Source organism: Condylostylus longicornis, unplaced genomic scaffold (genome assembly GCF_029603195.1).
Source record: "Condylostylus longicornis isolate FDR11 unplaced genomic scaffold, ASM2960319v2 ptg000018l, whole genome shotgun sequence".
Lineage (NCBI taxonomy): Eukaryota > Metazoa > Arthropoda > Insecta > Diptera > Dolichopodidae > Condylostylus > Condylostylus longicornis.
In genome coordinates this window covers 11,310,197-11,432,092 of record NW_026577987.1, presented here as the reverse complement: position 1 = coordinate 11,432,092, position 121,896 = coordinate 11,310,197, and the positions used below count along the sequence as shown (strand labels likewise).

Sequence of the window (121,896 nt, the reverse complement as noted above, 5' to 3'; positions counted from 1 at the left end):
CCAAACTATGTCACTACCTGACATGAATTTAAACTTAACTTAAATTTTGGAAAAATTGATTTCTTCTGACAAAAAACTCAATTTCTAATTTTGCACGTTGTAATAAATTGAATTAATTTTGAATTAAATCTTTGATTAATTTTTTTGATCTGAATGAAAAATTTCTGCATAATTGAAAAATAGAAAAGGTGATGATGTGAAACATGCATTTGCATTTCTCTCTTATAAGGTCTTTCAAATGAAATATTTTCGTTGGGAATAATATAAATTTTACCGATAAAGTTTCTTTTGCATAGATTTCAAACACATTTTTTTTAAATTACTGAAATTTAGTTCTCTGTTATTTACTTAAGTAAAGTTGTGTTACAAACGAATCTCTGAAATGTTCTAAAATCACTTACTCAAAGCAAAACTACAAACAACGCGCAAAACTTATTATTTGCGTGTATGCATGTACATAGTTATACAAATTTTTACATTGAATAAATTAAAACGTTTTTGATTTCGTCCTAAATATGTTTATTTATTAATTCTGTTCTTTCTCCATCTGTCTTAGAAAATAATTTGAAAAGACCTCGATTCTTTTGAGGGGTCTAAATCCCCCGTAACTATTGAATGTATGCTGCCAACAAAATTAACATATGTACGTACTAATATATAATATATATACATACCATCATTTACAAATATATATGTAATTAAATATTCACTGTTTTACTTTTTCTAAAATACATTTGTATGTATGTATTTACATACAATATTCTAAGTACATATGTATACCTATATAAAAAAATAAAATGATGAAATAAAAATGTAATTACGAGAAATATTAACAACCATTAAGCATTTGATAAATAAATGTTAAACATGAAAAATAACAAATTTCGTTTTTATCAAAATGCGATAAAATTTTTAAAAAACTATTTAGAACTTCAATTTTTGCTATAAAAGCCGAATTTTAAATTTTAAACAATGCAATTAATTTAAAAAAAGATTTTTCAATTTTTTCTTAGCCACAAGCAGCTATACAAAATGAAAATTTATTCAAGCGTTGTTGTATTATTTGCGGTTATTTTAATTGCTAAAACGGATTTTGAAGCTGAATGGAAAGATTTTAAAGGAAAATTTAATAAAACGTATGAAGCTAAGGAAGATCCTTTACGTAAAGAAATTTTTAGACAAAATCTGGAAATAATTAAAGCTCATAATCGTTTATACGAAAATGGTCAAACCACTTACTTAATGGATGTCAATCCATTTTGCGATTGGACATTAGAAGAAATGAAAACTAGATTATTTGGTTTAATAAATAATGCTGTAAAAGAGACTGTTGCAAATACTACAAATAATACAGTTGAAGAAAAAGAACAAAAATAATCTTATAAGAAAATAAATATGAACATAGTAAATCGAAAAAATTAATAAAGCATCTCTCTGGTCTGTTTTATAATGGCTTTTAATTTTTTAGAATGGTACATTATGCATCCACAGATATACGTGCTCTTACCCATATATATGTGTATGAAAATATATATGTATATGAAAGCTTTAGAGAAAGACTCTAGAATAAAAACTTTCAAATATAAATTTTTTATTTAACACAAATTTCTTTGTACAACATGGTTAGTTCCTAATGCTATTCATATATAACAAACTTTAGATAGAGAACAGTCTCTTTAGAACAGTTATCACTTTACTTTTGCATAAATGGCAGCTGTCCTTGACGGAGTGTACACCTAAAAAAATTTATATATTAATAGAAAAGTTTTTAAACCCTTTTGAAATTTTTGAACTATACTTCAATGAAATTTTGGCGCCCAGCATAACCTTCTGGATTTGAAAAATGGTCACAATTGCCATCTATTCTTGAATGTCCACCAAATTCTGCATCATCAGAACTTAATACAACCTTGTAAACACCAGCGATATTTGTTCCTTTAATAGTAGAGATATGAGTTATTTTTTTTTTTGCTTTTGTAGTTTTATGTTGAATTCTAAAATCTTACCAACTCTATATCCAGTAAAGCTTCTTGTTGGATGAAAGTTAAAGACAAAAACTAAACCAGCTCTTTCAAAAGCTATTATTTTGTCCCCTTCATGCTTCCAACTAACGTAAGCTGGTTCACTTCTTAACCAACCATATTCCTCTTCTAAAACATTCATTTTTCTGTCAAAAGCATTCAAAAATTTATATTTTAATAATTCATCATCAACTAAATTCCACTGTCTTCTGGCATAGTGATATGAATCATTGTTTCCCGCTCTTGGGAAATCTAGCCACTCAGGGTGGCCAAATTCATTTCCCATGAAGTTCAAATAAGCTTCACCACCTAATGTGTGCGTAATTAATCGTATCATTTTATGTAAAGCTAGACCACGATCAATTATTATTGAAGGTTCCGATAAGGTAGACATATGGGTGTACATTTCTTTATCCATGAGCCAGAAAGCAACAGTTTTATCGCCAACCAAAGCTTGATCGTGAGATTCAGCATATGCTACAGTATTTTCTTTGTACCGACGGTTTGTTAATGTGTGAACAATGTTTCCCATCTCCCATTCGTCATCAGTTTTTTCTTTTAAATATTCAATCCATTTATCAGGGATTGCCATTCCTAAGCGATAATCGAAGCCAATACCACCTTCATCAATCGGACGACATAAAGTTGGCATTCCAGACACATCCTAAAATAAAATTAAATATAATATTATAATTAATACATATCTGAATAATATCATAAATTTATATACTATTTAGCGCAACACGATTATATTACCTCAGCAATAGTAATTACTTCTGAGCTTAAACTATGAATTAAATTGTTTGCTAAAGCTAGATATGTCAAAGCATCTGTATCGACATTTAATCCAAAATATTCATTATAATCACCGCTAAAGCCTTCTCCTATACCACGTGAGTGATACAACATTGAAGTCACTCCATCAAATCTAAAATTTAAAATAATAATAAAACACCGAGGGAGGAATGTGTGTATTTGATTTTGACCTAAAACCATCAAATCTGTATTCGTCGTGCCACCATCTCAAATTTGACAATAAAAATCTTAAAACCTCATACTCCAAGTAATTAAACAAACGACTATCCCACAGCTTATGCTCGCCTCTAGCTCCTGAGTGAAAATAGCAGCTATCAGTTCCGTCAAACATATTAAGGCCATCTTGAACATTTTTGCAAGCGTGAGAGTGAACAACGTCTAACAAAACATAAAGACCGTTTTTATGGGCTACATCAACCATTTGTTTTAACTCATCTGGTGTTCCATATCGACTGGAAGCAGCAAAAAAGCTAGTAACCTGATATCCAAAACTTGCATAGTAAGCATGTTCCATTATAGCCATAACTTGGATTGCATTATAACCTTGTTTAACTATTCTAGGAATGATATTATCAGCAAAATTTTTGTAAGAACCTACAGCTGGTTCTTGTGAAGCAATCCCAACATGACATTCATAGATTTTAAGGGATTTTGGCTTTTTTGGTCGAGCTTCAACAAAATTGTAACGCTAAAATTATAATTAGAAAACTATAGCAAATTTCTTTTTACACAGTAATCATACTTACCTCATTAGAAGGAGGATTCCAAACATATTGCTTATAATTTACCCCTTGATTTGCTTCTTTTGGTGGCTGCTTTACATATTTCGCCCAAGGTGATAAACGATCTAACATCTCATTTTTTTGACTTCTGATAATTACTTTTATTTCTGAAAGGTGTTTTATTTGCGGAGTTCCATCGCTATTAGGCGGAATAATTAGCTCCCATTTACCAAAGTCAAGCTTTTTAAATGGATGGCTTTCCCACTGCCAATTATCTAAAATTTAAAAAATCATTTATAAGCACACATGATTTTAAATATGAATATAAATAAGTTCTTTAAAAATTAAATTTGTATTTTAAGAAAATTCTTACTAAAATCGCCCGTTAGATACACTTGCTGTGCTCCAGGAGCCCATTCGCGAGCTATAACAGATCCATCTGATTGAAAATGCAAACCGTAATATTTATAACCCTGTGAAAATACTTCCATTCCTCCTTCAAGTTTTTCAATTTTTTTAAGCCATTCTTGAACGACTCCATGTCTATAAAAATTAAGTACGGTAATTAATTAGCATTAAAATTTAGGCATAATAAGAACTATAATGACTTTAAGTATAAGATTTATCAATTTTAACAAGCAAAAAAAAACTATTAATGCTAAAGTTCAAACATTTTTTTATACTTATTGTAGAAACCAATTATCAGTTTAATAGCGATTATACCAAATATATATTATATACAGTGCGTAAAACAATTTACCAATGCTTTATAACCAAGCTATGTATTTGATTCCTTTCTAAATTATTTACATACGCCGGCCGGTTTGAATTATTCCTTTTACTTACAAACTTGTTGAAAATAAAATTTGTAACCTTCATTTGACATTGTAAATAAGTACATAGTTTCAATATTTTAATGTTCATGAAATTATGCAATATAAAAATTCTGTATTTTCACTTCTTACCTTCTTCTTATTTCCCTTTCTTGTGGTCTTAAATATGGATCCAAATTAAAAAGATTCTCAATTTCTTTAACTTCTACTTTCATTGGGTCCATTTTTTTGAAATTATTAAATAAAATAATAGCTCACTAGATTGATTTTAAATTTATAAATGGAAATAAATAACTAACAGTAATTTTGGAATTCCGAATAAATATTAAAAATATTTTATACTTCCGCCTGCAAGAAAGAACTTTATCGCTAGTAATTTAGTTGACGACTGAAAATTGGTTAAATGTATAGGTAATACGGCATTGGCATTGATATGATAGCATGTACAAGGTAGTATGTATGTAGGTACGTATTTCTATTTCTGTTTCTATTTGTATCAAAAATTTGACATTCTGCGTGATCCATAAATATTTTAAAAATAAATAATAATTTGTGACGTAATTTTATGTTTATGATTAAATTTTTAAATTAGTTTTAATGAACTTAAAAAACTGATAAATATTTCACAGTCTGAATGAACAATTTATAATTACTTCTTATCAAAAAATTGAATGCATCACAGAAATGTTGAAGACCTGTTGTACTTTTTAAAGCTATAAAATATAAAACACCTTTGATTAAGAATTGTATTTATTTTTTTATTCACATACAAATTGTTTATTTACATACTTATATAAATAAAAACATTGAAACTTGGAAATATGCATAAAAATAAAAACAAGATTTATTCAAATGTCAGATGCGTCGTTTAAGCAAATATGTCAAATATTGGAAACAGGGATCTGAAAGTTAAAAGTTATTAATCGATTATATTAATCGATGACGTATAATTTAATAATTTCTTGAAATCCCAAATGCCATTTTTCGGTAATGTAAGAACCGAATTTGTGTAAGAGAACTTTTGTTTGTGTTTTCTTAAGTAGACCGTTATTGGACATATGCACATATTTTCGTTTTTTTTTCGTTTAATTAGTTTAATTCTTGATTAATCTGTCATTCATAACTTACTGGTATTTTTTATATTTGGTTTTTTTTTTTAAATTTTTTAAATTAATTCTTTTTATGTGCATATGCACTTTAGAAAATGAACTGGAACCATATGAATAAACTAATATAAATATGAATAAACTAATATTTAAGCACTAATATATCGATAAGTTATCTTTAAATAAATGTTTTGGTGTATGAATATGGGATATTATTGAATTTTTTTTTGTAATTAAAAATTAATTCTGGAAAATCTTTTATCAACAAGTACTCTAGTTGTCCTAGTAGTAGTTCTTTAGTCCGGATTAATTTGGTAAGCCGGGTCAAATTTTTGGTATATCTTGTGCTTACATTTATTGACATGATATTTAAGATGACCTAATTTCATATTGTATTAACAATACTTATTTATTTAAAGTATATAATTTCTTATAACTTAAGATTGGCCAAAAAATCAAACTCGACCATCGTACGAAAACTTATTTTTTTAAACTTTGAACAAAATATCAAAAAAATTATCTGATTTCAATATGAGAATGCTTTACAGCTCTTATATGCATTTTATGGTTTTGAAAACTTATAATACAGCGAATGAACCGATAGTAATGTTCCTTATAAGATTGATTATGTATAAATTTTAAATACATACTTTGTTGTGAACAGGAAATTACTATCCTATGTGGTATCACCTTAATTAATAAAGGTAAAATTTAACTTTTATCGTGCACACACATGTATGTATGTCACATGAGTAGTGTCAAAATTCGGTAATATTTGGCAACAGACCGTCAATCAACCGATTTAATCTCTAGTCTAGTCAGGAGAAAATTCAAAAAAATTTTTTTTTTTAGTAATAGCATAAATTTTGGAAATTTTAAACTTTAGTTTGAAAACCAATCAAAATTAAAATGGCCAGCTTAACACGCGTGCCATCAATATTAGCGAAAAATTCTGCCGCAGTGGTAAGTTGGATAAGTAAAAAGAATTAATTGCACAACATTGCTAAATTGTTGGATATCTATTATGTAACTTAGTAAAAATTGTTTAGTAGCAGTCTCAAAATTAGGTTGTGATTTTGCATTCCATTCTTTTTTTATTTTTTAATTAACTTTAAATGATTTTGTTTCACTACTTTAATGATAAAACTATAATTGGGTTTCTTAAAATGATAGGAATATAGTATTCAAAATTAAGGAGATTAAAATAGAAAATGTGCTGTGCATGATTTTATCCTAATTTTCTACAATTACATTTTCGACAAAAACAAATTATCATAGTATATTTGCTTATAACATTAAAATCAAATTTTCAACATTCTATTAGTAAAATAATTCGGTATCCAAATAAACCGTTGCATTTTCATGTAAAACTAACCATTTGTATTGTTAATAATATGAGTTTTTTTAATTTGTTACTTTGGTTTTTGTTTTAGATGCGTTCTGCGTTAGTAACATCTTCTCGAAAACTGCATTTTACCCCAGGGCACCACGATGCAAAACGCAATCCAAACGCATCGCCCGGTCAATATGAAGTAATAGATCATGCATATGATGCTGTTGTTGTAGGCGCGGGTGGAGCTGGCCTTAGGGCTGCTTTTGGTTTAGTTGCAGAAGGTTTTAAAACCGCCGTAATAACTAAATTGTTCCCAACGCGGTCGCATACCGTAGCAGCCCAGGGTGGAATTAATGCTTCTTTAGCCAATATGGATAAAGATGATGATTGGAAATATCATATGTATGACACTGTTAAAGGATCTGATTGGTTAGGAGATCAAGATGCTATACATTATATGACTCGCGAAGCTCCGACTGCTGTAATTGAACTTGAAAACTATGGTATGCCTTTTTCCAGAACTCCTGACGGTAAAATTTATCAAAGGGCATTTGGTGGACAGAGTTTAAAATACGGAAAAGGTGGTCAGGCACATAGATGTTGTTGCGTTGCTGATAGGTTAATAAGCTAATTTAATTTTACAATTGCCTAGTAAATGTAATTTTTGTTTTTCAGAACCGGTCATTCATTATTACATACATTATATGGCCAATCCTTGAGTTACGATTGCAACTACTTTATTGAATATTTTGCCTTAGATTTAATTATGGAAAATAATGTTTGCCAGGGTGTTATTGCCCTTTGTCTTGAAGATGGTTCAATACATAGATTTCGTGCAAAGAATACAGTCATAGCAACCGGGGGTTATGGAAGAGCTTATTTCTCCTGCACATCTGCACACACATGCACAGGAGATGGTACAGCAATGGTTTCTCGCCAAGGATTGCCTTCAGAAGATTTGGAATTTATTCAATTTCATCCCACGGGAATTTATGGAGCTGGTTGTCTTATCACAGAAGGATGTCGCGGTGAGGGTGGTTATTTAATAAATTCTAAAGGAGAACGTTTTATGGAACGTTACGCACCTGTAGCAAAGGATTTAGCTTCTCGTGATGTTGTTTCGCGTTCTATGACAATCGAAATAATGGAAGGTCGCGGAGTTGGACCCGAAAAGGACCATGTTTATTTACAATTACACCACTTACCCCCAGAACAACTTCACGAACGTTTACCAGGAATTTCAGAAACTGCTATGATTTTCGCTGGTGTTGATGTTACTCGTGAACCAATTCCAGTACTTCCAACGGTGCACTATAATATGGGTGGAATCCCAACCAATTACAAGGGACAATGTTTGACTGTAGACAATCAAGGAAATGATGTAATCATAAGAGGTTTATATGCTGCAGGTGAAGCAGGTTGTTCCTCTGTTCATGGTGCTAATCGTTTGGGTGCAAATTCTTTGTTGGATTTAGTTGTATTTGGACGTGCATGTGCTAAGACAATTGCTGAAGAAAATAAACCTGGGGAACCTGCTCCTTCATTGAAAGATGTTAGAGAGTTCTTTTTAAACATAGTTTTTAAATGATAATTTGCTTTATTCTTTTAGAGCGCTGGTGAAATGTCTGTAGCGAATTTAGATAAAATAAGATATGCAAATGGTTCTATTCCTACTGCTGATTTACGTTTAAAAATGCAAAAAACTATGCAAAAACACGCGGCAGTTTTTAGAGATGGCCCATTACTTAAGGAGGGTGTTGCTTTGATGTCTGATATTTATAAACAATTTAAAGATATTAAAGTAACAGACAGGTAAATTTAAGAAAACTGAAGAATGTATGGAGTAATATTTAAAGCAACCAATAAATTTTTTTTTTTTTACAGGTCTTTGGTATGGAATTCCGACTTAGTAGAAACACTTGAATTACAAAATCTTTTAGCAAACGCTCAAATGTCTATTGTTGCAGCCGAGAATCGTAAAGAATCCCGAGGAGCACATGCCCGTGAAGATTATAAGCTTCGTGTAGATGAATATGTAACTAAAAAAAATTGATTAAGATAAAGTACTTAATTTTCACTTTCTTTTTATAACATTTTAGGATTACAGCAAACCGTTGGAGGGTCAACAAATGAAGCCAATAGATCAGCATTGGCGTAAGCACACACTCTTGTGGATAAGTGGTGATGACGGACAAGTTAAAATTGGTTATCGTAAAGTTATAGACAAAACTTTAGATAGTTCTTGTGACACTGTACCACCAGCAATCCGATCTTATTAGGATAATAAGTGTTTAATAAAACAAACATCCTTTTTGTAACGAAACAGCTACACTTTTCGATTGAATAACGAACTCAAATTTTAAGAGCTAAACATATTTTGAGAATGAATGATTCAAATGTAGCCAAACATCTAACATTTTTTTTTAGTTTATTGGAAATTTATTAAAAATTCGCAATGTTCTCGTAAATTTTAATAAAATAATCAGCTTTAGTTTCTCCAAATACCATTTCAAAAATTTGTGGACATGACTGAGATTTAATGAATTTTAAATGTAATGTGATAAAGATGTCATGTAATTATGAAAAACTTAAGCTAATTTTTTATAGTAATTTGTATATAATAATACAAATACTTAAACTCACATTGAAATTGAATCATTTAAATGCAATCGCTTAAGGTGAATTTTTAATAAATTTGAAATGTGTAATTATTTATCGAGTTTTTTCTAATTACAGAATTAATGTTCATTATCAAATTTTAAGTTTTAAAATTAAAATTAAAATAAATCAAATTTTTTTCATAAAAGGAATTAAAGTTATTTTTAAATTATTTAAAAAAAAAATGTTTTAATTCTTTTGCGTTAATTATTTATATCTTAAATACTTTCTGAAAATCCGTCATTTTCAGTTCATATCTCAACATTTCAATTGCTGCTTATTAAAATAAGGAAATTAACAAAAGAAATGCATAACATGAAAAAAATCTAAATTAAAAACTGAAAGCGCAATCTTCAATATTTCACTCTAAATCAGTAATTGGAATTAAAAATAAAAATTTTGGAATAAAGAAAACGTTTCTTCTATAAGTTTGCTATTCTCGGTTCTAGACAATATTGTGTTACATAACAATGAAAAAAGTCAATCTTTGAGGAGTTTTGAGGATATTGTTCTTATAGAAATATCATAATATAATTTACATATAAAATTTTGCACGCATTTTCTTAACTTACGACCTTTTTTATTATTTAAACTACTCAAATAGATGAAGCCAGGTTAAGTTATATAAACTTGGTTGACAAAAAATTCTACTTACAAATAACTTCGAATTTGATATTAATCATTTTGGTCTTATCATAATAACAGTATTAAAAAAAAATTTTCAAAATTTAATTTCGAAATTTCTTTTTTATAGAAATCAACTACACACTTCATCATTTTTTATCAATATAAGATTTGGCCCAATTTTATGATTTAAACTAATATTAGGTTACTATAACCTAAACATCTTAAAATTTCTATGGCACAGATTTTATTTAAGAATACCCAGTTCTCTTATCTTTGTAATTAATTGCTCTTATGTATTTGAGGCTCATGCATGTATTTTTATATGATATGAAATTTAATAAACAAATAAATTAATAAAAACATTTCGTACTTTTAAATTTTCCTTTATTAAAAAAAAAACCCAAAGTTTCTTGACTAGGTTTTGAAGAACAATTTTTTTGTGTTTATTTGAATGTTTGTCAATTGAAAACAAAAAAAAAGCTTTTTTATTGCTTCACTGTAATTTAAATATTTTTTTTTTGTACATAATGTACTTAACACAATAATTAATAAATTGTTTATTTAATTCGTACTTATTTAATGAAGATTCATTGTTATTTATTTAATTTTTCTTAAATTAATGATATTTTTGTTTTTAAATTTTGAAATTAGTAAATTTTTTTCTTTTTCGCGAAAAATTATAACAAAGAAAAAAAAAAGAACAAAAAAAACAATTTTATATTCAAATATTAATTAATTAATAAATTAATAACAATTATTTTAAAAAATTATATAAAAAAAAATAATAGCAATGTTGGTAAATATCAATTGTCATAAAAAGTTTTAGTTACTTATATACTTTTAGTTACCACTTATATTTTCGATAGATATTTCAAAAAGCAACAAAGGCATGAAGCAATTTTTCGAGTGAAATCTTTAAAAAAAATCCATATTTATAAAAATCTGTTTTTCAATGAATTTTTTGTTAAAAATACATAATGCATTTAAATCAAGTATTTCTGAATCAAAAACTTGGCCCAAAAATAATCTTAAAAGTATACAAAAATTCACTTTTTCTGATTTTGATGGATTACAATGAGCTTATAAAAATTTATGAATTTTAGAAAAAATAGCCGAAACCAAAAAAATAGAAATAATATTCTTAAGCGTTAACTCATATTATTTTTTATTTTAAATCAAATAATAATTTTAAAATATTAAATTTTCATAGTGTATGAAACGTTTAATCCATAAAAACCGAGTAAAAAACTAACTATGTTTGATATTATATCAAATAAATATTAAAAAACATAGCTAATAATTAGATTTTAATGAATTATATTATTAGTAGCTTTGCTTTTAATTGGAAGATAAGTTCAGTCTTTGTTAAATTAAAAAAAAAAATAAAAATAAAAATAATAAAATTAAAAAATAATAATTTTAGTACATTATGTATATTAATCATAAATAAAATTTGCAATAAAATAAAATTAATAAAAAATATTTATTAATTTTTAATATGGTTTGAATTTTATTTTGGGATTTCTCCCTTATAATTTTTTGTGAATTCAAAATTTATTACAATAAATTATATTATTTGAGTATGAATGTCGATATCAAGAACTATAATTAAAAGCTGCTGCAATTAATCAAAAACAAAAAAAAAAAAGGATTCGTCCTAATTGTTTTCCTTTCAATATTATTGTTTAAAACAGAATTTAAAAATTTAATTATAATTGAAATTAAGGTAGAGAAAGTTACAACAATCCACTAACATCACATCATACATTGTGAATAAATAATAATAGGAATTTTTAATTTCTGCTCATATTTAATTTAAAAAATCTCTATCAGAGTTGTATATTTTTAAAATTATTTGATCCATAATGTTTGATGTTATGCTACATGTAATATTATAAACACTTTTAATTGACCCTATTGCATCAACTTTCGCTTTTACTTTTAGTTAATATAATTCATAAAATATGTAGGTCATTAATGGTTTTTGATCTTTGATGCAACAGAAATTTTGCAAACTTTTTGATCAATTGATTAAAAAAAGTAAAAAGTTGTTGGTGCAGTAACGCCCAGGTTTAAAAAAAATTTTTCATATATGTTTAATATTATTTTTTTTTTTAAATAATTTATTAATGTAGAATTATACAAAATGCAATTGGGCATCTAATTATTTCAAGTACTTAAAACTGTTGGTACGATTAAATTTCTATTTTTTTAAATTTTTTTTTGTTTTTTACTTTATAAATCAATACGTACCAGCAAATTAGGTATATAAAAATTGCAAAATTTAATTTATGATATTTTTAGAATGACTTCTTAAGCGAATTCATATAGGTATAAGTTCGTTGTCTTCTATTTTATTTGCTTTTGTAAATTTAAATTTTTAATCTGAGAGAACTATGTATTTACTAATAACCATGTATCTAACCATGTATTTACTTTTTCCTTAATATAATTAAATAAAGGAATACTATTTATATAAATTCGCTTTAACATCGTTCTGTTTTCACTCTTTCAGGCATAATGTAAATCTGAATTCAACTCTGTTTTTCATTTTTTTGTTAATAATAATAAAATAAATTACGTAAAAATATACATTTTTTAATTGCGCTCATTTATGTAACTATTATTTGAAATTAATACAATTTTATTAATTTAATTAATTACCTAAAAACATGATGACATACATATAATATTAAATTTTCCATTTTTTTTTTTTGCTTTTTAAATTGTTAGTATAATATAATAATATAATAATTATAATATGGATAAAAATGTTTTAATATTTTTAAAAATAACTTTTTCTATTCTTGAATTTTACATTTTTTTTGTTACAAATAATTATGATTTTACTTAACTTTGATTATATCAAATTATTATATCATTATTATTCAATAGCTAATCGTCTAACACCACATTCCATACAAAATTTAGCTGTTGCAACCAAAAATTTACTACCGCATTCATAACAAAATTTTGATAATATTGGTTTTGTATTACAATTATCGTTGGAATCATTTAAAGAATCTTTTGAACATGAGTCCTTTCTGATATTATAATTATTTTCTGATTTTATATTAAAATTTTGATGAAGAAAATTAATTGAGTCATCCTTAGAAGAGGAACGATTTTGTTCTTGCTGTTGCAAATATTTATTATCGGTTCGTAATAGTGAGTTTTCAGAACCACTAGAACTTGCATTTAAATGATTATTATTCTCACGCATTGCTATTTTACTCTCATTTTGTTCAAAAGAAGAAATATTAGATGGTGATGGTAGATGATTTTGTCCTTTGCCAGATAGACGATGAAATGTTGTTCGATCTGCTGATGTTGGACTATTGCGTGACAAACTATATTTTTGTTTTTGTTTTGAAAAAGGAAAATTCAATGAAATTTTATAATAATGTAAAACTAAAATGAAAGTAAAACAAAATTAGTAAATAAAAAGTTTCATTAACGTACCTTCCATATGCAGAATCCGAACTCGTTTTTGATTTGATACTTTTACGGCCAATCGGAAAACATTCTACGCTACTGACATCATCTGAATCAACTGGATATATGTCAGAATTATTTGATTCATTAGTTTTTTCTCTAAGATTTTCATAGTTGCCAATATTTTTATTGCCATTTTCATTAGTTTTATGGTTTTCATGAATTGATTTTTTAATTAATTTATTTCTGGGTATAGACTTGATTTCAAAATCTGTTAGTGAATTGTCTTTATCCTCTTCAAATATGGGTAAATGGTAAGTTTCAATTTTTGTAAATTTATTATCATTACCATTAATCTCTTCAACTTCAGGATTTTTCATTATAGACGGATCGCTTGTACAAGAATTAACATCCAATGGCTCTTCATTTTCATTTTGATCAGTTTCAATGCTTATAAAAATTTCATGCTTTTCATCTTCATTTTGTGACCGTTTCTTATTTTCAATGTTTTGTTCTTCTTCCAATTTTTGGGCTCTAATCGAATCGCAAGGGGAATTATTATGATATTGATGAAACATTGTTAAGTTTTTACTAAAATTATTATTTGAACGCATATTAAGACAACGATTCATTAAAAATTCCTTGCAATCTTTCAAACCAGGAAATGAATCATCAATATCATTATTGTTTTCAAAAGTTGCAAGAAATTCTTCAAAATCAAAATTATCAAAAATTGGATTTATGCTAGGAGGAAGAAAAGATTCAAATTCATTTTCGCATGTAAATGGTGATGGATTTTTTGTTAGTGTAGTTGTTTGTATTGTTGAAGGTTTAGAAGACTGTCTTACGTTACTATTTCTATCTATATTGACCATATTATCAGTATTAGAATTTTGACCAATATCAATTAGTTCAGGACTAGATTCACTATCGCTTGGCGAAGCATCATACAAAAATTGATTTTTCCCTAATCGAATTTGACGTTTAAATAATTTGTTACTTTTTTCACTCATCATTGAATTTCGACTACATGTTGATAATTGGTCTTGACCTTGATCTTGTTGCAATTGTTCTATGTCTAATGAAAATGTTTCAAGGTCAGCAGATTCGTTTTGATTCTCTCTTTTTGGTAGATTTTCATTGATATTTTGATTCATTTTAGTTGTATCATTTGATTCTTGACTCCAATTGGATTTTATGTCATCTGTCGAATCAACTGAAGTTACAGTTAAATTATCACAAGGATTTATTAATTTTGGATCAATATAATTATGGTCTTTGGAGTCGTTATTATTATTGAAGAAAATTGAAGTTAAATTAACCTTATTGCTATTCATTGAATTAGTTTTACTTAAAATTTTACTGGAGGGAGATAACGGGGCAAGAGTATTATTACATTGAGTATTCGATTGAGTACTAGATGATTTTGAAGATGAAAGATTTGATATAGAATTTTTCATTACAATAGATTTCGGTAGCGGATCTAGTTTGATTGGCAAAATTTTGTTAAGTGATAAATATGTTTCAGCCGTTCGTGGTCTCGATCCAAAACTATTTAAATTTCTGTTATTCACATTATGGTGCTGATCTGTCATATTAGAATTTGGCTTTAATATAGAAGATTTCAATTCCTTTTCATTATTAAGGTAATTAAAATTAAAATTTTTATCAACTTGTAAATCGCTTGAAGAATTTTTTAATGAATTTTGTTTACTTAAGATATTAGTTTTATCTTTTAAATCTTTTTCTGTTACGGGAGTTGGAAGCGAGGATTTTATTGTTGGTGTAGTTTCAGTTGATACGGTCTCTAATGTATTATTTTCTTGATTGTTTTGTGCATCAACTAATCCTCTGACTAATTCATTTTCATATTTCAAAAATACTGCCAATGAATCAGTTTTCTGCACTCCGGATGGAATATTTTCATCCCCATTATTTAAATTCAACCGTAAATTTCTGCGATTTAAATTTGAATTAGAGCTTCGGCGAACAACCAATGGACTAGGATCGCGTTTAAGTGTTTTTGGACTGGATTCACGAGAACTGTTGGATAAAAGACGAGGTCTAGGACTGGCATCTCGTTTCAATCTTGGACTGTTAACGGATGTTGCAAAGTTATTTATGCAAGCTGATTTAACAGGCATTTCATCATATTCTTCAGGTTTTATAAAATTTGTTGAAATCGGTCCTTCGTCAGAAATACCTCTTTGTATTGTTGATGGTCTTGAACGATTCGGCGGTACAAACAAAGGACGTGAAGGGGTACTTTTACGAGGTGCTCGCAATGAAGATGTTCTTCTAAAATTCGATTTAACAGCATTTAAAGTTCTACTTGGATTAATTGAAGAAGTTGTAGAAGGACCTGTATAAGAAGATGTCATTGGTGATGAAGTTGAAGAATTTAAAATTTGGTGTTGATTAGCTTTTATGTTGGAATATAGTGGAGTTTTTGGTGTTAGTGGTGTTTTCGGTGATTTTATTTCATCAAATTTTGTTTTTGTTGTTGATGTCGGTGAACATAACTCTTCGAGTTGTCGTTTTGCTGATAAAAATGGGTCATACTTATCGGAATAACCCCTAAAAGAAAAAAAATTTTATGTAATGTTATTATAAACGTTAAAGTAGAGTTAAAAAACGGAAATTAGTTTTTTTTGTTCTCTAATTAATACACTAGGATCTCTATGTTTTCTCATTTTTCTGATATATATTGGTGAAATTTGTTTAAAATTATTTTAATTTAATTTGTTTAAATGATATTAATTACTTAATAGTTTCTGATTGCTGTTTAACTGATTTTTTAATGATATTTATTTGACTTCGATTTTCAAAACTTGCAATATTCATCCAAAAATTATCAGTCTTAGAATTGGTCGCTGTTTGATATTTAGAAACTTTCTTGATTTTTAAAGGTGGCAAATGAAATTTTTTAAAATTTTTGTCACAAGTTTTTTCTTCGTTTATAATAATGAATTTAGAATGATCATTTTTAAAATTAAAATTTAATTTTCGTTCCATATTAAATGTTTTATATTTAAAAGCTGAATCAAAATCTGTATAAGTTTGAAAGGCACATTTTTTAAAAATTTTTATATAAAAATTACTTTGATATTGTTTTGCTATGTTTGGATTTACTAAAGGCTTGTACACTCAAATTTTTTTTTATTAAAATTGATAATTTGGATGGTTCTTGATTTTTATAATTGTTATTTTCAATAAAAGATGTAGAAATATTTTCTTGAAATTTATATTTGCTGCTTGCTTCACTGAATGTTTTTGTAATGAAGAGTTCTGAAAGACGAAATTAATTTTAAAACAGTATTGTATTAGGTAACAAATTCGATAGCCAACTAAAAAAATTTTTAAACTTCATAAGCAATTAAATTTTTAATAATTTAAAACTAACTGGCATTCGAATGATTTCGATTCTCATTTAAATTCACTCTTTTTAATCCATATTCAATTTGTTCATAATTGATGTTTTTAGCTTCGTTTTCAAAATTATTTTTTGTGCTGTACCGACATTTTAATTAATTGAAAAATTTTTAATAAAAATATGTGTAATTTTCTCAATCTTCATTACCTATTTGAAATATATTTTTCATCTTCTATTAAAACTATAGATTTAATTTCGAATTCTAATTCTAGTTCTGATGTTCCAACAGTAGTTTCCATAATTTCTTGTTTTCAATTCTAATTTCTTCATTTTCTTTATAAACAATATCATTACAAATTAAATAATTTTTGATTTCAAATTTCTAATGTCAAATTTTTAATTTCTGATCATACATAAATTTTGCTATCAGAAGATTTTTTTGACAATTTATTCCAAAAATGGAATTTTATATTTTATGTATTTTTAGATTATCCTGTTCCAACATCATCATATTTTTTTGTATTTTTGTTTTTTAATGATATGTCAATGGATTTCGTAAGAAATTTTATGTTTCATCTTAGCATTAAAAATGTTAAAAATAGAAAATTGTGTAGGAAATGAACTCTAATAAATATCAAAGATATAATAAGTACTTTAAGAAATACGAATCTTGATTCTGAGTGATATCTTTTATACTCTTATGTAGGTTTTTTGTGTTATAATTTGGGTACAAAATTATTAAATTAATAAAAACAATAATTTTTATTAACGTGTGTGTGCAATTCCTAATTCGTCGCTCAAAGTTTTGAAAATTTATGACTTACCCATCGCTCATAAATGAAGAACTTAATGAATTTGACATGCTTAAAAAATCATCAAATCGATTTTCATCATGTGCATCGTCTCCATTTCCAGAATATTTATCTCTTACAGCAGCTCTTTTTAATCTACAAGTAAATATAGGATAGAATGTATGTATAATACATTCAGTTGAAAAACATAAAATTTAATGAATTTAAATTATAAAAATATTTTACCTTAAATTTGGTGCCCTATATTTTGTTCTTGCTTCTAAACGTTCTTTGGCTTGTGATGTATTATTACCTTTAAATTGTGCTATTTTAGATTTTTCTTTACAAAATTCAACATGCCTATCGTAGGCTTTTATTCCAAAATGACGTCCACATTCAGGACATTGCTCACTGGCTGGTGGGATATGACGTTTGGCTTCAGCTCTTGCTTTAATTTCAGCAATTTGTGCTGCTGTCATACGTGACGTTGGACTTAATGATTTTTTAGTTCCCAATAATGTATTATTTGAAGTAATAGATTTTTGCCTCAATGGATGATGAATTTGTTGTGGTTGTTGTTGCTGTAATGAATGATGTTTACTTTCAATAATTTGATTCGGAAATGTTGCAGATGAATTCTATTAGGATGAAATAAGGAAATAATTTTGTTAAATTTTTTAATTTATTTTATGAAAAATTTTATTTTTTTTTACTATTTCGTGTTTAGATTCTAATGGTATTCCAATTTCTGGTGAACATTGTTTAGATGTTGAAAAGCCAAAATCTTTTGGTAAATAAGCTGCCATTTCAGTACCTTCACGACGTTGACGTGATGAGTCGAAAACTTTTCTTTTTTGTGTTGCCCATTTTTCACAAATTTTAACGTGCTTTTCTAATTTATCTGGTACAAAAGTTCGATTACAAATAGGACATGGTTTTAATTCCATGACAATTGATTCAGTTTGGTAGGCAAAACTATTTAACGGTTTAATATAATCTGTAAATTGAATAAAAAATAAAAATTATTATTTTTTTTAAAAATCATAAAAGATTGTTTTATATTTATATGTTTGATTTTATAATATTTTGCATATTTGACATTCGACATTTATTTATTTTTTAAAATAATGTCTTTTTTAAATAATCAATGAAGTAAGTAGGCACTTTTTTTCAAACATGTGCGTGCGATGCGAGTTTTGCGAAATTTTACCAATAAAGTTATGTCAGAGAAAAAGAAATCACATGCATTTAGAAGCAAAAATTCTATTTATTAATTATGTTACTCAAAAGAGTAGAGCAGAGAGAGCAAAGTAATAATGAAGGAATCCACAGAGAAATAGAAAAATTTATATATTGATATTGGTATGCTCGTATATCTATAACACAAGATACTACATCCTTGTATAACATTACTGAGAAAATAATAATTTTATTAATTTGATTGCCAGCCCGTATAAAATTTATTTTCAACTACAAACAAGAACAAGAAAATAACATCCCATAATCGGCGGTGTCTCTAAATGAAATATCTTCTTTTCAACAGTATCAAGTTTCAATAGAATGTGCTACTAAATCTACATGTGTGTCATTTCTGAAGATTATAGTAAACGAATATTGTAGACGTTGGTACCACAAGATGACGATATTCTAGTGGTAGGTTTTGCAGGGCCAGATATATTATAAATATGTATGTTTGTACGAGTATACGTTTAGTTAAATATTCATTTGGAAAATTAATATGTATATTAATTACTATTATAAGCTGTATTCTTTATATAAATTCGCGTGGATTAATGTAACATACGTCTATCGATTGATATGCTGAGCTATCACCATTCAAATTGGAATTAAAAGTGAGTAGTGGTTTTCCAAGTTGATTATTATAGAGATAATGTTAAGAATTAAATTTTGACAAACATACTGCGCAATATTAATTTTAGCTCTTTGCAATCCAATATTAAAAAAAATTAAATAAGACTGGTAGTTTAGGACTGACTTGACTAGAAAATTAGTTCTAAATTTAGTTCTATATCTGAGCTTATAAAGTTTGTTTAGCTTAGCACTGAATAGTACTCAAATTTTGAATTGCAGCTTGCAGCAACGAGATAAAAGGAGGGCGAAATGACAGCTTTTTCTATTAAATGTGACATTTTTGTATTGTTAGTTATTAATTTAAATGATAGTTACTTATATCGATTAAATACTATTAATTTTTCTATTTTTTGCTTTTTATGCTATGCGGCATAATTTTGACATTTTAATTTATAGGTAACCGCCTGATGATATTAATAAGTAAGTAAATCATAAAGAGTAGTTAAAAAATTTCACTCAATTAAAAATTAAAAAGCAAACAATTTGTTTTAGAGTTTATTTAACATTCATGCCTTCTTTTTGAAATTTTTCTTGTTTTTCTTGTAATGTTACATAATTTTCAGTATTTGAAATTACAATAAGAAGGTAGTTCTATTTTCTTCTTGTTTTGTTTTTTTTTTTTTTCTTAATATAGAAGAGATGTCTCCAATTTAATCGAAAAATATTAATAAAATATTATTTGAGTTCGTGAATGCACGAAAATATAAATTTCTTATTTTTAAATAATCACAAAAATAATAAATTTAAAAAAAGAACAAACAACTATATAAGTAGTACAATTGTAGAGTATTATTGTTAGTTAAAGTATTTTTATACATGATTAATGAAAAAAAAAATGATTAATATAGGAAACTATCATTTTATATTCTTAATATTAAAACTCCAAGGTCAGAGCTACCTCACCAATCTTGTAAGGCAATAGTTTTTCCATTATTTTGATTTATAAATATACTTTTTTCATTATGTTTCTACTTCTATGTGAAGGATTGTTCTGTTAAAAATAGAAACTAGTCAAGACTTTCTGTGCACTTAAATGTGTATTTAGAAAAATAGTTTAAATATATTTGATACTATCATTTATGCTCTACAAGATCGACTTTATTAATTGCATCGGGCACAGAGAAAATATGAATTTAAATTAATGAGAAATTTTATTCAAATATCTCAGTTAATAATTCAAACCATTTAAATTTTTAATTTTTATTGCTTAAATGATGGAAAATTCCCCAGTGGTCGCGTTTGAAGATTTGCAAAAAATTTTTTCAAAATATCTCCAAAAATATTTTTGCTACACTCTATTACTCGTATCTTATATTGGCAGAATCTGTAAATTCCCAGTGATCACAAAAACACTACTATTATCTCTTATAGTTTAGCCAGAAAACGCGTTTAAAGTTTGGTAAAGGATTTTTTTAAATTCCATGACATAGACGTACAAACATGCATGCCATACTAAGGTAAATAGGGATATATTCTTTAATTTCTTAATTAAATAAAATTTGATCGAGATCAAATTGAATTGATACTGTACATACATAGTTAAAATTTTGAAATTTGATACAAAAAATTGACAAATCGTAATTTTAGAAAATTGAATATAAAAAACCATATAAAAAACAAAAGAATCGAAATTGTTTTGTCAAACTAATTTTAATTTTATCGAACTACAACAAGATTTAGGAATATCAAAATTACTTTCAATTCAATTAACGATCATAAATTAAATTTGAATTTGAATTTAAATTAAATAACTTTTTATGTAAGGATAAGGAATAACCGACAATCAAAAAGCAAATAATAAATTAAATTGTATTAATATTTTAAATAAAAGTATTATACAATAAAAACTTTAGAAATATTACGTTAATAATATATTCATTACTTATGAAAGTAATTAACAAATTATTAAAAATATAAAAAAATTTTAATTTCATTATTGTATAATTTGTTTAAAGTTGACCCCAAAAATTTAAATAATAGTTATAATTTTAGTTCACAATAGTTTTTCAAATTTACTTTTTGAAAATTGTTTGAAAAACAAAAAATAAATAATGAATTTAATTTCATTTCACTATTTATTTTTCATTATAACTGTTGTTATTTCATTATAATAATACAATTACAATAATACAAAAGATAATGCACATAATATTGTAACTACTTATTTTGAATAATAATTATTTGGCTAATTAATTATTCAATTAATTTTCTAATAAAAAAACAAAAAAAAAAAATTAAATTTCCGCTTGTGTTTTGATTAAATGCCTATAATATCTAAGTATGTTAAAAATTAGATATAAGTAGGTATATATATATACATAGTTTATAAAATTAAAATAAAAAATTCAATTTCCCTTTTTATTTGATGGATAACTAAACCACCAAATATTGTTAAAGTGGCCAGCACATAACCGATCGCAATGTGTATTGTTTAATTGAGCAAAAGTGTTGCACAAGACTATAAAAATGCCCTTCAAATATTACTTTTAAATTTTAAGAACATTAGCAAGCTTTTAGTTACCTTACCCAGAAAAATATAATTTTGGCTCCTAGTAGAAGGCCACTTAATATCATCCTAATTCCCTGAAAAGTTTGACAGTTACTTATGGTAGTAAACAGAACTCAAATATAAAACTTCAAAGAATACAAAAAAATCGGCCCCTTGTTCAGTTCCCAAGCCCTGTTATTCCCACAAAATTTATAAGTTTATTGCTTTAACACACCGAACTTAAATATCAAATTTCAAGAAAATTGATTGATTTTTTCTCTTTATATGAGCAAAAATTTAAATTTGACACGTAATAAAAGACCTGGGTTGATTTAATCCATAATAGCGACTGGCACCTGATTTAATCCATAAGTGAGGTTGTTTCTCGGACTATGTCAAACGAAGTTTACATATACTTAATACATATTTCAAGAAAAATGATAAAAAATGTAAAATCGGTCCGTAAAAAGGTCCGCTTAGTAAGGTCTGACTTGTCTGAAAAGTTAATCGATCCGTGACAGTAAATTATCATAAATTTTCATCGAAATTGTTTAAGCCAAACTTAAGACACACGCGCGCACACACAAATCGACATCTTTCAAAAATAATTTATTAACGCTTCCCTACAGAAGTGCATTTGAACCGAAAACTCGGCATTTGCTGCCCTCAAATAATCACGTTTATTTTATGTAACGCGCTTGATAAAAAGAAGTACATATTAAAATTTAATTATTGTATGTTTGTAAATCTTTAAAGAAGATAAAATAAAATGTTTAGAAAATTGATAAAAAATTCGAATAAAAAAAAAGTGTAAAATAATAAAATAGATAAAATTGTTAATTATAATTACTAACATTCGAAATTTATATTTATATCTAAATATAACCTTGTAAAGGTATTTTATTTTTTAAAATTTTAAACCCTTTTCGATTTTTATGTAACGTAGTAAGAATTAAATGTTTTAATCGCTAAGTTTGTAAAACGCGACTGAGAAATTTTTTGAGTGGCAAAAATAATAAATTTATTGTCCATATTTACCTATATTTTCAATAATTTAATTTGTCTATAACTATAATAATTACATATTATTAAAAAAATATAAAATGGATTCAATTAATAAATATCAACATTATCAAAATCATTTAGAATTTACATCAGTTATTCTGACATGGATAAAAAATAATTTGATGGAATTATTTAGTATGATTATAATTTTTATAATATTGTGCATATTTACAAAAACATCTGAAAGCATTTTACCCAATAAGGTTTGTAAAATAAATTAAATTTTTAAATTAAAAATAATTAAATTTTATTTGGACAATTTTTGATTAATAAATTTTTTAGGAGAAGAAAATTTACCAAAGATGTAAAAATGTTGCAAAAACATAATTAAGAAAATTAATAATAATTGGGAAGCCTAATAAAAATTTTCTGTCATTATTGAAATAATTTGACAATCCTTTTGGAATATTTTTGAATGGAATTTCAATTATAAGAATTAAGTGAAAAAATGAAGTTTTAAATTAAAGTGAAGAATAATTAAATTATTTTATAATTATTAAATAAGGTATGTTCACACAAAATAATAATTTAAATTTAATTTTAAGTATGAATATAAAATTGAAACATAAATAAATAATAAATTCTTATTACAAGCGGTTGTTTAATTCTATTTGGGCTAAAAATATTTGCCCGACACGTTCTTGTATGTAATAATGTTGTATTGTATATGGTACGGAGTTGTAGGTGAATTTAAATGTGAATTATTTAATTGAGTTCTAACCATTCGTCGTTAGGAATTGTATTTGCTATTATTGTGTTGTGAAAATCAGGGTTATTATTTATTATTCGTTGAGTATTGCTATAATATACACTAACTTCAAAATTTAGTTATACATAGATTACTAATTCTTATTGCTGAATTATATTGTAAGTAGTATACAAAATTTAATATAATTTTGAATTTAAACTAATTATAAGTAATATAATTGTATTAGCATAAATGTAATATATAAATTTACATTTATATATATATATATATAGATACCTGAATCAGTAGGTAAAGGTAATTCGAAAAAATTATTTGTAGGTGAATTTTTTATTTCATTATTATCATTTATCATAAATTCTTCTTGAAAATTATTATCAAATTGATTAATTTCATCATTTGAATTTGATATTATTGTTTTTGTTGTTGATCCTGCTACCGATGATGATTGATTAAAATTATGATCTGAATTTGATCTTTTATTTAATTTTTCTAAATTAAATAATTTTGTTGATTCATTACTTCGTATTATTGATATTGCAACATCGGGATTACATGCAGATTTCTTTTTTGAAGAATGACGTTTTAATGTAAATGAATTAACCATTTTAGATATTTTTGATACTTTATTAGGACTACAATTACCAGATGATGATATTAATTTTTCTTGATTAGAATTTAAACGTCCCAGTGTTGCTGATGTACCAGGTTTTATAATTGAATTTCTTTTATTTAAATCTAAATAATTAATTTCATCATTTAATAAAATATCATTTTTATATTTTGTATGTTTTTTATTTGTATTAAAATTTTTATTATCATTTAATGTGTTGCCGTGTTCATAATTAATTAATGTAGTATCATCATTCGATGTTTGTATTCGATTTTTTGAAATTTCATAATAATTTGCATTTGTATTTGAAGAACTTGTTGTACATTCTTTTTCTGCTGTTGTTGATGTTGATGGTGTTGTTGAATTATTTGCAGATGATGATTTATTTTTATTAAAAATTTTATTCCAAACTTTTGATTTCATTGTTGTAATAGGATTTTTTCAAATTCAAAATAAAATTTTTTTGTTTTAATTTCAAATTAATTTATTCTTTAATGTAGTAGAACAGTTATTATTACTTTTAATTTTTTTTTAATAATCTACCATAATTTTTATTTTGAATTTATTAAACTTTATTTAGATAACAAAAAAAAAGAAAAAAATATCACCCACAATAAATAAACGTAGTTATTAAATGTAGTTTAGAAACTGGTATAAATTTATTATTTTTTTTTTATGTTTGTTTCTCTTGAGTATTTTTATTATTTATATGACTAGTGACTATATAGCGTTCTTTTAATTCACCAATTCATATAAATAAGTACATACGGCTTTTTTTGATGTTTGAACGATGCTTTTAAGAGACCATTTTACACTTTAAAGAAAAAAAAATCATATTACTTACATACACATACATTTACATATCAATAAATATATCTACATAATAAATTTATTTATTTATTTTCAACGAATAAATAAATAAATTCATTTAAGATTTCGAGCCTACACAAAAATTTGCTTTTCATTATAAAATTAAGAATGAATTCAATGCCGCTCTTTACTCTTACTGTTATTATAACTTTTTGTATTATTATGGTTTTATTGTTTCACTTTATACTTTTAAACGCTTTAATTAATGATTTTTTTATATTGTACATACATATATATATATAAGTACTTGTATATTTATAATTAAGAAACAACAACAACACTGTAATAATTTTATTTTAATCTCATTTTGTCATTTTTTAATGTTGGTTATCTTAATTTATAAAGTACTTTAATGATGATAACCCATGATTATATTTAAATGAGTTTACTTTTATTTAAAAACTTATAATTTAATTTCATACTTATATTAATCTAATTTTCATTTTAAAATTAATGTATAAAGTGTTATCATTATTTTTGCTCAATTTTTTTAGCAAGAAAAAAAAATTAATCAATTTGATTTGATTTGAACTCTTCTCTTGTACTACATACGTAAGTACAAATTATTGCTAAATTTAACATGTAAGTATTAATAGCAACAATGACAATGTAATGAAAAAGTTGTAAATTTAAGAAATTTTTAAGATTTGAAGATTGTGCTGATGATTTATACGAATTGCTAATGAGGGCGATAAGTTTATTAGAATCCTAACATCTAAATTGTAACAACGCTGTGCTAGTAACAAAATCATTTTTTTCCTAAATTATTTCGAAACACTCTAGAGTACTACTTGCGTGAGTAATTTAATAATCCTATAAATTAAGGCATTTGAAATGAGGATTCTTTTGAATTTTTTCAAAATTTTTTAATCATTTAGATGAAGGTACTGTAAAAATGAATATCCATACTGTTAGTTTTTAAAATATGGTTGTTAAGGGATCATTTTGAAATGAACTAAGGTCAAGAAATTTTCCATTAAAAACAAAGAATTCTTATTTTTTCTCATTAGATTTATTACCTACATATATATAATATGTGTAAAGTTTTGCAAATATAAATTGAATAAAAAAAAATTAAAACCGTTTTACAGAGCAGAGCATTTGTAAAATTTTAATAACATCTGTGAGTTCATAATATATGGATTTAATTTTAAATTAAACTGGCAATTTTAATGTGATTTTTAACATGGAATAGAATGGAATAAATGAAATTTCAGAAGATAAAAATAATAATTTAATATATTAATATTTGATTCTATATACTGACATAATTTATACACGAACAGTATAAGTGTTATAACAGGGATAAAAAGAGGAATTGGATTTCTAAATTTAGATATTTAAAATACAAATTGCTAATTCATTTAACCATACTTTAAAAAAATCAAATAATTTTAAGTGCATGTATGTATTTTAAAGGAAAAAGTAGAATATAGATATACATACGTTAAATACATATGTACATCTGTATGTTTTAATTACTAGAAAAATCTTTTGTTCCACTCCAGCTATTTTACATGGAGAATTTTAAAGATACTTGAAGATGTAAAAAAATATATATTGTATTTTATTTTATTTATTTTTAAATTTTTTCTTGGAAACTATACTTAATGTATGTAAGTATTTTACACATGTTGCATTTAAAATATTATATTTCTACAGTAATTTTTAGTTTTGAATATTATATTTAATTAAAAGACTATATTACAAATGTAAATTTTTGCTATGTAAAAGTAATATTGCTTTCAGAATTAAAAATTAGAATTTTGAGAAATCGCATATTTTTATGCTCCTTAAATACACTGATTTGTAATTTGTATATTGAAAGAAATTCAAATTGAAATTTTTCAAAATTCTAAACTAAAAATAGTAGAACATTCCATATAGTAAAGATTTCTAGTTAAAAAACATTTTTTGTTTGGCAGCATAACATTTATTTTTACTGTGAAAACTCTTTGTTTTAAGAACAAATTTTATTGGATTATTGGGTATTCCGAATATATAAAAATTTCACAGTAGGTACTTCGTTATTTTGAGAAAATGATTTAAAAATAATTTTTTAAGTTTGTGCAATTATTATATAAACAAATTTTTTTTTCCAAAAATTCAAAATTTCATTTATATCCATGCACAATAGTTGACAAGTTGACAAGTTGACGTTAAATCTGTGTTTAATATAAGACGGCTCTATTGTTAATAAGTATATATATATATATATGTACAATTAAATAATATTTTTTTAATTTGCATCTATATTTCTTATATACATTTTAATTTAATTTAATTTCAATTAAATAGGAACATTAAATCTCTATATGTAAGTAAATAGTTTTATATACAATTTTGTTTAAAGTTCAATTCAAGTTTATAACAATTATAATTTATAGACAACGTTTTTTATAATATATATTTATCCTGGCAATAATTTTATATTTGTATAAATTGAACATTTAGAATATATTAATTAAAATAATTACACAATATAATTGAAAACTTAAATTTTAATTGTAAATATTGCAAAAAAATTGATAAACTCAAATTAAATGACATTATTTGTTTATTTCACTATATATTTATAAAATTTGTTTTGGGTATACTTATAACGTACACATTTAATTTTAAATTAAATTTAATTATTTACTTATATAAATAAATTTTATTTATATTTATTTTTCTCAATTTATATTTAATAATTGTATTTAATTTGTAAGCTGCAAATTTTTTACAATGATATTGTATTTATTTATTTAAAATACGTTTGTCTTATATGTAACCCTTTGTATATTATAATTTTATATCTAAAAATAATATTTAAAAACAAATATATGTACATATATTTTTATTTGGAGATTTTGGAACATAAATTTTTATTATATACATTTATACAGAATACAAGAAGTGATGATGAGAAAGAGCGCAATAATTTTAAATTTATTATTTAAATCAAAAATACATAATGTACATATGTATAATGTATGTATATAATGTTTACATATAAGTAAATATGTATGTATGTATAGATGCATGATGCATAAAAATTAATGAAAATTAATTTTCTATATACATAATATGTACTTAACATACATACACACATATATGCATATGTTTAAGCAAATTAAAATTTATGTATTTAAAATATAACAAAAAGCACAAAAAAAAAATTAAAAAAACAAAAACACCAAAATTAACGAACTATCAAAAAAAATCCGTATTGTACTACCGTTTTCATTTGCGTGCTTAAATCAACTGGCGCACAACACAACACAAAATCATTGAAACGAATTTTGTATGCAACAATAATACCATTTCATACTGAAGTGAATACCATCGTTCGTACTGTAGTACAACTAAGAAGAGAAGAAGAAAATATAAAATTAAAACATATTATATGAGATAGAATTGACTTACAAAAAAAAAAATAAGAAAACTATAATAATAAAAATTTTTACTTATATAAAATGAATAAAAAGATAACAAAATAAAAAAAAAAAAAAATAAATAAATAAATAAAGCAAACTGAAAACGGTGAGACAACAAAATATATTTGTGACGGCTTTTGGTTTTTTGTACACACGGGTCTGGCCTGGAACATTTTATTATAAATATTAAAACTATCATACAAATATAACATACATATAATAATATTTCGGATCAAACCAAGTGGTTTGTAAAATAGCACATTTGTTTTGAACAAAAAAAAGTACTTTAAAAAAATAAACATCATTATTCTTATTTGCATAAATATAGGAACTAAAATTAAATTATGCAATAATTGCTGCATGTTAGTCCCCCGCCTAGTCTGATTAAATCCAATTGACGCATAGCTTTGATACCTTAATATATCTCCCCCAGAAGACGAAGAAAGGCAAAAAATTATATATTGCAGTAATTATTGTATACTTATAGGAATAAAACAAGCGTTAACGTAATGGTGGAATGCGACGATTAATAATTAGGTAAGTTGAGATAAATAATTATATTTTTTAACAGCAGACTCACAATTACATTTTCAATTATTTAGAAATTTGGAAAAGCTTGCAGTTTTGAAAATATCAGGATCGAATAATAGGAGTTGGGGGGTAGCAAGATCAATTGAACAAAGATGTCAAAAGATAAACATTGAACAAGATGTACAAAACTTCAGTTTCCATTCTAAAGCAAGTAAAAATTTTGAAAACAAGCGGACCAACGATGAACGGGCAGAGTAAAAGTATAATAAGCCGATTTTTTTAAAATGTGCTAAAAATAAATACTTGATGGTGGTTTTTCCCTTTTTTGTCTCTTTTTCATTATTTATTTGTATATACATATATATACATATTTCTTTTTTGGATATACTTAGAATATACTATTTTTTTACAATTATAAGTACCATATTATAACAAACATACACACAAGAAGATACCATATACTTAGATATTTAAAACTATAGATAGAGATTTAAAATTTTAGCATTATAACTTAAAAAGAAGAAAAGAAAAAATAATTTTACGATGGCGTCAACTTAAAACAATTTTTTATTAAATAATTTTTTCTTTTAATTTTTCTCTTTTCTTAAAAAAATAAAAATAAAATTGGAATTAAATTCGAGTGATCGATTCAATTATAATTTTCTTTTCTTTATCGCTTAATTCGTAATTAATTGTAGTTTTGTGGGGCACATATTATAAACTTCATTCCAGTACGTATATGTGAGTGTGTATGTACACACGTGTGTTCTTTAGAAAATTTTAAAACTGCATTGAAATATCATTTACATTTTTTTTCTTTTTTGACTTTTTTTTTTTTTTTGTTTCCAAATTATATCTTCCGCATAATAAAAAAAGAAGTAAATGTATTTAAATAACCAGAAGTTGGAAATCATAAAGCGTGAGTTCTTTTTTTATTTTTTTTCTTTTGGAATTATTAATAACTAATTTCTTTTGCGCATATTTAATATACGCACGATATGGAACACGTATGTAATTATTTTATAGTTTGTACTTGAAATAACTGGGAACTTTTAAAAAATTATTTGGGGAAATAATTCCGGAAAAGCTTATAAAAATTTTAAAAATGATAATGATGAAGGTTTTGTCAATTTAATTACAAATTGATTAAATTATGAAAGTTTGAACGGATAAATTAATTAAAATTAAAAGTAATTTGAAAGGAATTAATTTATAAAAAAATATTAAAATTCAATTTTTTTTTTGTATTTCTGTAAGAATGAAAAATATTTGCTTGTAAGCAAGCATTTTAAATTTGGATAAAATTTTTTTCTGCTCGTTGTTCAATATCTAGTTCACGAATAGCAACAATATTGTACATTCAAATTAAGAAATATGCATAAAAAATTAATTTCAATATAGTATAACAGAAATGTGGTAATTATGGAAAACAAGCGAAATTATAATATTTAAATTGTAATTATACAATTTCGAAGAAAAGAATAAAATATTGAAATGAAATAGAAATATAGAATTACTCGTACATTATACATATGTATGTTCTTTATGCATGTACATATTTACGTATGTAACCGTAAGTGCAAGATTTAAAGAACTTTCATTTGTAAAAGCAAAAGTACTTATCAAAACAAAAAAAAAAGTTGAACAATATCGTGAAATGTATGCCGAAATTCTCAATATCAAAGTAATATGTATAATCATTGCATAATTTTAGGATGAAAAAAAAAAAAAATTATTTATTTTATTAATTCAATTTAATTTCTTGATAAGAAAAACAATTTTATAAGGTTTTAAAAGGTTTTACTTAAAATTTAACTAATTTATGAGAGCAAATAGTATGAGAGCCAAGTTATAGAAAAAAATTTGCTTTTTCCGTAATAAAATTTGATTTTATTATGATTATAATGAATGACTAAAAAATTGGCTTTTTAAGACAGTCAGGGTTAAGTGGGAATTCCGAAGAAATAAAAATATAAAAAAGACTAACCACCTTACCATAAAATAATGCTTATATGTACGTACATAATATGTATTTGATAATTTTAAATGCAAAGCTATATTGCTATTATCAAAACATTTCCAAATTTAGTGAATTTACTGTTGATAGTTTTGCAGATCTACAATAATTATGATTTTAAAGGTATTATCAGGTTCTCATACATAATCACAATTTCATTTCTATTTCTTTGTCTTGAATTTAAGCTACTGTCGTTATTATGAAACCATGTATACCCTTACGTTAGATCCTCATTTAAAAAAGGAATAATAAAAGTCATTATTTTTACATTTTCACATACTTGTACGTACGGTTATATGAACATATGCATACAAATATATACATACATATGTATATCGCCAAATGTATATATAGAATTATTGATATGTGTTTTTGATCCCACAACTTTAAAATATAAGAAACAAAAAAAAAAAAGAAATCATTTATTTTTTTCTTCCGAAATATCATATGAAGACTGCAGCAACCACCATGTATATGTATGTATATTTGTGTTCATTGATAGATTCACATTTAGTGTAAAAAAACAAAAAAAAAAATTTACAATGGATTTTTAACATTTTTTATTTCGCTTAGTTTTTTTTTTTTAAATAAAAACAAAAATAGAAAAAAAAATGTTTCTAAAGATATCTTGCAAAGATCTTTAGGGCATAAAGAAAAAAAAGTACTTCAAATATTCACTCAACCATGATGTTTATATGTTTTTGTGTATGTACGTATGTATACATTTTTTATACCCGTATGTATAAATGTAAATGCATATTATCTTTATACATATATAGAAGAGAATAATATATTTTGGTCTTATAAAGAGTTTTATACTTCTTCTTAATATCATTTTAAGTTTACTTATGTATATTCAGATATACAGACATATACAAATATATTATTTATGTATGTACATGTTTTAAGTATAAGAGTATGTTTATGCTTATACAGTTATACAGTATGTTATTATTACGAGCTGATCAATTTAAGATGCTGTTTCTGATCATTCTTTTTTTCATATATTTCACAATATTGTGATGTAGAAAAAAAGTTTAGATACGTACATACATATGTATATTCATACAATAAGTACATAATATACATATACATTCATATTTAGTACCCTATATATGCGGTGTTTATACAATATTTTTAGCGTTTTAAGAATTAAAATGCAAATAATATGAAAAAGAAAAAAACAAAAATTAACAATATGTGGGAATAAGTTTGATTTAAAGCTTATATAATATACGTACATATATATGTATATTGAGTATGTAAACATGTTATCTTCTATATTTAATTTATAATATATGCAAATATATACTATGTATATATAAATAGGTTTTTATATGGAATTCTTATTGTTTTTAATTAAAATTTAAAGTTCCATGTACTCAAACATTCACGATATACATACATATATTAAGCATATATATCTAACTAAGCTATATAGAATGAATAGATTATAAAAAAAAAAATTGTTCCAAAAATGTTTACATATAATTATCGTAGGTACCTTAATTAATTATCCATTGCAAATTTTCTATCTTAAAAATACAGGAAATATGTGTATATATATATGATTGTATATCCAAAAAAATAAACCTTAATAAACTTTAAAGTATTAAGAATTAAATTACCATTGTAAAATCCAAAAAAAGTAAAATATATATATGTATATTTTTATAATTATATATACTTATTTACTTATTTCAAAATATTTTAGAATTTAAAATAAAAAAATTTAAAAAAGTTAATTTTAATCGGTCAATGCGCAGAAGCCATTTTAAAATTTTAGTTATTTGATCACAATTAGTGCATTAATGCAGTTATATATATATACATATATAGCTCCACAGCTATATACAAACATATACATGAATATATACATGAATAATATGCCGTCAAGCATTAATTTTTGAGATACCAACTGTAATACCGAATGTATGTATGTATGTGAAAATGTTAATGAACACCATGAAGTTATATAATATCTTATAGTATAAGAGTTGCGCATTGTTCTTCAAATATATAGAAATGAAGTGAAGCTTAAGATTTTTTTTGTCTACTTTTCTTAAATAAAAGTAAATATGTATACGTATATTAATGCTGATGTAAACATAAAGACATAAGAGTTGCTTTAATGTATATATATATATACATACATATATATATATATATATATATATATATGTATCTACTTAATATACCGTAACACTATTCTATATTTATATAAGTATAAATATATAATGGATTAATGTGCATTTCTTTTAAATAGCAATGACCAAAACAATAAAAGACTGAATAAATTTTTATGTGAAGGCATTTTTTAAAAACATTAAAGAAATTTAGTAAATAAACTTTGGTTTGCTTTTTTTTTGGATATTTGAAAATCAATTCAATAAGACAAGTATATATATGTGTATATATAAATAGGTGTATAATATTGTAATATGTATAATAATTCTTGTCATAAATATATAAGTACTTAATAATATAATTCTTGTCATAATTAGGTATCTATATAAACTAAAATTTCAATTGTTATCAAATTGGGATTTATGTGCAAAAGAGTTTAAGTACATCTATAATAAAAAAATAATAATGTGTACATATATATTTTTATTGTTGTGAAATCAGCTTATGATTTATTTTGAATTGAACTAAATATTATACCATCCATCTACCTACACGTTCATAAATATAGGAAATGTACCAACATTTTAAATATTATTAGATTTATAACTCTTTCTATCCAAAGAGCTATGCTGTGGCCTGTGGGTATATATTTACGAACGGATTGTAGATTTTATTTTAGTACCTTAAATAAATAAATAAGACAAGATCAGATATTTTATGTATCTTGTATACATAGAGGGTTCCCTACCAAAAGTTATTTGTGTATAGTCAAATTATAGTCAAATTTATTCAAGTATTGTTGGACTGAACCCGTTAGGGTTTATTCTTAATATTACAGTGAACCTTCAGCAAGAAACTTTGTAGCTTAATTTAAGTGCATATGCGTCAATAGAAACTGCAATTTTACGAAACTTGATAGAATTGTTTTCTAATAGTTTCAGAAGGTTATACACGCTAAGAGGAAATATATTTTATTAGATATTGCAATTTTACTTTTACTTTTAATTTTCATATCCAGATAATAATTGAAATATCCAGAATTTAATTGAACATTAATTTTATATTTTTAAATAAGATAGCAAATTTTTGGGCGAAAGTTAGATTTAGATTTTCGTAAATAAATTAATTTAACGGTGTGAATATAAATTAATAATAAGTATAAAGAAATTTTATTTTAAGTTCGTAATTTAATTAAATCTACAGCAGACCGTGCATACATACTGTTGGGCAGAAAGCATGTTAAGAATATTTTATCTTTCAATGTTTCAACCACTAAGGTATATATAACAAGTATATAAATTATTAGTATATAAGATACTGAAAAAAATTTTCGGAATTAATCTTTGTTAGTATAAAAGCTATACCGTGAAAATGCTCCTTATAATTGGAACTAATAAACCAAACATATGTGCATGTAGTTGTTTTAAATCCGTTGAGCTCGTTCTACAGAGGAAGAGTAGCAAAAACAATACCTTAAATTTTACTGTATAAATTGAATAATAATTATTTTTTTGATTATTTTAATTTCGCAAGTTTTTGAACTTAGACAACATACAATTTAATTTTAAAAAAATTCACGTGAAAAAAAATAATTAAATTTATTATTATAATATAAATAATGACAATGAAATTTTATGCAATTGGAATGTTTGTTAGGAAAAAAATTGTTCCTCTCATTGAATATCTCAAATAAATTTGAGTTCGTGATTTATTTTTCACCAAATAAAAAAACAACTAATTAGTATGAAACAAAAATTTAAGTACTTATACGTGTTTATGTAACTATATATAACTAGTTACATACTATATACATATGGGTGTACGTATGAAAATATCACAAAAATTCAATCCGTCTATACATGCATACTTTAAAAAGTTCTTTCTAATGACAATTAAACTATAGTTAATTTCTACTTTTCAACGAGTTTTTTTGACAAATAAATGGAGATATAATGTATATGTATACATATATGCACAATATTCAATATAAGATGTATATATGTATATCGGTACATTTGTATAGTTTTCTAAATGATGAAGCATTTTAACAAAAATTGTAATCATTTAAGCTTTTTTTTGTTGTTGTTGTTTATTTAAAAGAAAAAGCTATTACGTAATGTAAATAGTTTGATGGTTTTGAGAAAAATTACTTATATTTGAACAACAACAACAAAAAAAAAACAAAAACAAACAAAAATATTTAAGGTTCACACAAATTTGGATTATCAAGGTTAACTATTGTGAAAAATACAAATTTTCCTTAAAAAAAATTGTGCTACTTACAAACAATAATAATAAAAAAAAAATATATTAGTTATAACTATAAATGTTATAAACGCAATGTTATTTATAATATTTTTGGTATTTGCTATTTTGTAATATTTTTACAAAAAATTTTTTTACGATAAACATAAATTGGTATAATTTTAGTTATAATTTTAAACCAGCCAGAATTAGGATTTTCGAAAACATTTTTGATAAATTTTATTTCTTTCTCTCTTTCTCTCTCTCTATTATATATCTCAAATTTCCGTTTGCATCAGCAAATTCACAATAAATTGTTTTGTATTTAAATATTTACCACGAAAGGTATTGTAGATCGTAAATTTCTGAAGAAAAATATGGGCAAAGAAGTTCTTTCCCTCCGACCATCGCAATCAGCCATGGCTTATTGTAACCCTTCCATGTTCCATTTAAACTATATCCTCATGTCCTAAGTAAATACTCTGAGATATTCCTTCAAGGAGTTGGACGTGGGCTCCTCAAAACAGAGAAAGTCCCCCCCAAAATATTTGCAATTCTTGCCAAAGCAGGTCAGTCATACAGAATATATATGGGTGTTGGTATAATATTTATAGTTAATATTTTGGACAATTAAACATTTCAGTAGTAAAAAAGAACCAAATTAATCTAAGAAATAAAAGACAGTTGTAAGAAATGACAAGGTTAAATTTTGTGTTGTTTAATAAAATTTAACATAGTTACTTAAATTTAATACTGTTATTTTATTAAAGTATGTATAATACGAATGATATATCTGTGGTAGTAAGATAAAAGTCAAATGATGCGTATTAAAATTTACTCATATATATATTTTTTTTAAAATGCAATTAAATTCGAGCAATTCTAAATCATATTCAAATCAAAGTGATTAAAATGTCCCTCAAAAAATTTGAATAATGTTTTCGAAAAAAAATAGGTATACATTGATTTCCAAAATCATGTTTAGTTTTGTCAAAATATGTTAGAAAAACTGATAATATAGAACTTCGATAGCAAGCAAAAGCAACCAAAACCTAAATTCTATGCAAAATAGATTTTATACTTGAATATTCCAAATTTTTTTTCCAAAAATTTTTTTGAACCTTCAGAAAAACTTGATTTATTCGAAATCACTTATTTTGACTTAGCCAGTTTCTACCTGATTACCACAGATTATGGTTTTCTTTTTAAATAAAACATGTAAATTATTCGTAAATATTAATTTTGTTTATAATAAATTTTTTATTATTATACGTTAAGCAAAATTTGTAATATTTATGATATCATAATAAAATAACGTGTACCTATACACACACATATATATACATGAATCATATTGAATATTGTAATATGAAAAAAAATTTAGCAGTGCACATATCCAGAATTTCCAGAATAATTTTTTTTTTAAAAATAACATTTTTTTGAAAAAATCAGCTGCAAAACATTTACAAAAAAAAAAAACAATTAACAGAAGCCACCAAACGAGATTTTCATTGTACTAAAAATAAAATGAATCTATGTAATCTATTTTCGTAAAAAAAAAGAAGAAAAAACTAAAAAAAAAAATTCCTTCAAGTTTTGAAACTTTCACTTTCAGCATTAGCCAAAGTAATATTTTAAAATAGAACAGGAAAACAAAGTAAAAAAAAATTATGTAAATGCATAGGTACATACATACGTACATAAGATTATGTGCATACATACTCGTAAGTATACGTGCATAATATTATATAGACAAAATCACATTATGCTCATTTATACCTATGTATATACTTTATTTATGTTATTTTTTTAACTCTATCTTTTATACACATTTGAACATTTATATGGATGCATCTGGCTGTTTTTTTTGTTTTATTGTAAAATTTGATTTTTATCAATAAAAATTTTTTTATTAATTTATAAATAATTTTTGTTTTCATAATAATTAGTAAGAATAATTAATTATTTAATATTTTTGATTTCCACAAACCTAGAGAAAAATATAGCACGTGATTAATCTTTCTTCTTTATTACATACATGCATAATAATTGTTATTATATATTTTTCGAAAATAAAAAAAAAAAAAGTTTAGAAGAAGAAAAAAGACAATCAAAATGTTCAGTTTATTTAACGCACGGAGACGAAAAACTTTTAAAAGTCTTTTGCTCTTAGCTGTTAGAATAATATCGACCATAATTCGTAGCATAATTCGTGCTTTAAACTTCAAATCGCTTAGTAGTTTTAGAGAGCGATCAATTAATAACTTTAACATTAATTTTTTAATTTTATAATACGCTGTAGGAAATATACATATGACCTTTAGTTTATTATTATGTGGTTCTAAAAGAAACTAGAAAAGGGCACGAAATTATCGAAATCATTTAAATTTTTCCAGAAAAGGAAATAATCAGTAAACTTTCTGTTTTATGTTTAAAATTACGTTACTCGTATTATAAAAAATACAAGGTATCAAATTAATATTAACACTATATTGGCGGACATGCCTACCTACTTATAATGTTATTAATAAAATAATCTTAAATGCATTTCAGAACTCGAACATAAAAATAATTTAATTTTAATATTCTTATTAAATTAACTCAAAAAACGTTTTATATTATAGGACAAATACAAAATATCGGAGATACTTTAAATGGCAAAACATTCCCTAATATGACGCGTATACCTTTATATATATTCATACTTGTGAATATCACTTACTTGTATACATAATTGAAATAAACAAATTGTATATAATTCGGTATATTGCATTTAAATAATTTTCTGAAAAATAAAATTTATAGTTCTGTTCGCATTATATACCCTATATATTTATATAGAATATACAATAATTTTTAATTTATTAATATCTTGCAAATAATAATCAATATTTTCTCATTTTATGGAGTTATGACGACATAATTTCCAATGTAATTTTCAAAATAAACAATGAAAGTGAAATGTACATATGTAATAATGAAAGTTGTCATGGGTTTTATGTAATATATTGGTTTTTCCTTTTAAACTTGTTATATTCATATGGTATGTACATTATATCTGCATTTGTGTACATATTCACCGCAATATTATTGAATATCCCTTTATTGTTAAGAATGTATCAAATAAAGATAATGTAGGTAACACTGGTATCTATGTAGGTAAGTACATATAGAAAATTTTTCTAAATAATGTGGGTACTTATTAATAATAAAATCAATTTATTTTTTATTTTTTATTATAAACGGAATAACATTATTTAAACATACATGCGCACATTCAAACCTCTATGAATTTACATATAATATGTATGAGTACATATCTTAATTAAAAATTTTTAAAATTTAAAATAAGGTATTTATATGTTTTATGAAAACTATTACAAGTTATTAATTTAATTAATTTTAATTATAATATAAAAAATAAATTAAAAAAAAAAAAATCTTGGCAGCGGTGGGATTCGAACCCACGCCCCCGAAGAGACTGGTGCCTTAAACCAGCGCCTTAGACCGCTCGGCCACGCTACCCTTGTATTAGTAAATGTTAAAAATCAATTTTCTTATTACATTTCAATCTTTTTAGCTATTTTTACATTTTTTACAAATACATATGCAAATCACAAGTAAGTATGTATAATATTTTTAAAATTCCCCTCTGTTATGTTATCTGTTATAAATAATATAACAAAAGAATAATAATGTTATATCAGCTGTTAATGAATATTTTTGAATGAGTAGAAGAAGAAATGAAAAATGAAAGAATTAAAAAATATTGTGTATGAATTCTTTTTTTTTTTCTTCTAGAAAACTGGTAATGTTTGTACTATTTTATATAATATAATTTTATTTCGTTAGGAATATTGTTATTCAGGTATAATAAGTACATATGTATGTACATATTACTTGTATACAAAAGTATATGTGAATATTCACCTTATGTTTTGCTTCTAAATTTTATGCATTTGCATAACAATAAATGCATAAAATATGTGGAAGTAAAATGTACACTTAGGTTGTCTTCTAGAGTAAAATGTTTTTTTTTTTTTCAATTTTCTTAAGTAAATATGAGAAGTAGAAATGCATATGTGTATGTATGAATAAAAGTACATACTATGCCTATAGGGTTTTTATGTTAAATATTCATAAGTTTTTTATATTTTTGACAATTAACGTTTTCTAGGATGAAATTTTATATTGTTTAACAGTTTCTTTTAAGTAAACTGAAATATTTTTGTAAATAAGTATGTATGTATTTGAGAACCGAAAAATTGTATTACAATCATATGTCCCTAAAATACTGTCATCAGTTCTATTTACATTTAGGTACAAACATATGTACATACATATATACATGAATAACAAACACTCTCTTCTACAAATAAATTTCATATTTACAGGAGGCAAATTTAATATTAATAGCATACGATCAATGAATACGCGTGTATAAATGGCTAAAGCTAAGCAAAAATATTTAAGCATTTTAAGAGCAATTAAATTCAAATTTCTTTATTAGGTTTTGTCAAATTATAATTATAATAATATCCCATTTATAAAAGTTTCAGAATTGCATTAGTACGATTTCGACTTTTGAGTTGTAATTGCTGAATTGCTTTTCAAATGTTCGGTATTCACACATATTTGCAAAAAATACAACTTTAATTTTCACACGCTCATTTGTTCCTCCTTATTACATAACTACGTGTTAACACATATGTATTTAAATAATTGAATTAATTGTATAACAAAATTTTTGTTATACTTTCAATTGAGTTTTAAGTATAAACTTTTTGTATATGCAATATAAGTACATTTTAATAGTACCTCAGTTAAAACTCTGTATACTTAAACTATTATTTTCCGTTTTCACTTTTCGTCATATTATAAGCAAGTATATAATTAAATTTATTTTTCACTTGAAAGACAATTAAAAATATTAAGATTTCAGAATAACCAGTATGATCTAAGCATTTTTTTTTTAAAATAATTTCCTAACAAGTTTTTATAACCACATTACTGTGATTTTTTATTCAATGAAGTATTATGTAAATATTTTCTTATGAAATGTTCTTACATGTTTTAGTAAGAACATGTTCTGTCACTAAACATTAATAAAAAAGAATACGTTTAACAATCTGGTCTCATTCTATATGTGATTGTAGTGTATCTACTACTATATTTAAATATAAAATATAAGGTGTTATAACCATTGATTAAAAAGTTTAAGATCTCTCTAAATTTCAAAAATCTCTTGAGTGATATATTAGTGTTAAAACTCGGTTTTGTACTCATCTGCACAAGATCAGTGCTATAAAATGAAGATTTATATAGTAAATTAACCGCAGTATTTTGTAATTGATATCGGTCAGCTTATTTTCAAAAAAAATCTGATGGGCAATTTCTGAAAACCTCTGAATTTCAGCATAAAATTTAAAATAATTTACAGTAATTAAAAATGCAAAAACAAATATTTCACTTTCTTGTTGATCCTCTCTGTTCTCATTCATTTTCCTTCTTTAAAATTCGATTTCAATCGTATACCAATTTTGTTCAATGGTTACGTAATCATATTGAAAAATGTCAATCAATTAAAAACATTGAAAATTAAATAACGTTTAGTATATATGTATAATGAACAAAGTACATACTATTATTTTTGCCGTTCTTTGCTACTAAAATTACTGTATTGAACGCGCGGAGTATCGCATATAATACGAGAAGAAATATGACAAAATTTTATTACTATACTTCTATTTAAAATGTGTAAATATTTTGCTAACTTCATATGCTTATACTTACTACCTATAAACGTAAATAATATTCTCATACAAACATGCATACATGTATTTAATTTATGTATGCGTTCAGTATGACATATGTATGTGTTCACTGTGAATTTTAAATGAAAAACACCTACACAACGTTAAAATAAAATTTAATTGAACTTTTAAACTAAAGTTTTTCGTAGACTGAAAAAAAAGCAAAAGATTAAAGCTTATTTTTTTTTGTTTTTATTACGATATTTTGCAAATGAATGAAATTTTTATTCTACACATGTGTGTTTGTGTGTATGTATGAGAATATTTAGTATAAGGTGATAAATAAAATATCAATAATAAATGTTTGTAACGCGTTAAAGTTTTACAAGCTTAAGCGGTATTTTTGTTTCTAAAGTTGCTATTAGATTACATAAAATTTTATTTAGATAACTAACATGTTCACCTTAAGGTTTTTTTTTTTTTTCATTAAGGTTATTTTAAGAACCATAAACGTATATACATACATATATGTATAACTATACATATTATAACGTTATAACTTACCAAATTAATGCTTTTTTTTCATACGTACACACATATATGCCTATTTACTTTAAGTATATGTATAAAAAATAATAAAAGGCGAGATAAACTTGAAATATTCCAAGTAGAAATTTAGCTTAAATATTTGTTTTAAATTTTTAATGATTTACTTATTGTAAAATTTAGTATTTGTGAATGTACATGTGTAATTTAAAATTTTTTAGATAAAAATTTTAAATATTAGCAAAATTAAATTAACACAGAGAAAAAAATATTTCAAAATAGTCGCACATACATTTAATTCATCAATTAATTTAATAAAAAAGAAATACTGGCTAGAAAAATAATGAAATATGGTTCTGCTTAATTGACTCAAATTAAATTAACCTGTTCCATATAGGACGTAAGGAGTTGTGCTAATATAATAGCTCGTAATCCAGAAATAAGTTGCAATAAGCTGAATTTTTTATTAATACAGTAATTTTGTATTGTTTTTCATTTTCGTATATTTGATTAACAAAACTAGGAAAATTAGATATTAATATTTTAAGAATGTATATCATAAATACCAATAAGTCAAATTTAGTATCGGTGTCCGATACTGCATACAAAACAACATATACATTTACACAAAACATCAAAAATATTTCTTAATTTTCCGATAACGCGGTCTTTTTTAGTCTTTAGCTATTATGAATATTTAATTATTATCATGATTGTTAAGAAGTACTGAGGTTAATTATAGAATTTGAAAAAGAGGTTGTTCTTATATATATATTTTTTTAAATCGATTACAATTACATTATATTACGCATTTAAAAAAGCGAAAATAAATGATTTTTTCGAATCAGAGTTATTTATTATATGATAAGGAAATTTTTCCCACATATCTAACTTATTGATTTTTAAGTATACCCACTTACCATTTTTTAATTGTTACCGCATTTGAGTAATATTATCAACATAACAATGGCTAATATCATAAATGCAAATTGTTATTGTAAATTTTGTTATGGAAAGTCAATCAGACTTTTGACAAATTGTGATTTGAGGGCATTTTGAAATGCCAATTTCAATAAAATTAAATAATTTATATATAAATAAAATTCGGTACAGAATTAATAAACCATATAATTGATTACGTTTTACAATTAAATAAAATTTCAAACAAAGAATTATTTACCAAAATTCATTGCTATGAAAGAAAGTGAATGTGAATATTAACAAAACACGTGTAAATTTTCTCATGTTCACATTTTTTTTTTTTTTGGAAATACATGAATTGAAAAAGTGGTGAAACATATTTTAGGGCGGAAAAGAACTCTATGCAAGTATACACATTTTAGAAATTGAAAAACCTACTGTCGTCAATAAAATTCTTTCAACATGCACCAAATACATAAACCTATGCATTTCTAATGTAATAACAATATAAGAATATTTATAAAATCAATAAGTTTTGTTTGACAAAATTAAAAAAAAAAATCTGACTTAGCTTGGCAACAAAATTTTATTACAGAAAATAAAGAGTTGTTTTTGCAACTTTTAGTTTTTAGCTTTTGGTTCGACAGAGAAAAATATTCGTAAACATAAATTAGACTCAACAAAAAATATCCTTATACCTGCAGGTAATAATAATAATAACACGCAATTATTCATTTATTGAGAAACCTTTTATAAAAAAAGGGATATTTAATAGGATATTCATGGGATTTTTTTATGGTAAGTTAAGTATCTAAGTGTAACAGAAAGTCAATAGGTACCTTTTACCTGTACGATAAAATATAAAATTAAATCTGATATATGTAGCTGATATTAGATTTTATACCCAAAATTTATAACTAAAATAAAAATCACCTGATTTGCTATTCAAAACTATTACAAAAAATTAATTGTCGTCATTTTATTTTTTAAAAAATCTTACATACAGTAAATTTGGATATGAGAATAGAGATTTATGTAGAATAATTTCAATATTATTTACAGTCACACAAAGTCTGATATCAGACAGTGTTTACATATACGACTTTTATACAAAATTATATTAGTTCTGTCCAAGATAGATAATCTATTATAATAAAACCTGTTCAAGATAGAAACTGAAAGAAATATGTGAGCTATTAATGATTTTTTTACAGTAGAAAAATATACCATGTTAAAAAATATACAGGTCTGTCCAATTTTATCTTGGACAGACCTATTAAATCATAGATTTTGTCATATACATATGTAAATAGTACCTAATAAATTTAGTATCTTCAGCTCATTTTATGTAACATAAACGTATATAAGATTTTAAATTATATACAAGAATTAAATAGGTATAATAATAAAATTAAATAAAAAAATATTAATTCAAAACTTACATGTTTCTGTCTGATAATCATCCATTTTTTATATTAATTTATTTAAAATTATTTTTGCAATTATTCAATTTATTTTCAATAAATAATTAATTTTATATTATAATAATATTATTAATTATTTTCAATAAAAATTATGTTGATATTTTGAGAAAAATTTACATTTACTCTCTTTTTACCATATTCATAATGTTGTTATAATTGTTATACGTATATATGTATATAAATAGTTTAAAGATAATTTCACAAAATATTTTTTAATATTGAAAATAGAAAAATATAAAAAAATCAATTATATTTTTTTTTTATAGAGCGCACTGATAAGATTACAAATATTTTTTATAATAATAATAACGATTTTTTTTTTATTTTGCAAATGTAAAATGTAAACATTTTTTTTTGTTATATTTTTTGTTATATTTTTTGTTATATTTTTATTAGGAATTTGGGAAAATTTGAAAATGATTTTTAATTTTTTTTGGTTTTTTTTTTTGTTAATAACTTTCTTCTTTGCAATTTTGTTTTTTAAATCATTTTTAAAATTAAAATTGTAAAGAGTTTAATTTTCTTATTAATTTTTGTTTACTTTTTGTTCTTCTTATTTTTATAAGATTATTGCACTTTATATAATAAACATAACAAGTATGTATGTTTATATATGTGTGTGTACATAATCGGTAGTATAATTAAAAATAATCCTTGTTCAGTCTTTTATGAATAAAATATTAAATTTTTTTTTTGCAATTATTTTTTTTTTAATACATTCATAATATTTAATTTTGTATGAAATTAATAAAAAGAAAAAAAAAAATTACAAAATTTAATAAAAATTTTTTTTTATTAAAAATTTGTGCACTTGATATTTTTTTTTTGTTATTTTGTTAGCTGCTTTTTTTTGTATCACCTGATAAATAATTAATTTTTTTTTTTTTTTGTATTTTTTTCATATAAATAAATTATTTTCAAATCACGATTAATCGAAGCTTAGCACATTCATAGAATTTTAATAGAAAACATACATTTATTAAATTATTTTATTAAAAAGGTATAGGAGCTATAAAGAAAAATTAATTGAAAAAAAAAAAATTCAATTTAAACATTTTTTTCTTAATAAATATTTTTTCGAAAAATTCCGATTTCGTTATGCACGGAAAATTTAATGAAATAACATTTTTATGTTTGTGTTTTTTTTTTTTTTTGAATTTTTTGAGCACAAAACACGATTATTATTAATTAATTATTAAAGCATATACATATATGTACACACATAATGAAATATAAATCGGTATTTACAAGAAATTCGCGAAATGAAAAATAAATTTAAAGCACAAAAAAACAATCTAAACAACTAGTTATGATTATTTTTACCAATAAATTCGTTATTTTTACAATAGTAAACAAAAAAAATAAAATAAAAAATTAATATATGCACATGTATTAATATTATATATATACATATATGTATATATTATAGAAAAAAATAATTTTTTTTTGGATTCTATTGTTGTTCGTTCTCCTCTAAAACTATTTACTGTTTTTTTTTCTTCTTAATAATGAAATAATTTTGTATTTTTTTTTATTTTCTCGTTTATAATTAATATACAGAGTACCTATGTATTATACATAGTACATGTATAATAGGTAACTATAAATATTGTGTTGTGAACAGTGCTATCGCGTATATACCGTGTAAAATAAAATAAAATTTTTTTAGTGTTTTATTGGATTAAGCGAAAATATAAAAATGAAACTTCAGCTTAAAATGAAAAATATGATTACCTACCTACCTACCACCTTATGTTGTTTTTCTTTTTTTCTTCTTTTTTTTTCAATTTAAAGTTAATATACAAGTAAAAATGTTGAATGTGTGATAAAAAAAAAAAGAAAAATAACAGTCTATGATGAAAGTTTAAATATTCCAAAAATTTATTAAATTATTTTTAAAATTAGCTATTTGGTATACAATTTTATGGACGGTCACTTTCAAATTATAAATTAATAAATAATGGTTTTGATAAAAATTTTATTTTATTTTGTATTTAATTAATTTTATATTAATTAAGTGCATGTTATATATGGACATATGTATGTATATAGATATGTGCACACGATATTTTTCAGAAAAAAATTTTAAATACATTGTTGGGAGGAGAATTGGACATTTAAAAAACTCATGTGATGTTGAAATTTATAATATGTATATATGGCATGCTTTTAGGGGATTTTATCAAAATAATTCTTAATTTTTTCAAGTTTTATCAAAGCAATTTTCCAAAAATATTAGACTTTTTCATAAAGGCAGTCTATAGTGACATAAATTTAAAACTGTTCTTTATTTATGTTCCTAAACAAGAATGTTGCTGTTATGAACTATTGTGATTTTATAGATTTAAATTGCATATCTACGAAGCTGTGTTTTGGCAAAATTGTGTTTACCAAAATCTCTACTATTCTTATAGAAATCTCTCAGAAACTAAGTAAGATACACACATTATTTGCCGAAGTGAATGTTTATTTTATTAATAATTTTTATTATAACATTAATTTTTGCTGTAATATACTGACTAAGAAAATATTAAAAAATTTAAGTGTATGAATTGCATATAAAAGCAAATAAAAAAAAATTACATTTTTAAATTATTTTCGAATTATCTGTTGTTCACGGATAATTTATGTAATCTTTCTAAAAACGAATTTCACGGACTGCGTGAATTTTAAAAAGTACAACTTTTGAAATGAGTAACATTTTTGTGATTTTTTTGTTTTCTGTTGCTTTGTTAACCGTCATTTGTCATAATAAAGTAATTAAAATAAATTATTTTTTTACTTATAATCCTTAAACGCCTAAAAAAAAGCATAGATAAGTTTATCGTACTCAAAAATATTTTTTCAAGATAACAAAATTGTAATGAGATTCATTTCTTTTGTATTTTCAAGCGATAAGCAATAATTGACATTGACATTTGTCAAAATTTTGCAAGTATTTTTTTTTTTAAAGAAATGCCCTTTTCGATATTGAACTCAAAATTATTATTAATTCTGTGATTTTCTTAAAATTCAAATGTCATTTAATTTAAAATTTTTACACAAAAAATACACAAACTGGGCCTATACTTGTATAAGCCCAGTTTGCGAGTATAAGGATTAACGGACGTCAAATTAAATTTTATTCCATTTAGTTAAAAATTTATGCAAAAGAGTGTGAAAAAAAGCGCCTTTTTTTAAAAACTTCATTTGAATCTTAAGTTTTAGAACTTTTTTATTGTGTTTTTTTACTTATACTTAAACAATATAAGTATTCATTTATTCAATGTACACGTGTATGTATGTTTATATACATTTAAAATAAAGTTTAGAGAAAAGCTTTAATTTTTTCATGTATGTATTTTATATGTTTAATATATTGGACATACTTATAAATATTAAATTAAGTGAGTAAAAATACATACATATGGTAACATTTTTATATTATTTTTAATAAAAAAAAAAATGTTATTTACATTTTTCATTAGATCATCGTTATTATATTTTTAAAAAAATGAAGGCATTCAAAATGAAAAGAAAGGTAATTATGGGTATGAGATAAATTTTAATTTTAATAAAGAATTTTATTATATTAATTAAATTTAACTGAAATTTTTTTTTTATATTAAATTATTTTTATAAGCTTGTCGCACCTAATTTTAGAACAAGTTTAAATTTAACTAACAAAAAAAAATAAACGTTCAACGAAATAAAGAAGACGCCAAATTTTGTTTGCCTAATTGTTATACAAAATTATTATGAAATTTAATTATATTTTTAGTAAATCAAAATTGATTTAATTTAATTTAAAAAAAATTAGCAATGAAATTATTAGTACATAATTTGGGTACTTGAATAAGTTAAGAACTTATTTTCAAAAAAATATAAGAAAACTTGTGAAGATCCTTACATCCTATACGAAATTAAACTCGATGAAACTCGCATTTAATATTTTGTGTTAGGATTTTAGAGGTTTATATATCCGTTTATTTGCGTATGTATATGTAAAGAACACATATTCTACTTATATATATGAATGCAATTAATAGTCTATTAAAGTATGTTGAAACAAAAAGCTTTTAAATTTTTCTACAGAATGTTTATAAAAAAAAATTTTAGTAATGATTCAATGCTCCCACATAACATTGTTAAGTGGTTATGAAATTTAAAAAGTAATTATTTACCCGTTAGTCTTATGAAATTTTTCAAATATTTTACTGCAATTTTTTGTTGTTTTCATTAAATAGTGTCTAAATTGGTCAATCTTTTTTATTTTTTTCATTTATGAACATTATTTTTTTTAAATAAGAAATCATAATGCTTAGTGCAATTTTTTAATAATAACGATGTAAGCAATTTATGTACATGATATAATGATACATGTTTTTATAAAAGGGTTATTCAATGCTTCAACACTCTGCATACTTTTTTTTTTAATATTCTTTATCTTTGTCTTTATTCAAGATTAATTTGATTTTGCACGAAAGATAAGTTATATTTGAGGGGGAGAAAAAAAAAAACGATGAGTGTGTAGTTTTGCGTGGAAAAATGAATTACATATTTATGAAAAAACGGTTATTATAAATATTACTTATATGTACACACGATATGATTGTTACTCTATTATTACAGAATACGCTCTATTTTTAAGTTAGACTTAAGATAAATACATGTATGTACTTTAAATATTGTTCGCCTAATTAAAGATTTAAGATAAAATTACAGCATTGTTTGGAAAAGAGGAAAATATGTAGAGTTAAAATATGTTTTCATTGGAAGTATACTCGTATATAGGAAGACATAAAATGGCTTAAATCAGAATTTGCAATTTTAAAAAAATTTAAGTTTAATGAAAATCAATTTATTAAAAAATATTAAATTACAAAGAGAGATTGTATAACATAAGCCGATTTTGTTGAATTTAGTTTAATATTTTTAAGGATTTAATTTTTTACTTGGCTCAGATTATTTTAAAAAAACTCAGATTTTGACCGATTTGAAATCATAGAATATTTCTTCAAAAATCAAAATATATATAAATATTTTGAGAATTTCCTTTTACTATTTACGTAATATAATTTTCTAATTGAAACTCTGAAATTTTTGCTATGTTAACAATGTGAATATGGAGAATTTTTTAAATTTATTGAAGTAGGTGTTTAAGGTAGTTTTGTGTATCGTCACAAATATTCAAAAAATTTTTAATATTTACAATTATATTAAGCAATGGTGGTTGTTTTATTATAATTTATATATAGGTTATTTTATTGCATTAAAAACTCACAAGCGGAATATTTTGAATAATTCAAAATTTAAATATAAAAAAGTATTAAAAATTTTAAGTATTTTCCAATCTTAATGTATACATTTCACACAATGTTTGATATACATACATATGCTGGTACTTTTTGAGATTAATAAATTCCTAAAACTACACTTCATATGTGTGAAATTTTACACGTTTGCTGATTCAATAGATTTACCTAATAAAATAAAGTAAAGAAATTACGAAAAAACGAAATTCAAAACAAATCAAATTTCGGGTAATAAAAAGCTGGTTAAATCTTTAAACATGATTATTTTAGAATTTTCAAATATACAACACATTTTTTAGAGTGTTAATGTATAAGATAATCTATATATAATTTTTTTCTAGCAAGTTATACCATATTAACACTCTAAGATTGGTAAATTCTTTTAAAAAAATAATCCCACGAACGGGATTACATTTAATTGTGCTGATTAAATAATGCGATTTTCATAACATTTATGCTGTGTTTTTTGTTTTTTGAATATATAAACAAATAAATTAATAATTCATGCAAAAAAAAAAAAAAAGAGCATTGGAATTTTCAAATTTTCATGAAAATGTTGCAGCAAATATAATTTCAATTATAAGAAAAAATATTTCATGTACGGTCAATTAGCATGTGAATTAAAATGTAGTGAGTGGGTTTATGTACCTTGTACATATTGCGATATATAATGTTAATTAAAAGTATATGTAGTCAATGTGCATTTCAACACTACAAATACTATTTTAGCATAAATATGAAGTGCATGCATTTAGTTTCATTATATAATTTACTGAAAAGTTATTTGAAAAATTTAACAGCTATTAAAAATATTTAAAATTTTTATTTAGATATTGCAAGCCTGTTACGATAATTAAATAAATTTGATTTCTCAGATTTTAAGATTATTAAAAATTGGAAATATTCGTTTTGGAATTGTATTATGTAGGGATGGACAAGATTTATTTAATAAGATATTTAATGGTGATATTTTTTGTATCTTAAAAAACTCGTAATATCGATATTAATCGATAATTTCCATTATATATCATGTATATATATAACATACATATATATAATATATATGTTAATATTAACATTTAATTGACATAAATTTTCAAATATAGTCAAAAATTGTTTTTAAAATTATTTCTTTGAGTGCTCGTTTAATATTTAATACAACTAACTGCTTTGAAAAAATGTTTTTCATCAAATATTTTCTAAATTTACTTTAAGCATAGGTGTATAAATATTTACTTATTTACCGTTAGTGAAATATCGAAGCATCGATATATCGATGTCTTGTGTCTACATTTTATATTTATAAACTATTGATGTATCTATATCTTATTCGATTCGATATATCGTTATTTAATTCTTTTTTATGCCTACCTCTGGTATAAAATATTTATTTATTTTTTTCATTCCTCAAGTTAAATTGAATTTCATAAATTAGAAATAATTTTTCTTAGTTTCTTCAAAATCGATTTTTATGACTTAAACTTTTGTAGTAGTGATACAGATTATGTATAAAATTTTCAAACGTTATAAATTTTTAATTTGGTGAAAATTTTATTTCAGCTTGAATAAATTCATTTTTATTTTATTATTAAAAAAAATTACTTAAGTATTTTTATATAAATTAATTTCTTCTTTATATTGATGCACTATATCTTTATATTATAACGAAAATATTTTTTTTTATTTTTAAATAAATTTAAATGGTTTCAATAACCTTAATTTTTGGAAAAAAGAAAATAAATAACAGTTGTATATGTAATATTGTGCATAATATATTAGAAATTGATTGTCGCGAAAAAAAAATTTAAATAAAATTCAAAAATCATGTGAATAATTTTTGTTCATAACCACTTTTAACGCCTTTTCTTTTTTAAAAAAAAAGCACAAAATCTATTCATATAACTTTTCCATTTTTTAAATCATTTAATCGAAATTGAGACGTGATTTTTATTTTGAATAAAAATTTGTATAAAAACGCAAAAATGGGTAAAAATTCATAAAAAAAAAAGAAAAAGAGAAAATATTTAACAAATAATAAAACAAAAAATAAATTTATTAAATTTCTTAAGAGAAGAATACGATAATTTTCTTTTGTCTTCCTTGCTTTTATTGTATACATATATTTAAAAAAATATTTCGATTTAGCACTGAAACACTTAAAATTCCACTATTGGCAACAAATTTTTATATATTAAAAAAATAATGATCACTTGGCAATATTTAAAGTGTTTATGTCATTCGGCAATAATATACAAATTTAAAATTCGAATCCATTCATTCACATATTAACAAACAAACATACACAAAAATATAGATTTTGATTTATTAATTGTGTTTAATTTGAAATAATAACATGGTGTCATCCTCTTATTAAGATGATTAATAAAACGTAATATATAGCTAATTAGCAAAATCCTATAGGCATACCATACCAAACGAATGATCTGCGTGAAATTTATATTAGTTTATTTCTTTTCCAAAAAAAGAGTGCATATGAAATATGGTTACATATAGATTGGAACATATTTTTTAATATAGAATTAAAGCAACAATTAAAAAATGAAAGCGATAGTTTCCTAAATTATAATATTAGTCACATTGTGACAAAACAAGTTCATTTATAGTTTAAAAATAATTTTGATTTAAAAAATATCTTAGATCAATAAGGTGTTATGTACCTTATAGTAAGGCACATAATATGTATGTATATATATTATGTAAATATTATGTGCATATTATGTACTATTACGTACATACTATGTGTACATATTTGTACTTCTAAAAATGAGGTTTATGATGGGAACGGACGAGTACAATAAAGCTATTAAAACAATAAGAATCCTTTACAAATAATAGGAAACGTATTACTTGATTTTAAAAATAAGGTTTCACATTAAAACTTTCTTAACTTTTTAGCTTCTTGCCTAACTTTATTAGTTCAATTTTCATGTTTTTGTAGTACATAGCTCACGCCTCAAGTTTTGAATAAATTGAGTACCATTTCGTTTAGAAACTCATTTAAGAAAAAAGTAAATGTGGACTTCGAAAAAAATCTTGGTGCTTTCATCAAAATGCTTCAATCAAAATCTTGGGTTGCAGGTTAGTACTGCCTTTAATTTACTTTTAATTTTTCAAGCATTAATTTCTTTTTTATTACATTTTGCGGTTATTTTAAAAAAAAAATTCAAATGGTTAAAACACATGCTTTTTTTTACAAGCAGTTTTGACAATTTGAATTTCTAATTCGTTCCATAATTCAAATACAATGCTTTGCACACTTTTTACTTTGCTGCATTAAAGTAACAATAAAGTTTAACGAATCTGTGTAAAGGCATTTCATAAAGCAGCAAATTTATAAGTTACATGTATCATAAAAATGTCAACAATTAACCCGCAAGAGAGAGGAAAAAAGTGACAAAAATTCAAAAGTGTTTTAAAAATAGACTGCAGGTTAGTTGATGTTTACGTAAATATCCTAATAATATTTGTAGTTTAGCAAAATCTATATAAATTAAAACATAATGAATGTTTTAAATTAAACTAAATTTATTAATAGAATTTAAGAAATACTTATAAAAATAGAAAATGGTCAAACTTTAAAATATTATTGCAACTATATATTTAAAAAAAATTTGACCATTCACAAATGTTATTAATAATAAAATTTTTAAAAATATTTAAAAGAAAAAAAAATCGAAAATTATCATAAAATTTATGTAGGTAAAAATTGTGAACTATAGTGAATATAAATAAAGGTGAACTACATATATAATTTTTTATTAGAAAACAAGTTATTTTATTTCTATTGACTTACAACTTCTATTATGCATAAATAATAAATTTGTATATTGAATTTGTATTTAAATCTTATTTTTTTTTTTTAATTTTATAAATACTCTATAGTTGGCATATATTATAATTATTATTACTACGCATTTCTGATATAATACATTGTGTAGACATACACATACATATAAATTACATCTGCATATTATTGATGTATATGTGAAATGTAAACTTTTAAATAACTAAATATTATAATTAACTTTGAACTTGACTTATTAAGATGATTAGTATGCACATTCAAAAAAGAATATTGAAAATTATAATATAAGATCGAATATTTTTCTACCTACATTTTATGTCATTTTCTTGTATTTTTATACATAAAAAAATAAATTAATTAAAAAGAAGCAAAAAAAAATAAAGTATATGTTTTTTTTTTCGTCATAATAAAATATTTTTGTTTTATTATTTATTTTATTGTCTTGATTCTTAATAAAAAACTTTATTTAAAAGAAGTAAAAAAGAAAAATATTTAAAATAATTTTAAAATAATTTTTTACGATTTCAACAAAAGTTGAATAAGTTTCGGACAAATCTAATCAATTTTTGATAATTACAAAGTTACAAAAATTTTCCCAAAAAAAAAAAAATTTACAATAAAAATTTTTATTATACTTGTGATGCAATTTCGAACAGTTTGTTACGGAATGTATGAACTTTAATAATACTGTAAAACACACCTAATTTTTATTTCGATTCAAAAAAATGAAAATATATGAAAATTTATGACGAAATTATTATCAAATTTATAATCGAATTTAATACACTCAATAATGACATATGTGTGTAAATGGATGATTAAAAAAACTTCAACTAACAACGTTTGTCCAATAATGGAAACACTATAATTTCAAAGGTAAAATATTTAAAAAATTTTCATTTTACAAATTATAATTTAATATGAAAAGTATTTTAATTAATTTATTTAAATAATTATATAGTAACATGTAACATTTCGTGTAATATTATCGTGTAAAATTGATTCACACATATCACAAGTACACAGAGTACAAGTCATTAAAAATCGAAGAAATGAAAAAAATAAAACGCAAATGTTTATTTTACATTAACAATAATTAAATACATAATTTTATATTAATTAATAAAAATTAATTAATTAAATTATTTAACTTAAATAATTTCATATATTTATCGTAAATTTAAATTTTTAAAAATTTATTTTCTCTTTATTCACTTTAGAATTGATATTAATTTTATTAATACTCTTGATGGCAATTCTATATACTAAGTGTTATAATAATATAAGTTTATATGTACGAAAACTAACACTTTTGTATAATAATAAATTTTACCCATAGAAAATTGAATAAAAAGCAAGAAAAAAAAACCGCTAATTACGTGAAATATGACATCAACCTTTGTGTTTAAAACTAAAAATATCCTTTAAGGATAGTCTGCCAATTTCTATAAAAAAAATCTTAGCATATGGGGAGGAAGATACTGAGGGTTTTTTTTTTCATTTTATTATTTTCTTTTATATTTTTATTATAACTTTATTTACATGTGCTCCCCATATTATATTTTTTTTTATTTGCTTTTATAATATTTAAATATGTAAAAATGTTAATATATGTAGAAAAAAAAATAATAATAAAAAGAGTTTTTTACAAGGCCGAATTATAGTGAGTGACAAAAGAATAAAAAGAAAGTGTATAATTAATAATGTGCTCAAAATTTTTATTTTTCGCGAATTACGCTATAAAATTTGTTTCATTTTATACTTAGAATTTTTGCGTATAGGCACCTACATACACATTTATGTATATATATAAGTCAAATTGAAAAAAATACCCATGGGTATAACCATGGAATAAAATAATGGAGTGTAGAACTTCGACCCACAAGAAAAGATTCTCTGGATGTACTTCATTAAGAAGAATTAATTACCCCAAAGCACTCGAATTTGTTGGGAAGAAAGAATTCATGGGGAAAATTTTAGGTGCCGTATCTGATACTTAGTCGGGAAGGGGATATAATGTCACACTTTATTTAATGTCACACATAATATACAATATGTGTGACATAGGTTATGTCACACATAAAAAATAATAGATAATTCTGTTCTTTTTGAAAATAAAATATTTAATTAAAAAATTCTTGAACGCATTTAAGTGCATGTATATATATCTGATTCGAAATTGCAATAAACGGCGTTTAAGCACAATTCAGCTCATATGTTTAAGTTCCTGAATTGTTTGTTAACACAATGTTACATATAATTTTGAAGTCATGTTCAAAAAGTAGTAATAAGAGTAAATATTATCTTTATATAGGTATTAATAGACTTGCAAAAATTCATTTTTTTTTGGGCTTGAAATGTGTTCTTCTCTAAATATTTACTCTGTGGTTATTTATAAAAAAAAAATTTTCAAAATACAAATTTCATAAACCCTAAACGTACATCAAAACTCTCGTCTTTTATTTTATTTTTGTTATAAAGACTCGCTATCGCAGACTCGCCTACTACAATATTTATAGAGTTTTTGTTAAAATAAGAATTCATTACCGTTAATATCCTTCAACATTTATAAAACCTTAATATCCTTTCATATAGTTTGTTTATTAAAGGAAAACAACAAACCAACACCATTGGAAATTCTTTTCTTTCAAAACAAATTGTATTTGGGGAAATTTTTTTTTTTGCTTGACTAGTAACGTTACCATGTTTAGTTTTTTTTCCACACAACAAGCCAGTTATAGAAAATCGAAGTAAAAAATAAAAAATTGTTCTAAAAATCTACTATTTTATTACTATACGTTAATTATCTACTTACATATGTACATGTATAATTAAAACGTATAATTTAAAATGTTATTAAAGTTCTTTTTTATATTGTTAATATTAAAATATGTTATTAAATATTGTATTTTTCTTTTGAATTTTTAATTATGAACTATAACATTTTATTCAATTAAATTATATTTATTTTATTATTTACAAAATTTTATGTTAGATTTTAATTATCTTTTGAATTTTTTTTCATTATTTAATTTAGCTATATTATATTTTCATCACATATGATTTAAATTTGATATTTTTATAAAAATTTAATGTGTTAAACATAATGTAGATATGTATGTATGTAAGTTTATATTTAAAAATACAATATAACACAATAAGTAAATACCAAAACGTAGAGAATAAAAGAATTATTTAAAATATTTTCCAATTTTCAATTTCCATTGTTATAATTTTTTTTAGCGACAGACAAAAAAAAAAAATAAAATAATATTATGATAATGTTCCTTAAAATAAATCAAGTTTCAAGTTTTTTTTTCCGAATTTACCATTTGAAATGGTGTATAAGACGGTCAACGAGTTTTTAAATTAATACTGAAGTTGAAAACTTTTGTTGACCAACAATCGTGTTTAATATTTTTTTCAGAAATTTTATATTTTTTTGTATGTACAAATATATATGTACATAGTTGAATCTATATAAATGTTACGGTAAACGTGAATATTGAGTAGATTATGTAAAATGTAATATGAAAACTTGCCTACATGTAAAGTAATGAAAATAAAATAGTTTTTAGGCATTGCCTGTTTAAACAATTAAAAATTCGAATGAAAAAAAAATATGTCAATTGCAAGAGTATGAGGACAAACTGTTCAAATTTTCTTTTTTGAAATATTTCTTTGAAAGTCAAATCAATAGCTAAAATATTTAAAATTAACAATAATAAAGTGTAAAACTTTTATTTTACATGTAGGTTACTTGAGAAAACTAATATTAAATTAGGTCGGTTAACCTTGATTTATAACAATTTGTTAAATTTCCTTTCTGTTTACACATAAGACATATAAAAGCTTAAATAAAATTTAACTGCCACGCAATACACTATTTTTAAATTTAAAATACTCTACGAACTTTCAAAACTTTAGGTTTAGAAAACATTCCCGGAAAAGATACCGTGAAAAGAAACAAAGTATAAAAATTTTTGTTTTAATAAAATATTTATTGAAATCTGAAAATTATTTTCTAAAATTTTCTACAAGTTAATTTAAAATTTTTTTAAAAAAGCGATTTTTTTCAATTTATCAATTTAAACAGACGTTTGTAATACTGAAAATATTGTATTTCTTATATAAATTATTAAATATATTCCATGCATACGAAGGAAATCTAACAAATCAAATCAATATTCTTTTCAGAATTAAACATGAATATGTTTATATATTTGGGTTTTTTATACAAAATCCTAAATATCTTAATAATTAAGACTTTTACCGTGACATTTACCCGATAATATATGTATGTGTATATTTTATAGAAATTACGTTACCATACCAAAAGTTAGTCACGCAAACATGTAACTAACATAACACAATATTAACCAAGAATTCTTTAGCTTTTATTCAAAAAATAAAAATGAAAATAAGTAATTTTTTCTTTGGTTCGTTATTACTTCACTTCGTGCTCTTTTAAAGTGAGTTCATTTTGAGTGGTATTTTTCTTAGTACGTACATAGTTACATGTGAGTTATTCTTATAAATTTTTGGGGAGCGTACAATTAAATTCATATAAAATTTTTGTTTTTAATTGTATTTTTACCTGTAGCCGGTATAATAACATATATGTACGTATGTAAACATATTTAAAATCGAAATAAAACATTTATTGTATGTGCGGGCATATTCACCCATCCTGATATACTTACATAATCACAAAAATTGCTTGTTGGGTATATGGTACTATTTATGAATTCATTTTATAGACTATGTGTAATTTTGTCGAAAAATTAGCGATGTCAAAACAATCTAATACGTATAATTTATCTATTATTTTAAACTTCTACCTAATAAGATAATGTCCTTTGTATCTGAATATGTATTTCTTGTAAAGTAACGATGGATGAAAAGCTTTTTAAGGAAATAGAAATTTTTAATTTTGTATTTAACTGAAATTTTATTGCGAATTTGCTTTGGCAGATTCCTAATAAAAACCCTAAATAAAAGTACCTATGATTTTATTATAATTTTATAGATATTTGGTTTGTTATAACAATTAAAGTCGTGAAATGTAAAATTAAATTGTTCAATTAAAAAAAATGGGAATGTTTTGTAAGTAGGCACTTACTGTTTCTAATTAGTGAGAGCGCATACACTTGTATCTCATATAGGATAAAAGATTAGAAATTAAGCATTGGTTTAGATTTTGCTATTGTTGGTGAAAACCAATAAAATTAAACCTTAGTATAATACTTAACTATAAAATAAATTTTAATTGAAATGCCAGTCAAGAATAATAAATGCCAAATTATGTGTTTATGTTGTAAATTACAATGGTAATTGACACTTAAAAACTAATCTAGCTTACTAATTCAGCTTACCTGCATATTAAGCTTAGTTCAGATAAGTTCTATTCCAATATAATCATTCAATCATATCCTTCAAATAAAAAAATGGATAAAGATTAAGATGCCAATTTCAATTGAAGTATATGTAGGTAGGTAGGTATATATGCACATATCTGTTTTTTACTAGTTAGTAATAATTATAATCTTACATAATTCATTATTCTTTTTCTGCCAAGTTGTACAATACAATCCAAAAATTTTGACTGCAATTTGTATCATACATATTTATGTTTGGTTTTTTTTGGAGGCAATTTCAATGTTGTTTGTATTCCCATCATGTTCATTTTATAAAATTTTGAATTTGAACGTCACTCAAATAGACTTGCTTCAACAATATTATAATTTATGTATGTAATATGAAATCATATTTAGAATTTGAGAATAGTTTGTTAATAATTTTCTAATTTAATGTAATTTTTTTTTGAGTTAAGTATACTAATTTTTTTATTTTGTTCCGATTGAACGTTGATCACCGTTTTCCATAGAGTAAAACACCCTATAATGATTAGATATTTGAAATGTCTAGAAAAATAGAAATAGGCATAGATAAATATAAATATAGACAGTTATAGAGATCTCAAAAAAAACGACTTGTTTTTTTCAAAAAGTATTGTCTTTTGCAATTTAAAATAAAGCTAAGTAAACCATACATATTTTTGAAATTTGTTCTAAGATACCTACAAAAGTTTTTTATGTTCACATTTTTATTGTTGTAAGTTTTGTTATGTTTTCTAGTTAAAAATTTATGTTCCCGTTCAGCTATTTTAAACAATGAAAATATTGTCTTTTTTTTTAAAACCTTTTGACATAACAAAGGAAAACTTACATTTTAACAGCTGTATTGTTTTAAGATTTATTAAAAAAATAAATTTTACTTTACAAAACTCTAAAAATCTTTAAACATAATTTTCTTTCATTTTTTCTCAAAAAGTATTAAACCAGACGATTTGCATACTAAAACTTTATAAAGGTTTATCAAATTTAACAACGTTTTAAAACACTTTCTTATATTTATCAGAGAAACTTATTATTTTTCGACATCAAGTTTAATGTTCAATTTATGCAAACTGCAATTTTACTACCTCTGTAATATGATTTTAAGGTAACACTAGTAGTATGATTATAAGGTGACAGTCTTGATAATCATTTTTGACGTTTATGTGTTAAGTTTGACGTTTCAATAAGAAACTAGAAGGTTGGAAAATTTATATATAGTTAAGAAAAACGATACATTTTTTCTTTAAAAAAAATGAATAACGAAAAGAAAAATAACTCTAATCATAAAAATTCTAAAAGAAGAAACGAAAAAACTAAATTTAAAACGGATATGGAACCAAATAGTTCTCATAACGACAGCTCATCCAGCACAGAAAATGTTCAGAAAGATTTAGTGGAAGCTTTTGAAAAATGTGTTGAATTAAGCCAAAACGAATGCACCGGATCGGCAATTGGTGAATTGGATAATTCTATAGATGCACAAAAATATGAATGTTTAGAGTGTAAAAGTAGGGAACCAACGTTGTTTCATAATATTAACGAAAACCTAAATGATATCCAATGTTCTGAAGTTGTTAATTGTGCATCTCTTAATTCACGAGACAATAATGGTGACGATGTAAATAAAAGCAATAATGAAATTTTAGAGTCTAACAATAATAATCGACAGGAACAAAATATTGGTTTTTCAAGTCAAAATTGTCAGCCAAGTGAAGCACCTCCAATAAACATTGCACAACTTACATATACAAATGGTTTAGATATAAATAATATTAAAATAGAATACAAGGAATATGAGTCAGAAGTTCAAATGCAAGATATTATGAAACTAATTCAGGCTGAATTATCTGAACCTTATTCTATTTATACGTACAGATATTTCATTTACAATTGGCCAAAATTATGTTTTCTTGCAACACACGGTAATAAATATGTTGGAGCAATAGTATGTAAACTTGATATGCACATGAACGGTGTAAAACGAGGATATATTGCTATGTTGGCAGTAAAGAAGGAATATAGAAAACTGAAAATAGGAACAAATTTAGTACAAAAAGCGATAGACGCCATGTTGGCAGATAATGCAGACGAGGTCGTACTTGAAACAGAAATGAAGAATGTGTCAGCACTTCGGTTATATGAGAACTTAGGATTTGTACGTGATAAGCGTTTGTTCCGTTATTACCTGAATGGCGTGGATGCATTGCGACTTAAATTATGGTTTAATTAAAAAGTTATGTACTGCGTATTCTTAATATTTCAATTTTTAAAATTAATCTCAAGGACTTTTTACTATAAATTATTTAATACATTTTTGACTTTGAAATTAATATACATAGAACTGAAAAATTTTGAAAAGAATTTTGCCATCAAAATGTTTTTTTTTTGTGAACTTTAAGTGACATACGTGTATGAAGGATGCTTTTTAAAAAAGCTGAAAACCAAATAGCAAATTTCGCATTTTTTTGTAGGTAGGTACCTACATAAGTATGTACGAATTACCTTTATACACATGTACGTATTATTTGGGTACTCATGATCTATCGCAAATGTTTTGGAGGTGTTTACATAACGTACAAAAAGTGGGAATTATGTATAGCCATTCCATTTGTTTACAATTTTTTATAATTTCAACTTCGTTTTTAAAAATATTGCTTCTCAATAGGCTAAACTGAGGAATAGAGTGTTAGATTTACTTAAATCGGATTCTCTGGCTTGAAGTTAAAAAGTGTATTATCAAATTCAGGGTTATTTCAAAATGAACTTGACACAGAATAGACAAAACGTTATGGCCTGCTACATTAAGCACCTATATAATTAGTTGTGCACTTGGAAAATTTAATGGACATTGGAAAAATGATAATGAAAAATATAATGAAAATGTGAAATGAAACAAATTACTGAATAATAACTAAATCTAAAATATATTTACATGTATGTTCATATGATGTATGATGCACAGATGCACAGAAAAGGTTTTTAAAATATTTTTCAATTTGATTGTTTTTCTTAAAGGATTTCTGATAATGGGACGCATAATTTATTTCAGATATATTCGCATATTTGCGTATTAGCGGAACGTATATTATATGTTACTATGTTCTAAAGAATTTGCAGATTATAATAAGTTCTGCTGATAATATAAGTCAATGACTAGGCTTAATAAGTTCTAATAATGTCTTTTTATCTAAGATGTAAAGACATTAGTTCTAAATTAACCAAACACATAGAACTATAGGTATTTGTTAATTTTTTAAAATTAACAAACACCCATATGAAACTTAAAACTACGGAATTAGAAAGAGAAAACGTCTACTTCACTCACACATTAATTTCCTTATGATCTCCTTTCTAGATTTTGTAAACAAAAATCAGCTGATTCAAATTTGCAGAGTCATTTTTTACCATTTCTGTCAGCTGGTTTTAAAAAACAAAAATAAATCTAAACTATTACTAATTTTAAATAAAGTGGATACTATTGCTATACACAATGAATTAAAAAAAAAAAACAGGATTATGTTTCAAACTGCCCGAATTTTTTTAAATCGATTCTCTTTGGTGATATTTATTTCAAATAGATTTTGAATGTATTTAAATATCCAAGTATTTTTCAGAGCTCCTTTAGAACATTAAGACGAAATAGTGCTACAAAAACAAGAAGAAAACTAACAGAAACTACTGAAAAAAATGGAATTAGAGAAATTATTTTAAATGACCCAAGAACAAGGTTTTATGTTATTTTCTTTAAGTAATTTTATGTAAGTAACGAAGGCATTTTTACATTTTAGGCATTCTCTTTCAATGGATATGATGGCAGAACTCTACAATGAAATAACAAGAAATTTGGAAAATGAAGCTTTGAGGGTAATAGTATTATCATCTACTGGTCCAGTTTTTTCTGCAGGTCATAATTTAAAAGAAATATCTGATGTTGGTCCGGAAAAATCAAGGAAAATTTTTGATCGTTTGCTTTCTATTATTAAAGCAATACAAAAGGCTCCTGTTCCAGTAATTGCAAAAGTTGATGGATTAGTTACAGGTGCTGGATGTCAACTTATAGCATCTTGTGATATGGTTATATGTAGTGAAAGATCTTCTTTTCGTTTGGCAACGTAAATGTTAGCTTGCATTTTAAAAAAAAAATGTAATAATTTTATTTTATTTCAGGGCTGATATAGGAATATTTGCTTCGACCCCAGCAGTAGCAATAACCAGAGTTATGCCAAGAATGAAATCATTTCACATGCTTTTCACAGGTTTGCCTTTAAATTCTTCTGATGCTTATATTGCAGGTTATAATTTAAAATTATTTTCTAAACTCTTTCAATTTTAAGCATTTTGTAATTTTTAAGGTCTTGTAAGTTGCGTTGCGAGAAAAAATGACTTAGATAATGAAGTTGCTCTCATTTGTGAAAATATTTCAAATAAAAGTCGTATAGTGATGCAAATTGGAAAGCAATTTTTTTATAAACAACTTGAAATGGACATATGGGATGCTTACATGCTAGCAGAGGAAGTTTTGGTAAAAAATTTAAAAATGAATGATGCCCAAGAGGGATTGGAGAGTTTTTTTGAGAAAAGATCGCCAAAGTGGACAAATTCATAATACAAACTTTTTAAATTTTCAGCATAAACCATGGTTTTGGGATTCCGTATAAGTTAGTTTTATACTTTTTTACAAAAAAAAATATTGTTAAAAATTCTAAAATATTTTAAACCAAAATAAAAATATCAATTGGCTATAAAGTTTATTGTATAAAAATTCAAGATCGGTTTACAAAATTATACCCTGCATATATCCTTAATATTCACTTTTAAGCAGTTATAAAAAATTTTTATGATTATGATTTTACATTTTTAAATGCCACTGTTTTGGAAGGTAGATAGTAAAATGTATTTAATTATTATCTAAGAATTTGTCCATTGCGGCTTTCGCTTTTCAATAAAACTTCTGATTCCTTCTTGTCCATCTTTTGTTGACAAGTTTTTAACCATGACATCTTCTGCAGCTCTGAATGCATCAGAAATATTCATATTTAATTGTTTGTAATAAAAGTTTTTTCCTAATTCTACCACAGCTCTACTTTTTCTCTTAATTGATATACATATTCTATCGATTTCTTGATCTAACTTCTCAGGCGGAACAACGCAACTTACCATTCCTTTGAAAGAAAAACAATAAACAATGTGATATATGAGAATTATATAACATACCTGCAATATTCGCTTCGTTAGCATTGATTGGTAATCCTGTAAAAAGCATATGTGAAGATTTCATACGACTCACAGCTCTACTCACAGCCACACCAGGTGTAGAACAGAATATTCCAACGTCAGCTCTAGTATAGAAAATTTAAGTTTCTCTGTTCAAAACCAATTAGTAATTTTGTAGATACTATACTTACCCTGGTAAAGAGAATGACGCTGCCGTGCTTGCAACTAATAAATCACATGAAGTTACCAACTGACAACCTGCAGCGGCGGCCAATCCATTGACTTTAGCAATAATTGGAACTGGTGCTGCTCGTATTGCAAATATAATTTCAGTTAACTTTGAAAAAATTTCTTTACGTTTTTGCGAATCTACAGCTTCAAGTTCTTTTAAATTATGGCCGGCGGAAAAAATTTTTTCTAGAGAAGATGATAGTATAATTATACGAAGATTTTCATCGTTTATATTGTTATTAACTTCCTCTAAAATTTCCGTCATCATGGGCATTGATAAGGAATTCCTGGTAGAATATAAATATTTGAATCAGCTTAAATTTTAATTATATTAAAAATTTACGTATGCACCTTGTTTTTTGATCATTTAAAATTATTTCTCTGACACCGTCATTTTCTTTAGTATCTGTAAGTTTATAGCACGGGGCTGAGTTGTGAAGTCTTCTGCATGTCTGTAATTTATATATTTATTTATTTTTTCGTTTTGCAATTTTTGCTTTTCATAGCTTTCTTACAAAATGAAATATGGTCGAAGAAAATTTTCTGAGCATTGTAATTATTCAGGCATTTAATTAAGGCAAATTGGTCGAGAATCTTGATAAACTTTAAAAGTAAAAAACAAATTAACATATGTCATTTAGACAGTATTGATTTTTGAAATTTACAAACGTTTGGAGTTGCCAAGACCATCAAATTATAAAACTCGTTGCCGTTATCACGTAATTAGACAGATATTGTGTTTTATATTCAACGTCCATGTACGAATTCAAAATTTGGAAATTACTGGAGAAAATGAGAACGAAATTTGAAAATGAAAAAGAATAGCTATTCTTTTAAAATGAAATTTCATATACATACATGCTTACATAAAAAATATATGTATTTGCGTTCCATTTACCAGTTTAAAACTTCAAACTACTCACAAATAGCCAAAACAGAGCACAACTACACTACCTGAAACACAATGCATAGATGATTTTTGCCGTTCGATTATTTTTTTTCTGGTAGATGGAAATAGTATTTTTGATTTTTAACAGATGGATCGTGTGTTTTCGGAGTCATTTGGTCATATAATTATAATATAAAATGTTTTTTCTCATTAAATTTATGTTTGAAAAATAATAAAAACGTGTGAAAAAAAAATGGTTATATCGACAAAATTAAGGTTATGTGTACATTTACAAATAATGCATATGAGATCATGAAAAGTTTGAAGATGTACATAAATGTAACGAATATAATTTTATATTTTTATATTGGTATAACCTTATATTTGAAAGGCTTGCAAAACCTCGGAAAGGCCGTAAAATCGCATCGATTTCGATAAAAGAATCGATAATTATTGTTGATCTGATATATTTATATATGTCCATAATAGACATACACCGTGATACAGCTACATGAGTATAGTACAGTATAAAGAATAGTCTTACACACTTTTACAAATTTTTAAAAATTCTTTATTTGTTTTATGTATTTATGTCGGACTGCATAGATATTAATTACATTACAACACTAATTACAATACAAAAGTTAAATTGAACAAATTATATACTTATGTACATATAAGACATAAATAAGGTAGAAATTGATTTTTAAAATTTGGTAAGTAATTGCTAATTCTATTAATTTCTTAATGATAAGTATGTATATATGTATGTATTTTAAATTTTTTTTTTTCTCAAAGTCTTGTTATGTTTATTATTTAAGCTGTATTGTAGCTATGAAATGATCCAGTAGATATAATTGATATCCTATTATTACTTTGATTGCCCGCGGATGATATTGTTGATGTTGATGTAATTGAATCTACACTAATCCTTCTATTTAAAAACTTATATCTAAATAAATGATTATAAGCTGTAAAATGACCCGTGCATTGAGACTGAAGCCGTTTCTTTTCTAAATAACTAACAATTATATTTTTAATTGTTTCTATCCAGCTATTTCTTATATCTTCCGTTTTCGCTTCTAAGTCACAATCTTGAATTTGTCTTTTTTCCCAATATAATGTAAATCCAGGCTCTTTTATGGCCATAGATAATTTATCACAAGGATACAAACCTCTAAATTTTAAAACTTCTGAATTCATTTTATTAGAAATTTCAGTATACACTAATGACTTTTCAAATAGAAAAACTCGGGATTTAAATCTTTTTTGAAGATTGTAATCATAAACATAAAATTTATCAACTTTCTTTAATCGACCGGCTTCGTAAAGATTTACCTTTTAAATAATTAAATATATATATAACGTAAATACATAAACTTCTTGGTTAAAGTTATTGTTATGAAACCTTTGTGTTTAAAATTTATTTTATTTCAAAAAATAATAATGAATAATGAATATTGCTATTATTTTAATGGTGTACCTTTATATACAACCAATTAGAATATAATTAACTTTATGATGTAAGCTACCTAAATTTTCGGATTCAATATAATTTTGATGATTAACTAATTAGTAAAACAGATCGATCCCAATTTTTGGCCATTGTTCGTAATTTTAACAGTAATAGTGAATAAATTTTGAACACAAAGGTTTGTTTTTTTTTCTTACATTTTCCTTTACATTAATAATGCTGCCAACACGTTCGGATTCATTTATCAATTTAACATAATCACTCATTTTCTTTTCGGTCTTGCAACAAAACTGCAATATTGGTTTCATATCATAGTTTTTAAAGCAATCCTTTATGATTTGTTGGAATAGAAGTGGATATTTTGTCACTCTATGTAATGGTTGTATTAATAGACTCATTATTCCTAAATTATCGTTAAATTCTTTAGCTTTTTCCTTAAGTATACAATATAAAATAATAATAATTAATTTGTATTTATAGTAATAATTTTTGCATAAAAAGTTACATCGAAAAAACTTTTGTAGTACTTGCATAAATTTTCAGCCCTCTTTTTGTGCATAATATACATTAAGTGTGGATAAAATTTATTTTCCTGCAATATTTAATATTTTAAGAAATATATACATATGTATTTAAATTTTAACAGTGACAGTACCTCAATAAATTTACTAAAAGATGAACAAAGCATATTGAGATCATATTGATTAGCTTGTAACATTGGCAGCATTTCATTTTCATGAAAATCTAATATTTCCTCAATAGTTCTAAATAAAACGTACTTTTTACCTATTAATCCTTTGGGAAGCTCCTTTTGTTCAGCAAATATTTTTTTATAATTTTCATAACCTGTTTTTAATTTGAAGACAAAACTCTCTTCTGTTTTAACTAATTCGTCTACGATGTGTTCCAAAATAGATGCCTGACTATCACGGGAACTCTTCATATTTTGGTAAATTTTAATGTCACTTGTTCTAAAACGTAATTATTTATTTGAAAAATGTGTACATTATGCATGTATATAATGAAATGTTTTAGATTTTGATGAAAACTGTGTTTGAATTTCATTTATTCACCTATTTTCAGGAATTCGATTTGGATGAGAATAATATTTAATGTCATCATAAATTTTGTTTTTTTCTTCAACCTGCGTTATTGACTTAAAAGCTCTGAAAATAAAAAATATTATATTATATAATTTTAATTCAATTTATTGGAAAATAAGTTTAATGTTTAAGTATAGTTTACCTAATTTTTCTTCTAGTTTCAACAGCAATATTGTCGTATTCCTCATTATTGTTTTCATAAATGCAATTATCATTTTTTTCTAAATTTCTTTTAAAATTTAGAATGTCTTCGTGTTCATCTACTAGTATTTTGTTATATACGTCTCTATTGGTATCCAATGTTTTTTCCAAAGGTTCCTGATCATTATTTAGAGCTGTCATACTTTTATATTGCTTGTTAATAACTATATTTAAGTAACACAAATTATTTTAAAGTATGTGTAAGTATACACAAAATTGTCTTTTTTTTTTCTTTGTACAGATATGAGAAAATCGGAGATATGAGTTTTAAGACATTTGTATTTTAGATAACGACAATAATGAAAAAAAGATAAGCAATTCAAAATAATATAACAGTAATTCTAGGCAATTTATTTATGTATGTATAATTCTTATGAAAAAATTATTTGATTAAAATTTTATTTATGTACCTGTTTGTTTACCAAAATCATGTAGGTTTTCATTTGAACCTGTCTTTGAAAGATCTTCAAATTTCTTACGTATTTCTTGAAAAGTCGTCATCATTAAAATTTAACATTATCCGCTAGCATAAGTCTCACCAAAAGCCAGTCTTTATTGTCTCAAAGTTGAGAGTACACTAAATAATTAAATATCATACATATTTATTACTTTCTTTTTCAAATAAATAAAATAAATTTTAAAATCTGATAAAAAATTCAAGAGAGCGAAAGGATGACGTGAGGTGAGAGCACAATATTTTTGTTGTTGGTTTTGTCGTTTGAATACAATCAATAATTAAATTGAAAGTACATTTACGTAATCGATTAGAGAAATTAAAACGAAATGTTTACCAATAAATGCCACTAATTCAGAAGAGAATTCTATACGTATTGCTTAATATGTATACTAAGTGAAGCATAAAAATAAAATTCACCTTAAATTTTATATAAACATTTACCTTAGTTAAAAATTTAGAATTAGTATCCAGTTATGGCTCTGTATTTCTAGTGGAGAGTTTGAAAATGTTGGTGTAGTAGAGAAATTACAAGTCTTTTGCATTCCTTTTAACTTTAAAATTTTTTGTGTTAAAAAGAATGAATGCTGCTCAATGTATATTTTCAGTTCTATAAATGTGAGTGCGTGACTTGTTTGTTTTGTTACTTGAACTTCACCCAATACGATATAACACCAGATATTTTTATGCCATGTTATTACCATTACAGTTTTTCAGAAATTTCTTTGTTTATTTTATGTCAAATATATTGGACACAAAGGCATTGCAATAAGTTTAGCTTAAAGCTTTATATCTGTTAAAATTTACTCACTTGTATTCGAGGATGATATTTTGTTTTTTGAATGTAAAATACATACATATACGAGTATTAGAATACGATTTCCTTAAAGGCCAGTTCGAAAACTGAGAAGATTTTTGAAGATAATTGTTAACTCTTGGTGAATTTTGTTGTACATTTTCAGATTTGAAACTAAAAGTTAATAGAAATACCTTTAATTCCTTTTCCTTAACTCTATACGTTCATGTGCTTCATTTAAATAAATTTTAATTACAATAAAAGTTATAGATTATTGTCTAAGATTATTTATGTTTAAAGTTTACTTTTATCGTGGAATTTTATTGCTTGTTCTACAAACAAATTTATTGTACCGAAAATATTCATTCTATAGTTAATTTAATTTTTATTTAAGATTATCAATTATCTTCCAGTTGATATGGTTAACCAAATAAGCGTTAATTTGGTCATTGATAACTGATAAATATATCATAAAATTTTTCCTTAGATATTTCTAAAAAAATAATAAGATTTTTATAGGCACTATTTTATTTTAATTTTAAATAAATAATTTTAAATTTTTCTGTATGTATTTCTAAGATTTTAAATGCTTCTACATCAACGTACAAGTTTGCGCACATGTCAAAACAAAATCAATGATTCAAAATATATTTTAAGTATGAATAAATTATTTATTTTTTTTTTTTTCAATTTTTAGTTTAATTTATTGATTAAGTTAGGGTTGCCAGAAGCACAATTTTTAATCATAAACTAAAATACAAATCAGCTAATTTAATAAATCAAGGAGGATACTTTCATTACAGATTCATTAACTATGTGCGGACTCGAACCCAAAAATGGCCTTTCTACTGTTTAGCTTTCTGTAAAAAGTCTACATTCGGAGTCAAGACAGAAATGGTTAAAAAAAATTTCCTCCCAAACCGGACTCAAAACCAGTGATCTTTCTACATTTTAGGTTTCTATAGAAAGTCTATATATTCGAAGTTTTCTAAATGACGTTGTATGCATGTAAAACAGCTCAATTGATTCATATAGAAGTGAAATTTCATAATGTTGTATGTAGAATATGTTAATAATGCATGTTAATAATGCTGTCACAAACAAATATGTATATGTTTTTCCATCACCAAAAGCGATGCAAAATAAATATAAAATTTTGACTGAACTGAAACAGAAAACTATATGTACGAATTTTCGTAGCGAGGTAAAAAAAGAGGACCAACCATGAAAAAAAAGAGGATCAATGGCAACTCTACTTTAAATGAACCTAATTTAAAATATGTTTAAATTAAATTACTGCTACAAATAACTACTTATATAATAATTTACAATAAAAATCTAAAAATGTTTCATATCATTTTAGTAGATGATTTAAAATAAGGTCTACTCGCATATATATAATTTATGTGTATGTATATACATATATGTATGTGTGAATGTCGTAATCTTTTATAAAATATATAGTAATATAAAGGTTTAGAGTTTATAAAAATATAATAATATATATGTATATATACTCATGTATGTAAAAATTTTACTGTAATCTTAGCATACACAAAAATTTTCCGAGAGATTATTTTCGTTTTCTCTATTTCTAAGTCATATGATTAATTAAATATAATATTCAGGTGTAGTTTGTTACAATACGTTCAGCAGTTTAGTTATAAATCTGTGTTGATCCTGGTACGTAATAAAATAAAGTTCTTTTTGTCTCTAAAAATATTAATTAAAATTTTTATCCATTTTAATTTTTAAATATCTTTTTTGTAAATAATATTTTGTATAAATAAGAAGAAACAGAGTTAAGCTTTAAATTCATTATTTTTTTTATTAATTTTAATTAGTTCATCAATATATAGGTTAATGTTATAATTTAATACAATTATATATATATACACATAGTAAATATTTAATATGATTTTCTAATTGATCACTATAAGATAAGAGTTCAAAAATCATTGATTTATTGAGGAAAAATGAAAAAGAAAAAGCTCTCAGTAAATCACGATCATATGTGTTGCACGCGGTTTTTGTGAATGTTAGTCTTATAGTGATAAAATTTTATTTATTATTTGTAAATTAAACGATTGAATACGATCACCTTAATAAGGGTCTTAAAAAACGTATATAAAAACTAAGACTATTGAAATTTAGAATCTAAAAATAAAAATTAATTTTAAATGACGAAAAGGATTAAAAAGAAAACAACACAATTTTTTGGCTAATTTTATTTTTTTTTAATTAATTGTAATTTAGAGTTTTTCTCATGATTAACATTCTGAGAAATTAAATTAAAATAGAACAAGAGAAAGAAAAAAACAATCAATAAATATAATTGCGTTAATTACACATTCGATTACAAATTTGAAAAAAAAGAAAGAAAAAAATTAAAATTAAGTAGGACAATTTAAATTTAGAAAATTAGAAAAGAATTTATTTATTTTGTTTTTTCTTATTTTATTTGACATGTCATTGAAAAACACTTCAATCAAAAATTATTTTAAAATAAAAATCATAGAATTTTAATAGAAAAAAAAACACTTTTTCTGATTAATTTTAATTGCACCTACCATTTGATTTTCGGTGGTGACTCTAAACGGACTAATTTAACGGTAAATGTTCATTAATTGTTCTCAAAATTATTTAAAGTTTTTGTTTTTGCATTTTTTAATTCTACGAAAAATGAATGTCAAAATTAAATAAAAAAAATATTAATAAATATTAATTTGAGAAATAGTGAATAAAAATAAGGAAAATCAAAAATAATTAAAGCAAATAATAATTAATAAATTTAAAGTTTATTTGAAACGAAAAAAGAAAATATTAAATTTAAAAATTTAAATTTTAGAATTAAAAATTCTCAATTTCGACTTGAGTGTTTTAAATATTTGTAGAAGTTAACAGAAGATTTGATGTTATATTTTAATTTGCCTACAATTAACAAGACTAAGAAATTACGTAATATTTATGTATAACTTTATGTGTATACATTCTTTTCATATCTAAATAACATCTTTTATACTTTAATCCTTTTATGTTTCTATTATTAAGTAATAAAAATTAAATAATATTTAACTAGTTTACCCAAAAAATTTTTTATATAACAAAAGTATTTGTATACGAATATAAATTTACAATTACAATAAAAGTCAATAAGAAAAGGGATATTATGCTCGTATTTGTCGAAATCTTTTAGTAGACTTGAAATAATATATGTATATAATATCGTAAAATTCACTTTCTATATACAATGTATAAGTATGTATATAAAAGTTACGCAGAACTGCGAATTACACATAGTTCAATAAATACATTAATTTATTATTCAAAAATCTTAAATTATTTTTGGTTGAAATTAAATTTTCCATTAAAAATTTAACAATTTAAAAAATATAATATTGAAAATAAATTTAAAATTGTTGGAGCAATTGAACAAGGAAGTGAATTACAAATTTTTTAATACTTTGAAAATTTCGAGATAATTTTAGTATTTTTGGCGTATGTCTTAACAATTAAATTAAATTAAATTCAAAAATTAAGAAATACATAAATTACAATTTTATATAAGCTTAATTTGTTATAAAATATAAGCGGCATATGTATTTTAAAACAATTTCAATAGTAATTTATATTAAAGTTTATGTTTATGTGTAAATATGTGATGTACGACCTTTTAATATTCACAATTTGAATATTTTCTAAGAAGAAATGAAAATTATATAAAAATCTACCCATATATTTTTAATTTTTCTCACATATAGTTAACAAAATAAAATGGCCGATCAAGCACCACCACCAGCTGAAGGCGCAGCACCACCAGCCGAAGGCGAAGCAGCACCACCAGCTGAAGGTGAAGCTGGCGCTGAAGGAGCTGAAGCCCCACCACCAGTACCATGGGACCAATTACCACATACATACACATTATTCTATTTTAATGTTAAAGCTTTAGCTGAACCTTTACGTTATTTATTTGCTTTTGGTGGAATAGAATATGAAGATGTTAGGGTAACACGTGATGAATGGCCAGCATTAAAACCAAGTATGGCTTAAAAAAAAAAATTAATTTTTTTATATCTATTTTTTTATATTAAATAATTTTAATTTTAGCAATGCCTATGGGTCAAATGCCAGTATTAGAAGTTGATGGTAAACGTGTTCACCAAAGTATTTCAATGGCAAGATTTTTAGCTAAAACTGTTGGTTTGGGTGGATCAAATCATTGGGAGGATTTACAAATTGATATTGTTGTTGACACAATCAATGATTTCCGCTTAAGTACCGAAAACTGTTAGCATCAATAATAATAATATTTTATTAATAAAAAAAATTTTTATATAAAATTAGAAATTGCAGTCGTTTCATATGAACCAGAGGATGAAATCAAAGAAAAAAAATTGGTTACATTGAACAATGAAGTCATTCCCTTTTACTTGGAAAAATTGGAACAAACTGTTAAAGACAATAATGGTCATCTAGCATTAAATAAGGTTAAAAAAAACTTATTTTTTGAGAAATGTGTAAAAATTAAGTGAATTTATCACTGGTGTTCATTGATTAATAATTTGTAACCGAATTGTGTACAAATCAAATTATGTACATACTTTCAAACATATTTGTATATTGGTATTGAGTTTGAATTAACTAACAACAATTGTCAACTTGATTTTCATTGAGTTTTTTCAGAAATAATTTTTAAGAATTTTTTTTTTTAAATTTATGAATTTAACAAAAATCTGAGTTAAAAAAATTATTTAAAAAAGCATGATGTTTTTTCTCAGTGTGAAAAATATTTTTGTAAATAATATTTTTAAATTATTTTATTTTAATTGTATATTGCAGTTGACTTGGGCAGACATCTACTTTGCTGGCATTTTGGAATACATGAATTATATGGTAAAACGTGATCTACTTGAAAATTATCCATCATTGAAAGCACTTGTAGAATCCATTAATGCTATTGAATCCATCAAAGCTTGGATTGAAAAGAGACCACAAACTGAAGTTTAAAATGAATAACAAAAAAAAAATAATAAAATTAATTTTAAATTTTTTTTATATTAAATACAATATTCAAAATTGTTACATACATATAGATGATAATTTTAATCTTTTTATCTAAATGCGAACTGAGCTAAATTTTTATATTTTTTCAATGTTTTTTTTTTTTTTTTAATTTAAATTCATATATTAATATTTAATAGTTGGATCATTAAGCTGGATGTTTCGAAAAATATGTTAATAAAATTTAAACACAATTAAAATATAAAATTATTCTTCGCAAAACTGAATTGTAAATACTTAAAATGTAAATTAAAAAATTAAAATGGGTCAAAATTTGATAAACGAAGGTGAGAATAAAACGTAATTAATATATAATATATAATGTTGTAATGTACTAAAGTGTATATAATTTTTGAAAATGTATATTTAATAAAACTATTGATGCTTTATATGTATTCAAAATAATTTTATTTTAACGAAACCTAAATTATGATTCTTTTAACTATGATCAAATTTATAATGAAAACTTGTGCTATTCTTTATTAATTACGAGTATAGTTAAATATGAAAATTATTTTCCAAATTTACACTGAATTAATTTTTTTGCCTGAAAACTAACTGATATACTCTGCTCTGTGCGGAGTTAGTGTTAGCATTATGACCATTACTTAAATAAAGGTATTTAATTTCAGATAAATTATTCATTTTCGACCGATGGTCATATTCTTAAAAAGTTTTATAGTTCTAGGATAGTCTTGAATGTAAGTATGTAATACGGTTTTCAAATTGAGTTCAAAAATATATGTATATGTTTAAGCAGAATTAATTAGTGCATACCTATAGGCTGAATAGGGTTTAAAGCTTGTATTAGTGCAATATAGAAGTAAACATAAAAATTTACACATAAAAAAAAAGCATGTATATTGCACATACAAAATAACACATGTTTAGTGTGTACTAGATAGTGTTACCCACTGTGTAATAATATAAAACAGGCGTGTCAAACTTATTTATCATAATTTTAGTGTTTTTCGCAGATTGCTTCGGACCGCGCATAAAAAGTAATATAAAAAATACAGTCAAACAAAAAACAAATATAAAATCATTTTTTTGAAGAGATTTAGGAACGTGTTTCTGTTATCAAATTTTCAAAGTTTGGTTCAATTTAATTGGCAATTGTTTGATGGTATTGATTGAACATGTTGATCTGTAAATCTTGATCTTTCAACCGTTTTATTATTTTTTAATATCGAAAACAATTATTCACACAAATATATGCTTCCAAACATGGCTAAAACACGCTTAAGAATATACTTGAATTAATTATACGTAGAAATTGATGAAATTTGAACAAATGCATTTTATTGGAATTATTTATTGTTAAGTTACAGAAAATAACTTTAGAAACATATATTTTGCTCACTGTAATGCTAAGTTGCAGAATATTAAATAAAATGAGTAGAAAAAATAGCGTCAAAAACTAAAAATGTTTTCCATGAAAAATCAGCAACATTATATGCATAAATATATTAACAAGGTCTTACACATTACTGAATATATGGTATTTGCTAGAAATTATTTTAGCCTTGGTAAGTAAAACCTTAGTATTAGCATGACTATGGAATTTATATAAAAAAGCCCTTATAGCAAATATTTCGTTTATTTTTTTTAAATATTTTAATTTCCGTTTCAGTTTCATGTATTTCTGTTGAGTTTTCCGTTTCATTTTTGATGTTTTGTCTTGGATTTTGAAAAATCTTTGAAATACAATTAAAAAAGAATAGATTGCATTAATAGTTTTTTCTAAACAGAAATGTAAATCTCATGAAATATATTTCCATCAATTGATAAAATATGAACAAAATTCTAAAACAGAAATTAAACTTAAAATGTTTACCATGATAAAATGTCTTCAATAAATGAAATGGTTTGTGTTTTGGCTAAAATTTTAAGATTTGTTGTTAGCGTAAAGCAAAATGATTTCTCTATCAAGATTTTTTTTTATAGAGAAAGCTTTATAAAAGTTTTAATGATATTTTTATAACATAACTATATGTATGTACATAAAATAGTATGAATTTTATATTTTTGATAACATCTGAATATAATTCATGTATGTACTCGTATATGCATTTATAAATTTTACCCAAAATATATGTATGTGTAGGTACTTCAATAAATTTGAAATTAATATCTAGTCAAAACTACTTTTGTACCGTATCTACTTAAAATTATAAAGTAAAAAAAATTTGCAATAAAATTTTATAAGTAGGTAAAATATGATTAAAAAAATCTTATAATATTGTTTATAAATAAAAACAAAATTAAAACCTGTTTGTTGACAATTTTATATAAATGTATGTATAACTGTTGAATTAATTTATTATCATATACATTGTATGTTTGTGTATAAAAAAGTACATTAAAAAATTTATTTATAATGAATGGGTAATGAGAATATTAAGTTCATCTTTTTGTATAACAATATTTTCATTTGTAAATGTAATTATCTTGTTTTAATTGAGAAAAAGCTTCTTAGCTTAAATACAGGAGTAAAATAAGCTTTAATAATAATAATTATTATTATTAGAGAAAATAAATAAAATTTTTTTTATATTTTTATACAGGTTACTCGTACTTATAGTTGAATTTAGGAAATCTTATAATATTTTGAATGGTTTAGTTTTAAAATGATTTTTATATTTAAATTTATTAAATTTGCAATTTCTTTTAATGTTACTCTGAAATAATAATAATGGAAAATATAACAAGTTTGTTAAAATTTAACAAAGTGCATTGTCATCACCTTTAATTTCTAAATTTTGTATGTAAATTGTAATTTTGATTATTATAGTAACTAATACTAATTATAAAATAAATTATTATGATGACGAGTGATTAATTTAATAACATTAATTTATAAATAATGATATTTGATTACTAAAAAGTTATGTTTTACACAATTTTTTTGAATAAGCATTATTTTTTATTTGTACTCATAAATAATTTTGACATTCCGAAGATGTCCGTTACAGATTTAAGACTAATATTATGCATACATGTATGTACACTTATATATAAGTGTGTATACAATAAAATTTTATTAAAAGTAAGATTTTGCATTAATGAATTTTAAATAAAAGGCTTACCACTAATAAATATACGTGATAATATTTGTAGTTTATTTTTTCAAAAAAATTAAATATTCAAATTACAATTAAACCAAAAAAAATTACAACTTGAAAATCCGAAATAAGAAGTCAATAATATAATTTAAAATCATGTTGCATATATTTAGGAGAAATATTGAGGAAATAATTTTCAAAGTTTTACTAGAATAACAGTTACTCGTAAGTTTAGATTGGTTATTTAAGAAATGTCATAATAATTTTCGAAAACATCGAAAATATCGCCTTCTTATTAATTTTCTATTTAATAGCAAGTTGAATGAAACTATTTATTTTAAAGAATTGAAGGCAAAGAAGGTTAAAAAAAAGTTTTATATATAAAATTGAAGCTTTAAAATTTGTACTTTGAACAAATCAGTATTTGAGAGTATATGCATAAGGCTTACACGAAATATTTTCCAGCAAACAAATTTAATAATTAATTGACAATTAATTTATTATTAAATTATATCGAATAGTCTTGAGCTACCGAATTCGTTGGAATTGGTATTATAACACCCTCTTTTTAAAGTAAACTATATTTTATAACGGAGTATTTCCCATGCTTTTGACAAATTCGTGTACCTGTCACATTCTTTAATTCGGTAAATATTTTCTCGAATTCGTAAAGAAATTTGGGAAATTCGCTATACGTAAAATTAAACTGTCAAATTTGCAAAATTTCTTGATGAATTCACAATACGTAATAATTAATAAGGTAATTATGAAAATAAAAGCTTATCGAGTATTGTTTTTTGCCAACATTAAAATAGTACCTAAAAATTAATTACAATATTAAAATAGTAGTTATGGGGAATCTAGTTGACAAACTTTCAATCAGTTTTAATAATTATACATAATTTATTTAAAATTTTTTAATATTTGAAAAAATTACTACGAATTACAGAATATAACTAAATTATTAAGAGAATTAGTCTTTATAAAAATCTAATAGAAAAAAAATTAGATGAAAACTTGAAAAAAAACTTTTATAAGCCATAGTTAAAAGTAGTCTACACTAATATTAACGTAAATATTTTCGCTCTTATTTATGTGTACATATAAATATAAGATAGTAAGTTGTTTAGGTAGTAAACGTTATTACTATCGTTAACTTTAATAGACAACTTTGTGTATACATATTATGTTTATGTATGTACAAGAATTCTCATTACTTTTATTATTAAATTTTCTTTACCTTTAATTATAATAATTATCACAACAGTAAAACAAAATACAAATAATTTTTCAATACAAATAAAGCTCATATATTTTTTTTTAATTTTATTTAATAATAGTACAAGACTATAAACAGCTGTTGCCATAAAAATATTAATAAAGAGAATAAAAATGAAAATAGATAAAAGTTGCGTAGTATTGGTATTTGTCTTTGGATTGAATGAAACTCAAATTACAGCCAAATCCGCTCATTTTTCTGAATTTTTTCTTTTTTTTTTCGTTTCTGCAGTCAAACAATTTTTTTATTTTTTGTTTTTTTTAGTCTAAAGCCATATAACATAGCGCGATGTTGGTGTATTTTTGCTGTATTGTCTCGCATTAATTACCGTAAAAATATATTTGAAAAAAAAAGCTAAAATATTGTATATTTATATATACAATTGTATACTACAAGAAAAATAATAAGAAAAAATTAATAAAAAAAAATATAATAATAATTTATTGTCAAAAATATTAAAGTTTATTTGTCAAAGTTATGAGATCGAGTTAAATAAGATCTAATTTGTTTAAATAATTTAATAAAATTAAATTTAAAAATTTTTTAATACAACTGTGATAAATTTTAATAAATTTTAAAATTCCTATTCAATTTCATACCAAAAATAAAAAAATTTTCTTTTTTTTTAGTTAAGAAAATAAAAAAAAAATTATCTTTTCTTTGTTTTTACGGTATGATCGTTTCATGTACATATAGATCGTTGGTGTAAGAAAAGCTGAAAGAAAGAAATAAAAGTTAAATATCAAGTATAGCTACTGTATACATACATATATACAAAGTGGTTTTTAATGAAATATAAATATAGCATATATGTGTATATATAAACATATATGTATGTACTTCTGTACATTAATATAAATATGTACATCTAAAATCTAAAAATAATATTTATATTAATGTCACATCAAATGCTTTTTAACTTTTTCGTAAATAAATTGTTATAAATTTCGTAAAGTTTTTTAAATATAAAAAAAAAATAAAATTTTAATATAATAAATCAACAATATGTACATAAAATACTAAAATAAAAATATAAATATAAAGTGATTTTATTATATAAATTATTATATTAAATATTAACAAACTGTTATATACTAAATGAAAACAATTAATTAAATGAAAAAGAATGGCTCAAAATTTACTTATACGCAAAGAATTTCGTAATAGCTCTAAAAAGACACGACGTTCAACATCAGTTTTTTATTTAGATAGTACAACTTCTGATAAAACACTTTTAATTGAACAAGAAACCAGCAATAATGATGATAATATTTGCGATTTATTAAAAAAAAACAGTCTTACAGAAGCTAGTCAATCAACAAATAACAATAATAATAATGGTAGTGTTAAAAATATTTTTAGAAAATCACAATCACCTGATGATTCTTCTCTATCAAATTCATCTGGTACATCAATGGTTTTAACATCATCTTCTTCAACTACTAGTATATTAAATGAATCAAATTCAAGTTCATCATTTCAATATGATTATTCAGTTAATAGTACGATTGCAGGCGATTTGGATTCAATAAAAATACATAATACAAATATAAAAGATAAAAAACCAAAAGTACCGGAAAGAAAACGTAGTAAAAATAATTCATTAAAATCACAAAAGATAGCAGCACAACACCAGAAACTTAAAAATGTTGATAATGTAAAAAAAAATAATAATGAACTTCAAAGTACAATAGTATCACCAACCGATAATACTGAAATTATTATAGATGATGTTTCAGAGACACCACATAGTAATTATTGGAGTAATGAAATTCATGTTGGTGTTACAAAAACTAATTATGTACAGAAATTACGTTTAAAATTTGAAATGTTTTCATCAGAAAATACATCTAACGAAACCGAAACAATTGAATCTAACATCGAAATTCCATCAAAAAGTCCAAGTAAACCAAATGGGAAAATTTCAAAAAATTTTTTTACCCCGAAACGTAAAACATGTTATAATGGTTTTAATATACCATCTTCATGGACTTATTTAAGTAGTAATAAAAATAATACTAATGATAAAAATAATAATAATGAAAAAAATGATAGCAATCATAATAATTATGATGATAAATTAAAACTTTTAAGTGATGATTTACCATCTGAAGATGAAGTTGATGAAATTTCAGATTGTGAAGAAATTGTTGAATTAAGAGAAACATCCGGTTCAAAAAGGGATAATTTAAAAGATGATAAAAAAAATAATGATAAAAATAAAAAGAATAAATCAAAAATATTAACTAAAAGTAAACCGATTGTTTCGAAAAGTCCAGAATTATCATTATTACATAAAAATAGTATAGAAGTTGTTCCAATGATTGTTATCGATGATTTTGGTCACATTTCTACAAAGAATGATAATGAGATAGATGAAGATTTAAAATTAGATAATAATGAAAATGTTAAAACTAAAGATGGAAAACCAATAATTAAAAAACGTAAAGGAATAATGAGGTAAGTAATCTTATGTTCCGTAATGCAGTAGAATTGAAACTCTTCGATTCTGAAACTGTATTATAGCAATATGAAATACAAAGTATAAATTGTGGTATTTCTATTATCTTTTTTTTTTTTTTTTCAATTTATCAAACATTAAAAGAACATTATAATTGTTCACGAAATTTATTGTTTTACCTATATTGATATTGTTATACTGATAAGATAAGAGTCAATAATAGTTATGATTCGCAGAATATTGAATTGATTTTGCGCTCTATTGTAAAAATATGTATATAATTGCTTACATTTTAATCACATTAAAATTTAGAAGCAAAGAAATGATATAAAAAAATTTATTATAGAAAAAGAAAATGAAATTTAAGTTTTAGAAAATTTTTATTTTATTATTTTTACTCAAAAGGTAGAGAAATTTCAAAATTTACGTAGGCAGATCGACACTAAATGCTTTATTATATAAATATAGATATTTCATATTTATACGTATGTATATACATTATATTATAATATATATAATAAATATACATACATAGTTATGTATGAAATTAATTTATTTATAAATAGGGTTGAAAAAAATTTGTAAATACAAAAAGCTTTTTTAATGACAGATTTGAAATATTAAAATTTTTAAATGTGTAGATCACGATTGTTTTAAAGAAATATTTTACTCATTTGATTTATGTATGTACACTTAGATATGTATAAACACTTGATATTATAAGACATGATATATGATTTTAGTTTTACATGCCTCGTACATAATAATTTTCTTATAATTTTCATTTGTTGTAAAACGAATCACAACAAAAGAAATACTAAAACATAAATTGCGCATGTTATGCAATAAAAGTTGCGCTTCATGCAAGTTGAGATCTTTAAAGAAAATATCGTTTGTAAACAAAATGTTGAGCATTTCTGATTTTTTCTTTTTTAAATGACTAATATTATTTTTTTATGATTATTTTTTAAAGTAATCTGAATTTGTTCTAAAATTACGACATTGAATTTTTTTTTTTTGATATTAAAACAAAATACATTGTACATATGTAATAATGTACACATAGCTAATATGTATATGTGTATAAATATATATTCATATATTGTATGTGTGCAGCTATAAGAACTTTTGTCAAAATAATTTTGCCAAATTATGATATTTAATAATTATTTAAATAAATAAAGGTTAATTTTACTTCGCAATTGCGTTGTAATAACCAAATTCTTAAAAGTATTGGGAGTAGTATCTATTTCAAAGTTCTTTCCAAATGTTATATTTTTCAGGTAAAATTTCATATTAATGTTAGTAATAACGAGTACGGTGTTCTTTAAACTTCATTGATATTTAACAGAAACTGAATGAAAAATATTGAAAACTTTTACTTTTCGAATTTGGTTTCCCTAAATTTTTTTTGAGTTCATGTTGTGATTTGTCGTAATTGTATTCAGTAATAATTGCGGGGGTTAATAAATTAAAGGGTTAAGGAACATTGGATTAATAATTGAAGCGGTGAAAAAATAAAGAATAGTTATAGCATTTAATTTATAATTTTAATTTTCAACTAAAAATTTTAAATTTTTTAATTAATTAAGATAATTGCTCAATTTCTTTTATAGTCGTAGGTTATAGTCAATCTAATGTTCTTATAATTATGAAACAATAAAGCGAAATCCTCTAATTATAAGAACATTAGAATTTCTCACTTTTTTTTGCGGCGTCAACAATTTGCAAGTAGATTGATTAAAAAATTTAATCAAAAGAAATAAATTTTAAAATTTGTTTAATCTACATTTATTTTTGAAATTTTATCAATAAAATTACAATAGACACTTATTTAATAAAACAAATTTTAATCACATTTTCAAAATTATCCACTTTTTAACACTTTTCTAAAATATATTTTGAAAAATACTGTTTATTAGTTTCACTTTGTCCGGCCGTCCGTCTGTCCATTCGTCAGTCCGTGTGTCTGTTTAGAAAACTTCTGCAACTTTTAAGATAGACAACTGAAATAAATAGATTTTACAAATAAATAGATTTCTACTAGAAACTTTTTTTCCGTAGGAGAACATTTTTTGTTATGCCTCTTTCTAAAAGTTATAGCCCCTCAAATCATAAAAATTTATCGTAATTTAAAATCCGGTTTTTTTTCAAGCTTTTGATATGTTTTTCTTTTAGACAATGAGATATAAGTCTATAAGATATGAGTCTAAACTACTGGCATTTTCACCTGTTGAATTTTTTAAAATTCAAATTTTTGGAACCACATATTTCCGAAACTGAAAGCTTTTCCAAATTTCTATAAATGCATAGATAATTGCCATGCCATCAAAAAACATAATTATTTATTTTAATTCATGCAATTAACCCTTAAATTCGCCATTTTGTTAACGACTCTTTAAATTTTAATCCAAAATGTATGCAATCATTGGAAATATTTTTGTATGCGAATGAAACTGGTTTAAATGTAAGTAGATTGTTATTAAAAGCAGCATTTTCACTTGTTGAAGTAATAGTCTACAAGCCATTCGTTTGACCCAACTTTATTAATCATATTTTTTGTAAAACGCTACCTTAGATACGGATGTTCAATTAATGGTTATATGGCAAAAAAAATTCCACTTTTCATATTGCACTTTCAATTTTTATGTGATTTTTCTTTACACATTTAATTAACTTTAATTATTATTATTTTTTTCATGCATTCTTTTTTATATGTTTTCAACTAAATTAAGGAACTAAAATAAACATAATAGAAAGTGATTTTTTTATTAAAAAAAAAATAAAGTAAACGTTTTAAGAAGAGCATAAAATTGAAAAAATATGCTGTACATTGTAAAAATTTCAATTAAAATATTTATTAAGGTTGTGTTTTTGTACAGTACGAGTATGTAATTCGTACAGTAGTATGTACAGTAACGACAAATCAAAGCAAACTACGTAATTGTGTATTTTGAATACATACAACAATTTCGTTAATGTTAAATTTATTTATACAAGTTGAACGGGTATGTTACCGCATAGTTGATTTTGACTCTTTGTCTATTTATTACTGAAGTTTAAGTTTTGCTTATTTTTAAGTAAAAATTAATTTTATCAGAGGTATTCTGAATCACGTATTCCATATAACATGATTGTGAGCAATTTCTATTTTAATTTCCCATTTAATATAATATAATTATGAAGTTCATAAAATGAATTTGTGTAATAAAATTAATTTAATTGTAAAAAGTTATAGGCAAAAGAAAATACTTTTCCAATAGATTATTAAAAATTTTTTTAAAACGTTAATATTAACTTGGTTTATAAATGGTGACGTAGGGAAGTTATTGAACTTTATTCAATGTAATATAGGCTTTATCTATTGATTTTTAATTTTAAATTTTAATTTTCTAGAATAAAGATTTCATTGTATTTTTACAGAATAGCAGTTGGCAGTGCAGTGGATTGTTAATTTGTGCTATTTTTAGAGTAATTAACTTGCATTATGCTAATTGAATAATTTGCACAGATGTGCTATTTGACGTTTTCGAATGCATCTTTTGTTAATTTTGTTGTTTCTTTGTTGAGGTGCGATATTAATAACACAAAAATCACTATATGCATTTCAATTTGAGTAACTATATGCAAGGGCGTGAAAATAAGTGAATTGTGAAGTGAATAAAGTAAAATTTGGGCATTAAGTATTTTTGTACATTTAAAATTTTTGAAAATATTTTTAATTAAAATTTTTACCTTTTAATGAAGGTAAAATGAAAATGTCGATCTTATCTCTTAATAAAATCCTTACTATCAAAATTATTATATATGAATCACTGGTCAGAGTTTAGATTTAGCACTTTAAGTACGTGAAAAATCAAGTTTTTGACAGACTACTGTGTTTGGAGTAGAGACTAGTGTTAAAATGTGCAAATGCGTTTTTTATTGTGGAAATATGCCAAAGGGTGATGAATTGACTTTTCCAAATTAGTACTGGTACTGATGTTTCGCTTATTTCGGAACATATTTCGGTAAATGACAATTCTACCCCAACCTAAAATTTTAATAGTTAATAGACAAGGTTATTTAACAAGTATAAAATTTCTTTCTACTACCTCTCTCCCCTAAATTATTAATCTCTTATAGTTTGCAAAATAACATATTCCATCAAATTTTATAAAAGCAAGAATATTGCAATAATTGTCTTCTTTCTGAGCAAAATGGTTTTATGCCTTTACGAAATTAATTAGCAATACAAGCCTAATCTTGTTTTGATTTTGTTTACTAAACTTTCTTATTAACTAATTTTATTTCTGGCAGCCCTCATTATTTTCTCAGTTATATAACTTTATAATATAATAATAACATTCTCTTAATTGTATCCTAAGTAATTAAGCACAATTGATTCTTTATATTAATTAAGAATATTTTTTCAATTATAGATATAATAATCGAAGAAAAACAGATATTTGTGAAGCAAAGAACCTCAAGTGTATTCTAGCGAAATCACATTCGTATCATCCAGAAGAACCGTCCGGCAATCTTTCAGACAGAGATGTCAAATCAGATCAATTGTAAGTTATTTATTGTTGAATTAGAATTCTCTATTTTTTAAATCTATTATTAAAGTAAAAGATTGCAACAGTGTACATATATTGCGCAATATGAGTGTATAAAAGAAACTTTTATTAAGTACCTTTTAATTAATTTTAAAAATATTATTAAAATAAAGATTCTATTATTAAAAGTATAGCAGGACATTTTAATTAAAATAATTCAATATTTTATTGTTTTAGATATAGTTTAAGTGTTGTGTTACAAGGTTGAAGAAAAAAAAACTAAAATTTTAGATATAGTTTAAGTGCTACTACATATTTCATTAATGAAAATTTCATAAATAAAGCTGAACTTAAAAAGTTTGCCTTTGTTTCCCATATAAGAAAAAATGTAATGTGGCTAACACATAACTGACCGCATTTTTAAATTATTACACAAAATTATAAAAATTTTCTTTAAATATTTATTTTAAACTACAAAATAGACTCGAATTAATATGCCTAGAAAAATGTAAATTTGGTTGTTAGTATAGAGGTTTATTTTCCGTGTTCTGATTTGCCTGCAAAGTTTCCGAGTTAATTGCGTTATTAACCAGAAATTAAACATTAAACTTCAAAAAAATTTAATCAATTAGTTCCTGAGATATAATCAAATGTGTAAAATTGTTCATTATTGAAAGTTCTGTTTCCGAGCTTTGATATTCACAACAAAATTTACTGATTCGGTAAAAATTTGATTTTCCTCGAACGATATTTCGAAATACTAATATATCTACATATACACAAATACATAATTTTTACTTAGCGAATCAGTTGCTTGATAGGGTGAAAATGTTTCATACGAACCTATTTTAAATTTCAAGATTTGTGAGTATTGCTTTTTTAAACAAAATTCAGATTCGTGAGAAGCTCATAAAAATAAATTCATAATAAATGTAAAATTTAGTGCAAAAACAACATCTTTTTTATCTCAAGAGAATCAGACGGTGTTTGCGATCTTGTTGACAACATTATTATTATTATTATTATAAATTTAAGGTCATTGCGACATTATGTCAGCCTTATGACATCATATACGAGTATCTCAAGGTTATAGAATTTGAATAAAGTGAAAACTTTAAGTTTAGCTTTAATATACTCACTATAAATCAGATTATTTGTTGTATAAACTTGTTGCACAGTTCTAAAACATGTGATCTTTCTTACAAAGTCAAATTATATTTATCTTCATATGAATAAAATAAGTACTTTCAGATACTTACATTATATTTATATTATACGTATTACAATATAGTGAAATTATAATTAAATTAAAAATTATTCGGTATTAGAGGATAATTGAAACAATAAGACCCAATAATAATTTAATTTAATTATAATTTTATTCTATATAAAAATTTTATAATCTCTAAATTAAGAGAAATTCTCATTTTTTATATATCTATATATTATGCATTTATGTATGTAGGGTAGGTATAGTAATAGTGCCAGTGCTATCGTTTTATAATATTGTGTTGCAGTGATGAGAATATTGAAATTGCAGTAGATTTGATTTTTCTACAACAGATAAAACTGAATGTTACTATAACAATTATTCTTCTTATAATTAATTAATAATTCTAAGAATGTCTAGGTAATAAGAAAATATATATATTGTAATATATAGTAGTTTACATTTTATATACATTTATATCAATTAGCTTCTTTGATAGTTTCCCATTAAGTCTGCGGTTTATTTGCTACCAAGCAAACCTTTTACTGCCATTACTGCGTATAAAACAGATAATAGTAGATAAAAAAAACCAGGTCGCCCTATATTTTGAAATAATTAGCGTGAAATCATAATGATAATAAAATGTCATTTAAAATATACATGTGTAGTAGATTGATATTTTGATATGTATAATAGTTTAGTACAATAATACAAGAGATCAAAATATAATAAACAACAGTTCGTTTTCAGAAAAATTTTTATACAACAAGTTTATACAACAATGTTAAAATGTAGTAGAAATATTAAATCGTAGCAAAAACGATAGCATTGAGTAGTACACAGAAAATAATAATGTATTGTGTAGAGCTTTTGAGAGTCTACTACTAATTAATCATCTCTAAATGGAATAAATTTAATTATCAAAGTGATATTTCTCAAGGCCGTCGACAAACAAACTTTCTGTAATAAGCTGTTGTTGTTTTATATTTTATAATTTATATTTGGTACACGTAGATAATTAAATTGGTGAAACATTTTAAGTTTGAAAATTAAAATTCTCATAGGAAAAGTTTATTATTAAAAAATTAAAATTTTTTTTTTGAAATTTAATTATATTTGGACTTTAATATTTTAAATGTCATATAAAATACAAAAAAAATTTTATAAATTTTGTTTTTTGGTAGCCCTCTGACTTCATACTTATTAGAAACATTATGTATGTACTCATACATGCAAACATATACTAAATTAAGTTATTTGTTATTATTTAAAATATTTAAAATAAATATTAATTTAATATTTTAATTTTTTTTCCACAAACAGCGTAAACAGAACAGAAAGTACTGATCAAATATCGTCAGCATTATCAAAACAAAATGAAATACAAGATGAATTCAAATATGGTACAAAAGGTATTTTACCTATGGTTGAAGAATTAATTAAAACTGAAGAAAAATATGTTGAAAGTTTACGAGAAGGAATAAAAAATTATGGTGGAATTTTTACAAGAGAAGATTTACCAGATGGTCTGAAAGGCAAACGATATGATTTATTAGGAAATATAGAAGAAATTTTAGAATTTCATGAAACATTTATTTTACCAATGTTTAAGACCAATTCAAATGATCTGGTTGCTATGTTTAACGCTTTTACAAATTTGATTGAAGTATAATTATTATTTATTTAAAATTTCATAATAATAACGAGTATTTAAATTAAATTTTATTTTAGGAAAACGAGTTTTATCCATATGTTATATTTGTGATAAATAAAAGAAATTCTATAAGGCTGTTAGAAAAATATCAAGATTATTTTAAGGTAAATAAAAATCCATAAAATAAAAACTAAGAATATAATTATTTAATTAATTTTTATTTGATTTTTAGGAATTACAAACAGAAATTGAAGATAGATTAGGAATCAATAGTTTTTTAATTAAACCTATACAACGATTACAAAGATATCCTTTACCATTGCAAGAATTTTATAAAGTAAGACCAACGGTGTACACTCAGAAAATTTTTTTATTAATTTTGGTTTTTTATTTATAATAATTTTAGACACAATTTGGTGATATTAGTTATAAGACATCAATTGCAGCATGTTGTAAATTAGAAAAAAGATTACGAGATTTTATAACAGTTGTAAATGAATCAGAAGCAGTTAATGATATTGAAGATTGCTTTGATGTAGGTCGAAAATTTAACTATTCATGTTTACATAATAAAATTTTTAAACTTATTAATTAAATAATAAAAATTCTTATTTTTTAGCTTAATATTTACCATCAAGGACGTTTTTTAAAGGCCGATGATTTTAAAATATATGATTATAGTATACGAAAATTATATCCAGCTAAGGGTTTCTTTTTTGAAAAATGTATAATATATACAGAAATTAAAGAGAAACGTTTATTATATCGTGGACATTATCCGATGCAAAAACTTGGTTTTTTACCAAATTCAAAACCAACAAAATTTACTTTATATTATGATAAAAGAAAAAAACAAGAATGTGATTTTGAAGCAGAACCATGTATTATAGAATTGTGGATAAAATTAATACAACCAATACTTGAAGCAGTATTAAATGAAGAAGCAAAACGTGCTGAAGAAAAAAGATTATTACAAACACATAATAGCACAAGTAGCAGTGGAAGTGTTATTTTTAGGCAATTTAATTGTGACGATTTTCAAAGTGCATATAGAATTAGTAATGATAGTGGTATTGAAAGTATGACACCTTGTCAAACAATTCGACCATTATCTGATAATAGTAATGAAGAAGGAAGAATGTCAACATGGTACGATACAATGTAAAATTTAGGAAATATTTTTTTTTTTTTAAAAAATAATTATAAAAAATTGTTTTAAATGCTTTTTATGTAATTAATATAGAAAAGATTTTTATTTAAAATTAAATTGTTAATATTATCTCAAAATATAAATTATATAATAATTTAATTATATAAAATTATAATATTATAAACAAAATGTTTTTTTAATTATACATTATATGTAAAACTAGATACTATAACACTACATTATCATAGTTATGTTCTATTTATGATTTAGTTGAATTGATTAATTTTGGCATATTAAATAAAAATGTAATACTTATGTTATAACAAGATATAGGAAGTTTAACTGAAAAGCATAGCTAAAAATCTTAAAATTAGTACTTTGTTGAATTGGAAAGAGACTTTAACTTAATGGAAATCTCTTCATGCAACTGCAGAACAGATGGATGACGTAATCAAAGGAACGAGTTAAAGGCAGAAAAATTAATTAAAAAATTTTTCTCCTCGAACTGGACTCGAACCAGTAACCTACCGCTTTCTAGGCGGACGCTCTACCAACTGAGCTACAGAGGCATGAAGAAATTGCCGACGAAATGTTCTCTACATTGCTTTATACTGTAATTCACATGATTACTAAGTATTTGTTTTGTTTACATTGATTGCTACATACAATCTACTATTGAAACACACAGAAAGAGACTTATTTCATTATGCTGTAATTTTAAAGTAGGGGTTTGCTGTCTGAATATTTAATTACAATATTGTAGTTTAAGTAAACAATCATACTGTACATGTAAACAATCACATCGTCAATTAATTACAACGTTAAAATTAGTTTTATAATCAGCGGTAGACAAAAGGAATAATTTTAGATTTAGAAAATGCACGTATTATTTGCAATAATTTGCTTATAGCATTTTAATTTGTGATTATAGCATTTTCTAATCGAAATAGTTGCATACATATATATATCAAAAAAAATTAATAAAAATTTAATTTTTACTTTAGTGCATATTAAGCATGAATTCTAAACCGAATTGATTTTAAGAACCATTTCAAAATTACCATCTCGAATCATTTGAAAATTATTCTCTTTTGAAGCAGCAATAATAATGAATTAATGTTGACGATTATATTACTTTTTTCAGAAGCATATTTAGAGATCAAAATTTTATTATAATATTTTCATTCTAAAATTTTGAAAACTTAATTCGATAAACGAATATTTTATAAAATTACTTTTCCAGGCCAAGTTCTCAAAAATAGAATTCTTAAATAATACTAAAGTGCAGCACATTTCATACTGCATAATATAATATTTAACGTAGTAATTCCTGGCTGGCAAAAATTGTATTTTTCATAAAATTGCAGGAATTTATTTTACAATTAAGAACATTATTAAGAAATTTCGAGCAGGAATTTTTATATTGTTTCAAAAATTAAGTGTAGAAGGTTTAAAACTGAAGTGTTGAAGGTTTGAAATTTTATTTTTAAAACCAAGAATAAATTTATTTCTTTTAAAAGTCTATTATATTTTTACCAATATCTTACAAAGATTACCCAAAGCTTATATTTAATAAATCAGTAATAAATTTCTACATATACCTTCATACATACGTATGTGAATTTAAGATTTTTTTGTAATATTTCTGCTAATTTTATATAATTATTTTTATATAATATTTTTTAAAGTTTGATATGTTCTCACATAATTCACCCACGTATTATTAAACATTTTATATACAAACATAAATAATAATATACAGACAGACCAAAATATAAAAAGGAGCTCTGCAATATGGTCTACAATATATCTGAAATTTATAAAAAAAAAAAATTAAAATTATTTGGAAAAAATTTGCGTATAGAATTGAAAAGTTTGCGTAATTGGTGAAATTTAATTTTGTGAAATTAGAAATGTTAGCATAATTTTTTCTTTCCATTTTTTTATTTCCTATATATACCACTTAATCGTAATGTGGATAATTACATTATAAGTATGAGTGTTTATATATATATGTATGCATAGCTGTGTATAACGTGTATATTTACATGCATGAACTGTAGAATTTAGTGGGTGGCAAATAATATGAAGGAATGAATGTATGTAAATTATATTAGCAATTGTAAATTTGCGAAGCATAAAAATTATTTTAGATATTTACACATTATGTGCATATATATGAATGTATGTATGTAAAAATGTAGATAATTGTCCTTTTTTTTATGTACATGTGTATGCATATTTAAATACACGTAAAAATACAAAATATTTTATTTTTGTGTTTTTTTCTGTTTTTTTTTTTATCACGTTATTAGAAAAATAAGTTCATGACTATATTGTTAAAAAAAAAAAAAGTTGTATAAAAGAAGGGATGAGCTTAAAAAATCTTTTATTCAAATCATGTTTTATCACAGCATATTTTTTTTTTCACTCCTATACTCGAAATTTAATGTGAAAACTCTACATATTTACATATTGTATAACAAAAGAAAATTCCTTATTTACTTTTATCCTAAAAATAAGCCTGGAAAATATTTATATATAATAATCTAGTGCTGTTGAATATGTGCATATATGTATATATGCACACTTATTTATTTTTTTTTTTTGAAAATTTTTACGCATTTAATATGCTTCATAAATAGATTTTGAATTTTATCCGTTTTTTAAACATACACGTATGTATGTAATGCATATCATATGTATATATTAATATTGTTATCTATGTACATTTATATATACAATATTATTATATATTTGTAGATATTCTTTTTGAGTACATTTTTATGTACGTTAGGAAAAAAAAGAATATTTATAGTTGATCGTGTCAACTTTGTGATACTATGTATACGAATGAATGACTTTAAGAGTTGTATGATGATTGCCACACTGTTGCAAACGAACACTTGTTTTTTTATATATGTATATATTATAATGCTATTCAATTCATATACGTATAAGGTGGTTACCAAATAAAATCATACTATTTCTGGGAATTTTACTGTAAATAATGGCAATGTTATTATAATATTCCTTTATGCAAAATCTCAGCACTATAATTTTAATTGTTTTCATAATAAACAAACAAGTGAAGTTGTATAGTAGTTTCCGCCATACGGGTCAACAAATTTTAGCTAGTATTTATGAAATATAACAGTTTTAATTCAATATTTTAAATACGGTAGCTTCTTTAATTTATGAGATAATGCCAAAAAGCTTTGGCAGTTGTACGAAAGCTACCATAAGCGCTTATGGTATCTAAACAGCGGTTACCGAAAATTGTGACCAGTTGACCATGTTATTGTATTTATTTATACAAAATTTCAGTACGGCACCTTTAATAGTTTCTAAAATATGACTAAATAACTAATAAAGTTGCACGACAGCTAACATAAGGAGTCAAAAAATTTCAACGATTTTTATGATACATGACAGACCCAATAATATATTTTTTTGTGAAAAATTTCAAAATCTATTCTTCAATAATTTTCAAAATATAGCCAAATACCTTTTAAAGTTGTGTGACTGTTACCCGAATCACTGTCTCGATTATATCCAATTTCCGGCATTAACTACTATGTTAAATGTTTTATGAAAACTTTGTGAGTTTAACTCAATTGGTATTTGAGTTATCATCAGGATGGACGGATAGGCGGACAGACTTGGGTAAATCGACTCAGTATTCGATGCGGAACAAAAACATACACTCATGTCTTTATCTCAGACCATTATTTCTAAGCGCTACAAACGGTAAAGCAATATCGTAATACCCTTAGAACAGACGTTTGTATGCGAGTATAAAATTATACGACATGGATTTTATTGTAAGTTTACTTAACTATTTAAGTTACATACATAAACGGTAAATACATACATATCTATATAAAAATGTGTATTAGTATACTATAATAATAATAATAATAAAAGATTACTAAAATTTTTGGGACTTATTATTGTCCACATAAAACAAATTTTTAACTTATTATTAAAATTATATACTTACATAGTTTAAATATTTAAAAAAAATATAGGAGATGAAGAAAAATAATTCAATTGTAAATTTAATTTTTTGTACATAAATATATTTTGTGTACCTTCAGGAGAATATTAACAATACAATATAACAAATATGTAAACTCCCTCTTAAGTAGCTTTTAGATTAGACTATTAGGGCATTGTTGGATATTTATTAGATTTATTTTTTTTTTTCTGAAAATTTTCTTGAAAAAACTGTTTATATTTTGTTTATTTTTTAACAATATAATCTTAGCTTTAGGAAAATTTAAATAATTTTTAAATAAGTAATACTTAGAATTAAAATATTTTTGACAATTCAGTTCTATTCTAGGAATTAATTTACAGCAAATTTGATAATTGTAAGTGCTATACGAATTATCAGAAATGTTGGTACTATAAGGTAAGTAAATAAGGTATTGCAGCAATGTTTTGACAATATTTTTATTGTTGGAAATTTTAGAAAATTTTTTAAGAGTAAATCATATGACTGTGACAGAATATTTCAACAACTGGGAAAACTGTTTTAACTGCAAATACACCCGCAGTCATTACACCCGCTTTTCAAAGTTTTTACACTTGTTTTTTCCTGCTTTAAAATTTATTCAAATTCTACAACGTTTAATAACGTGAATTTTATAAAATGTTATATTTTAAATGTTATGTACAGGACCATTTTGTAAATAGAACGCAATTATAATTTGCAATTATTCTAAAGTGAAAAGATCTTACTTGAGATATGAAGTTTTAATTGTAATAGAGGAAATTTTTCATTTACAAGCTCTACTCTAGGATAATTGAAAATGATTACTTCAGTCAATGGTATTATAATTATGTTTACATGCAGAACATGAAAGTTTTTTTAGTACGAATTTTAATTTTTTTTCATCTGTCATGTATGTCATATGTGTACATACACACATATTATATATTTCTCAATATTCTTATAAACTCCTAAATCATCCGACTGTGATTAAATTCTTTTTTAAAAATTCTTATGAATTATTTTGTAAGTGAATTAAATTTCAAGTCGAATTTTTTACGAAATTTGATATTTTTCAATTGAATTTTATGCATAAATAAAACTCTTACAATTATATGAAATTAGAATTTTAATTTTTAACAATTTACAAAATTAAATTTTTTACATTGAAAATATAAAAATTAGATCACATTATTTGACAATAAAATTTTTTACATAAAAAGCTCATAAAAAATTTATACATTTTCATAAAAATTTATACATTAACACCCTTAATACAAATCTCATTCGTAGCACTGAAATTTGGAGAAATTACGAATTTCATATTGTAAATTCCGAAATAGTAGAAATATATTCCGAAATTCGTAATATAGTAATTATGAATCACACTCGTAATGAAAATAAATGTCACAATTCTAATAATGAAATTTTCAAACGTGGAAAACCAGTATCTACTACGAAATTTGCAAAATTTAAATGTCACTTAACATTTTGACAATCTTAAATATAATGTTGCCATTGCAGATTAATAATTTCTACGAGTGAGATTTATAATCACTTAAAAGTCTACGTGCGTAACTAAGTTTGAAATTCGTAGAATTCTACGAGTGAGATTCACAATAAGGGTGAATTATATTCTTATTTTTTCCACAAATAAGATGTTAATAATATATTGCATCGGGACTAATAACAACTTTATTCCAAATATTTTCATCAACATTATATTTTAAATTTTGTATTATTTTAAGATTTTCAAGTTCTTCTGCCAATATATCAAATTTTTTAGTATAAAAAATTGCAATAGCTTCAATATTCTTTCTCAAATAATCAATATGTTTTTCTAAAATTTCTACTTCACTAAGTTGATTTCCATCTGAATCCAAATTTCTTTCTAATGTATTATAACATTTAACACCAGCTACATGCATTTCTTTATCAGATAATTTATCATCATTTTCCACATCAATATTATCTTCATATTCCTTTATTTCTGATCCTATTTGATCTTTTGTATATTGAATTGATGATCTTAAAATAAAATATTTCATGGTAACATAAAGAGCTGGACAATAATATTTATTATTATGTAGACGTAAATATTCTAAATTTGACATTTGTTTTATTGTTTCAATATCTAAATCATTTATATAATTTGATTGAATATCAAAGAGTTTCAGATTTGAACTAAATTCAAATGCATTATCTTCAATTTTATTAATTTTACAATCACGTAAAAATAAACGTTCTAATTTTAACATATAACGGAATGTATACTGATTTATTTTATATAAAGGATTTCCAGATAAATGTAAAGTTTTTAAGGATAATGCAAATTGTATATTTGTTAAATCTGTAATATTATTATCATTTAAGTCTAATAATTGTAATTCTTCAGGATATTGAAAATAAAAATTATTTATATTATTATTTTGTAAATAAGCATTTTTCATCGTTCCATTTAAAAAAATATTTGTTAAATTATTTGAATTTGCAAAAAGTACATCAATTTTATTGAATGTTAAAATTAATTCTTTTAAATTATTATTATTTAATGATAAATAAGAAATGGAATTTTGAAATGAAAATATCATTTCATCCAAAAAACTTAAATTATTTTGTTTTAATTCGATAACAGAAAGTTTGAAATTTTCAGTAAATAAATTTAAATCCAACATTTTAATTTGATTTTCTCCAATATAAAGTATTTCTAAATTTGGTAATTGATTAAAAATTCCATCTGGTAATTGTTCAATTCGATTTCCTTGTAATGATAATAATTTTAAATCTTGTAAACTTTGAAATGCTTGTTCATGTATAAATTTTATTCTATTTAAATCTAACCATAATTCTGTTAAATTATTTGCCCCCGAGAATCCAACATCAGGTAAATATTCGATTTCATTACTTGAAAGAAATAAACGTTTTAATGAATTCAATTTCCAAAAACTTAATACTGAAAATTCCTTAACACCTGTACTACTCAAATTTATTTCAAATAATTGATCAAAAATATTAAAAAAATATTTTGGAATATTTGGTATTTGTGAATTTAAAAATGTTATTATTCTTGGCTTCTCTTTAAGATTATCAATAACGAAAATTTCATTTGAAGAATTTTCTTTTAATTTTATATCAGAGCATGTTATAATTGTTACATCAGTTAATGATGCAGTACAAAAATCATAAAAATAAAGTGCTTCTTCTTGATATTCATCTGAAATAGTTTGTTTTGTAAATAAAAATATTAAAATTTGTAAAATTTGTAATTTTTTTGTTAATGATATCATCGTTCTTTTATTTTGTGTTTATTCTGTATATGTTTTCGTATAAGCGTATAAGCTTGCGTTCGCGCGTTCGCGTTTATATTTGGTTTTGTTTTATTATTTTTTGTTGTTTAATTTCAATTAAAATGCGATGTACTTTACTTATGACTTATTAAAATCAACTGATTATGATTTTTTTCCCGAATAAATTAAGCTTATTTTCTATATTACAGGCATATATAAAGTTTAAAAAAAAAATAAAGTTGGATCAAAGCAATGGTTTTTAAAATAGCACTTTTTCCAACAAATGAAAATACTGCTTTTAGAAACAATCTACTACAATATTAAAATTACTTTTATTCGTAAACCAAAAAATTTCAAAAATTGCATACATTTAGGGTAAGCAATGTATAAAATCTTTAAAATAAGACAAAAAAGAAAATATAGAGGCGGTTATATATTCGCCGAATTTAAGAGTTTATTGGTTGAGTTAAGGAAAATAATTTTTTGATGGCATGATATTTACCGTTAGCTTTCTACATATATAGAAATTTGAAAAAGATTGCAGTTTTGAATATATAAAGCGTTAAAAATTCACATTTTCCAAATTTTAAGAGGTGTTGACTTGAGAAGAGGTGGTAATCTCTAAAAACTGCTACAATTGCAGACTCCTACATCCTTCGGCTATATCAAAAATTTGGAAAAAACGGATTTTAGATAACGGTAAATTTTAATGAACATTCTGTTTCTTTAAAGTTCAAAAATAGTATACACTGGTAGAAGCAACCAGCCACTATTTTTCTATCTTTGCAAAATTTCAAAAATGCTTCTGGTTTCGCTGCAATAATTAATTGACAACTGGCATGTTAAGGTTTTTGGTGGATTATAAGGGGTTTAGAGGGGGTGAGATAGGTAAAAATTTTCTTCTACGGAAATAAGTTTCTAGCAAAGATTAATGTGCTATTGAAATCTCAGCTTTCTATTTGCAAAAGTGTAGAAGTTTTGTAAACATGTTTACGGACAGACGGACGGACTGAATGAGACTAATAAATTTTTTTGGAAAACTGCTAAAGTTAACAAAGTATGATTAAAATTTAACGATTCGGAGCGGATGCACGAATTATTAATATAATTTGTCTCCTTCTATATATTTTTAGAAGAGATTTACGAGCATTTATTTCGCGTTTTGTTATCTTTTAATAAAAACATGCAAAAGAATTATATAAAATGTTTTTTAAGATTTTTAATTATACTAAACTAAATAAATTTATAGAGAAAATTAATATGAAATATTTTATTTATTAGAATTTGTAATTATTAATTTATTATAAAAAAAGCAAAATTTAATATGTTTTTCAGGTAATGCGCTATAAGATTCGAAATAATGTTTGATCTATTGTAGCTGTGTAGCTCAGAACATTGTCATTTTATATAATTTACAATTTTGTTTGATTAAATTAACTGTCAGAATTAAAAAGTTATAAGCTTATATCTGTTACTACCCTGTACGTGTGTCTACTAGACCATTAAACAAAACCTATTTGTTTTTCTATTATTTGGAGGTTCTATTGTTCTTGGTAGCACATATTGTAGCGTGAGCTAGAAAAAGACATTTCGTACATATGAACAGGGAACCAAATTTATAATACTTTGTCGAATAAAATTTAAAAGCCATTACTTTAATAATATTACTAATATTTCTAATTTGAAGTATTCAAGCTCATAAAAATATAATCTCATATAATTTTATATTTTCGCTTTTTTACTCACTATCAGTTTAATAATTACAAAGTTTAGATTTTTCTGATAAAAATCAATACAGACATTGACTCTTTTCATTTTACATTTTTTTACATCTAATCAAAGGGGATGGGGTGCAAAGCTTGTGGTAAAGATCTACTCAACACTTTTTATGATTTGTTTATTTAATATAATTTTTATACCCTGATAATGTAGAGTAAACAAATTTTAGAGTCATATAAAGTAAAATGTACTCACATAGAAATGATTAAACAAGGTTTAGAAGTGGTACTTACATAGTTGTGTACAATAAAAAGTTAAGTGTTAAAAAGAAGAATCCGATTTTTCACTATTTTTGAATAATTATGCAAGATTAGTGGATTAACAAAGATATGTCCTTAACGAATAATTACTCATGTTCTCAATCTTGTCAATCGAGACACATTGAAAAACAGAATATAACGGAGCAACTGCTTCTAAAGATTGAAGGAAAGTGAAATTTCTGAAGCCTGTGAATTTTATTGTATTGGTAGCATATATATAATGGGATATTACAATTTAAGGTGAACAGGTTATGGTTACCATTCCGCAGACGCTTATGATCCAAACCTCCTGCTCCAAAATTTTCTAGATGTACTATTAAGCATTTTGAAATGAATCAATGTTAAGACATTTAATATTAATTTTCAAAATACGTAACATTACAGTTCTTATGTAAATTCATATTGACTTTGGTTTTTTTAAAAGTTGACGAAAAATGTACAAGAAGCGCTCAAAATAATTTCTTCATTTTGTTATACAAATATTTAGTATCAATACCAACAAGAAGAATAGAATTTTTTTGACAAACGGCATCTATTGATACGGTCCTCGTAGATAGAATTTATTCTAATAGAATTTTGATTAATTAAAATTTTCATGTTATGAGCTATATAACAGATTATAAAGATAATAACGACCTTAGAGGTTTCATATGTTGGCATATTGAAATTAACAATTTCATTTTCCTTTTAATGCATATATATTTCACGTTTTACATTATGATTATAAAATATTATATTAATTACTAAGTAAACTAAAAACAAAAATAAAAACGGCACATCACAAATATTCTTATGGGGTACTAACTGAAATTTGATTCCAAAATTTATCATTAACATTATTAATAATATCATTTCGCCTCTTGATTTCATCTATTTCTTTTTGAATTCTATTGAATTTTCCTTCAAAATGTTGTACAATAATTTGTAAATGTTGTCGTAATTCAGAAATTTCAGCTTTAAATTTATTTGTTATTTCGGATTCATTATCCGAAATATCCGTTTGGCTTTCATCATTTTGAATTTCATCTTTATAATTATAACATAAAATCCCTTCAAATATATTTAATGGATCCTTTAATTGATTTAATGGTAATGGATCGGATTCAACAAATATCGAATTTTGTTCAAAATAATCACGTATACCAGATGAAATTTTCGAACATAAAAATTTATTACCTCTAATAATTAAATGTTTTAATTTTGTCATCGGTAAGAATAAATGAATATCTAATTCATTTAATTTATTATTTGATAAATCAAGTGCTTCTACATTATCGAGATAATTAAAGCTATTTGGATGTATATACGATAATTGACAACCACTAATATTTAAAAATATTAATTCTGTCATTGTTGAAAAGAATGTTGATGGTAGTACACTTATTGATGGTGAACTAAATGATAGCTGTTTTAAATTGCTTGCATCTTTTAAAAAATCCAATTTGATTGCATTTTTACCACTCCATAGAAAGTTTTCTAACATTGTTATATTTTCAATATTAATTCCAACAATATTATCATTATTTGAGAAATCTAAATGATTAACATCTCCATAGATTTCAACTTCACCAGATTTGAAAGCGTGTTCAGCTTTTAATGTTCCAATCGATTCAAATATTAATTTGAAATCTTCGATTTGATTAAATGAGATGTCTATATATTCTAAAATTTTGCCCGCAAAAATATTATTTGAAATTATTTTTAAATTATTATCTTCAATGTGAACATTATTTAAATTATTACAATTTTTAAATAAATCATCATCCAATATTTCGAGTTTATTACTTTGCAAATATAATCCATATAATGATGTTAAATCATCAAATATATTATTTGGTAGTTCAGTGATTTGATTACCTTCCAATGATAAATATTGTAATTTATTTAAATTTTTAAAACTTCCCGGCTCAATGTATTCAATATTATTAAAATCTAGCCAAAGAAATTGTAAATTTTTATTATTGTAAAATCCATTTTCTGGTAAATTTATTAAATAATTTTGAGATAAAACTAAAATTTGAAGATTTATTAAATTTTTAAAACTATCTGGTTTAAATTTTTCAATTTTTGTATCACGTAAATCTAATTCTCGTAAATTTGAAAAATGACGAAATAATTTTGAATTTATTATTGGAATTGAAGAACGTTTAAATGATAAACTTTCTGTTATGATTTTTTCTTCACGATTATGATGACGTAATGTGTCATTTTCTGTTAACTGTAAACTTTGACAAATATCATTTTCACAATTCTCTTCATAATTATATCCTTTTGCAACAGTTTGATGATTAAATATTTGTAATGCAAATATTAAAAAAAATATTTGTCCAAAAAATTTCATTGCGATTTTATTTAAATTGTAATACCAAAAATATAATTTAATTGTGGATTAAACTACTACTGAAATTTCTACATTGAGATTAAATTAACAACTGAATATTATGGCATCATAGATTAATTAATGAAGCTCTCTCTCTATATACAAAATATAGAGATCAGTTTTGTTTTTTTGTTGTTATTTCATTGTTTACATATTTTGCAGAATTCAGATCAAAAGTCAATTGAGTACCGATAATAGATGGACTTTTGTTTTTTTGAAATTTAATTTAAAAATGTTTTTATTATTTAAAAGATTTTGAAATTATTTTAAAGGCGCATTTGTATTTTTATTTGTAATTTTTATTTCAAAATAAAAATATAATTGTTGACATGAACTTGTAAAACTTTATTTGCTTTGCAAGTGTTGCCATTTTTTCAAAAATTAATTATTTTAATGATTTGTGACAACGATTATAAAATGTGGATAAAATATTTTATAATGTTTTTGAAGTTATTTCATGAAAGTTTTACTTTTCACCTACAATGTAAGGTTGTTTGGCAGATATTTTATCGAAAAAACGTGCACCTTGACGTTTCTGCATTTTAATTCCAAAAATGTTTATTTTAAAAATTATGTAATTAAAAATTGAAATGTTAATATAGATTCATTAATGTTAAAACATTTCAAATAATGCTATACTTATAAAAAAATCCGCGGTAATACTTTATCGCTACAGTTTATAATCAGTGTTATAATGATCCCGGTCCACGGCTAGCAACGTAATACATTATCAGAATTAATGGAAATCAGCTGAAAAAATGGTGAAATGGTGTTGAAAATATGATAGGAAAAAGAAAAGGAAGGATGTTTTGAAAAATAGGAGAGACAGAAGTAATTGTCGGAGTTTTCGTAAAAATATCCGCTGGAAAATTTTTCATAATTTATTTTAAATCATGATAAACAAAATCTTCCGAAAAGAAAGGATTTAACAGAAATGGTGAAGGGTTTTTATCATTGGGAACGAAATAAGAAAAATTATACTACATATAGTGGGAAATATGAATGGAAATATAATTGGAAGATTTATTGGATTTCTATCATGATAAACCTCTGATCTGATTAGTTGGCAGATATTTAAAAATCTAGAAATTTTACAGAAAAACTCTGGAAGACAAAAAGGCAATTTTCTCGTATTCTTACGTACTTTTTGGAAAGGGCTCCAATCTAGTGAAGTTTAACACTATGAAGAAATAAATTTTTTTAGATTATTCAAATAATGTGAATGTACAAGGAATATTTTTAAAATTTCATAATTTTCTAAATTACAAATTTAATTTTTTTCACATATCTACATAATTTCCATAAAAAATGTCTAAATGACTAATAATAATTCTTATTAATTGGAAACTAAATTGACCTTTACTTAAATCAAAAATATAACATTTATATGTATGTATGTATGAATGTAAATAAGTTCATAAATATTAAGTACAATTATATGAAATAAAGTAACATCAAAATTCTAATAGTTTTGTGTTTTCATATTTCTAATTATTGTAATTTTATATTTATTACGCAAAATAGAATGCAAACTTCAAAAAATTACTACATACATTCATATGAATCTATCTAGAACTAAACCGCTAAATTGTTTATTATTCTTGTATATTTGTCTGTCTAGTCCGTATAAATATGAAAATTTGTATGTTTATATGCTTGCATATAATATGTACATATGTGACATTTTAAAGTTCATATATGTTTATTATGTATGTATGTGGAATTGTGACAGCAGAACAATATGTTTTATACTTGGGTGGTTTTGAGTTGACAAAACATTGGTGGATTTTTTATAAAAATTTTATAAAAACAAATAAAAAAATAATTTAAAAAGAAATTGATTCTATAACCAGCAATTACATAATTTATGATTGTGTATAATGTGACTTTAGTTTATATATGAATGTATGTTAACATGTGTATGTATATATATGCATAGATGGGGGCTAAAATATTATTGGAGTTTACATTTATGTCATTGTTTGTGGGAATGTTGGAACACTTGTTTTGGGTGAATGATTTTCATTATTGTTTTTCTTTATTTGTAAATAATTTTACATTTTGTAAATTGTAATTTGTTCAAGTTCAAGTTTAAAAATCGCTCTTTTATTCGTTTTGATAATTTGTAATTCCATCTATATACATATATATGGATATATTGTACATGTATACAAAATAGATTATTTTGTAGTTGGCCATTCGGGTGAATCAAGTCAAAATTATAACCCATAGGTATACGTACAGTGCTCATTCTTACAAAATAATTTTTGGTTTAATATTAATAAATTATGTACTAGTTTTCTATTATTAAGTCCGCCTATTCGCTTAATAAAAATTAAAAATATTGAAAAAAAAAAAATATATTCAAGTGAGCGCCTTAGAATAAATGGGTTAACGTGTATAAACTAAATTTTATTCTAAAATAAAACAGGCCCAAATACATTTTTCGGCACTATTTATACTGCCAAAACTATGAGAGATTGAGCAAAGTATTATATGGCTTAATTTTTATATCTTATCATATCGCAACGAAAAAAAAACAAAAAAAAAAAAATAACAAAAATTTTCGAGGAATTTCTAGTTGTGTAATAAAAAAAAAACCAAAAAGGAATTCTGACTTTGACGAATTATATCGCGAAAGCTATGGTTCAGATCAAGTTATTTGTATGATCAAAAATAAAGAATAATCAATCACCTGTAAAACAAGTCCACGGTGGCTATTTTATGTCACATGGTTCCGAAGTTATGTCCATTTATTTAGATGTAGGAAAAATCTAGTACCTTTTTTTTTCAACAGGCTGTAGTTCGAAAAAGAGTATATCTGCTTCCCCCCCGCAACTTTCTTTCACGACCAATCTGTTAATACAATGTGTTTGTGCATGTTTACCACTGGAACATATTTCGGGCTATCAGAAATTGTTAACAAAAAATCGTCATATTGGTAATAATTTTGAAGAAAAAAAATGTAATTCTATAAACATTGTACACCTTTGGAGAAGAGGACATATAATATGACATATAATTTATGAATTGTAAGACTTTTGAAAAATAAAAGTAACTTGTATCAAGTTACATAGTTTTTTCTTATAACGAAAATATTGCATAATTTTAGGGTTTCTTTTTTCATTAATAGGATATTAGTTGTAATAACGTTAAAATTTGCAAGTTCATCCATACATATGTTACATAAGAGTTATTAAATACTTGAAATTAAAATTTTTGATTGTATTCGCCGTGTACATTTAAAAATTTGCTTACTTTTTGCCTACATTGTAGTATTGGAGGAACGTATATACCTTAATATTTACATAACTGCGGATGCAATCGAATGTATTCTCATTCCCTTCCCAAACGTATTGCATATGTAGCATGATGAGTCGCTAAAACATAAGAATATCTTCTTAAAAACACGACTTCTTTATGTTCAAAAACTATTTTTCTTATTATTTCCAATTATATGTATGCATGTATGTTTTGGTCATATTTTTGGAATAATACAAAAATATCAACTCAATTCACAATTTAAAAACTTTGTTTCATAATGTTTTATAAATTGTTGTTCATTAGACACGAATCCCTGATATAATTACATTAGGAATAAAGAAAGTAAAAGAAAAAAAACAAATAACAAAGTGCTGAAAATCCATTTTATATTATACATACATATACGTATGTATATATATATGTATATATATACAAAAAGATTATTTCAATTCAAATAATATGGTAACTATTATTGCTATAACGACAGAAACATGAATATTTCGAATGCTCATAACATTATCATAATTACATACTCATATATGTTATGTATAATGTTATTATCCTTAAAAAACAAAATGTAAACTTAACATTTATTGCTGTTGAGACTTTTTAAATTGCTTCACTTAGGTATATGTACATGTTTGTGTATAAAATCGTTATATACCAAAACATTTTTTGTAACTTTATAATTTTGTAAAAAATGGAAAATTTTTTTTTGATTGTCAACTGAATGACAGTAGTAATTTTTAAATTTAATTTTATAATTTTGAAAACAGTTTATTAGAAATAAAAGGTCCAAATAAAGCTTATACTATAAAAGCTTTAAATAAACATTTGCTTAGGAATTCAAATATTTTCGTATCTACTTCATTTTGCTTTGAATCTGAAAATATTTGTTATGAAATAAGAATTGGTTTAAGTAAAGTAGACAAACGGAACAAAATCAAAATTCTAATATATTTTGTATTAGTAAAATAAACTAAAAATTTAATATAATTTTAGTTAGAAATCTCTATTATAGGATTTAAAAAAAATTCATTTTTGCTTAAATTTCTAAAAAAAATTCAAATTAAAGCTCTTTAATATCTTAAAAAGGCGAAATTTTCGATAGATATTGGATCTGTCCGAGAGGCAATATATTAAACTCTGCAAATTGGCCTTAAATAATTGAAGCGGTAAGTGGACAAAGAGGTAAACTTATGTACATTTGCATAAGTTTTTCATTAACAAATTGTAAAACTATTAATTTTTTTGTTACTTGACTCCTATGTGCACTGTCAATCTCTTCTTCTATTAAGTTTCAAGCTATAAGAGTAATCACAGTTGAAAATATATGAAATTTAATGATGTTCTATCCAAAAAGCTCAATTTTCGTCAAAGTCTTAGTTAACCGTCTTGTCCACTCACCTCTTCAATTGTCATTGAATTGACCTTCCAAATCAATGATTGTTGGCTCCACTTGGTTTCACGCTAATTTTCGAAGCAATTATGAGACTTAATATTTAACAGTTTGTAGTTATTAAAAAATACTTTATTCTCTTATAGAACAAAACTTCGTAGAACCTCTTTTCTTCATAAACTTTTTACCTGTTAAAGTTTGCAAATAGTTCCTTGTTTTCACGACGCTATAAATTCTACTACACTTCTATGTACAAAATCGCGTATCTTTATCCAAAAGTACACAATTATTCTTCAACTTATTAGCAATATAATTTATTCTCTATACTGTACAATTACAGAACAATTTTTTAAAAAATTACTTCTTCTAAATTTTGTCACATGTCTAGTATAAGAAATGCTCATAAATTTCATATTATAAATGAAAAATTAAATTTCGACTACGACTTTTTGAAAATTTTCATAAAAATTTTCATTTGTAATGTTTGCTTTTTAATATTATTATTATATAATAAAGTATATTGGAAATTATTACAACGAGACGCAACCAGAATGGTAACAGTTTTTGTAATGCTTTGTCCAGATTACATTAATATTTTGTACGTGAGTTGTTTATTTTGTCGTTGTTCTCGTATTCATATTTAATTTTTCTCTTCTTTTTTTTATATCGAATATTAGAACCATTTTGGCTATTTTCTAAGAAATGCAAACATTTTTTTGTATATAAATACAAAATTACATTTACTAATATATATATATTTACTAATATATATGTAAACAGAAAAAATCTAGAAAATGAAAATCTTACCGAAAAAAATATTTATTAAACGGATTCGTTCTACATTATCTGAATGTTTATTATTTCAAAGGAATTACTAAACTATATTTTAGACAAAAATTTCTTAGCTTTATTGACAGCAAGTCCAAAACAATTGAGTTAAAGCGTTCGGTTTATAAAGCAGCACATTATTAATAAATAATTGAAGTTATTAACTTGAAAGAAGACAGCATTCGGTAATCAAAAAATATCGCATTACTGATTCGGCAAACTGAAATTATACCGCTTGGTATGATTGCTACAAAAATATGGATGGAAACAATATCTAATTTGAAAATAGTTTTAATAGTCCATTATTGCACGTTAAGAATTTGAAATTTGAATGTGACGCGGTTGCCTCGCAGTATTTTTCCTGCTGTACATTTAAACACATAGAAACAATATTTTTTAACAATCGCATACCGCATCTTTTTATGCTGACCAGTTGCCGAAATTTGACAAGTTGATTATAGATTTTGAAAAAAGGGATTATTCTTTAATCATATTCTATTGCATATATCTAGGCGGAAATACTAAAGCTAAATAGAAGCAATGGCTATAAGGCTACTTAAATATTTTTAAGCACATAATTTTATTTTTTCATATGAAATGATTTTATACGAATTTTTATAATTTCGACATAGCCCATACAATTTCCAAGAAAAAAATTTGCTAAAAATTGAAATGTCGTAAATTTTATGAGGCGATAATCGAAAAATAAATACGAAACCGTCTAATTTTCTTCAAATAATTTTATTCAAATAAAATTTTTATTGTGAACCAAAACATGTTGATATAAATTAGAAAATTTTTAGTTCTAGTGATTTAGAAATTGTTAAAGTGTTTGGAAAGTGTTTGATTTATGAGTATGCCTTGAATATAATAATTAGACAAAAACATGGAATTTTTTGATGTTTTTATCAAAATAAAAATATTTCATCATTCTTTCTATCCCAATAGTTAGAAATTTTATAAACAGATATATGGACCGATGGAGAGCAACAGAAACGGATGGACGAACGGGGCATCGGATGGTTAAACAAATGAACAAATTTAAACGTACTAGCATATATTTTTAAATTTGTATGAAATTTGGTAAAAGAGAAAATGAGCAATTTTAGGAATATGTTTACGTATGCATTTATAACATGTACATACACACGTGTTGATCTGTTATAATATATATGTATGTATGTTATTATTTACCTATACATATACAATATATTTATTAATATTTTTGATTATTATTATTAGAAAATAAGAAACTTTTCATTTAACAAAAATGTTCTAATTTAACTCAACATTTAATGAATTTTGTTGAGTTCGGTTGCAAAGTAAAGGCGATGAGCTTTAAGAAGAATCCAATTATTTCTAATCCGAAAATAAAAAAAAATAATTTCAAACATGCGATTTTGAAGGTTTCCGATTTGTTCATAAAATTTGTAGAACAACAATGCAATTGCATTTTCTTTTGATAAGATTGAAGTCTGGGTAATTGAAGTCTGGGACACTTGAGTATCATTTTGTAATGAATATTTTAAACTTAAATATTGAAATACCTGAGTAGTATAGTTACTATAGACGAGGGTGCTGAAAGAGACATAGAAACCAGACTCAGGCTTGCTAGATTGGCGTTCGGAAGACTATGGGTTGTTTGGAAGCAGCATAATCTAGCAAGAAGCACCAAACGTGGTTAATATAGAAGACTATTTATATACGGTGCAGACCTCCATAAATAAATGCCTACGAATAATATGCGGAATGCAGAAGCTTGGTAGATCCATTCAAAATCAATTCATTTTCACCATGGAATACAGTTATTATTATACCATTATTAAATTATCCGGTTATTCCGCAGGGACTGTATGTACTTGAATTATCATATGTATTTGGTTTGCATATATTATTATAAAGCACATTGCTCAACTCATCCAATTTCATTTAAATTTAATTATAGTTTAGTAAAATTGAGCTTAAATTGAATTATGAATAGTTGACAAATAATATAGAGTTATAGAAAACTTTGACTTTTAAATGAGACATGTAAAATCATGTATATTACAAAAATTTGCATACTTTTCGGGGCTATAACTTAGGAAAATGTTACTGTATTTAATAATAAGCGCCTCTTTTTTAAATCGAGAACTGCAAAGTTAAATAATTAATTTTTATTTTCAAATTTGATAGAACTACTGTAGTACATTTTCTTTTCAAATTTTTCCGATTACATTTAGTTTCTAATCGAAAATAAAGTAATCAAAAAAATAAACTAATTTTCTGTGATTACTTTAATTTTCTTAAATGTTTAATGTTAAAGAATCAAATTAAAATTTATTATGTAATTGAAATTACAGTAATAGAACTTTTGTTCTATATTTAAAGTTGTGGGGGTAATCTATTCCTTTTTTTTTATCACTTTATATGCCATATATAACACGTGAACACATTACTTTATATTGCACGCGAAATAACTATACTTTGTTTTATCAGAATTTTTTGATCTCATTTGATTTCCCATATAACATCACCTTTATAATTGTACGCAAATCTTATTTGGTAGCTTTACTATGTTAAAAAATTAGAAATAAATGCCGTTTCCTCTGATTAACAAAAGATTTATGTCATCACATACCTAAGGTGTAAGTACTTTTTATCTTTCTTCTATTTATTGCAGATCTATTTGATTATATCGTACATGCTGGAGAAATAAAAATTTTAGCAAAGTTGTGTTTTAAAAGAAAAGTATTCAAGAGTTTTCCTGATGATTTAGCCATTTAAATGAGAAGTTTTTCCAAATTATAGGAAGACAAATTTGGGAAAAGTTTATGGCGTTGTATTAGGAAAATAATATTAGTCAAAATTATTTTTATTTATACATTAATATTTAAGAGGCTTGTAAGAACGCATTCTATAACCCTTATTTAAATATATAGAACGTATATATAGAAACCGTCTATGTATATATGTCAAAATTATTATAGTGCGAGAAATTTTTTAATGAAATATTTATTTTAATTTTCAGATTACGATTAGCTTGCATTAACAAAAGAAGAATTTTTTGTGTCTATGGTGAACAAGGACCCAAGTCTAAATATTAAACCGTTTCAATTACTTAAGTAACATTGAATTTTAAATTTTTTTTGGATAAATTTTTCTTCAAATACACCTGACTAGCGCCATAAACTTGGGCGTTTTTCAAGATATGCTGTTTGAATTTCTCTTCGGAAACTATACAACATTATCTTTCGTTATATGTATATGTTGTGCACTACTTTGTTGATATTATTGTTCTTATTTAAACTTAAGAAATTATAATAAATTGAGATTTTAGGAATTGAATTGAAGCAAGTTGTAATTAACAGAGAATAAACACATTTTTTAAATCAATATCAGAAATAAAGTTTTTTATGCGACTGATATCTGTTTTACTGTCTGATCTTTAAAAAATGTCACACGAATGATGTTGGCATCGAAAATTTCGACAAAATTATATTTTAATAGAAAATTCTCTTTATTCTGTTACAAAATATTCTTTTTATTTTATTAGAATATTGTACATATTTATTAAAATTGGAAGTGAGAACAAAAAGAACAGTTATTCTTAAAATGGCAGTTAGTCAATATGCGATACTTAAAATTTAAATGGGTCCTGAAAATTCACCATTGAGCTAGTAACAATGTTTTTTATTCGACAAGTTTTCTTTGCCAAGTTTATGTAGCGAAAACGGCGTTTTTTAATTAAAAAAATTTAATTAAAACCTATATACTGTATAACAGTTACCGCTTATATTAAATGAATACTTTAATCATAATAAATTAAGTTTGGAATGAAGCAAAAGATTTTATTCCAATTCAATTTTCCACTAAAACATTTTTTTTTCCTTTAAATTTGATATTTGTTCGTGTAAAAGCATTTTAAATGTGTCCTATTTGTGTGTCATATTTGTGTGTTGCATAACTCACTTATATTATATTAAATATTTTCTTTATGAAGTTGTTTTTATTTTTTTTTTTATTAATATTATTATTTTTTATACTTTGATTTTACATCAACATTTTTTTTTTCTAACTTAAAAGAGAGCAACATATTTTCTTTGTAATAAGTGAATTCATTTTTTTTTAAATACATACATATATACAGACATAGATGTATTTGTATGTGAACTACTTATATTTTGAGATGATGATATGTGAATATTTTACAAAGTTCTTTGTAATTTTAACTGCAGAAAATCCCAAAGTCAATTACAATCTATCCCTAACCAAATCTATTTATTATTTTTTATAGAAAAAAAAAATTATATATATATAAAATAATGAAATATAAAACATATTCTCTTGAGATATTAAATACGTTGTCGCTGACATATAAAAAAAAATAAAATCTAATAGAATTCATTTACAAGTGTATGGGTTTCAAAGAGTGTATATTTGATATAGTATGAAATTGTTCAGTGATTGTATATGTTTTATTAAAAATGCATTTAACTCATTATAAAATGTGATTCAATTGCATTTCTGAAATTAGAGATATTCGCCTTTTAAACATCGAGAATATCATTCAATTAATTTTGTGGTGGTCTGTGTGTGTGTATGCTTATATTTTAATCAATTTGTCGGGGATGATATTAAAATTTTAATTAAGATAATAATTTCATGTAATTTATTGAATTATTTGTTTGTATATTAAATAATAATATTGTTACGATGCATGAGTGTGTGGCACAATTCGCTTTATTTTGGGATAAGGATAATGAAGTAAAATTAATTTGGAATATAACAATTCCATTCTTTTAAAAATTTCTTTTTTAAATTAATTGATTCAGAGTCTTGACTTTATAGAATAGTTATTTTAAGTTTAGGTTACATTCAAGATGCCTTACATAAGAGCGAAAAAGCTTATAGGAGGTAGGAACTAATTTGAAGGGTCACTTCGCTCAAATCACAATTACTTATAGTTTTTCATAATAGAAGAAGTAATTCCCGTCTTTTACAGAATTTACAAATTACTTTTCTTTGGGAGTTTTGACACAGTAGTAGGTTACAAACTGAGCTTTCATAACTATGAGCTTTAACTTGGAGAGTGAATGATACAAAAATATTGGAGGGGGGAGGGATAGTGTGGAGTAAAAAGCTCAATTAATTTAAATTTTCTATTTGTAAGGTGTAGAAGTTTGATATAAAGGGATTGACAGGCAGGATTAGTTTCTAATGAGAATATTTTTTTTTTCTAATTTTTTTTTTAAATGTGCCGAAAATTATGGAATCGGTAGTTTTGAATTTAAAAAAAATCAAAATTGTTTCTTACAATCAAACTTGTTGAATATCAAAGTTATTGTCAAACTGGACCCTATTTCACCAAAAAGTTTTTACTTTTCTCTAATCAACTTATTAAAAAATTTTTAATATAATATTAACTTATTAAAAAGCTTTTATTGAATCAACAGTCAAAATACATATGAACTTTACTAATGAACAAAGTAACTACTTTTGTAATAGGCTAGGTTCTGCTAAATAAGGGCCTAGTCTCAGTCATTTGCATTATATATACTTACGATATACTGACCGCTTGATAATTCTACATGATTTTCCCAATTTATTTTATGTACTCAGTGTAAATTTCTTCTTCTGTTTTTCTATTAGAAAATTAATAATAATTATAAAAGTAAATAACAAAATATGTTTAAAAGAGTAACAATTCTGCTCAACTTACCAAGCGACTGTTCAAGGGAACTAAAACATTTTATTAAGTGCGGCACTGTTTAAGTGCGGCAATTAGAAAAATTTGTTTAATAGTCACAGTTTATTTTGATTATACATTTAAAGGGTCCTTTAAATATAAAATGCTCATTTTTAACACGTCTTTATTATAGTTTCCAAATAATTCAAATTATGCTATTAATAAATTCTATGTCAAAATTGAAACTGTTGATATGTGAAATCTATATCAAAATCACTCCAAAAATGGTAAAATTTGAAAACCGTTTACTTAATTCAATTGAAATCACACATTCAAAACTGCAATTTCGCGTTTCGTCGGCGTCTATAATATTTACATTTTGCAAATTTGCTCCATTTTTCCACAGAACTAATATGCAATTCCAAATACAATATAATTCAATCAAAATTCTATCACTTACGATCAACCGCATTTTCTTGAATCCTACTATTAGAAAAATATAATGCTTAACCCAAAACATTATTAAAATCTCTATTTTTCGTGAAATTATCTTGATTTCTAAGTTTTATTTAAATTCAAACCAATGAATAATTTTGGTTATTTGATGTTTTTTATATTCAATGAGGTGCTCTTAATGCACATTTCTTATTAAATTTATTTTTTATACAAAATGTTTCCGCACAGAATAACAAGAAAATTACAATATTATAGTGAAAATTTTCTAAATCATCTTATTTATGTTTCTTATATTTAAATATCATTGTGTTTAGTTATATACATATAACAGATAGTTGTTATATACTATCAGCCCCGGATTTATCATACATGCAAAGTATGCATTTGCAATGGGCGATAAAAAATAGGGGCGCCATTGAAAACTTAAAAAACCCCTAAATTTAAAAAAAAAAAATTTTCACCCAAAAAAAAGGATTCCAAGTTTTTTTTTATACATCAATTTATAGCGAAATTAACTTAATAAAATCTACCTACATGCAAACATAATATTTTGTTCCTACACATATTTTCTATTTGCACCATATAACAAAAAATGTTCATAGAATTAAAATTACTCATACATTTCTTTACTCTACACTACTCTTTCATTCTTATTTTTTATGTACTGTATATGCCTATAAACACAGAATATTATTTCACACAGCTGTATACATTCAAACGTTCATATATATAAGTGAAATCGTCTCATATAATATACATACATATATAGAAGCAATGTACGCAACAAATAAAAATATTCAAAAATACACATGTACATATAATTTATATTGTCTAATATGAATAAGATCAACACTCATGCGTACACATATAATTATCTCATAAAGCAAAATTTTTATTTTGCTGAGATTGCTCCCTATCAACACTCGCTCGTACACATATAATTATATCACAAAGCAATGTTTTTATTATGCTTAGTGGCTACACTCGTTCGTACACATTATATTTGAATTGTTTCATACATGCAAAATTTTATTTTTGCTTAGTTGGCGCCCACTCACCAAACAAACAAACACATTATTATAATGTATTACTTTTCTGTATACTATTGCATTAGTAAACAACAAGAACAAAACAAAAAAAACACAAATTAAGAATGAGAATAGAAAGAAATTAGAAAAAGAGAATGAGAGCAATATTCTTAAATGATGGAAAGCATAGCTTGATATTGAGATTGTGTATACCAATATTTTGTTTTTGTTTAACAACAAAAAATTTTGAATGAATTTTAAAATTACATGATCGTTATGAATTTCTACTACTATGTTCTGCTTTCGTTTTTGAAAAAACTGTTATCAATCACAGAATTAAATTTTAATTGATAAAATCTACTACTTATATTGAATTGAAAAAATGTTGTTTAATAATCAAGTGAATGTTAAGAAGAGTCATCCAAAAAATAAGAGTAAAATGAAATGGCGCATAATTTGCTTCACACATTTATCTCCAAAATTAAAACAGTTAAGCAAAACGACATTCTGAAATTTCAAAACCACGAGCCTATAAATACCAGTAAATGCATTTATTTTAATAAAATCTAAAAAATATAATGAACAGTATAAAAGCTTATAGCTATGTACATGAAAAGCTTAGTTTTTAAGTCACAAATTTTAGAACGAAACTTTGATTTTCCTTAAATTTTTGAATGCAAGTCGAAACTTTTTTTATACGCTGCTTCATTTCTCAGGCGATTTGTGAAATAAAAAGCCAAATTTTACGAATAAAAATAAAAATAATTATAAAAATAAAAATAAAATTACGAATAAAAATAAAAATAATTTTTTACTTTTTTTCATATTCAAATAAGCTGTGAAAAAGTTCATTTGATATAATTTTCATAGAACCTTTTACAATAAGTTTCACTTACGTCAAAAAGTAAATTTTTTGGTTGTTAAAATCAAAAAATCAAGTTTAAGTGATTGATATAAATCTGATCATAACTTCATAAAAAAACGTACAGTTAAATAAATTACCTTGTTTTTGAATTTATAAAACAAAAAATTGAAAGTTTAGTTCCAGACTTTAATTCTATAATTCAGCACAATAAGGTTACAAGAAACTGCTTTATGATGCACAATGTGCAATGCCTATTAAATTTTGTTCACAGTAATAAAATAGGTGAAAAGGTTGAAGGGGGGGGGGGGGGGGGGCGCACTTTTTAGGAACCGCTTAGGGCGACGAATACATCAGAACCGCGCCTGTATACTATAGTTATATGTAGAAATATAGCAAACGCATAATTTTAAAAATAATTTCAATTTATTCGTTTAAATTGAAATTATGTAAATATGTTTACGTGTTTAGAACTTTTATACATTGTGTATAACAATATAATAAAATACTATGATAGAAAAACTATGAATTGACATCCTTGTTCTTTTCTTTTTTTTTCCTGTTTCACTTTCTTGAAATGCCCAAAGGACACTATGTTTTATATATATGTATATATATATATGTATGCATGTGCGAACTATGGAATAAATAAAATTTAGATATTTGATTTTGCGGTCAGTAAACATTTTTAATAAAATAATGTAAATATTCTTTATTTATGAAATTTAGAAAGAAGGGGGCCAACAGAATAATTTTTGCATTAAAATGTAAAATAATTTTCAATAGTATGTGATTTTGTTGTGTATGTGTGTTTGTATATTGTCATCCATATAATTTATTAAGGAAAATAATGGTATTGAAATCATTGTGTGTGTGTGTATATTTAGTTAGTTTTATTTAACAACTGCATAAAAGTATGACTGCATAATAATAAATAAAAGGTAATAATAATTTGCATTTTAAAAAAATTTAAAATTGTTAAAATGAAATTTTTTGTTTAGCGTAAATTTTTTTTTATTTAGGTAATTCTAATATGGCCGAAATTTTTTAAATTGGTATTGGTATTTTTGTAAAAATATAGGTTCTAATTATAATTAAATTTTATTATTTTTTACAAATTATTAAAATTATTTTTTGGGGTGAATAAGGTTAATCGTTTAATAAATATAATATTCTATTTTAGTATTTTTAAATTTGAATTTAATAATGAACTAATTGTAGTTTAGGTGTCCGAGTGTTCAAGTCATATATCTTTGTTTATTTCGAAATTTAATATTAATTTTCAATTATGAAGAATTTTTAATAATTCAATAAAAAATCTGATGTGTCCGCACATAACTGATTGTCAAATATGTTTTCTAGTTTAGTAGAAATGGTTCACATAATATTATGAACACATTCTTTAGACACTTATTTCAAATTATTTCAGCTAATAACGGTTCAATGTTTAAGCAGCTTTCAACTCGCGAATGCTAAAACAGACAGATCGACAAAGCGACATCACTATCACTTAGAAATTCATTTTTCCATTGAAAACTTGAAATGTGAAATTTGGTGCCGTCATATACAGTCCCTTATTTTATGCGATGCAATAGGTAAGAGTAGAATCCATCAAAGGTAATTTTATGGTTATCAAAGGTTTTTTTATTAACGGTTTTCCAAGTATTACATTTCAATTTGAGAATTCAAAGTAGGAAAATCCTCTAGAGCAGTCGTCTGTAAGCTTTTGTGGGTTATAGGCAAATATAGTCGATTTTCTTATATTACCTACTTACAAGAAAAATTGCATTTTCGGCCGATTTTGTTGATTGTTTTGTTTTGATAAATATTAAATTTTTACGAAATTATTTGTTCCTATGTCTATTATCTATAATTGAATTCTTAAAATTTTTTTTAAAATTTTGAATAGTCACAATCCAATAAATTTTTTTCTTGCCAGCAGTATGATGGGCAATATTTTGAAGTTGAATGGGTCGCACTTTTCCGGCGCATGCTTTAAAGGCTTAGTTTAATATGGCCAATATGTTAAAAATTTATTTTTCTTCCTGTTTAAGGTTTAAGAGGAATATTAAAAAAATAATTTTAGAGAAAATAGCCTTAAGATTTGAGAAATTAAGCAGTTTAAATGCTTTGAGACTTTTTGATAGAGAAAATGTTCATTTTCGATTAGAAGATCTTTTCTTTTATTTAATTATATGAGTTCAAAAATATTTGACGATTTTCAAAAAATAATTGGCCAAAAGTTATAATTTTATTAAATAGTAATGGTGCTAACTCAGAAGTGAATTTTTGAAATCTAGAGAAATTTTGCCTAATTGAAAATTTTAACTTTTATCTAATTTATTATATAAAGAGATTTTATATAAAAGTGCAAATTATTATAGTGTGTAATATTCCAAAATAGGGAACTGACTGAATTAACATTAGTTTTATTCTTAATATTTCAAAAGGAAATTAGCCTTACAATCATATAATGGTTTTTCAATTTTTGCGTTGCTTTTGTAATCTTGAAAAATTTTGAAATCCAAGTTTCCAAGTAAATGGAACTATAATTATATTAACACTTTTTATTAGCAATTGCTTCCGAATATAAAATAAAATTTCAATTATCACAAAATGTTCTCAAGAAAATGTCACTTAATCGCATTCATTATTTTGCTATTTACAGGGTTTTTATGTTAATTTAAAAAACCAATTTTATTTTAAGAGTGTTTTGAATATTTTAACACTTTTCAACTACATTGCAACTAATATAAAAGTCAGTATAACAATATCCTGAAACCTTCTAATTATAATATTCGATTTTACATTATAAAAAATTTTTAAAAAAATTATTTTTTTTTTTTATAAATTTTTTTTTGTTATTCAAATTTCTTCTATATAGTTTTAATACGCTTTAACAAGTTATACAGGTGCAAAAGGTTGTGAATTAATTTTTAATTTATATAAATCGAAATTTAGTTAAATTTCATTATGATAATCCGCGCTTGGTTAAATCCATATTATTATTAAATTTTAATTATTGAATAAAATTACATAACATTTAAGGAAACGGGAGGCATTTGAATATTTTCAAAATTTTATTGAGAAAATTTAAAAATTCAATGCCTCTTCCACTGCGTTTCATTCACATTGCAAGTATATTATTATAATTTTTATTGAATATTCATCAGGATAATGGTTGAAAAAATTTTCCTTGTTCATTTCATATATTTTGAATTATACACATATTCATGTACATTTATTTATACACATATTCATGTACATGTATAACAAAAATTTTGAGTATATTTTCTTATATAAGAGTATAAATTTTATCCCCAAAATGAAAATAATTTTCCTTGCACGTATTCAAGTCAATCCCCTAGTGTCATCTCATTTGAATATTAAAATAAAATAAAGAAGAAAAAATAAAATTAGGAAAAAAAAAAGCAGAAAATAGTTTAGTTGCTTTTTAAAATTTATCAAAGAATTTCTATATGTATGTATGTACTTAATATGTATATAAGAAAAGTGACTATGGTATCGGTGACATGAAATGGCACTGTGTTTAATTTACAAAGTTTTTTCTTTGTTAGCTTCTTTTTTTTATTTTGTTTTTATTTACATGTAAATTTCAAACCATGCTTCTTTGTAATTTATTTTCCAAGGATAAAATCTTAAGAAAAATTCTCTATTTCATCTTCATCAAAATTTAAAAGCAAGAGATGAAAAAAAAATAACAGTAGGTACATAAAATATAGTTTGATGCATTCATTAAAGATTACTTTGAAGAATTGGTTATATATTGGTTGTATGCATGATCTTCTCTCAAAATTTTTGCTCTATAAGAACGTAAAAATTACATATAGATTATATATGTGGATGTGTACATTACGGATGAGTATAAGATCTTAGCCGTCACCTTAACTTTCTTTATTATAAATTTTTTTTGGTTTTATTTATTTTCTTTTTTTGCTTTTTATTAGGAAATGTCCAGATATATCAAAAAAATTTTCTTATTTTATGTAAATCTTTAAAAATGACTCTTTGAATTTATTCTATATTATTTTTTTCTTTTTCCTGTAGTTTGTGATTCATGTTATATTTAGAATATTTAAAAAAAAAAAAATGAAATGAAAGAAATGAAGCCCCAGAATATAAAATGGAAAATATATTTTTCAATTGAAATTCTATTTTAATATTCAAACTGGCGTTCTGAAGACATCAAATTAGATTTCTATTAGGTTTGGGAAATAAATAGAATTCAAATTATTTAAGACGTTTCTACAATATGTATATCTACATATCGTTTCTACGTATATCTACAATATGTAAATTTATACATTGTATGTATATAAAGAATATACGATGGTACAATTTTATAAATTTTTGGTTAATGCAATCTATATAATATGTAGGTATATATAAACAGAAATTTGTGTAAATCAAACTCCAGATAATAATTAAGATAATAATTACATATTGAAGTTAAAATGACAAGATTGTTATCTATATACAATAAATTGTAGTAATAATAATTATTATTTTGTAGTTATTCATGTAGTAATTTTGTAGTAATTGTGTAGCGTAATTATTTATTATTCATTAACAATAAATTTAAAGTCTTATATAGTAAACAAAATAAAATTTTTTAGTTTCAGTATCTTTTGGTCCTGTTTAGTATAAATTTTAAAATTAAAAAAGCAATCCCGCTTTTCACAAGTCAGTTCACACACTGTTAAATGGAATAATTACACTAATGACCATCGCTGCCAAAAATGAAGATTTATTTTCAAAATGAAGGTTTTTTGGTCATATTTTTAATGCGAAACTTAAAAGTAAGATTTTTAAAATTTTTAAGGTTTACATATAAAAATACCTTCAAAATTAAAGTTTTTTAATGTTATACTAAAATTTTTCCATATTTTCCAAAGTTTACAAAAAAAAAATTTGACCAAAAAGTGAATTTAATAAGCAACGCACGGTAACGCTACTTTCCTGATAGAAAATTTTTGATCTTCTCCGTTGCATTTAATACTATATTAATCGAGTTGGCTCATTAATTAAAAGCGCTAAAAAACTTGATGAGTTATGACATCATATGTCATTGTACATGTTATTAATTTATCTCTTTTATGTCTGATTTGCTTCGAATTGAACTTGTGGTATTTTGGGTTCCTATTTCTTTCAATTTAACTTCAATTGAAGATTTTTTATCGAATCTTCAAAATGAAGATTTTATTTTGGACTACTTTATTTGGCAACACTGTTCATGACTCATGAGTGAGATCCTCATAAAAACAATAGTGTCTTTGAAATTTAAAAAAAATTGATTTTCTAATTGGATTTAAAAATTTACGTTGTTTTATTTAATGTTTTTTTTTATGAATAATCAAAACAGTATTATTCTTAAAAATAGAAAAAGAAAATTCAATACAGACAGTGCTCAATGAAACGTGCTCCAAAGAATTCACATTTTTAAAAATACTTGCTCTTTGTGGATCCGAAACAACATTTTTAAGCCGTTGTAGACAAAAGCGTATGATTATAATATGATTATGCGTATATATGAGATATAACTCGAAAAATATTTAAAAGTTATACAAAATTTGTATGCAGTTTTACAAAGCCACGGAGAATTATTTTAGTCTAAGATTTCGAAAAATATTTTGTTATATTATAATCCCAGGCGACTTATCGTTGAACAGGTTTGCATCTTTTTAATAATAAATCGAATGACTTTGTATAACAAGCATATTTTTGTTTCTGGCCATGTTCAAAAGTTTTGTGTGAAATTCCGAGAAAGCTTTGCAACGATGAGATATGATGGGTATCTGTTAAATGATGATTCCAAATTAACTATAAATTTCTATAATAAATTGTATAATTATTTTATGTAGGTCCCATGTTTAGACTGTACCAAAGATTTACCATTTCTCTTTAGCAAAGGCTTATTTTTGTTCAGAAACATTCCAGAATAAAAACTTTTTATATTAGTATACAATTTTTACATAGATTTCATTATGTTACAAAAATTTGCTTAATAAATAAAAAAAAAATGAAAATATACTTACTTGAAAAAAATTCTAAATTTCGAAAAATTATTTTAAAAGTTTCACCGAATAAAATCTGCCTTATGTATGTAAGTACATATGTACTTGTATAAAAGAGAAAAAAAATTTTATCACTTTGAGCATGTAGTTAATCGTATTAATTTGAAAAATATTTTCAAAGAATATTTTTCATTTTACGCACATAGGCATTAAATTAATATTTTATATATAAAAAAAACCAGTCACACACAAATATTGCTTTATTAGACGTCATTTTATGTACATTTATTTGATGTAAAAAAAAAAATGCATTGTATGTGTACATGCATGTCTATAATATACGGGGAAAGTACACAGTGGTCTGGTAAGTCTTTTTTTTTTATGTACATAAGTAGTAATTTTTATTTTGCAAAAAAAAAATAGCATTACGTATACGTGATAAATTACTTCCGAGTATGGATTTTATTTCCCCCTCCCTTCCATCCCCCACTTCCTATGTACGATAAGTAAGTAAATTTCTCATGTTTGAACATTTAGGTTATGTTTACGGAATGTTTTCAGTTTTGTTTTCTATAATTTTCCTACATAATTTTTTTTTTTGGTATTTTTTGCTTTTCCATTTTGTTCGGATTATTTAATAAAAATTTGGAATTTTGTTGTTTTTTACGATATTTTTTTTTTTTTTAGCCTCATTAAATTTTGTTTGTTTGTTTCATTTTAATGTAGGTAGATAGAGGCACACAAGTTTAGCTATGACGTATTGTATTGTACAAAAAACAGAAAATGTGTACATCGTAATTTTTTTGTTTTATTTTGGTTCTTGTCTAGGGGAAGGGGACGTCAAGAATGGAGAATGATAAAAATTTTCTTATATCATTATCTGAAAGTATGTGAAAAATAGGAAAAAAAAATATGGGAAAAAACAAAATATAGACGTTTACAGTAAAAGAAAAAAAAAAGTTCAGTTTATGCATGTAGTCTAA

The 121,896-nt window shown here is 24.0% G+C and overlaps 10 protein-coding genes and 1 non-coding gene across 19 annotated transcripts; 4 read left to right on the top strand and 7 right to left on the bottom strand.

Annotated features, from left to right (window-relative positions):
- Positions 1-1,579: 1,579 nt before the first annotated feature.
- Positions 1,580-4,791, bottom strand: LOC129606279 (1,4-alpha-glucan-branching enzyme). Its single transcript, XM_055516512.1, has 8 exons — positions 4,525-4,791; positions 3,933-4,102; positions 3,584-3,834; positions 3,008-3,525; positions 2,778-2,949; positions 2,007-2,685; positions 1,799-1,935; positions 1,580-1,736 (listed from the first exon to the last, which is right to left on the bottom strand). The coding sequence occupies exons 1-8, from the start codon at positions 4,614-4,616 to the stop codon at positions 1,689-1,691; spliced, it is 2,067 nt and encodes a 688-aa protein (XP_055372487.1). The 5' UTR covers positions 4,617-4,791; the 3' UTR covers positions 1,580-1,688.
- A 1,474-nt stretch (positions 4,792-6,265) lies between these two features.
- LOC129606537 (succinate dehydrogenase [ubiquinone] flavoprotein subunit, mitochondrial) lies at positions 6,266-9,682 on the top strand. The gene is made up of 6 exons (XM_055516905.1): positions 6,266-6,461; positions 6,932-7,449; positions 7,507-8,383; positions 8,441-8,643; positions 8,716-8,866; positions 8,931-9,682. The coding sequence occupies exons 1-6, from the start codon at positions 6,408-6,410 to the stop codon at positions 9,108-9,110; spliced, it is 1,983 nt and encodes a 660-aa protein (XP_055372880.1). The 5' UTR covers positions 6,266-6,407; the 3' UTR covers positions 9,111-9,682.
- A 1,777-nt stretch (positions 9,683-11,459) lies between these two features.
- On the bottom strand, positions 11,460-58,917 carry LOC129606536 (putative uncharacterized protein DDB_G0282133). 4 transcript variants are annotated; one of them, XM_055516903.1, is made up of 8 exons: positions 28,550-28,563; positions 24,126-25,273; positions 18,429-18,712; positions 17,962-18,353; positions 17,749-17,871; positions 13,901-16,128; positions 13,579-13,846; positions 11,460-13,466 (listed from the first exon to the last, which is right to left on the bottom strand). In XM_055516903.1, the coding sequence occupies exons 2-8, from the start codon at positions 24,880-24,882 to the stop codon at positions 13,001-13,003; spliced, it is 4,518 nt and encodes a 1,505-aa protein (XP_055372878.1). In that variant the 5' UTR covers positions 24,883-25,273; positions 28,550-28,563; the 3' UTR covers positions 11,460-13,000. The 4 variants fall into 4 exon arrangements, with proteins under 4 accessions (XP_055372878.1, XP_055372877.1, XP_055372876.1 ...); XM_055516902.1 differs by lacking the exon at positions 28,550-28,563 and adding an exon at positions 58,867-58,917 and having other exon boundaries at positions 13,579-16,128; XM_055516901.1 differs by having other exon boundaries at positions 13,579-16,128.
- On the bottom strand, positions 39,111-39,192 carry Trnal-aag (transfer RNA leucine (anticodon AAG)). Its single transcript has one exon. It is a non-coding gene; the product is annotated as a tRNA-Leu (tRNA).
- A 1,158-nt stretch (positions 58,918-60,075) lies between the features above and the next one.
- On the top strand, positions 60,076-63,501 carry LOC129606189 (enoyl-CoA hydratase domain-containing protein 3, mitochondrial-like). 3 transcript variants are annotated; one of them, XM_055516343.1, is made up of 5 exons: positions 61,976-62,448; positions 62,505-62,617; positions 62,679-63,002; positions 63,058-63,182; positions 63,243-63,501. In XM_055516343.1, exons 1-5 carry the CDS (start codon positions 62,230-62,232, stop codon positions 63,494-63,496), a joined length of 1,035 nt encoding a protein of 344 aa, XP_055372318.1. In that variant the 5' UTR covers positions 61,976-62,229; the 3' UTR covers positions 63,497-63,501. The 3 variants fall into 3 exon arrangements, with proteins under 3 accessions (XP_055372319.1, XP_055372318.1, XP_055372320.1); XM_055516345.1 differs by lacking the exon at positions 61,976-62,448 and having other exon boundaries at positions 62,462-62,617; XM_055516344.1 differs by lacking the exons at positions 61,976-62,448; positions 62,679-63,002; positions 63,058-63,182; positions 63,243-63,501 and adding an exon at positions 60,076-61,361.
- A 289-nt stretch (positions 63,502-63,790) lies between these two features.
- LOC129606190 (enoyl-CoA hydratase domain-containing protein 3, mitochondrial) lies at positions 63,791-65,082 on the bottom strand. Its single transcript, XM_055516347.1, has 5 exons — positions 64,851-65,082; positions 64,687-64,787; positions 64,296-64,622; positions 64,105-64,229; positions 63,791-64,052 (listed from the first exon to the last, which is right to left on the bottom strand). Exons 1-5 carry the CDS (start codon positions 64,884-64,886, stop codon positions 63,799-63,801), a joined length of 843 nt encoding a protein of 280 aa, XP_055372322.1. The 5' UTR covers positions 64,887-65,082; the 3' UTR covers positions 63,791-63,798.
- Positions 65,083-65,923: 841 nt separating this feature from the next.
- Positions 65,924-68,984, bottom strand: LOC129606539 (triple functional domain protein-like). Of its 2 annotated transcripts, XM_055516907.1 has the most exons (8): positions 68,901-68,984; positions 68,413-68,579; positions 67,944-68,166; positions 67,772-67,864; positions 67,354-67,669; positions 67,204-67,290; positions 66,896-67,132; positions 65,924-66,562 (listed from the first exon to the last, which is right to left on the bottom strand). In XM_055516907.1, the coding sequence occupies exons 2-8, from the start codon at positions 68,504-68,506 to the stop codon at positions 66,041-66,043; spliced, it is 1,572 nt and encodes a 523-aa protein (XP_055372882.1). In that variant the 5' UTR covers positions 68,507-68,579; positions 68,901-68,984; the 3' UTR covers positions 65,924-66,040. The 2 variants fall into 2 exon arrangements, with proteins under 2 accessions (XP_055372882.1, XP_055372883.1); XM_055516908.1 differs by lacking the exon at positions 68,901-68,984 and having other exon boundaries at positions 67,944-68,233; positions 68,413-68,550.
- Positions 68,985-70,803: 1,819 nt separating this feature from the next.
- LOC129606541 (glutathione S-transferase) lies at positions 70,804-74,708 on the top strand. Of its 3 annotated transcripts, none has more exons than XM_055516910.1 (5): positions 70,804-70,935; positions 73,014-73,291; positions 73,360-73,539; positions 73,606-73,739; positions 74,092-74,708. In XM_055516910.1, exons 2-5 carry the CDS (start codon positions 73,027-73,029, stop codon positions 74,257-74,259), a joined length of 747 nt encoding a protein of 248 aa, XP_055372885.1. In that variant the 5' UTR covers positions 70,804-70,935; positions 73,014-73,026; the 3' UTR covers positions 74,260-74,708. The 3 variants fall into 3 exon arrangements, with proteins under 3 accessions (XP_055372885.1, XP_055372884.1, XP_055372886.1); XM_055516909.1 differs by lacking the exon at positions 70,804-70,935 and adding an exon at positions 71,706-71,864; XM_055516911.1 differs by lacking the exon at positions 70,804-70,935 and adding an exon at positions 71,707-71,864 and having other exon boundaries at positions 73,360-73,527; positions 73,597-73,739.
- A 4,350-nt stretch (positions 74,709-79,058) lies between these two features.
- LOC129606273 (uncharacterized protein MAL13P1.304-like) lies at positions 79,059-89,799 on the top strand. Its single transcript, XM_055516504.1, has 7 exons — positions 79,059-81,117; positions 85,540-85,671; positions 88,190-88,532; positions 88,598-88,684; positions 88,753-88,857; positions 88,927-89,055; positions 89,140-89,799. The coding sequence occupies exons 1-7, from the start codon at positions 79,784-79,786 to the stop codon at positions 89,683-89,685; spliced, it is 2,676 nt and encodes an 891-aa protein (XP_055372479.1). The 5' UTR covers positions 79,059-79,783; the 3' UTR covers positions 89,686-89,799.
- A 5,151-nt stretch (positions 89,800-94,950) lies between these two features.
- Positions 94,951-99,317, bottom strand: LOC129606481 (SLIT and NTRK-like protein 4). The gene is made up of 4 exons (XM_055516823.1): positions 99,280-99,317; positions 96,341-96,643; positions 95,521-95,695; positions 94,951-94,962 (listed from the first exon to the last, which is right to left on the bottom strand). Exons 1-4 carry the CDS (start codon positions 99,315-99,317, stop codon positions 94,951-94,953), a joined length of 528 nt encoding a protein of 175 aa, XP_055372798.1.
- A 367-nt stretch (positions 99,318-99,684) lies between these two features.
- Positions 99,685-101,382, bottom strand: LOC129606400 (leucine-rich repeat-containing protein 15-like). Its single transcript, XM_055516717.1, has one exon. It carries the CDS (start codon positions 101,332-101,334, stop codon positions 99,784-99,786), a length of 1,551 nt encoding a protein of 516 aa, XP_055372692.1. The 5' UTR covers positions 101,335-101,382; the 3' UTR covers positions 99,685-99,783.
- Between the last annotated feature and the right edge of the window lie 20,514 nt (positions 101,383-121,896).

Excerpts from the sequence above, each read along its gene's own strand:
- LOC129606190 (XM_055516347.1), bottom strand. The coding sequence starts at position 64,886 with ATGCTCAGAAAATTTTCTTCGACCATATTTCATTTT. Across the intron at positions 64,788-64,850 it reads CTTCGACCATATTTCATTTT|ACATGCAGAAGACTTCACAA; the intron begins GTAAGAAAGCTA and ends TATAAATTACAG. Across the intron at positions 64,230-64,295 it reads GCGTCATTCTCTTTACCAGG|AGCTGACGTTGGAATATTCT; the intron begins GTAAGTATAGTA and ends TTTCTATACTAG.
- LOC129606537 (XM_055516905.1), top strand. The coding sequence starts at position 6,408 with ATGGCCAGCTTAACACGCGTGCCATCAATATTAGCGAAAAATTCTGCC. Across the intron at positions 6,462-6,931 it reads CGAAAAATTCTGCCGCAGTG|ATGCGTTCTGCGTTAGTAAC; the intron begins GTAAGTTGGATA and ends TTTTTGTTTTAG. Across the intron at positions 8,867-8,930 it reads AGCTTCGTGTAGATGAATAT|GATTACAGCAAACCGTTGGA; the intron begins GTAACTAAAAAA and ends ATAACATTTTAG.
- LOC129606539 (XM_055516907.1), bottom strand. The coding sequence starts at position 68,506 with ATGATGACGACTTTTCAAGAAATACGTAAGAAATTTGAAGATCTTTCA. Across the intron at positions 67,865-67,943 it reads GAAACTAGAAGAAAAATTAG|AGCTTTTAAGTCAATAACGC; the intron begins GTAAACTATACT and ends TTTTATTTTCAG. Across the intron at positions 67,670-67,771 it reads AATCGAATTCCTGAAAATAG|AACAAGTGACATTAAAATTT; the intron begins GTGAATAAATGA and ends ATTACGTTTTAG.
- LOC129606541 (XM_055516910.1), top strand. The coding sequence starts at position 73,027 with ATGGCCGATCAAGCACCACCACCAGCTGAAGGCGCAGCACCACCAGCC. Across the intron at positions 73,292-73,359 it reads ATGGCCAGCATTAAAACCAA|CAATGCCTATGGGTCAAATG; the intron begins GTATGGCTTAAA and ends TTTTAATTTTAG. Across the intron at positions 73,740-74,091 it reads GTCATCTAGCATTAAATAAG|TTGACTTGGGCAGACATCTA; the intron begins GTTAAAAAAAAC and ends TGTATATTGCAG.
- LOC129606536 (XM_055516902.1), bottom strand. The coding sequence starts at position 24,882 with ATGAAATCAAAAGTTTGGAATAAAATTTTTAATAAAAATAAATCATCA. Across the intron at positions 17,872-17,961 it reads TATAGGGCACCAAATTTAAG|ATTAAAAAGAGCTGCTGTAA; the intron begins GTAAAATATTTT and ends ATTTACTTGTAG. Across the intron at positions 13,467-13,578 it reads TCGGATTCTGCATATGGAAG|TTTGTCACGCAATAGTCCAA; the intron begins GTACGTTAATGA and ends ACAAAAATATAG.
- LOC129606189 (XM_055516343.1), top strand. The coding sequence starts at position 62,230 with ATGATCTCCTTTCTAGATTTTGTAAACAAAAATCAGCTGATTCAAATT. Across the intron at positions 62,618-62,678 it reads TTAAATGACCCAAGAACAAG|GCATTCTCTTTCAATGGATA; the intron begins GTTTTATGTTAT and ends TTTACATTTTAG. Across the intron at positions 63,183-63,242 it reads TTCTGATGCTTATATTGCAG|GTCTTGTAAGTTGCGTTGCG; the intron begins GTTATAATTTAA and ends GTAATTTTTAAG.
- LOC129606400 (XM_055516717.1), bottom strand. The coding sequence starts at position 101,334 with ATGAAATTTTTTGGACAAATATTTTTTTTAATATTTGCATTACAAATA.
- LOC129606279 (XM_055516512.1), bottom strand. The coding sequence starts at position 4,616 with ATGGACCCAATGAAAGTAGAAGTTAAAGAAATTGAGAATCTTTTTAAT. Across the intron at positions 4,103-4,524 it reads GAAAGGGAAATAAGAAGAAG|ACATGGAGTCGTTCAAGAAT; the intron begins GTAAGAAGTGAA and ends TAATTTTTATAG. Across the intron at positions 2,686-2,777 it reads AAGTAATTACTATTGCTGAG|GATGTGTCTGGAATGCCAAC; the intron begins GTAATATAATCG and ends ATTTTATTTTAG.
- LOC129606481 (XM_055516823.1), bottom strand. The coding sequence starts at position 99,317 with ATGCTTAATAGTACATCTAGAAAATTTTGGAGCAGGAG. Across the intron at positions 96,644-99,279 it reads AGAAAATTTTGGAGCAGGAG|TACAGGTGTTAAGGAATTTT; the intron begins GTTTGGATCATA and ends AAATTTGAGTAG. Across the intron at positions 95,696-96,340 it reads GGAGAAAATCAAATTAAAAT|ATCATCAATTCAATATACAA; the intron begins GTTGGATTTAAA and ends TTTTATTTTAAG.
- LOC129606273 (XM_055516504.1), top strand. The coding sequence starts at position 79,784 with ATGGCTCAAAATTTACTTATACGCAAAGAATTTCGTAATAGCTCTAAA. Across the intron at positions 81,118-85,539 it reads AAACGTAAAGGAATAATGAG|ATATAATAATCGAAGAAAAA; the intron begins GTAAGTAATCTT and ends TTTCAATTATAG. Across the intron at positions 85,672-88,189 it reads GATGTCAAATCAGATCAATT|CGTAAACAGAACAGAAAGTA; the intron begins GTAAGTTATTTA and ends TTCCACAAACAG.